Source organism: Leucoraja erinacea, unplaced genomic scaffold (genome assembly GCF_028641065.1).
Source record: "Leucoraja erinacea ecotype New England unplaced genomic scaffold, Leri_hhj_1 Leri_251S, whole genome shotgun sequence".
NCBI lineage: Eukaryota > Metazoa > Chordata > Chondrichthyes > Rajiformes > Rajidae > Leucoraja > Leucoraja erinaceus.
The window spans coordinates 28085-170651 of record NW_026576152.1 but is presented as its reverse complement, the minus strand read 5'-3'; the positions used below and the strand labels follow the sequence as shown (position 1 = coordinate 170651).

The 142567-nt window shown below is 51.4% G+C and overlaps 5 protein-coding genes across 6 annotated transcripts in view; 4 read left to right on the top strand and 1 right to left on the bottom strand.

Moving 5' to 3' along the window:
• The window catches only part of LOC129716512 (uncharacterized), a 1706-nt gene extending 794 nt beyond the window's left edge, over positions 1–912 (top strand). Inside the window, exon 1 of the mRNA XM_055666370.1 lies at positions 1–912. This exon is cut by the window's left edge and continues 794 nt beyond it. Within this exon, the coding sequence (XP_055522345.1) occupies positions 1–912 (912 nt within the window).
• A 5408-nt stretch (positions 913–6320) lies between these two features.
• Positions 6321–18877, top strand: LOC129716507 (von Willebrand factor A domain-containing protein 5A-like). 2 transcript variants are annotated; one of them, XM_055666366.1, is made up of 4 exons: positions 6321–7204; positions 11212–11302; positions 17159–17285; positions 18576–18877. In XM_055666366.1, exons 2-4 carry the CDS (start codon positions 11231–11233, stop codon positions 18653–18655), a joined length of 279 nt encoding a protein of 92 aa, XP_055522341.1. In that variant the 5' UTR covers positions 6321–7204; positions 11212–11230; the 3' UTR covers positions 18656–18877. The 2 variants fall into 2 exon arrangements, with proteins under 2 accessions (XP_055522341.1, XP_055522340.1); XM_055666365.1 differs by having other exon boundaries at positions 11118–11302.
• A 9713-nt stretch (positions 18878–28590) lies between these two features.
• On the top strand, positions 28591–32917 carry tppp2 (tubulin polymerization-promoting protein family member 2). The gene is made up of 3 exons (XM_055666367.1): positions 28591–28891; positions 29947–30100; positions 32521–32917. Exons 1-3 carry the CDS (start codon positions 28701–28703, stop codon positions 32713–32715), a joined length of 540 nt encoding a protein of 179 aa, XP_055522342.1. The 5' UTR covers positions 28591–28700; the 3' UTR covers positions 32716–32917.
• Positions 32918–47428: 14511 nt separating this feature from the next.
• Positions 47429–112832, bottom strand: LOC129716511 (rho guanine nucleotide exchange factor 40-like). The gene is given in 22 exon segments (XM_055666369.1): positions 47429–49669; positions 50861–51038; positions 55062–55232; positions 57564–57788; positions 61327–61413; positions 63794–64043; positions 64762–65030; positions 65032–65397; positions 66981–67172; positions 70290–70412; positions 72599–72737; positions 77659–77803; positions 79016–79114; positions 80404–80569; positions 83297–83383; positions 84634–84727; positions 85216–85312; positions 86871–87962; positions 89215–90511; positions 90995–92215; positions 95445–95642; positions 112639–112832. Coding segments are annotated over 22 exon segments (6672 nt in total). The 5' UTR covers positions 112642–112832; the 3' UTR covers positions 47429–49496.
• Positions 112833–131057: 18225 nt separating this feature from the next.
• The window catches only part of LOC129716510 (zinc finger protein 219-like), a 15954-nt gene continuing 4444 nt past the window's right edge, over positions 131058–142567 (top strand). Inside the window, exons 1-5 of the mRNA XM_055666368.1 lie at positions 131058–131159; positions 135408–135510; positions 137615–137743; positions 140362–140757; positions 140931–142284. Of these exons, the coding sequence (XP_055522343.1) occupies positions 140365–140757; positions 140931–142284 (1747 nt within the window). The 5' untranslated portion in view covers positions 131058–131159; positions 135408–135510; positions 137615–137743; positions 140362–140364. The remainder of the gene's footprint in view (positions 131160–135407; positions 135511–137614; positions 137744–140361; positions 140758–140930; positions 142285–142567) is intronic.

The window sequence follows — 142567 nt, the reverse complement described above, 5'->3', positions numbered from 1 at the left end:
CGATCAACCCGGCGGCCAATCACTTCTCCCCTGCCCGTCTCCCCCCTCGCGCTCACCTCCTCTCCCCCCTCCCCCAAGAAGGAGGCTGCCTCCGCGACCCCTCACCCCACAGCCCATCACCCCGCACCCACTCACCCCGCGGCCCCTCACCCCTCCGCCCCTATTGTCTTGACCTTGCACGCTCGCCCCTTGGCCATTCACCCTCACCAACCCTCGACCTCTCACCCTTCAACCCCAGCTCCCTCGTTACCCCCTCAAACCTCACGTACTCACCCCCCTCCCTCCACTCCCTCTCCCGTGCAACCCTTGCACACTCAGTCCACTGCACCAGCACCCTTGCACACTCAATCCTCCCCCTCCCCTGTGCAACCCTTGCACACTCAGTCCTCTGCACCCGCACCCTTGCACACTCAATCTCCCTCTCCCGTGCAATCCTCTCAGTCTCCACCACACGCTCGGTCCTCTCCCGTGCAATCCTCACACACTCCGTCCTCTCCACCACTGCCCTTGCACACTCAGTCCTCTTCTTCACCAGTGCAGCCCTCTCACACTCAGTCCTCTCCCCAAACCGTGCACACTCGCCCCCCTCACTCCCCGCAACCCTCCAACACTCACTCCTCCACCCCTCAGCCCCACCCCACTACTGCCCCTCCACAGCCCTCTCACGATCACCCCTCAACGCCTCACACTCAGCTCACTCCCTCCTCCACACAACCCTTACACCCTCACCCCACTCCCGCCACACTACGACTCTCGCACACCCCGCCCTCTCCCTCCTTCCCACAACCCTTGCTCCCTCCCTCAGTCACACCCCCGTCCCTCCACTCCACAATCCTTGAACACTCACGAACCACCCTCCTCACCACAACCTTCGCACACTCACACGCCAGTGCCGCAGCCCACGCACACTAGTGCCCCTCCCTCGTCCCACCACGCATCGCACGCCCACCCCTCCGTCACCACCACCGACCCTGTGAAGACTGGCCCCCCGAGCCCTCACACTCAACCCTCGCACGCTCAGCAGACCACACACGCTCACGTGCCCGCACAACACACTCACTCCTCTCCCGACGATGCACAGTCCTTGCACAATCGTGCCTCTGCACCACAGACCTTGCACACTCACCAACCTGGTTCCTCACAGCAGACTGCGCACACTCGCCCCTCTCCTGGCGCTCCACCGCCCTCGCACACTCACGGCTCTACACAACAGTCTGTGCACACCCACCAGCCCGATTCCACGCCACAAACGTTGCACACTCATTCAGCAGCATCCCAGTCCTCGCACCAATCTGAGCTTGTGCCACACTCATCGCATGCTCACTCCTCCGCACAGAGGCCCTCACATGCTCAGCCCTCTTGGCCGAAGTCTTTGCACACTCACCCCTCCCCCGCCTTGACACACCAGTCCACACCCAGCCCCTCGCACAGACGCCCTCCCACGCCGCACACACACCACTCGCCGCGCACACATGCATCCCACCACTCTCGCCCCTCCACACCACAGCCCTTGCACACCCGCCCCTCCACACCACAGCCTGCTCACACTCACCACACAACCTCCACCCCGCATACGCGCCCCTCCACACCACAGCCTGCTCACACTCACCACACAACCTCCACCCCACCCACAGCCCCCCCCACACGCCGCCCCTCCACACCACAGCCTGCTCACACTCATCACACAACCTCCACACCACAGCCCCCGCACACCCGCCCCTCCACACCACAGCCTGCTCACACTCACCACACAACCTCCACCCCCCAGCCCCCGCACACCCGCCCTCCCACCACCCTCACACTCATCACACAACCCCACACCACAACCCCCGCACACTCGCCCCTCCACACCACAGCCCCCGCACACCCGCCCCTCCACACCACAGTCTGCTCACACTCACCACACAACTCCCACGTCCCCGTCCCTGCACACCCGCCCCTCCACACCACAGCCTGCTCACGCTCACCACACTCCCACCAAGCCCATGTCCTCGCACACTCACACCACTCCACAACCCTTACATACTCACCACACTCCTACCTTGCCACCGTCTTTGCACACTCAGCCTTCTACCGCACAGTCTGTTCACACTCACAGCTCACCACAATCCTTGCACACTCGTCCCCCAACACCACGGCCTGTTCACACTCACATGTCATCCTCACCACAGTCCTCGCACACTCGCCCTTCGACGCCACAGCCCTTGCACACACGCCCCTCAACGCCGCAGCCCTTGCACGCTAATACCGCCTCGCCACAATCCTCGCACACTCACCCATCGACCATTCACACCTCGCACGTGCACCACTCCTCCCCAAGGGGGGGGCATCACTCACACCATCATCCCCCCCCCACGCCCCTCCCCCCCTCCCCCGCCCACACCACCCTGCGCCCCATCACCACCCCCATCGACATCGTGCTCACCCCAACCCCTCCCCCCCTGCCTCCCCCCAGCTTTGGCACGCCCACCCCCAGCCTCACCCGCCCCTCGCACCACCTCCCCCCTCCGTCCGACACTCCGGAGGGTAAAGGTCAGAGGTTGGAGGGCTTGTCGCGACCGGGAACCCCCCCCCACCCCCTCTTCCCCCCCCCCCCTCACCGGGCAAACTGAGGGGGGGGGGGGGGGACAATGTCAACCCCCACCCTCCCCTCAACCCTCCCAGGTCAAACTGAGGGGGGGAGGGGGAGAGGGATGCCCTCACACCCCCTCCCCTCACTTTCCCCGGCCCCCATCCCTCCCAGGGAAAACTATCTTATAGACCAAACCCTTCCCCTCCCCACCCACTCCCCCTCCCCTTCCCCCCCAAATCCGCCCCTCCTCAAAGACCAAACCCCTCCCTCCCACAGACTCCTCCCTTTCCCCCCTCCTCCCTTGGACATCAAACCTGTCCTCATTACCCTATCCACAAATCCCCCCCTCACTCTCGAACGGTGGGCCACCTCGCTCTTCCCCCTCCCACTCCCCCCGCGTTACCTCCCCCCTCCAGCGCTACCTCGCTCTCCGCTCTCGCCAACACGCCTCTTCCCGCCACGTCTCTTCAACGGACTCCATCCAACCGCGATGAAAATTCAGCCAGGGTAAATCCGTGCACTCTGCACCCGCCGTGTCACATCTACACCGAGTACAAGTCAGGGAACTCTGTACACTTGCCCTGGGTATAGTTAGTTTGTGCAATCTGCATCCGATGCGATACGTCTCCACACAATACAAGTCAGGGAACTCTATTGACTTGCCCCAGGTCAGTTAGTCCGTGCAATATGCATCCGCTGCATCACATCTACACCGAATACAAGTCAGGGAACTCTATTGACTTGCTCCAGGTCAGTTAGTCCGTGCAATCTGCATCCGCTGCGATACGTCTCCACTCAATACAAGTCAGGGAACGCTCTCCGCCTGCCCCGGACGGAGTTAATATGGCAGATGGAGTTTAATCCAAGAAAGTGTGAAATGTTTGGGAGGTCAAATTTCAGGGGAAATATACAATTAATAGCAAGACCCTGAACAGCATTGATGTACAGAGGGATCCTGGGGTCCAAGCTCTCAGCTCCTTAAAAGTGGTGTTTGGTGTATTATTGTCACGTATGCAGTGAAACGTGTCGTCGCAGGTAGATGGGGAGTGTGGGAGAGTAGAGGGATCTAGGAGTGCAGGTACATAGTTCACAGGAACATAAAAAATAGGTGCAGGAGTTGGCCATTCGGCCCTTCGAGCCAGCACCGCCAATCAATATGATCATGGCTGATCATCCACAATCAGTATCCCGTTCCTGCTTTCTCCCCATATCCCCTAATTCCGTTAGCCCTAAGAACTATATCTAACCCTCTCGAATATATCCAGTGAATTGGCCTCCACTGCCTTCTGTGGCAGAGAATTCCGCAGATTCTCAACTCTCTGGGTGAAAAATGTCTTTCCTCACCTCAGTCCTAAATGGCCGACCCCTTATTCTTAAACTGTGACCCCTGGGTTCTGGACTCCCCCAACATCGGGAACATTTTTCCTGAATCTAACCTGCCCAATTACTTAAGAAATTGATGTTTCTATAAGATACCCTCTCATCCTTCTAAATTCCAGCGAATATAAGCCCAGTCGATCCATTCTTTCATCATATGTCAGTCCCACCATCTGACCCGGGGATTAACCTGGTGAACCTACGCTGCACTCCCTCAATATCAAGAATATCCTTCCTCAAATTAGGAGACCAAAACTGCACACAATACTCCAGGTGCGGTCTCACCAGGGCCCTGTACAACTGCAATGGGACCTCCTTGCTCCTATCTCGCTATGAAAGCCAACATGCCTTTAACTTTCTTCACTGCCTGCTGTACCTGCATGCTTACTTTCAGTGACTGATGTACAAGCACAGCCAGGTCTCGTTGCACCTCCCCTTTTCCTAATATGACACCATTCAGACACCTTCCTGTTCTTGCCACCAAAGTGGATAACCTCACATTTATCCACATTATACTGCATCTGCCAACCTGTCCAAGTCACCCTGCAGCCTCAAAGCATCCTCCTCGCAGCCCACACTGCCACCCAGCTTTGTGCCATCTGCTGTACCCGCATGCTAACTTTCACCAGATTACCTTCACCAGGTTAGTTCCTTCGTCTAAATCGTTAATATATATTGTTAATAGACAATAGACAACAGGTGCAGGAGTAGTCCATTTGGCCCTTCGAGCCAGCACCGCCATTCAATGTGATCATGGCTGATCATCCCCAATCAGCCTTCTCCCCATATCCCCTTACTCCGCTATTTTTAAGAGCCCTTTCTAGCTCTCTCTTGAAAGCATCCAGAGAACCTGCCTCCACCGCCCTCTGAGGCAGAGAGTCCCATCACTGATCCTCACCTCACGGCATTCTGAAAACTGTCGTCACAGGTAGACAAGGAGCTTTGTAGGGCAGAGGGATCTAGGAGTGCCTGGAACTGGCATCACAAGGGGGTCCAAAAGGCTTTCAGCACATTGGCCTTCATCAGTCAGGGTTTTACCCAGAGTAAGGGAATCGAGAACCAGAGGACATCGATTTAAGATGTGGGGAAAACGATTTAATACGTTCTGACTGTCTACCCTATCTACATCATTTGTAATTTTATAAACTTCTAGCAGGTCTCCCCTCAACATTCAACGTTCCAGAGAAAACAATCCAAGTCTGGCGTCAAGTTGGGAAAAGGGGAAGTACAACGGGATCTGGGGGTCCTTGTACATCAGTCTATGAAAGTAAGCATGCAGGTACAGCAGGCAGTGAAGAAAGCCAATGGCATGTTGGCCTTTAAAACAAGAGCAATCGAATATAGGAGCAAAGAGGTCCTTCTGCAGTTGTACAGAGCCCTAGTGAGACCACACCTGGAGTATTGTTTGCAGTTTTGGTCCCCTAATTTGAGGAAGGACATTCTTGCTATTGAGGGAGTGCAGCGTAGGTTTACAAGGTTAATTCCCGGGATGGCGGGACTGTCATATGCTGAGAGAATGGAGCAGCTGGGCTTGTACACTCTGGGGTTTAGAAGGATGAGAGGGCATCTCATTGAAACATATAAGATTGTTAAGGGCTTGGACACGCTAGAGGCAGGAAACATGTTCCCGATGTTGGGAGGAGTCCAGAACCAGGGGCCACAGTTTAAGAATAAGGACGGAGATGAGGAAACACTTTTTCTCACAGAGAGCGGTGAGTCTGTGGAATTTTCTGCCTCAGAGGGTGGTGGAGGCCGGTTCTCTGGATACTTTCAAGAGAGAGCTAGATAGGGCTCTTAAAGATAGCGGAGTCAGGGGATATGGGGAGAAGGCAGGAACGGGGTACTGATTGGGGATGATCAGCCATGATCACATTGAATGGCGGTGTTGGCTCGAAGGGCCAAATGGCCTCTACTCCTGCACCTATTGTCTATTGTCTATTGTCGCTGCCTCCCCGTCTCTCTCCCCACCCGCCCATTCCTCTCTCTCTCACATTGCCATCCTTTCCACGTCCCCTCCCATCCTCTCTCGCACCTTTCCCCCTTTTTCTCCTTCCCCACTTTCCCTCCCTCGGTGATTGCGTGGGTTTTCTCCGGGTGCTCCGGTTTCCGCCCACACTCCAAAGACTTGCGGGTTTGTAGGTTAATTAGCTTAGGTAAAATTGTAAATTGTCCCTAGCGTGCGTAGGATAGTGCTAGCGTGCAGGGATCGCTGCTCGGCACGGACCCATATCACATATCTATAAAAACTTTTGCAGTCAATTTTTATGTTCCCTGCCAGTTTTCTTTCATAATCTATTTTCCCTTTCCTAATTAAGCCCTTTGTCCTCCTCTGCTGGTCTCTGAATTTCTCCCAGTCCTCTGGTAGGCTGCTTTTTCTGGCTAATTTGTATGCTTCATCTTTTGTTTTGATACTATCCCTGATTTCCCTTGTTATCCACGGATGCACTACCTTCCCTGATTTATTCTTTTGCCAAACTGGGATGAACAATTGTTGTAGCTCATCCATGCAGTCTTTAAATGCCTTCCATTGCAGATCCACCGTCAACCCATTAAGAATCAATTGCCAGTCTATCTTGGCCAATTCACGTCTCATACCCTCAAAGTTACCTTTCTTTACGTTCAGGACCCTTGTTTCTGAATTAACAATGTCACTCTCCATCCTAATGAAGAACTCAACCATATTATGGTCACTCTTGCCCAAGGGGCCACACACAACAAGACTGCTAACTAACCCTTCCTCATTACTCAATACCCAGTCTAGAATAGCCTGCTCTCTCGTTGCTTCCTATACATGTTGACGTGGATAAGCTTTTTCCATTGAGAGTAGGGAAGACTCAAACAAGAGGACATGATTTGAGAATTAAGGGACAAAAGTTTAGGGGTAACATGAGGGGGGAACTTCTTTACTCAGAGAGTGGTAGCTGTGTGGAATGAGCTTCCAGTGGAAGTGGTGGAGGCAGGTTCGATTTTATCATTTAAAAATAAATTGGATAGGCATATGGACGGGAAAGGAATGGAGGGTTATGGTCTGAGTGCAGGTAGATGGGACTAGGGGAGAGTAAGTGTTCGGCACGGACTAGAAGGGCCGAGATGGCCTGTTTCCGCGCTGTCATTGTTATATGGTTATATGTTATATGGTTATATTTCTCCAGCATATCTTCAGCCTGAGCCTGGGCCTGTGATGAGGTACAGCCGGCTCTGTCCCTTCTTGTACAGGACCTCAGCGTTCCTGGACCCGTCCAGTTTACACTCCAGGTACACTCCCAACGTATTTATCCTCCCTGGTAAACTGTACATCCACATCACTGATGGAGACAGGGGACAGAGGTTGTTCCTCTACCCCTAAAGGTTAATTCCCAGGATGGCGGGACTGTCATATGCTGAGAGAATGGAGCAGATGGGCCTGCACACTCTGGAGTTTAGAAGGATGAGAAGGCATCTCATTGAAGCATATAAGATTATTAAGGGTTTGGACACACTAGAGGCAGGAAACATGTTCCCGATGTTGGGGGAGTCCAGAACTAGGGGCCACACACAGTTTAAGAATAAGGAGTAAGCCATTTAGAACGGAGACGAGGAAACACTTTTTCTCACAGAGAGTGGTGAGTCTGTGGAATTCTCTGCCTCAGAGGGCGGTGGAGGCCGGTTCTCTGGATGCTTTCAAGAGAGAGCTTGATAGGGCTCTTAAAATAGCGGAGTCAGGGGATATGGGGAGAAGGCAGGAACGGGGGACTGATTGGGGATGATCAGCCATGATCACATTGAATGGCGGTGCTGGCTCGAAGGGACAAATGGCCTCTACTCCTGCACCTATTGTCTATTGTCTAAAGTCCACCACTAACCCCTTAGTCTTGGCGGTGTGGAGAGCTGCAGGTAATTCAGCCCACACCACTCAACAAAGTCGTTGACTGGGCCTCTGCGCTCGGCTTCCCTCCCATCACTGATGCAGCCCACAATCATCCGAAAACATCTGCAGGGGGCAGGAGTCCGAGTTAAATCTGAAGTCCGAGGTGTAGATGGTGAACAGGAAGGGAGAGAGGACAGTCCCCTGTGTGGCCCCTGTGTTGCTCAGCACCATGTCCAAAGCACAGTTCTGTAGCCTGACGTATAGACAATAGACAACAGGTGCAGGAGTAGAGGCCATTTGGCCCTTCGAGCCAGCACCGCCATTCAATGTGATCATGGCAGATCAAAGTTCAAAGTAAACTTTATTGTCAATTCAAATAAATTGGATTGAAATTACGTTTCCCCATACTCCAAATGTGCAAGTAATATTTATAACACAGACAGACAATCCACCAATAAGATAGACAATATACATTATTTAAAATATTCACAGTGTGAATAGTAAAATTTTGAGGTATGTTACTAAAAGTGCAATAATAAAAGGTGCAATATAGAAAAGTGCAAATAGCATACTGCAGACATTGGGTTAAAATTATTTTGACAGACAGTTGGTCTTTGTTTGTGTAATGTTCATGGAATTTTCTTGAGTGTGTTGAGTAGTCTGATGGCCTGAGGAAAAAAGCTGTTTTTGAATCTGGTGGTTTTGCTCCGCATACTGCGGTAGCCCTTGCCGGATGGTAGGAGGAGCGCCTACATTCCGGTAGGCGGCGCGGCTCTGGCCAGCAGCGGCCTCTGCAGCCTGTCCGCGATTTTTGGTCTAGGTTTTTATGTAGTTTTTTGATTTTATGTCAGTGTGTGTGGGGGGGTGGGGGGTGGGGTGGGAGGGGGGGGGAAACTTTGTGAATCTCTCCCTGCACTGGAGACCCGACCTTTTCTCGTCGGTTTCCATTGTCTTGCCCGGCCGCAACAGCCTCCAACAGGAAGAGACCGGGGTCAGGGTGCCGACTCACCGTTGCCGTCGCGGAGCTGGCCGGGTCCGGAGCGGTGGAGGAGCGCTGCTGCTGCTGCTGCTGCTGCTACCGGAGAGTCGGAGGCTCCAACGACAGGTCTGTGGACGGCGGCGCCGGGAGCCCACGGCTCCTTGGAAGGAGACCGCTTCTCAGGGCTCCTGCAACGGCGACTTCTCCCGCCCGAGTTGCGGGGTTGAAGAGCTCCTGGAGCGGGGCCTGACACCACTGCCCCGCCCGGCTGGAATGGCCGCGGACTCTGCGAGCGCACGCCGGGGGCTCCAACACCAAGACCCGGTGTGCGACCTCGCACCACCCGGCGTGGCTTTAATGGCCGCGGGACAATCGCCATCGCCAGCCGGGGGCTATGACTTTGACTCTGACATCGGGGGGGGGGAGAGTGCAGTGGAGAGATAAGTTTATTTGGCCTTCCATCACAGCTATGTGATGGATGTTTATGTTAAATGTAATTATTGTTGTGTCTGGGGTCTATTTGTATGTAATGTATGGCTGCAGAAACGGCATTTCGTTTGGACCTCCAGGGGTCCAAATGACAATTAAATTGACTCTGAACTCTGGACTCGGACTCTGAGAGTGAACAGTTTGTGTGCTGGGTGGGTGGTGTCTTTGATGATATTGGTTGCTCTATTTGCGACAGCGAGATGGGTATAAGTCCTGGATTGCAGGTTGTGGTGATCTGGTGATCATCTCCGCTGTCCTCACCACTCTCTGTAGATCATCCCCAATCAGTACCCCATCCCTGCCTTCTCCCCCATATCCCCCAACTCCGCTATCTTTTAAGAGCCCTATCTCGCTCTCTCTTGAAAGCATCCAGAGAACCGGCCTCCACCGCTCTCTGTGAGGCAGCAACTTCCACAGACTCACCCACAGATCTTACAGCGAGCAAGACAGGCCACTCGACGAGAAAGACGTAGTGCGGTCACGGGCAGGTTCACGGGTAATTTTCGGCCCCATTTCCGTAACCGGCTTCCGTCTCCGCACCAAAGATCCCATAACAGCGGAGCAAAGATACTAGTGCGGAGACGGAAGCCGGTTATGGAAACATCCTCGTAAAAATAAAAGTTAGTCGGTAAAAATCTTCTCCTCATTTTCAGAATTTTAATTTATTGACACTGCGAGTCGGATCGGGTCCGGTTACTAAAATGGCCGACGTTCCGCTCCGTTTCGTACTACACGTCAGCCCATTGCATTTAGTAGCAGTGGTCTATCTTGCTCCGTTAGAGGATCTTTGGACACCAGTCAGGTAGTTGGTGATCCAGGACACTAATGGAGTGTCCACACCCGGGGGGGGAGAGGGTTCCGGGACCGCTGGGCCTCACGGGGGTGGGGGGGGGAGAGGGGGGGATGAATGCATCCTTGACCAGGATTGCAACATAGCTGATGAGTAGTTTATTTAGTGTAGGGACACAAAAAAAGCTGGAGAAACTCAGCGGGTGCAGCAGCATCTATGGAGTGAAGGAACAAGGCAACGTACAGAGAAGGTTCACCAGACTGATTCCTGGGATGTCAGGACTTTCATATGAAGAAAGACTGGATAGACTCGGCTTGCACTCGCTAGAATTTAGAAGATTGAGAAGATCTTATAGAAACTTACAAAATTCTTAAGGGGTTGGACAGGCTAGATGCAGGAAGATTGTTTCCGATGTTGGGGAAGTCCAGATCAAGGGGCCACACACAGTTTAAGGATAAGGGGGAAATCTTTTAGGTCCGAGATGAGAAAAACATTTTTCACACAGAGAGTGGTGAATCTGTGGAATTCTCTGCCGCAGAAGGTAGTTGAGGCCACACAGTTCATTGGCTATATTTAAGAGGGAGTTAGATGTGGCCCTTGTGGCTAAAGGGGATCAGGGGGTATGGAGAGAAGGCAGGTACAGGATACTGAGTTGGATGATCAGCCATGATCATATTGAATGGCGAATGGTGCAGGCTCGAAGGGCCGAATGGCCTCTACTTCCTGCACCTATTGTCTACGTTTATACGTTTCGGGACGAAACACTGAGGAAATAGGTAACGTTTCGGGCCGAAACCCAGAAGGGTTTCGGCCCGAAACGTTGCCTATTTCCTTCGCTCCATAGATGCTGCTGCACCCGCTGAGTTCCTCCAGCCTTTTTTTTATCTACCTTCGATTTTCCAGCATCTGCAGTTCCTTCTTAAACAGTTTATTTAGTGTGCGTTTGTTTGTCTCGTGTGATGGCGGTGCCTTCTGTTTTTTTATGGTTTTGATTGTATTGTGTATATAATGTTTTAATATTTGAATAGATATTTTTGAATTCACCCACCGGCATCTTGGTCAGTTTGCTCCCTAGCAGTGCAGTGCAGTGCAGTGCAGGATGGTGTGTTAGGCCCACTGCAGAAGTAATGGAACATGACTCTCACAATGCTTCCCAGGAGATGAGGAGAAATCCAGATGGGCACAGATGAGGAGAAATCCAGATGGAACAGGCGGATGATGGCGTCCTCAACACCCCGTCTCTGTTTGGTAAGTGAACTGCAGGGGGGGGGGGGGGGGGTCCAGGGAGGGTTTAACCAGGGTGAGTAATCATGGCTGATCATCCAACTCAGTATCCCATCCCTGCCTTCTCTCCATACCCCCTGATCCCTTTAACCACAAGGGCCACATCTAACTCCCTCTTAAATATAGCCAATGAACTGTGTGGCCTCAACTACCTTCTGTGGCAGAAAATTCCACAGACTCACCACACTCTGTGAGAAAAGGTGTTTCCTCGTCTCCGTTCTAAATGGCTTACCCCTTATTCTTCAACTGTGTGTGTGTGTGTGGCCCCTGGTTCTGGACTCCCCCAACATCGGGAACATCTTTCCTGCCTCTAGCGTGTCCAAGCCCTTAACAATCGTATATGTTTCAATGAGATATCCTCTCATCCTTCTAAACTCCATATGGCCTGCTCCTGCGCCTATTGTCTGTTGTCTGTTGTCTATTGCCTATTGCCAGCGGGTCTTGTTGTAGCCTGTAACGCTCTTCGTACCGGGCTCCACAGATCCCTCATGTTGTTTCAGCTCCAACTTCCTCCTGTAGTCGACCTTGCCAATAGTTGCAGGAGCAGGCAAAAACGGGAAAGCAGACTATTATCTAAATGGTGGCTGACTAGGAAAAGGGGAGATGCAACGAGACCTGGGTGTCATGGTACACCAGTCATTGAAAGTAGGCAAGCAGGTGCAGCAGGCAGTGAAGAAAGCGAATGGTATGTTGGCTTTCATAGCAAAAGGATTTGAGTATAGGAGCAGGGAGGTTCTACTGCAGTTGTACAGGGTCTTGGTGAGACCACACCTGGTGTATTGTGTACAGTTTTGGTCTCCAAATCTGAGGAAGGACATTATTGCCATAGAGGGAGTGCTGAGAAGGTTCACCAGACTGATTCCTGGGATGTCAGGACTGTCTTATGAAGAAAGACTGGATAGACTTGGTTTATACTCTCTAGAATTTAGGAGATTGAGAGGGGATCTTATAGAAACTTACAAAATTCTTAAGGGGTTGGACAGGCTAGATGCAGGAAGATTGCTCCCGATGTTGGGGAAGTCCAGGACAAGGGGCCACAGCTTAAGGATAAGGGGGAAATCCTTTAAAACCGAGATGAGAAGAACTTTTTTCACACAGAGAGTGGTGAATCTCTGGAACTCTCTGCCGCAGAGGGTAGTTGAGGCCACAGTTCATTGGCTATATTTAAGAGGGTGTTAGATGTGGCCCTTGTGGCTAAGGGGATCAGGGGGTATGGAGAGAAGGCAGGTACAGGATACTGAGTTGGATGATCAGCCATGATCATGTTGAATGGCGGTGCAGGCTCGAAGGGCCGAATGGCCTCTACTCCTGCAACTAATTTCTATGTTTCTATGTGAGTGAGCACCAGCTGCCTCTCCAGGGACATCATGGGCATGTGTCACCGGTCTGTAGCCACTGGAGAAGCTGGGGCACGTCCTCGTTGCTGCAGGAGCCGTGGCAATAGACAGTAGACAATAGGCGCAGGAGTAGAGGCCATTCGGCCCTTCGAGCCTGCACCGCCATTCAATATGATCATGGCTGATCATCCAACTCAGTATCCCGTACCTGCCTTCTCTCCATACCCCCTGATCCCCTTAGCCACAAGGGCCACATCTAACTCCCTCTTAAATATAGCCAATGAACTGTGGCCTCAACTACCCTCTGTGTTCAAAGTTCAAAGTAAGTTCAAAGTAAACTTTATCGTCAATTCAATTATGCAACAGTAGTTACACAGAGGATTGAAATTACGTTTCCCCATACTCCAAATGTGCAAGTAATATTAAAAACACAGACAGACAACATACCAATTAAAATAGACAATAGACATTACATTATTTAAAATATTAAAATATTTTAATGACAGAGAATTCCACAGATTCACCACTCTCTGTAGCCACTGGAGGAGCTGGGACGCACGTCCTCGTTGGTCCAGGGACCGTGGCAATAGACCATAGACAATAGGTGCAGGAGTAGAGGCCATTCGGCCCTTCGAGCCAGCACCGCCATTCAATACGATCATGGCTGATCATCCAACTCAGTACCCCGTTCCTGCCTTCTCCCCCATATCCCCTGACTCCACTATCTTTAAGGGCCCTATCTAACTCTCTCTTGAAAGTATCCAGAGAACCTGCTTCCACCACCCTCTGAGGCAGAGAATTCCATAGACTCACCACACTCTGTGAGAAAAGGTGTTTCCTCGTCTCCATTCTAAATGGCTTACCCCTTATTCTTCAACTGTGTGTGTGTGTGGCCCCTGGTTCTGGACTCCCCCAACATCGGGAACATGTTTCCTGCCTCTAGCGTGTCCAAGCCCTTAACAATCGTATATGTTTCAATGAGAATCCCTCTCATCCTTCTAAACTCCAAATGGCCTGCTCCTGCTCCTGCGTCTATTGTCTGTTGTCTGTTGTCTATTGCCAGCGGTCTTAGAAACATAGAACATAGAAACATAGAAATTAGGTGCAGGAGTAGGCCATTCGGCCCTTCGAGCCTGCACCGCCATTCAATATGATCATGCCTTCTCTCCATACCCTCTGATCCCCTTAGCCACAAGGGCCACCATCTAACTCCCTCTTAAATATAGCCAATGAACTGTGGCCTCAACTACCCTCTGTGGCAGAGAGTTCCAGAGATTCACCACTCTCTGTGTGAAAAAAGTTCTTCTCATCTCGGTCTTAAAGGATTTCCCCCTTATCCTTAAGCTGTGACCCCTTGTCCTGGACTTCCCCAACATCGGGAGCAATCTTCCTGCATCTAGCCTGTCCAACCCCTTAAGAATTTTGTAAGTTTGTCAGCTCCAGCTTCCTCCCGTAGTCGACCTTGCCAATAGGTGCAGGAGGAGGCCATTCGGCCCTTCGAGCCAGCACCGCCATTCAATATGATCATGGCTGATCATCCCCAATCAGTAACCCCCGTTCCTGCCTTCCCCCCATATCCCCTGACTCCGCTATCTTTAAGAGCCCTATCTAGCTCTCTCTTGCCCTGCCTCCGTCTCGGCTTCAGGTCTTTCTGCAACCCTCCCTGTCACCATTCCTGAAGGTCCTCGTCCTCTGGTTGAGAAGGGTCTTTATGTCAATGGATGCCCCGTTGATGTGGTGGATCACCAGGGCTTGTTGCTGGGGATACAGTGTACAGTCTCCGCAGGGACAGCGTTGGTTGTCCACACGGCACCTTATGTAGCTGGTATTGTATTGTGTTGTATATCTTTATTGTCATTTTCCCGAGTACTCACGTACCCAGAGGAAACAAAAGAACGTTGCTCAACCAGTGTCCATTCAGTGTGCAGTAAAAAAATAAATAGAAATAAAAATACATATATCATGAACAAATTAAACACTCTACTAAACATCAACAGGCGTTCCGATCGGCAGCGGCACAACAGTGGCTCTGCTGCAGTGTGTCCAGGTTGGTGGTTGGTGCGCGATACTTTGGCAGGGGGCAAAGTCCGTTTATCAGTCTTATAGCCTGCGGGAAGAAGCTGAGGAGCATCCTGCTGGTTTTGCAGCTAATGCTCCTGTACCTCTTCCCATATGGCAGGATGGAGAATATGTGATGCGATGGGTGGTGGGGGTCTTTGATGATGGAGATGGCTCTGTTGATACATCTCTTCCTGTATATGTCCAGCAGGAAAGGGAGTGGAGCACCAATAATCCTGCTGGCGGTCTTCACAATCCTGTCTAGTTGGTGCCGTTCGTACGCCTTGCAGCTCCCGAACCAGGAAGTGATGCCGTAGGTTAATGTGCTCTCGACAGTCCCCCTATAAAAAGTCCGTAGGTGTGTAGTGGGGAGACCTGCTTTTCGTAGTCTTCGGAGAGGGTGTAGTCGCTGCTGGGCTCTCTTGACCAGTACTGTGGTGTTGTTCGTGGACGTCAGGTCATCTGACAGGTGGAGTCCTAGGAACTTCACGCTGCTGACCCTTTCCACATCAGCTCCATCGATGTGCAGAGGTGTATGGTGTTGTTTCCCCGCCCTCCTGAAGTCAACCACCATCTCCTTAGTTTTTCCCACATTGAGAATGAGGTTGTGGGATTTGGTAACATGAGCCCATCAATGTCCTCCCCGTGGGGACCACACAGTGTGTCCCAGTCTGTGTCCTCACAACATCCCTGTCGAGCACCATAGTCCTCCCGTCCCTCACTGACCTTGTGGTCACTGGCAGCCTCTTGGCGTTATACCTGGGGAGGAGGTGAACCAGGTTGTGGTCAGATCTTCCCAGTGGGGGAAGGGCTATGGAGCTGCACCCGTCTTTAACATTGGCAGAGAGCAGAGTGTGGGACGGTGCGGAGGGAGCAAATAGGTGCAGGAGGAGGCCATTCGGCCTATCGAGCCAGCACCGCCATTCAATGTGATCATGGCTGATCGTCCCCTATCAATAACCCGTGCCTGCCTTCTCCCCATATCCCTTGACTCCACCAGCCCCTAGAGCTCTATTTAACTCTCTCTTAAATCCATCCAGTGACTTGGCCTCCACTGCCCTCTGTGGCAGGGAATTCCACAAATTCACAACTTAAGAAACGTTTTTTCTCACCTCAGTCTTAAATGGCCTCCCCTTTATTCTAAGACAATGTGTGGCCCCTGGTTCTGGACTTGCCCAACATTGGGAACATTTTTCCTGCATCTAGCTTGTCCAGTCCTTTTATAATTTTATATGTTTCTATAAGATCCCCCCCCCCTCATCCTTCTAAACTCCAGTGAATACAAGCCTAGTCTTGTCAATCTTTCCTCATATGACAGTCCCGCCATCCCAGGGATCAATCTCGTGAACCTGCGCTGCACTGCCTCAATCACAAGGATGTCCTTCCTCAAATTAGGAGACCAAAACTGTACACAATACTCCAGATGTGGTCTCACCAGACCCCTAATCAACTGCAGAAAACATAGAAACATAGACAATAGGTGCAGGAGTAGAGGCCATTCGGGCCTTCGAGCCTGCACCGCCATTCAATATGATCATGGCTGATCATCCAACTCAGTATCCCGTACCTGCCTTCTCTCCATACCCCCTGATCCCCTTAGCCACAAGGGCCACATCTAAATCCCTCTTAAATATAGCCAATGAACTGGCCTCGACTACCCTCTGCGGCAGAGAGTTCCAGAGATTCACCACTCTCTGTGTGAAAAATGTTCTTCTCATCTCGGTTTTAAAAGATTTCCCCCTTATCCTTAAGCTGTGACCCCTTGTCCTGGACTTCCCCAACATCGGGAACAATCTTCCTGCATCTAGCCTGTCCAACCCCTTAAGAATTTTGTAAGTTTCTGTAAGATCCCCTCTCAATCTCCTAAATTCTAGAGAGTATAAACCAAGTCTATCCAGTCTTTCTTCATAAGACAGTCCCGACATCCCAGGAATCAGTCTGGTGAACCGTCTCTGCACTCCCTCTATGGCAATAATGTCCTTCCTCAGATTTGGAGACCCAAACTGTACGCAATACTCCAGGTGTGGTCTCACCAAGACCCTGTACAACTGCAGTAGAAACCTCCCTGCTCCTATACTCAAATCCTTTTGCAATGAAAGCTAACATACCATTCGCTTTCTTCACTGCCTGCTGCACCTGCATGCCTACCTTCAATGACTGGTGTACCATGACACCCAGGTCTCGCTGCATCTCCCCCTTTTTCCCAATCGGCCACCATTTAGATAATAGTCTGCTTTCCTGTTTTTGCCACCAAAATGGATAACCTCACATATATAAGAACGACTTTACTCCTATACTGAAATCCTCTTGTTATGAAGGCCAACATTACATTAGCTTCACCCTGTGTCTGTGTCTGTCCCCACGGGAGTGTTGGTGCCCGGGGGCCGGGACAGAGGACGACTCATTCCTGTTCTCCTTCATTCAGGACCTGGAGCTGACCCTCTGGGTGACCATTCTGGCCGTCATCTGGCTGCACTCCTTCGCTGCCGACACCAAGCTGGAGTGGGATCTCCTGGTCAACAAGTCCCTCTCCTGGGTCAAGGCCACGGGAGGTGAGAACTAACGTGGAGGGAAGGAACTGCAGACGCAGACCGACACAAAACGCTGGAGTGACTCAGTGGGACAGGCAGCATCCCTGGAGAGAAGGGCTGGGTGGTGGATGTGGAGAGGATGTTTCCACTAGCGGGAGAGTCTAGGACTAGAGGGCACGGCCTCAGAATTAAAGGACGTTCATTTAGGAAGGAGATGAGGAGGAATTTCTTCAGTCAGAGGGCGGTGAATCTGTGGAACTCGTTGCCACAGACGGCTGTGGAGGCCACAAGTCAGTGGAGATTTTTAAGGCGGAGACAGATAGATTCTTGATTAGTGTCGGGTGTCAGAGGTTAAGGGGAGAAGGCAGGCAGGAGGATGGAGTTAGGAGGGAGAGATAGATCAGCCATGATTGAATGGCGGAGTAGACTAGATGGGCCGAATGGCCTAATTCTGCTCCTATCACTTATGACCTTATATTTGGGGATGAGACCCTCTCTATCTATCTCCCTCTCTCTATCTCTCCCCTCTCTCTATCTCTCTCCCTCGCTCTCTCTCTCCCTCCTTCTCTCTCTCCCCTCTCTCTCTCCCTCCCCCTCTCTCTCTCTCCCTATCTGTCTCTCTCTATCTCTCCCTACCCACCCTCTCTATTCCCTTCTCTCCCCCTCTCTATCCCCCTCTCTCTCCATCTCTCTCTCTCCCTCTCTCCTCTCTCTCTCTATCTCCTTCTCACCCTCCTCCTCTCTCTCTCTCTCTCCCTCATTCTCTGTTTCCATTACACACAGGGTTCCTCTCTCTCTCTCTCTCTCTCCTCTCTCTCTCTCTCTCTCTCTTCATCCTCTCTCTTCCCTCTCTCTCTCTCCTCTCTCTCTCTCTCTCTCCTCTCTCTCTCTCCTTTCTCCTCTCTCTCTTTCTGTCTTCTCTCTCTCTTTCTCTCTCCTCTCTCTCTCTGTCTCCTTCTCTCTCTCCTCTTCCCCTCTCTCTCCCCCTCTCTCCTCTCCTCCTCTCTCCTTTGTCCCCTCTCTATCTCTCTTTCTCTCTTTCTCTCTCTCCCTCTCTCCTCTCTCTCCCCCTCTCTCCCCCCTCTCTCTCTCTCTCCTCTCCTCTCTTTCTCTCTCTCTCTCTCTCTCTCTCCTCTCTCTCTCTCTCTCTCCTCTCCCTCTCTCTCTCTCTCTCCCCCTCCCTCTCTCGCTCTCTCTCTCTCTCCCTCTCCTCTCTCTCTCCTCTCCCCCCCCCCCCCTATCTCTATATATATATTGTTTCCCCGTTACTAACCTCCTCCTTTCTCTCCCTCCCCTCTCCCTGCGCTCCAGCTCCTGACCTTGCGGACTGTGTGAAAGCAGCAAACGCTCTTTTGAAAACCTGCGTTCTGCCCAAGACGCTGGGACTGTGAGGGGGAGGCGTGAAAATGGTGCATCGACCCAGAGAGTCGACCTGTGTCCCTCCCGCTGTGTGATCTCCGCTGTTATTGCTTCCCCTCTTGTATCCGGGCGGCTTCGATCCGGACAAACCTACCCCTGACACCTTGTGTTGGCCGACGGAGTTGTCATCACTGCCCCCCTCTGCTTCATGTAACACCGTTACTGTTCCAATAAACCTGCTTGTTGCCTCAGTCTCTCATTAGTAGTGGAGTTGGGGATGGCATCAAACAGGAAATTAGAAATGCGTGCAACAAAGGCAAAACAGTTATAATGGTGACTTCAATCTACATATAGATTGGGTGAATCAAATTGGCAGGGGTGCTGAGGAAGAGGATTTCTTGGAATGTATGCGGGATAGTTATCTAAACCAACATGTAGAGGAACCAACGAGAGAGCTGGCTATTCTAGACTGGGTATTGAGTAATGAGGAAGGGTTAGTTAGCAGTCTTTTTCCTTTCTTGTCCCCGCCCCCGATCAGTCTGAAGAAGGGTTTCGGCCTGAAACGTTGCCTATTTCCTTCGCTCCATAGATGCTGCTGCACCCGCTGAGTTTCTCCAGCTTTTTTGTGTACCTTAGTTAGCAGTCTTGTTGTGTGTGGCCCCTTGGGCAAGAGTGACCATAATATGGTTGAGTTTCTTCATTAGAATGGAGAGTGACATTGTTAATTCAGAACTTAAAGAAAGGTGACTTTGAGGGTATGAGACGTGAATTGGCCAAGATAGACCGGCAATTGATTCTTAAAGGGTTGACGGTGGATCTGCAATGGAAGGCATTTAAAGACTGCATGGATGAACTACAACAATTGTTCATCCCAATTTGGCAAAAGAATAAATCAGGGAAGGTAGTGCATCCGTGGATAACAAGGGAAATCAGGGATAGTATCAAAACAAAAGATGAAGCGTACAAACTAGCCAGAAAAAGCAGCCTACCAGAGGACTGGGAGAAATTCAGAGACCAGCAGAGGAGGACAAAGGGCTTAATTAGGAAAGGGAAAATAGATTATGAAAGAAAACTGGCAGGGAACATAAAAACTGACTGCAAAATATGTGAAGAGAAAAAGATTAGTTAAAACAAATGTAGGTCCCTTGCAGTCACAAACAGGTGAGTTGATCATGGGGAACAAGGATATGGCGGACCAATTGAATAACTACTTTGGTTCCGTCTTCACTAAGGAAGACATAAATAATTTGCCGGAAGTAGCAGGGGACCGCGGGTCAAAGGAGTTGGAGGAATTGAGTGAAATCCAGGTTAGCCGGGAAGTGATGTGAGGTAAATTGAATGGATTAAAGGACGATAAATCCCCAGGGCCAGATAGGCTGCATCCCAGAGTACTTAAGGAAGTAGCTGCAGAAATAGTGGATGCATTAGTAATAATCTTTCAAAACTCTTAAGATTCTAGAGTAGTTCCTGAAGATTGGCGGGTAGCAAACGTAACCCCACTTTTTAAAAAGGGAGGGAGAGAGAAAATGGGGAATTACAGACCAGTTAGTCTAACATCGGTAGTGGGGAAACTGCTAGAGTCAGTTATTAAAGATGGGATAGCAGCACATTTGGAAAGTGGTGAAATCATTGGACAAAGTCAGCATGGATTTACAAAAGGTAAATCATGTCTGACGAATCTTATAGAATTTTTCGAGGATGTAACTAGTAGCGTGGATAGGGGAGAACCAGTGGATGTGGTGTATCTGGACTTCCAGAGGGCTTTCGACAAGGTCCCACATAAGAGATTAGTATACAAACTTAAAGCACACGGCATTGGGGGTTCAGTATTGATGTGGATAGAGAACTGGCTGGCAAACAGGAAGCAAAGAGTAGGAGTAAACGGGTCCTTTTCACAATGGCAGGCAGTGACTAGTGGGGTACTGCAAGGCTCGGTGCTGGGACCCCAGTTATTTACAATATATATTAATGATCTGGATGAGGGAATTGAAGGCAATATCTCCAAGTTTGCGGATGACACTAAGATGGGGGGCAGTGTTAGCTGTGAGGAAGATGCTAGGAGACTGCAAGGTGACTTGGATAGGCTGGGTGAGTGGGCAAATGTTTGGCAGATGCAGTATAATGTGGATAAATGTGAGGTTATCCATTTTGGTGGCAAAAACGGGAAAGCAGACTATTATCTAAATGGTGGCCGATTGGGAAAGGGGGAGATGCAGCGAGACCTGGGTGTCATGGTACACCAGTCATTGAAGGTAGGTGCAGCAGGCAGTAAGAAAGCGAATGGTATGTTAGCTTTCATTGCAAAAGGATTTGAGTATAGGAGCAGGGAGTTTCTACTGCAGTTGTACAGGGTCTTGGTGAGACCACACCTGGAGTATTGCATACCTTTTTGGTCTCCAAATCTGAGGAAGGACATTATTGCCATAGAGGGAGTACAGAGAAGGTTCACCAGACTGATTCCTGGGATGTCAGGACTGTCTTGTGAAGAAAGACTGGATAGACTTGGGTTATACTCTCTAGAATTTAGGAGATTGAGAGGGGATCTTACAGAAACTTACAAAATTCTTAAGGGGTTGGACAGGCTAGATGCAGGAAGATTGTTCCCGATGTTAGGGAAGTCCAGGACAAGGGGTCACAGCTTAAGGATAAGGGGGAAATCCTTTAAAACCGAGATGAGAAGCACTTTTTTTCACACAGAGAGTGGTGAATCTTCTGGAACTCTCTGCCACAGAGGGTAGTTGAGGCCAGTTCATTGGCTATATTTAAGAGGGAGTTAGATGTGGCCCTTGTGGCTAAGGGGATCAGGGGGTATGGAGAGAAGGCAGGTTTTCTACTGAGTTGGATCTCCATCCTCCATGATCATATTGAATGGCGAATTGTGCAGGCTCGAAGGGCCGAATGGACTACTCCTGCACCTAATTTCTATGTTTCTATGAGAGAGACAGAGAGAGAGACAGAGAGAGACAGAGAGAGACACAGAGAGAGACAGAGAGAGACAGAGAGAGAGACAGAGAGAGACAGAGAGAGACAGAGAGAGCAGAGAGAGAGAGAGAGAGAGAGAGAGACAGAGAGAGAGAGACAGAGAGAGAGAGAGAGAGAGAGAGAGAGAGAGAGGCAGAGAGAGAGAGAGAGAGAGAGAGAGAGACAGAGAGAGAGAGAGAGAGAGAGAGAGAGGCAGAGAGAGAGAGAGACAGAGAGAGAGAGAGAGTGTGAGAGCGAGTGAGATTGAGTGTGAGAGTGAGTGATAGAGGGAGGGAGAGAGAGAGAGAGAGGCGGCTCCTCCCTGTCCCCCGCCCGCTGCCGCTCCCAGTACATCAGCTCCATCAGTGAGAGCGGAGCCGGGACCGACTCACCCCCTCACGGCAGCGGCAGCGGCAGCGGCACAGACCGGGCACCCATTTTTTACCTCTTTTTTTTCCCCCCCCCCCCCCCCCCCACACACCCACTCCACCCCTACCCCCCTCTCCACTCCCAGCCCCCCGGACCCTCTCTCTCTCCATCTCCCCCATCTCCTCTCTCTCCTCTCCATCTCTCCTTCTCTCCCTTCTCCTCTCTCTCTCTCTCTCTCTCTCTTCTCTCTCTCTCTCTCTCTCTCTCTCCTCTCTCTCTCCTTCTCTCTCTCTCTTCGCCAAGAGTCGCTCAAAAAAATCTATCTCTCTATCTCTCTCTCCTTCTCTCTCTCTCTCTCTCTCCTTCTCTCTCTCTCTCTCCTCTCTCTCTCTCTCTCTCTCTTTCTCTCCTCTCTCTCTCCTTCTCTCTCTCTCTCTCTCCCTCTCCTCCTCTCCCTCTCTCCTTCTCTCTCTCCTTCTCACTCTCCGTCTCTCTCTCTCTCTCATTATCCCCTTCTCTCTCTCTTCCTCCCCACCTCTCTCTCTTTATTTCTACCCCTCTACGCCTCTCCCTCTCTCTCTCTCTCCTCCCTCCCTCTCACTCTCCACCTCCCCCCATCTCTTTTCTCCTCTCTCCCTCTCTCCTTCTCTCTCTCTCTCCCTCTCACTCTCTCTCTCTCCCTCTCTCCCTCTCCCTCTCTCCATCTCCCCCTCTCTTCATCTCTCTCTCTCTCCAGCACCGCCCTTCTCCCCGATACAGAGAGGACAGGAGGTAGAGAGGGAGAGGCGAGAGCAGGGGAAGCGATGGAAATCTATACACACTGACACACACACACACGTCCATCCCGTCTCTCCCTCCCTCTCCCCTTCCACACACCAGACTATCCCATTTCCCACCCCACCCCCTCCATTCATCCCCTACAGTCTCTGTCATCATTATCCCACACTCTCTCCCCTCTCTCTCTCTCTCCGCGTCGCCGCTTGGCCCCCCTGTCCCACTGCCCGATCCCCGCCCCGTGTGAACCAGCGAGAGCTCCCGGGAGCGGCTGCTGTCGTGGTGAAGCCGCCCGTGTTATTTACTGTGTTTATGCGGCGTGTACCCGTGAGAGCCGCCCTGTGTACACACGTGTGTGTGTGTGTGTGAGTGTATGTCTGTGTGTGTGTGTGTGTGTGTGTGTGAGTGTATGTGTGTGTGTGTGTGTGTGTGTGTGTGTGTGTATGTCTGTGTGTGTGTGTGTGTGTGAGTGTATGTCTGTGTGTGTGTGTATGTGTGTGTGAATGTATGTATATGGGTGTGTTTGTGTATGTGTGTGTATATGTGTGTGTGTGTGTGTGTATGAGTGTGTGTGTGTGTGTATGTGTGTGTGTGTATGAGTGTGTGTGTGTGTGTGTATGAGCGTGTGTGTGTGTGTGTGTGTGTGTGTGTGTGTGTGTGTGTGTGTGTGTGTGTGTGTGTGTGTGTGTGTGTGTGTGTGTGTTTGTATGAGTGTGTGTGTGTGTGTGAGTGTGTATGTGTGTGTGTGTGTGTGTGTGTGTGTGTGTGTGTGTGTGTGAGTGTGTGTGTGTGTGTGAGTGTGTGTGTGTATCTGTGTGTGTGTGTGTGTGTGTGTGCGTGAGTGTGTGTGTGTGTGTGTGTGTCTGCGTGAGTGTGTGTGTGTGTGTGTGTGTGTGTGTCTGCGTGAGTGTGAGTGTGTATGTGTGTGTGTGTGTGTGTGTGTGTGTGTGTCTGTGTGTGTGTGAGTGTGTGTGAGTGTGTGTGTGAGTGTGTGTGTGGATGTGATTGTGTTATTATTGTGCTGGATGTCTGTAGATAGAATCCCAGACACAAACCGGGTACATTGACTCGTGACTCTCAGCCCCCCTCCCGCCCTCTCTGTCTCTCTCAGGTAGATATCTCTCTCTGTACACTGACCCCCAGTCCCTCTCTCCCCTTCCCCACTCCTCTCATTAACCTCATTTCCCCCACTCTCTCCTCCCTCATCTCTCCCCCTTCCCTATCATCCACAAACTATCCCATTCCTTCCCCTCTTCTTCCCCCCGCTCACCCCGTCCTTCCTACCCCTTTTCCACACTCTCCCTCCCTCTCTTCCTCTCCCTCCCTCCCCCTCCCTCTCTCTCCCCCCTCCCTCCGCCTCTCTCCTTCTCCCCTTCTCTCCCTCCCTCCCCCTCCCTCCCTCCCTCTCCGTCTCTCTCCTTCTCTCCCTCCCTCCCCCCTCCCTCCCTCTCCCCCTCCCTCCCTCCGTCTCTCTCTCTCTTCTCCTCCCTCCCTCCCCCTCCCTCCCTCTCCCCCTCCCTCCCTCCGTCTCTCTCCTTCTCTCCCTCCCCTCCCTCTCTCTCCTTCTCTCCTTCCCTCCACCTCTCCCCCTCTCTCCCTCCCTCCGTCTCTCTCCTCCTCTCCCCTCTCTCCCCCTCCCCTCCCTCCCTCTCTCCCCTCTCTCTCCCTCCCTCCCTCTCTCTCTCTCCTCTCTCTCCTCTCTCCCCCCTCCCATCCCCCTCTCCCTCTCCCCACTGGCAATCCGGGCTGGCCTATCCCGGTGATCTCAGTGGTGTGTGGTGGACAATGGGCGAGGTGTCGGGCCTGTGTGAGCCACACACTGGGCCCCTGTGTCCCAGACAGCTGGGCCTCGCTGGACATCCCCAGCTCCACCTCGCACTGATGCGTCAACTCCAGCTTTGGCCACAATAAGAAACACAGTCACACGGAGCGGAGACACAGAGTCACACAGAGCGGAACTACAGGCCCTTCAGCCCAACCTGCCCACACTGTCCACAGCGTGCCCCATCTACACACACGTCCAGTCCGCCCGATCTCCCAGTGGCCAAACACTTCGACCCCCCCCCCCCCCCCCCCCTCCCATCCCCCACACCGACCTCTCTGTCCTGGGCCTCCTCCACTGTCAGAGTGAGGCCCAGCAGCTCACATATTGGATAGGCTGGGTGAGTGGGCAAATGCATGGCAGATGCAGTATAATGTGGATAAATGTGAGGTTATCCATTTTGGTGGCAAAAACAGGAAAGCAGACTATTATCTAAATGGTGGCCGACTAGGAAAAGGGGAGATGCAACGAGACCTGGGTGTCATGGTACACCAGTCATTGAAAGTAGGCATGCAGGTGCAGCAGGCAGTGAAGAAAGCGAATGGTATGTTAGCATTCATAGCAAAAGGATTTGAGTATAGGACAGGGAGGTTCTACTGCAGTTGTACAGGGTCTTGGTGAGACCACACCTGGAGTATTGCGTACAGTTTTGGTCTCCAAATCTGAGGAAGGACATTATTGCCATAGAGGGAGTGCAGAGAAGGTTCACCAGACTGATTCCTGGGATGTCAGGACTGTCTTATTTGAAGAAAGACTGGATAGACTTGGTTTATACTCTCTAGCATTTAGGAGATTGAGAGGGGATCTTATAGAAACTTACAAAATTCTTAAGGGGTTGGACAGGCTAGATGCAGGAAGATTGTTCCCGATGTTGGGGAAGTCCAGGACAAGGGGTCACAGTTAGAAACATAGAAAACATAGAAATTAGGTGCAGGAGTAGAGGCCATTCGGCCCCTTCGAGCCTGCACCGCCATTTAATATGATCATGGCTGATCATCCAACTCAGTATCCTGTACCTGCCTTCTCTCCATACCCCCTGATCCCCTTAGCCCAATGGCCACCTCTAGCTCCCTCTTAAATATAGCCTACGAACTGTGGCCTCGACTACCCTCTGTGGCAGAGAGTTCCAATTATTCACCAATCTCTGTGTGAAAAAAGTTATGAAGAAAGACTGGATAGACTTGGTTTATACTCTCTAGAATTTAGGAGATTGAGGGGGGATCTTATAGAAACTTACAAAATTCTTAAGGGGTTGGACAGGCTAAATGCAGGAAGATTGTTCCCGATGTTGGGGAAGTCCAGGACAAGGGGTCACAGCTTAAGGATAAGGGGGAAATCCTTTAAAACCGAGATGAGAAGAACTTTTTTCACACAGAGAGTGGTGAATCTGTGGAACTCTCTGCCACAGAGGGTAGTCGAGGCCACACAGTTCATTGGCTATATTTAAGAGGGAGTTAGATGTGGCCCTTGTGGCTAAGGGGATCAGGGGGTATGGAGAGAAGGCAGGTACGGGATACTGGTTGGATGATCAGCCATGATCATATTGAATGGCGGTGCAGGCTCGAAGGGCCGAATGGCCTCTACTCCTGCACCTATTGTCTATGTTGCTATATTGGAGGAGCAGCACCTCATATTTGGCGTGGGCGGTGTGAACATTGACCTCACCAACTTCACCTCCCTTGCTTTCCCCCTCTCTCTCCACCCCCCCCCCCCCCCTCCCACCCTCCCCACAATCCCAGTCACCCTACTGGTTCCACCGTTTGTACAACTTGTTATCAACTCCCCCCCCCCCCCCCCCCCCCCCCACACCCGGCCAACCCCCCCCCACCTTCCCCCCCCCCCACATTTAGAGAGCCTTTTACCATGATCCCCCTCCCCATTTCCCCCCTGTTTATTGTTGTGGACTTGACCATCATGTCCCTTGAACATTTGTGGCTCCTCCAACCCCCTTCCCCCTAAATCTGAGTTGACCCCCATACACCCACCCCCCCTCTGTTTAGTGACCTCCCCCACATTTTTTCGTGGCTTCTATCCCCCCCCCCCCCACATCTTCTCTATCCCTACATTCCACCCCCCCCTACAACCCCCAGGCCCGGGCCTACCATCTGAGGAACACAACTGTCCCGCGGCAAACACATAACACCACCACCACAACCCCCCCCACCCACCCTCACCGTCCCGTCCACATCCCCCCACACCCCCCCGTTTCCCCACAGCAGCCCCACCCCCCCCCCCCCCCCCCCCCCCCCCCCACCACCAAAAAATCCCCCCCCCCCTTCTCCCCCCCCCCCCCCTCCAACACCCCCAGTCACCCCACCTCCCCCCTCGCTCTCCTCCCCGAATGAACTGGACTTGTCCATTGTGTCCCCCCAGGTCCCTATGCTTCCTCCCCCCAACCCCCCCGTCATTCATAACCGGGGACTCCTCAATTATCCAGGGAAGTCCCCCCCCCACCCCCCAGCTCCCTCCCAGCCCCCTCCCTCTCCACTGGTTCTCCCCTGTCTTCCCCCCCCCCCCCCTCTCTCCCACTTTTCCCCCTTGTCTCCAGTGTCTCCCTCCCACCCACGAGGCCAGCACCCAGCGTCCCAGGAACTCCCCGTCAGCTCACCCCCCCCCAGGTGCCCGTTCCCCCCCAACCCCCTACCTCAGTGCCAGTTCGTCTAAAAAATATCGACGAAGCGGGGATCGTGTCCTGCTCTTCTCTGAACTCTCCGCTCTATCAGCGCCCAGACGACCCTCTCGCATGTCCAGAGGGAACCCCCTCCACACCCTCGGCCCTCCCTCTCCCACCCCCCCCCCCCCTACTCCCCGGTCTCCTCTCCCCTGTAAGTGATAAAGGCTTCCTCGTTGGAGCCTGTTTCACTCCCCTCCGGGGTCTCCAATCCCCCATGTACAACGCTCTGACACTCTCCCTCTCCCCTGTCGCCCCTCCCCGCCCCCTTCCCCACCCCCCCCCCCATCCCAATCGCACCAACCTGCTCTCCTGACCTGACCCCCCCTCTCCCGCTTCTCCACACACACACCCCCCAGCGTTATGAAACAAGACTTGTCCCTTTCAGTAGTCCCTGCTTCCTCCTTCCCCCCCCTCTCTCCCCAGCTGTGTCCTCCCCCTCATTCCTTTCTCTCCCCCCCTACATCAGCTGAAAAGAGGCTCGACCCAAGAACGTCCCTATTTCCTTCGCTCCAGGACGCTCCCTCAGCTTTTTGTGGTTCTTCACTCCTCCTCCTCCCTCCCTCCTCCCTCTCTCTCGGTCTCCTCCCTCTCCCCCCCTCCCCTCCCCCACCCCTCTCCCCGTCCCTCTGTGATCGTCTTGTTGAGATATTCACCCCCCGGGCCTACTCCGCACACACACACCACACAGCGTAACCAGGACAACCCACCAAACACCACCAACAACAGTCGGACTCATCCCCCTGGCAACAGCAGCAATACAGCTGTTTTGTTTTGGACACCCCCCCCCCCCCCGCCCCCATCCCTCTCCCCCCTCCTCCTCTCCACCCTCTCTCCCCCCTGTCCCCCCCCCTCTCCCCCCCTTTGCTCGCTCCCCTCTCCCCTGCCTCCCCCGTTCCCCTTCCCCCTCCTCTCTCCTCTCCCACCTCCACCTCTCTCTCTCCCCCTCTTGCTCTCTCCCCCTCTCCCCCCCTCCACCCCTCTCTCCCCCCTCGCTCTCCCTCTCCTCTCTCCCCTCTCCCCCACTGTTGCCCCCTCTCCCCCTCCCCCCACAGTGACCAGCGATCCCCATAAACACCGGCCCCGTCCTACACACTAAAGCCAACGTGCATTTTTACCAAAGTCAATTATCCCACAAAACTGTACGTTTGTGCAGTGTCCTGGAGTGCCCTGTACCTCAGGTGTGTTACAGGTCCAGGTGTGCATGGTCATAATTCCAGATGTGTGTGTTTCTCCAGCTGTGCATGGACATCCAGGTGTGCACAGCCCTGATTCCAGGTGTATTCTGTTCTCCAGGTGTGCACTGTTCCTGATACCAGGTGTGCATCCTTTCTGCTTCCAGGTGTGCGGCTGCTCCAGGTGTGAGGCTCCTCCAGGTGTGCAGCCCCTCCAGGTGTGCAGGGTTCCCCCCCAGTGCCCGTTCAGTCACCACCTCACCACCATCCCACCGCCGTGGGCACAGTGCCAGGTGTGCTAGGAGATGGCGGACGCAGCGGGGTCGGTGTCCGAGCTGGAGAGGTCGTTCCGCAAGTTTGCCGTCCACGGCGACACCAAGGCGACCGGCCACGAAATGTCGGGCAAGAACTTCGCCAAACTCTGCAAGGACTGCAAGGTCATCGACGGCAAGACGACCACTGGCACCGACGTCGACATAGTCTTCACCAAGGTCAAGTAGGTGACGACCCCCTCCTCAACCCTTAACCCCCTCAGCGCTTCAACTCCCCCTCCCATTCCCAATCCGACCTCTCTGTCCCGGGTCTCCTCCATTGCCAGAGTGAGCAACACCGGAAATTGGAGGAACAGCGCCTCATATTCCGCCTGGGCTGCTTGCGTCCGTGTGGCATGAACGTTGAATTCTCCCAGTTTTGCTAGACCTTGCTGTCTCCTCCCCTTCCTTAACCCTCGAGCTGTCTCCTCCCATCCCCCCCGCCCTCGGGATCCTCCTCCTCCATTTTTCCTTCCTTCTCCCCCCCTCCCCCCACCCCCCATCAGTCTGACGAAGGGTTTCGGCCCGAAACGTTGCCTATTTCCTTCGCTCCATAGATGCTGCTGCACCCGCTGAGTTTCTCCAGCTTTTCTGTGTAACCTTCGATTCTCCAGCATCTGCAGTTCCCTCTTAAACACTCATTGATGTTTATCCAGATGACACGAACAACACTTTGTCTACAGAGCTTTAGCAGTTTCATTCATATGTTCCTCATAAGTTTAAAACAACCAAGAAAACATCTTTCAGGGGGGATTGAGGGGGGGGGGGGGTCTTATAGAAACTTACAAAATTCTTAAGGGGTTGGACAGGCTAGATGCAGGAAGATTGTTCCCGATGTTGGGGAAGTCCAGAACAAGGGGTCACACAGTTTAAAGGATAAGGGGGAAATCCTTTAGGACCGACATGAGGAAAACTTTTTTCACACAGAGAGTGGTGAATCTGTGGAATTCTCTGCCGCAGAAGGTAGTTGAGGCCACACGATCCATTGGCTATATTTAAGAGGGAGTTAGATGTGGCCCTTGTGGCTAAAGGGATCAGGGGGTATGGAGAGAAGGCAGGTACAGGATACTGAGTTGGATGATCAGCCATGATCATATTGAATGGCGAATGGTGCAGGCTCGAAGGGCCGAATGGCCTCCACTCCTGCACCTATTGTCTATGTTTCTATGCTTCTAATTCTGCTGCGATCACTGATGGGCTGGCATGCATGTCTAAGCCGGGCAGTGTGTCTCGTCCACAGGGCCAAGTCAGCACGGGTGATCACCTTCGAGGAGTTCAAGCAAGCGCTGAAGGAACTGTCTAAGAAGAGGTTCAAGAGCATGGGGGAGGAGGAGGCTGTCGAGGCAGTCCATGCCCTGGTTGCCGGCAAAGAGCCCGTTCTGGTGGGAGTAACGGTGAGTAGACCATTGCCGTAAGTAGACGCGGGCAGCTCGTGGTCGTTTAGTTTAGTTCAGAGATACAGCGCCGAAACAGGGCCTTCGCCCCCACCGAGTCAATAGACAATGGGTGCTGGAGTAGGCCATTCGGCCCTTCGAGCCAGCACCGTTCGCCATTCAATGTGCTTTGGCACAGAATTCTCTGCCACAGAAGGTAGTTGAGGCCACAGTTCATTGGCTATATTAGAAGATTGAGAGGGGATCTTATAGAAACTTACACAATTCTTAAGGGGTTGGACAGGCTAGATGCAGGGAGATTGTTCCCGATGTTGGGGAAGTCCAGAACAAGGGGTCACAGTTTAAGGATAAGGGGGAAATCTTTTAGGACCGAGATGAGAAAAACTGTGAATCTGTGGAATTTGCATTCATAGAAAGCGAATGGTATGTTGGCATTCATCGCAAAAGGATTTGAGTATAGGAGCAGGGAGGTTCTACTGCAGTTGTACAGGGTCTTGGTGAGACCACACCTGGAGTATTGCGTACAGTATTGGTCTCCAAATCTTGAGGAAAAACATTCTTGCCATAGAGGGAGTACAGAGAAGGTTCACCAGACTGATTCCTGGGATGTCAGGACTTTCATATGAAGAAAGACTGGATAGACTCGGCTTGTACTCGCTGGAATTTAGAAGATTGAGGGGGGCTTATAGAAACTTACAAAATTCTTAAGGGGATGGACAGGCTAGATGCAGGAAGATTGTTCCCGATGTTGGGGAAGTCCAGAACAAGGGGTCACACAGTTTAAGGATAAGGGGGAAGTCTTTTAGGACTGAGATGAGAATTTTTTTTTTTTTCACACAGAGAGTGGTGAATCTGTGGAATTCTCTGCCACAGAAGGTAGTTGAGGCCACACAGTTCATTGGCTATATTTAAGAGGGAGTTAGAAGTGGCCCTTGTGGCTAAAGGGATCAGGGGGTATGGAGAGAAGGCAGGGATGGGATACTGAGTTGGATGATCATATTGAATGGTGAATGGTGCAGGCTCGAAGGGCCGAATGGCCTACCTACTCCTGCACCTATTTTCTATGTTTCTAGGTTTCTATCCCCAATCAGTATCCCAGTTCCTGCCTTCTCCCCATATCCCCTGACTCCGCTATCTTTAAGAGCCTTGTGCCCAAATACCAGAAACGTGGGACTGAAATGCAACCCAGACTCGAGGATCAGCCCCTTCAGATATTCGAACGGGGGCTGCAGCCAGGAACTTCACCCTTGTGAAAGACACTCTTGCCGTAGAGGGAGTACAGAGAAGGTTCACCAGACTGATTCCTGGGATGTCAGGACTTTCATATGATGAAAGACTGGATAGACTCGGTTTGTACTCGCTAGAATTTAGAAGATTGAGGGGAGGGATCTTATAGAAACTTACAAAATTCTTAAGGGGTTGGACAGGCTGGATGCAGGAAGATTGTTCCCGATGTTGGGGAAGTCCAGGACAAGGGGTCACAGCTTAAGGATAAGTGGGAAATCTTTTAGGACTGAGATGAGAATTTTTTTTTTCACACACAGAGAGTGGTGTATCTGTGGAATTCTCTGCCACAGAAGGTAGTTAGAAACATAGAAATTAGGTGCAGGAGTAGGCCATTCGTCCAACTCAGTATCCTGTACCTGCCTTCTCTCCATACCCCCTGATCCCCTTAGCCACAAGGGCCACATCTAACTCCCTCTTAAATATAGCCAATGAACTGGCCTCAACTACCCTCTGTGGCAGAGAGTTCCAGAGATTCACCACTCTGCGTGAAAAAAAGTTCTTCTCATCTCGGTTAAAGGATTTCCCCTTTATCCTTAAGCTGTGACCCCTTGTCCTGGACTTCCCTAACATCGGGAACAATCTTCCTGCATCTAGCCTGTCCAACCCCTTAAGAATTTTGTAAGTTTCTATAAGATCCCCTCTCAATCTTCTAAATTCTAGAGAGTATAAACCAAGTCTATCCAGTCTTTCTTCATAAGACAGTCCTGACATCCCAGCTGAGGCCACAGTTCATTGGCTATATTTAAGAGGGAGTTAGATGTGGCCCTTGTGGCTAAGGGGATCAGAGGGTATGGAGAGAAGGCAGGTACGGGATACTGAGTTGGATGATCAGCCATGATCATATTGAATGGCGAATGGTGCAGGCTCGAAGGGCCAAATGGCCTCTACTCCTGCACCTGTTGTCTATGTTTCTATGCTTCTAGAATGGTCTGGTATCTAGAACACGCTGGAGTTGGTGGAATCGGAGGTAGTGGTGGTAGGGAAGGCAAACGCAATGCTAACATTATAAAATGATCGGCCATGATCATATTGAATGGCGAATGGTGCAGTGCAGGCTGGAAGGGCCGAATGGCCTATTTCCTATGTTTCTATGTTTGACCCCATGCTCCCTTTGACCCCTCACCCCCCTGCAGAAGGTGGCGAAAGCGGGCGCGGTTGACCGCCTGACCGACACGTCCAAGTTCACGGGCTCGCACAAGGAGCGCTTCGACCAGAGCGGGAAGGGGAGGGGGCGAGCGGGGAGAGAGGACCCGCTGGACAACACCGGCTTCGTGGCTGCTTACAAAGGCCAGGGGACCTACGACGACAAGGTGAAAGGATCCAAGTGACAGGCTGGTGTCACTCAGGCCCTTCGGCCCAACATGCTCCCCATCTGTACTAGCCCCACCTGGCTTATATACCTCCAAACCTGCCCTATCCATGTACCTGTCTAAATGTTCCCTAAACGCTGCGATGGTCCCGGCCTCAACTACCTCCTCTGGCAGCTCTGTGTGGAAAAGTTACCCCTCAGGTTCCTATTAAATCTTTCCCCCCCCCTCACCTCACCTTAAACCTATGTCCTCTGGTGGGGGGGGGGGGGTGTGAGGGGAGGGGACAGGCTAGTGTCCCTCTCTCACCCCACCGCTGATTTACACCCCCCCCCTCCTACACCCCATAGACTAACCCCCCAGTTGCCTCTGGGAGGGGCAAGAGAGGGTCTCCCCCCCCCCCCCCCCCCCCCCCCCCCGTCCTTTCCCCCCTAACCCTCCTGCGCGACCACCCCCCCCCCTCTCCCTCCCCCTCCCCCCCCCCCCCGCCCCCCCTCTCTCTCCCCCCTCCCCCCGCCCCCCCCCTCCCCCCGCCCCCCCCTCTCTCTCTCTCCTCTCCCCCCCCATCCCCCCCTCTCCCACCTCCCCTCCCCTCGTCTCCTCCCCCTCTCTCTCTCTCTCGTCTCTTTCGTCTCATCTCTCCTCTTTTCTCTGGGGAGAGTGGACTCTCTCTCTCTCTCTCTCTCTCCCTCCCCATCTGCCTGTCTCCCCTCTCTCCCTCGTCTCCCCCTCATCTCTCTCTCTCTCCTCTCTCTCTCTCTCTCTCTCTCTCTCTCTCTCCTCTCTCCTCTCTCTCCCCTCTCTCATCTCTCTCTCTCTCTTTCTCTCCCTCGTCTCTCTCTCTCTCCCCCTCTCTCCCCTCTCTCCATCTCTCTCTCTCTCTCTCTCTCCATCCCTCTCTCTCCATCTCTCTCTCCCTCTCCCTCTCTCTCTCTCTCTCTCTCTCTCTCTCCATCTGTCTCTCTCCCCCTCTCTCTCTCCCTCTCATTCCCTCTCTCTCTCCATCTCTCTCTCCATTTCTCTCTCCATCTCTCTCTCTCTCTCACTCCTTCTCTCTCTCCATCTGCCTCTCCAGAGTTCTCCGCCCTAAACAGTGAACGTTAATGAACATTCCCCTCTCCTTCCACCCCCCCCCCCCCCCCCCCCCCCCCCCAAGACCCCCCCACCCACGCCCCCCCTGCCCCCTGGGGTGAGAGCAGCCCACCACGCGCTGGTCTGGGTGGAGAGACAGATATCTCCCTTCCTCCTATCAGGAACTAGCCCCCTCCTCACCAACAGCCTTGCCTTAACCATCAACGCCTGCTGCAGCTACAGAACTGCCCCCACAACCCAGACAGTCCCGCCAGTAACGTGGGGGAACAAACGTGAACCGTTTTACACGTAGCTCATCGAACAAAATAAAGGGAAATCATCTAATTTGTCTTATTTGTGTGTGGGGTTTTTTTCTGTAAAGGGTTTTAGCTCCTGACCTCCATGTGGCCCAGCGTTATAGTCGCTGCCCCACAGCATCAGAGTGAGACCCGGGTTCGATCCTGGCCACGGGTGCTGTCTGTACGGAGTTTGCACGTTCACCCGCGTGGGTTTTCTCCGGGAGATCTGGTTTCCTCCCACACTCCACAAAGGCGTGCGGGTTTGCAGGTTAATTGGCCTAGTATGAGTGTACATTGTCCCTAGTGGGCGTAGGATAGTGTTAGTGTGCAGAGGTGATCGTTGGTCGGTACGGACTTGGTGGTGGGGCCGAAGGGCCTGTTTCCGTGCTGTCTCTCTCCTCTGCTCACATTCCCCTTCAGATAAGAACCCCCTGGTCTCAGGACTTACACAGAAACATAGACAATAGGTGCAGGAGTAGAGGCCAGTCGGCCCTTCGAGCCTGCACCGCCATTCAATATGATCATGGCTGATCATCCAACTCAGAATCCGGTACCTGCCTTCTCTCCATACCCCCTGATCCCTTTAGCCACAAGGGCCACATCTAACTCCCTCTTAAATATAGCCAATGAACTGTGTGGCCTCAACTACCTTCTGCGGCAGAGAATTCCACATATTCAAAAAGTTTTCCTCATCTTGGTCCTAAAAGATTTCCCCCTTATCCTTAAACTGTGACCCCTTGTTCTGGAATCTATACCCCCTTGTGACCTTCAGGGGGTATAGATGGGGGCTAGTGGGCCGGGGTTTGAGGGAGTGCAGTGTAGGTTCAGTGAATGTGGATTCCTTTCAGATTTTGGAAGGGTCCTGACCCAAAACCAGATCAGGATTTAATACGCATTATTTTTTGAAAATGTGGGAACTGAGGTGTTACGGAGAAGTGGCAAGGAAGATGTGTTTGGGATGACACATGATGAGCATTTGACGGCACTGGGCCTGCACTCGCTGGAGTTTAGAAGCAAGAGGGGGGAGCCTCATTGAAACTTGTCAGATAAGACCAGATATATCTCTAAACTAAACTAATGAAAGGCCTGGATAGAGTGGATGTGGAAAGGATGTTTCCAGCACGAGGGCACATCCTCAGAATAAAAGGACATACATAGAAACATAGATATAGAAAATATGTGGAGGAGTAGAGGCCATTCGGCCCTTCGAGCCTGCACCGCCGTTCAATATGATCATGACTGATCATCCAACTCAGTATCCCGTACCTGCCTTCTCTCCACACCCCCTGATCCCTTTAGCCACAAGGGCCACAACTAACTCCCTCTTAAATATAGCCAATGAACTGTGTGGCCTCAACTACCCTCTGTGGCAGAGAGTTCCACAGATTCACCACTCTCTGTGTGAAAAATGTTTTTCTCATCTCGGTCCTAAAAGACTTCCCCCTTATCCTTAAACTGTGACCCCTTGTCCTGGACTTCCCCAAAATCGGGAACAATCTTCCTGCATCTAGCCTGTCCAACCCCTTAAGAATTTTGTACGTTTCTATAAGATCCCCCCTCAATCTTCTAAATTCTAGCGAGTACAAGCCGAGTCTATCCAGTCTTTCTTCATATGAAAATCCTGCCATCCCAGGAATCAGTCTGGTGAACCTTCTCTGCACTCCCTCTATGGCAATAATGTCCTTCCTCAAGATTAGGAGACCAAAACTGCACGCAATACTCCAGGTGTGGTCTCACCAAGACCCTGTACAACCGCAGTAGAACCTCCCTGCTCCGATACTCAAATCCTTTTGCGATGAATGCTAACATACCATTCGCTTTCTTCACTGCCTGCTGCACCTGCATGCCTACTTTCAATGACTGGTGTACCATGACACCCAGGTCTCATTGCATCTCCCCTTTTCCTAATCGGCCACCATTCAGATAATAGTCTGCTTTCCTGTTTTTGCACCAAAGTGGATAACCTCACATTTATCCACATTATACTGTAACTTCAGAATGGAGTTGAGCAGCAAAGAGGGTGGTGAATCATTGCCGTAGATGGCTTTGGAGCTCACGTCATGGGGCATTTCCAAAGCAGAGATTGATAAATTTGATTAAGAAGGGTGTCAAAGGTTACAAGGAGAAGGCAGAATGGGGTTGGGTGGGCTGGGTGAGTGGGCAAATGCATGGCAGATGCAGTATAATGTGGATAATGTGGAAACAGGCCCTTCGGCCCACCGAGTCGGCGCTGAGCAGCGATCACCTCTGTACAGTAGCCTGCACACGCCAGGGACAATTTTGCAAATTATCAAAACCGTTGGAGCGAGGGAGGTCTTTGGAGCGTGGGAGAAAACCCGGAGGTCACTTGGAGAGAGAAAAACAAACGTACGGGTCACGTGGTGGAGAGAGAGGGTACAAACTGTACGGGTAGCACACGTGGTCAGGATGGGACCCGGGTCCCTGCCACCCCGAGGCAGCAGCTCCACCCGCTGCACAACCGCGCCGTTCTGCATTCCGAGGCCTACAGCCGGAGAACCAGTCGCCCTCCACACAGACAGAGCGGAGCCCCCTCGCTGGCCCAGTGTCCCCCCCACACACAGAGCGGAGCCCCCTCACTGGCCCAGTGTCCCACACACCCCCCCCCCCCCACAGACAGAGAGCCCTCTCGGAGTGTCCCCCAGAGCGGAGCCCCCACGCTGGCCCAGTGTCCCACACCCCCCCCCCCCACACAACAAGTTACATTCCATAAATCATTGCCGGCTTCCATCAGACTTTTCTCACGAATCCTGTTCTCGCTCAGACTGTGTGAACTTGTTTAACGTTGTCTGTAACCATGGCAGCCTGATGTTTTGGCTGTGGTTTGGGTGAATCCATTGCTTCTTTCATCACATTTGGCCTTTGGTACGTTTAATTAGTTGCTGAAACTTGGCCAGGTGTTGTTGTCAACACTGGGTTGCCCTGGCGACTGCGGCAGCAGCATTGTTTTTCAGCGTGGCCTTTGGTTGAGGTCGAGGTCGAGGCCGCTATCATCCCCGGCTGGCTCGGATGTTGGAGGTGGAGGGGGGGGAAGGGGGCAGGTTTCACTTCTGGAGCCCAGACCCCTGAGTGAAATATGTTTGGTGTTGCAACCTGCTCCCCCCCCCCCCCCCCCACCCCCCCCCCCCCCCTCCCCCGCACCCAGGGTACAAAACATGACTCTTCTTGTTTGACAGGGTGAGCAATAGGCCTGACAAAATGGCCGACTGCCTCAGAGGGGGCCGTCAAAATGGCCGACTGCCTCAGAGAGTGTCCCGCCAAAATGGCTGACTACCTCAGAGGGGGCCATCAAAATGGCCGACTACCTCAGAGAGGGTCCTGCCAAAATGGCCGACTGCCTCAGAGAAGGTCCCGCCAAAATGGCCGACTGTCTCAGTGGGGGCCGCCAAAATGGCCGACTGCCTTGCAGGGGCGCAAAAAAATGGCCAACCGCCTCAGAAGGGGCCTCTTGCTATTGAGGGAGTGCAACGTAGGTTTACAAGGTTAATTCCCGGGATGGCGGGACTGTCATATGCTGAGACAATGGAGCAGCTGGGCTTGTACACTAAGTAGGATACTAAGTTGGATGATCAGCCATGATCATATTGAATGGCGGTGCAGGCTGGAAGGGCCGAATGGCCTACTCCTGCACTTATTTTCTATGTTTCTATGTTTACTCTGGAACAGGGGTGAGGAACCTTTTCATGTTGGGATGCCACATTAAGTTAGCTGTAATCTAATGAGGCCACATCCAAGAAACTTCAATTAGATACACTTCAAAATGTACAATTTTTTGGTAAAAAATCTAACTACTATGTACTACAAGAAAATGAAAATGTTTTTGTTAATTCTAAAGTTAACTAACCTATTAATGAGTTTGATGTGACTGCTTTTTGTGGGAAAGGATTTGAATATTTGGTTGCAACATGGAGGTACGCGGTTTCAGCTGATCTTCTAGAAACATAGAAACATAGAAATTAGGTGCAGGAGTAGGCCATTCGGCCCTTCGAGCCTGCACCGCCATTCAATATGATCATGGCTGATCATCCAACTCAGTATCCCGTACCTGCCTTCTCTCCATACCCCCTGATCCCTTTAGCCACAAGGGCCACATCTAACTCCCTCTTAAATATAGCCAATGAACTGTGGCCTCGACTACCCTCTGCGGCAGAGAGTTCCAGAGATTCACCACTCTCTGTGTGAAAAAAGTTCTTCTCATCTCGGTTTTAAAGGATTTCTCCCTTATCCTTAAGCTGTGACCCCTTGTCCTGGACTTCCCCAACATCGGGAGCAATCTTCCTGCATCTAGCCTGTCCAACCCCTTAAGAATTTTGTAAGTTTCTATAAGATCCCCTCTCAATCCCCTAAATTCTAGAGAGTATAAACCAAGTCTATCCAGTCTTTCTTCATAAGACAGTCCTGACATCCCAGGAATCAGTCTGGTGAATCTTCTCTGCACTCCCTCTATGGAAATAATGTCCATCCTCAGATTTGGAAACCAAAACTGTACGCAATGCTCCTGATGTGGTCTCACCAAGACCCTGCACAACTGCAGTAGAACCTCCCTGCTCCTATACTCAAATCCTTTTGCTATGAAAGCTAAGATATCATTCGCTTTCTTCACTGCCTGCTGCACCTGCATGCCTACTTTCAATGACTGGTGTACCATGACACCCAGGTCTCGTTGCAACTCCCCCTTTCCTAATCGGCCACCATTCTAGATGGGTGTCCGTCATTTGTGAGCTTAAGGGCGTCTTGATTTTGGTTAGGTAGGGGAATGTAGATTTGCTGCAATAAGTGGTTGAAAAGCAAGAAAGCATTTATCGTGCATGTTACTGAAGGCGTGGTTATTCTACTGCATTTTTCCATATTTCAATCGGATCTTTCAGCTTCAAATAAGGGCTTTAAAATGTCATCTTCTGAGACCTCAATTAATTCCATCTGTAGTTCTTTAGGAGCCTTGGAGACATCAACAGGTGAGGTTGAAATGCTAATTTGAATGCTAAAAAATGCTGATTTTGTTGAATCTTCTTTTACTCTTTGGTATTTTAAATACGTTCATTTTAAGATTAAAATACAAATAATAAGAGACGAACAAAAACATATTAATAAAAACAAAAGGATTTGTTCTACAAAAGTTAATGGCCTAGAAGGTTCTCCACCCCTGCTCTGGAGTTTAGAAGGATGAGAGGAATCTTATTGAAACATTTAAGATTATTAAGGGTTTGGACACGCTAGAGGCAGGAAATATTGTTCCCGATGTTGGGGGAGTCCAGAACCAGGGGCCACACACAGTTTAAGAATAAGGGGTAAGCCATTTAGAACGGAGACGAGGAAACACTTTTTCACACAGAGTTGTGAGTCTGTGGAACTCTCTGCCTCAGAGGGCGGTGGAGGCCGGTTCTCTGGATACTTTCAAGAGAGAGCTAGATAGGGCTCTTAAAGATAGCGTAGTCAGGGGATATGGGGGAGAAGGCAGGAACGGGGCACTGATTGGGGATGATCAGCCATGATCACATTGAATGGCGGTGCTGGCTGGAAGGGCCGAATGGCCTCTACTCCTGCACCTATTATCCATTGACAAAATGGCCGACTGCCTCTGAGGGGTGGACAAAATGGCCGAAAGCCTGAGACGGGTCAAAAGAGCAGGCAATCTCCTTGTTGTGGCATGATAATGGTTGGCTGTTTCAGAGCGACCAACAAAACATCCATCCATTGCTGGGCAACGAACAAAATAGCTGTGTCAGAGCAACAAAATGGCCACACGCTCTCTCGCGATCTTGGATCGACCGACACAAAATGGTTGCCTCAGCATGGCCACCCCATCATAAAAAGCGGACAGCAAAACCCTCTGAAAAGAAAAACATGGGAAGCAATTGCCCAATGGCGAGACCGCTTATCACAAGTTCACAATTTATAGGAGTAGAATGAGGCCATTCGGCCCATCGAGTCGACTCCACCATTCACTCATGGCTGATCTCTGCCTCCTATTCCAATTTTCTTGCCCTCTACCCATAACCGTTCTAATCAAGAATTTGTCTATCTCTGCCTTAAAAATATCCACTGCCTTGCCCTACATCACTCTCTGTGGCAATGAGTTCCACAGATTCACCACCCTCTAACTAAAGAAGTCCCTCCCCACCTTCTTTCTATAAAAGAGCGCCCCATTAATTCTGAGGCTGTGCCCTCTGGTCCTAGACTCCCCCAACAGTGGAAACATCCTCTCCACATCCACTCTATCTATGCCTTTCATTATTCTGTAAGTTTCAATGAGGTTCCCCCCCTCAACCTTCTAAACTCCAGCGAGTACAGGCCCAGTGCTGGCAAAAGCTCATCACACGCTAACCCACTCATTCCTGGAATCATTCTTGTAAACCTCCTCTGGGCCCTCTCCAGAGCCAGCACAATCCTTCCTCAGATATGGGGCCCAAATTTGCTCGCAGGATTCCAAATGCGACCTGCATCTGTTGTTGTAGACAAGGCCTTTCGATATAAATGCTAGCATAGAATTTGCCTTCCTTACTACCGATTCGACCAGCAAGCTTTTTCCACAGTCCTGCACCAGCACTCACAAGTCCCTTTGAAACCTCGGATTTCTGGATTCTCTCTCCATTTAGAAAATAATCTACACATTTCTCCTCCTTATCAAAATGCATGACTCCGCACTTTGCTACACTGAGTTTCATCTGCCACTTCTCTGCCCACTCTCCCAACCTGTCCAAGTCCTTCTGCAGAGGAAGTCCCTGCTTCCTCTACACTACCTGCCCCTCCACCTATCTTAGCATCATCAGCAAACCTGGCCACAAGTCCCTTCGACCCCCTCGTCCAAATCATTGATATACAACGTGAAGGACAGCGGCCAAGTTGCGGAAATCCGCTAGTCACTCGCAGCCAACCTGAAAAGGCGCCTTTTATTGCAGCTCGTTGCATTCTGCTATCCAGTCAACCTGCTATCTATGCTAGTATCAACCCTTCAATACCAGAGGCCCTCATCATCCCTAGCAGCGTATAAGCTTAGCCTCTTATCGAAGGCCTTCTGAAAATCGGCACTCTGAAGTTTCGACGGGCGACTTTATCAGCCGACAAAGAGATCTCGAAACATCGAGGAAAATGGCGACAAAAGAGGCTGACAAAATGGCGGGTCATCTCGGAGCAGCCAACAAAATGGCCAAAATGACCGAGAGGCCAGCAGAGTGAATGTCCACTCTTGTGAAATTAAAAAAGGAATAGAGACGGTGAAACCTAACACACACACACAAATCGGAAACATCCTTTCCCAAATGTTTAGCTTTATTTACATGGTTTGTCGATTATAAAACACATCTCTTTGCAATAGAAAAAAAAAAGCTCTCTTAAAAGTCCCGTGATCTCCGAAACGATTTTCCCTTTCAAGTTTGGGAGGGGGGGGGGGGGGGGGGAATTTTCAGCTGGCCTTTCACTGTGATGGATTCAAGGAGTGCCTGGGATTGTGGGCATGTCTTGCCAGTGTCGGGGAGGGGATAGGAGGTATGTGAAGGGAGGGAAGACCCCTCCTCATTCCCCAAACCTGATGCCTCTGCTATTCCTACCTCACACCTGGGTCCACTCTTGGTTTAGTTTGTAATTTTACAGATACAGCGCGGAAAAGGCCCTTCGGCCCACCGAGGCCTGCTATCCCTTGTACACTAGTTGGTCTCCGACACACACTAGGGACAGTCAATTAACCTACAAACCTGCACGTCTTTGGAATGTGGGGGGAAACCGGAGCACCCGGAGAAAACACACGTGGTCACGGCGGAGAAGGTACAAACTCCGTACAGACAGCGCCCGTAGTCAGGATTGAACCCGGGTCTCTAGTGCCGTGAAGGGCTAGCCCAAATCACAGGGGCTCCAGCTCTGAACTGTCAGTGGGAATAAAGTTGTTGAGTCTGCTGGGGAGGGGGCACAGATGATCTCTCACAGGACCAGCCATCTTCATGCCCCCAACCTCAGCATCAAACAATCCAGCCCTCCATCCTGGTAAACCCCCCCACATTCAGGCCGGTCGCTTCCCCAGGGTGTCAGAGGTTATGGGGAGAATGGGGTTAGGAGGGAGAGATAGATCAGCCGTGATTGAATGGCGGAGTAGACCTGATGGGCCGAATGGCCTAATTCTGCTGCTATCGCTTATGATCGGATGACCATTTGAAGTGATTAAACTGGAGAGGGTGTGGGGCGTTACAGGACTCGAGGGACTGAGCTACAAGGAGGGGTTGGGAAGGCTGGGCTAGGGCTGGGCAGGTGGGAGAGGGGACTCCCACAGTGGGGCCTCACCTCTCCCCCACCACCGGGATTATCGCCGGGGGGGGGATGTGGGGGTGAGGAAGGAGGTGTCTGGTCCTCGGTGAGATGTTCCCTGTTGATGTCCAGCGCTCAGGGCCTGTGGCCGGGGTGGAGTGGGGTGGGGGAGGGCTGTTGTAGTCAGGGTCCCACCGACCCACACACACCGTCCACCCCTCGAGGGGCGAGTCACTCCTTGTGAATGTCCACCTGTCTCTTCTTCCGCTCACTCCGACAACCCTCTCCCTGCGGGCATTTAGAGAGTTGCGTTAAAGTGGGTCCCTGCTCCCGAGAATGAGTTAAACATAGAAACATAGACAATAGGTGCAGGAGTAGAGGCCATTCGGCCCTTCGAGCCAGCACCGCCATTCAATGTGATCACGGCTGATCATCCACAATCAGTACCCCGTTCCTGCCTTCTCCCCATATCCCTTGACTCCGTTACCCCAAAGAGCTAAATCTAACTCTCTCTTGAAAACCAATTAATCAAAGACTTTATTGTCATTCAAAAACACACCAATAAACGCAAGTCGTTGCATCTGACTCACCGTGCAACATAAAATGTTGAGTATAGAAGTTGGGATGTAATGTTAAAATTGTACAAGTTATTGGTGAGGCCAATTCTGGAGTATGGTGTACAATTTTGGTCGCCTAATTATAGGAAGGATGTCAACAAAATAGAGAGAGTACAGAGGAGATTTACTAGAATGTTGCCTGGGTTTCAGCAACTAAGTTACAGAGAAAGGTTGAACAAGTTAGGGCTTTATTCTTTGGAGCGCAGAAGGTTAAGGGGGGACTTGATAGAGGTTTTTAAAATGATGAGAGGGATAGACAGAGTTGATGTGGAAAAGCTTTTCCCACTGAGAGTAGGGAAGATTCAAACAAGGGGACATGACTTGAGAATTAAGGGACTGAAGTTTAGGGGTAACACGAGGGGGAACTTCTTTACTCAGAGAGTGGTGGCTGTGTGGAATGAGCTTCCAGTGAAGGTGGTGGAGGCAGGTTCGTTTTTATCATTTAAAAATAAATTGGATAGTTATATGGACGGGAAGGGAATGGAAGGTTATGGTCTGAGCGCAGGTAGATGGGACTAGGGGAGAATATGTGTTCGGCACGGACTAGAAGGGTCGAGATGGCCTGTTTCCGTGCTGTAATTGTTATATGGTTAAAATAACAAAAGGATAAAATAGATAAAAAGATCAAATAGATAATAGGCGGCAATTATATGTAATTCAAGAGCCTGATGGCTCGGGGGGAAGGAGCTGGCCGTTCTGCCCCTTATACTACCATATCTTTAGCCCGAGGGCAGAAGAGTAAACAGTCCATGATGGAGATGTGTGGGGTCTTTTATATCGGCCTCCACCTCCTTCTGTGGCAGAGAATCCCACAGATTCACAACTCTCTGGGTGAAGAAGTTTTTCCTCATCTCAGTCCTGAATGGCCGACCCCCTTATTCTTATGTTGGTTAACATATGATGAATGCGTGACAACACTGGGCCTCTATTCGCTGGAGTTTAGAAAGACGAGGGGGGGGGACCTCATTTAAACTTACCGGATAGTGAAAGGCCTGCATAGAGTTTAATTTCGAGATACAGCGCGGAAATAGGCTCTGAGTCCACACCGACTAGCGATCCCCGCACATTAACACTACCCTAACACACACACACACTAGGAATAATTTGCATTTATAGGGCCGAATGGCCTACTCCTGCACCTAATTTCTATGTTTCTATACCCAAGCCAATTAACCTGCAAACCTGTATGTCTTTGGAGTGTGGGAGAAAACCGGAGCAATCAGTGAAAACCTACGGGTAGAACGTGCAAACTCCGTACAGACAGAGCCCGTAGTCGGGATTGAACCCGTGTCCCTTGTGCTTTGAGACAGTAAATCTACCGCTGTGCCACTAGCAGGGAGAGCATAGGACTAGAGGTCATGGCCTCAGAATTAAAGAACATTCCGTTAGGAATGGCAGAGTAGACTTGATGGGCTGAATGGCCTAATTCTACTCCTGTCACTTATGATAGCATCGGAGGGGCAGAGTGGCTGTGCAGCACCGGCCGCTGCCCACAGGGGGCGCAGGAGCGCCGTGGCATGGGAGCGACCAGTCTGGCCGTGTATCAGCACCGCCACCCAGTGGGCAGCAGCAGAACTGCGGCACCTTCCCTCCCCTTGCAGAGAGACACACACACACACACACACATTGCTGGAGTAACTCAGTGGGACAGGCAGCATCTCTGGAGGTCGGGACCCTTCGTCAGACTGAGAGGGCGTCTCAGTCCGAAGAAGGGTCTCGATCCAAAAACGTCACACATTTCTTCTCTCCAGAGATGCTGCCTGTCCCACTGAGTTACTCCAGCTTTTTGTGTCGGCCTTTGGTGTAAACCAGTATCTGCAGGGCTTTCCTCGACTTGTCTTTTTGTCGACCTCGAGCATTAGTGTTGTGTTTTTGCACTATTATCGTTTGGTTTTATGTGTGTGCGCGTGTGTGTGTATTTGTGTGTGTGTGTGTGCGCGCGTGTGTGTATTTGTGTGTGTGTGTGTGTGCGCTTGCATGTATATGTATATACACACAGAACTTTTTTTGTTTAAGAATGAACTGTAGATGCTGGAAAATCGAAGGTAGACAAAAGTGCTGGAGAAACTCAGCGGGTGCAGCAGCATCTATGGAGCGAAGGAAATAGGCAACGTTTCGGGCCGAAACCCTTCCGGGTTTCGGCCCGAAACGTTACCTATTTCCTTTGAGTTTCGTCCCGAAACGTTGCCTTTTTCCTTCGCTCCGTAGATGCTGCTGCTGCACCCGCTGAGTTTCTCCAGCACTTTTGTCCACATTGTTTACAGTGTATTATGTTTTCATATTCTGTTGTGCTGCTGTTTCAGTGTTCTTTCCGGGAAATATGACAATACACGCTCTTGACTCTTGATCTAAACAAAACTAGAGATAAACGTCAACTACCTCCCCCTCATCCCTCAGTGGCAGTTCAGCCCTTCTCTGTCAAGCAGCACTTTACCAGGGCAAGGTTCGACCTTCAAGGAGATGAGAGGAGCTGGAGTCCAGGGTCACTGAAGGATATCTCCTCCCTCCCTCCCTCCCTCCTTCCCTCACCCCCTCCACCCGGTGAGAGAGCTCCTCTCTCTGACTACTGGCTGGGTCTGCAGAGAGGAAACAGCAGGCTGGGAGAGGACATTTCCTGTGGGCGAGAGGGCTCATTATCCGTGGCGAGGCGTGGAGGGATTCCAGACGCCTCTCTATGGCCGCGCCATGTCGTCACGCTCCCTCCCTGACCTCCGGCTGACTGCCTTGTTGTTTAAAGGGGCAGCACCAAGGGGGAACGTCACGCCAACCACCCCCTAAATGCCCCTGAACTGCGCAGTTCATGTGATAGGAGCATAATTAGGCCATTCGGCCCATCGAGTCCACTCCGTCATTCAATCACGGCTGATCTGTCGCAGTCGCTGCCTCAAAAAGGCTGGCAGCATCATCAAAGACCCACACGCCATCCTGGCCACACACTCATCTCCCTGCCAACTTCAGGAGCCCTGAAGACTGCAACGTCCAGGTTCAGGAATAGCTACTTCCCCACAGCCGTCAGGCTATTAAACCTGGCTCGGACAAAACTCTGAACATTAATAGCCCATTGTCTGTAATTTGCACTTCATCAGTTTATTTATTCTTGTGTGTGTTTACGTATATAATGGGATATGGACACACTGATCTGTTTTGTAGTCAATGCCCACTATGTTCTGTGTGCTGAAGCAAAGCAAGAATGTCATTGTCTTGTCAGGGGCACATGACAATAAACTCTCTTGACTTGACTTGATCTATCTCTCCCTCTCAACCCCATTCTCCTGCCTGCCTTCTCCCCGTAACCCCTGACACCCGCACTAATCAAAGAATCTATCTGTCTCTGCCTTAAATATATCCACTGACTTGTCCTCCGCAGCCGTCTGTAGCAATGAGTTCCACAGATTCACCGCCCTCGGGCTAAACAAATTCCTCCTCATCTCCGACCTAAAGGGACATCGACCTCCCTCTGTCACAGCTATTCAAGGCATGATCTCCCCAGGGTCTCACCCCCTGTGACAACCCTACCCCTGCACTCCCTCCGTCACAGGTAACACAAAATGCTGGAGTAACTCAGCGGGACAGGCAGCATCTCTGGAGAGAAGGAATGGGTGACGTTTTCGGGTCGAGACCCTTCATCAGACTGATGTCGGGAGGGGGCGGGACACAGATAGAATGTAGTCGGAGACAGTAAGACTGGTGGGAGAACTGGGAAGGGGGAGGGGATGGAGAGAGGGGGAAAGCAAGGGCTATCTGAAGTTAGAGAAGTCAATGTTCATACCGCTGGGGTGTAAACTACTCAAGCGAAATATGAGGTGCTGTTCCTCCAATTTGCGCTGGGCCTCACTCTGACAGTGGAGGAGGCCCAGGACAGAGAGGTCAGATTGGGAATGGGAGGGGGAGTTGAAGTGCTGAGCCACCGGGAGATCGGGCTCAGGTTAAGGCGGACTGAGCGGAGGTGTTCAGCGAATCGATCGCCGAGCCTGCGCTTGGTCTCGCCGATGTAGAGAAGTTAACAGGTAGGTTAACATGGACCCCAGCTGTATTACACCCCAGCGGTATGAACATTGACCTCTCTAACTCCAGTTAGCCTTGCTTTCTCTCTCCATCCCCTCCCCCTTCCCAGTTCTCTCACATTGTCTTACTGTCTCCGACTACATTCTATATCTGTGTGTGTATTTGTGTGTGTGTGTGTTTGTGCGCTTGCATGTATATGTATATACACACAGAACATTTTTTGTTTAAGAAGGAACTGCAGATGCTGGAAAATTGAAGGTAGACAAAAGTGCTGGAGAAACTCAGCGGGTGCAGCAGCATCTATGGAGCGAAGGAAATAGGCAACGTTTCGGGCCGAAACCCTTCCGGGTTTCGGCCCGAAACGTTACCTATTTCCTTTGAGTTTCGTCCCGAAACGTTGCCTTTTTCCTTCGCTCCATAGATGCTGCTGCACCCGCTGAGTTTCTCCAGCATTTTTGTCCACATTGTTTACAGTGTATGATGTTTCCATATTCTGTTGTGCTGCTGTTTCATTGTTCTTTCCGGGAAATATGACAGTACACGCTCTTGACTCTTGATCTAAACGAAACTAGAGATAAACGTCAACCACCTCCCCCTGATCCCTCAGTGGCAGTTCAGCCCTTCTCGAAGGGTCTCGACCCGAAACGTCACCCATTCCTTCTCTCCAGAGATGCTGCCTGTCCCGCTGAGGCACCAGCATTTTGTGTTACCGTCGATTTTAACCAGCACCTGCAGTTCTTTCTTACACACTTCCCTCATTCACAGGCCTGTCTTTCCTTTGTTAGGGAGGCCGGACATTTAGTTTACTTTAGTTTAGGCATACACTGTGGAAACAGGCCCTTCGGCCCATCGAGTCGGTGCCGACCATCACTCCCTGGCACATTAACTCTACCCTACACACACCAGGGACAAGTCACACTGAAACCAAACCAATTAACCTACAAACCTGTACGTCTTTGAAGCGTGGAGGAGACTGAAGTTGTTGGAGAAACCCACGCAGGCCACGGGGAGAACATGCAAACTCCGTACAGACAGCACCGGTAGTCAGGCTTGAACCCGGGTGTGTGGCGCTGTGAGGAGGTAACTCTACCGCTATGATTCCCTGTCTGGACCCAGACACATTACTCCAGGTGTGGTCTCACTGGGAACCTGTGTCCCAGACCATTCTACCACAGCACCTTCTCAGTCTCCCTTTCCTTGGGGAGCGAGTCTAGACCTGGAATCCAGAGATGCTGCCTGACCCGCTGAGTTACTCTGGTAGTTTGTGCCCAGCTTCAGTGTAAACGGTTTATTCCGAACACCTCCGTCACAGAGGACTCTGCGATTTACGGACTGTTCCCAGGGGCATTCAGAGACTGACATCGAAGGTCATCAACTCGGTGAAAGACGCTCTTTGGTCTGCCCGAGCGTTGTTGACCTCCCAGCGGAGCGGGAGATGTCCGTCGGGGAATGTTGCCGACTGGCCCGCTGCGGACTGCAGGAGTACGTGCTGAGGGACGCACTGAAGCTCGGTGCAGCCAACGCCAAGGCTCTGCGGGGGAGGGCCACAGTCTACGGTAGACAAAAACGCTGGAGGAACTCAGCGGGTGCGGCAGCATCTTTGGAGCGAAGGAAATAGGCAACGTTTCTGGCCCAAACCCTTCTACAGACCCATCTAGGGTCCTTCCGCTGCTGGGCATGGGGAGGGCAGGGTGTGGAGGAAACACCCCTCAAAATAAAGGAACAGATTTCATGCCAGTGGGCCACGTGAGTGGCAAGGGTGGGGGATAAATTTGTGTAATTTGTGTATAAACAGTATTGAATGTCGCCAAATTATAGGAACAATTTGATGTCAACAAAATAGATGTCAACAAAACAAAAACAAGATGTCAACAAAATAGAGAGAGTACAGAGGAGATTTACTAGAATGTTGCCTGGGTTTCAGCACCTAAGTTACAGAGAAAGGTTGAACAAGTTAGGTCTTTATTCTTTGGAGCGCAGAAGGTTAAGGGGGGACTTGATAGAGGTCTTTAAAATGATGAGAGGGATAGACAGAGTTGACGTGGATAAGCTTTTCCCATTGAGAGTAGGGAAGATTCAAACAAGAGGACATTTTAAGATTAAAGGACAGAAGTTTAGGGGTAACATGAGGGGGGAACTTCTTTACTCAGAGAGTGGTGGCTGTGTGGAATGAGCTTCCAGTGAAAGTGGTGGAGGCAGGTTCGATTTTATCATTTCAAAATAAATTGGATAGGTATATGGACGGGAAAAGAATGGAGGGTTATGGTCTGAGCGCAGGTAGATGGGACTAGGTGACAGTAAGTGTTGGGCACGGACTAGAAGGGCCGAGATGGCCTGTTTCCGTGCTGTAATTGTTATATGGTTATATATGGAATGTAAGTGTCGCATCCGAGAATGTTGCATGCAGTCTTGTCAGGATCACGTATGGATATATTTATTTCTCGAATAAAGCATATTTTGAAATTTAAAAAAAATCCCAGCATCTGCAGTTCCTTCCTACGCATAATATTGCAGGTGTGGTCATCCCACAACCCGTGTAACTGGAGCCCAGAGCTTTCTACCCCTGCACCCCCTTCATTCCCCCCTTCCTTGGGGAGGTTAGCCTAGACCTGGTCACACGGCTCCTACCTCTCCAAGTCTCGCTCTGGTCAAGGGTGTGATTCGAAGCTTGGAGGTCCAGGAACAACTTGCTCCCCATTCCCATGGACACCGTCTCCTGCAGCCGGAGTTCTGGAAGGGAAGGGAAACGGCGGGTTTTTTTAGGGAACCAGCCCCACTTTTAGACTTTACTTTAGAGGTACAGCGAGGAAACAGGCCCTTCGGTCCACCGAGTCCGTGCCGACCAGCGATCAATAGACAATAGACAACAGGTGCAGGAGTAGAGGCCATTCGGCCCTTCGAGCCAGCACCGCCATTCAATGTGATCATGGCTGATCATCCCCAATCAGTACCCCGTTCCTGCCTCCTCCCCATATCCCCTGACACCGCTATTTTTAAGAGCCCTATCTCGCTCTCTCTTGAAAGCATCCAGAGAACCTGCCTCCACCGCCCTCTGAGGCCGCCCAGTACACAAGCACGATCCTACACACTGGGGACAATTTACAATTTTACTGAATCCAATGAACCTACAAACCTGCACATCTTTGCAGTGTGGGCAGAAACCGGAGCACCCGGAGAAAACGTGCAAACTCAGTACAGACAGCTCCCATGGTCTGGATCGAACCCGGGTCTCTGGTGCTGTGAGGCAGCTGACTCTATTTGGATGGCATGCAAAACACAGCTTTTAACTGTACCTCAGTACCCCTGACAATAATAAACCTAAATCTATCTAAGCTAGACCCATTTTCTCACGTTTAAACATAGACAATATGTGCTGGAGTAGAGGCCATTCGGCCCTTCGAGCCTGCACCGCCATTCAATATGATCATGGCTGATCATCCAACTCAGTATCCCGTACCTGCCTTCTCTCCATACCCCCTGATCCCTTTAGCCACAAGGGCCACATCTAACTCCTTCTTAAATATAGCCAATGAACTATGTGGCCTCAACTACCCTCTGTGGCAGAGAATTCCACAGATACACCACTCTCTGCGTGAAAAATGTTATTCTCATCTCGGTCCTAAAAGACTTTCCTCCTTATCCTTAAACTGTGACCCCTTGTTCTGGACTTCCCCAACATCGGGAACAATCTTCTTGCATCTAGCCTGTCCAACCCCTTAAGTTTCTATAAGCTTGGCTTATATCCTTCTAAATGTTTCCCATCCTACCTGTCCATCTCCCCCGCACCCTCTTCAGCGCATCGCTGGTCTCCTGGACCAAGTGCTTCCAGTTGTCAAAGGCCCAGGGTCTCGAGACTGAGGGGCCTCCTCTCCCCCACCACCAAGTCCCCCACCACCAACTCCCCCACCCTCCGTAGCTCACCTTTATTCCTCGACGCCTGGCGCCACAGGATCTGGGTGATGTCCTGGGCCCAGGCCTGCTTGACATCCGATGACTCGGCCTGGAGGACGTAGGCCTCGTTGGTCCTGCGCCGACGGAACCACAGCTCGAACCGCAGGCCCGTGTCCCCGATGTTCTCCGTCAGGCCCAGGTCTGCCGTCTGCGGCCGGGAGAGAGAGGAAGAGAGAGAGGGGAGTGATTCAGGGTGTCGGCACGGTGAGCGAGAGGTGTTTCAAGGAGTATGAGGGCGAGCGAGTGAGAAGGGGCTTTACAGCCAGGCCCAGCGGCCATCTTGTCTTTGGGTCGTGGGCAGGTCTGGGGTCATCCTGACGCTTTATGGACAAGCTTGGGGTTTTTTGTTTTTGAGATACAGCACGGAAACAGGCCCTTTTGGCCCACTGAGTCCCTGCCGACCATCGATCATCCGTTCATACTAGTTCTATGTTCAGTTTAGTTTAGTTTAGATACAGCACGGAAACAGGCCCTTTGACCCACTGAGTCCCTGCCGGCCATCGATCATCCGTTCACTCTCAGCCCATGTTAACGTCAGTGGGGGTACAGCCAGTGACAAGGGGTGCGGGAGAAGAGGGGTCATTGAGGGACAGGGTGAGGGAGAGGGTTAACGTTAGTGGGGATACAGCCAGTGATACAGGGCGCTGGAGGGGAGAATCTTTGGGAAGGAAGGTGTTAATGTACTGGAGTTGTCCTGGGCTGAGATTGTTATTGTTTGCGCTGGCCATTTTGTGCGGTCTGATTCTCGTGATGTGCGGCGTTGATCGAGAGGCTGGGTGTGCTGTGGTTGGGACTGGGCCTAAACAACCAGTGTGATTTCCTGTCACCAGTGTCGAGGCAGCTTTTTTCCCCCATCACTCCACATAGGAACTGGTGCATTCAAAACGACGCAGCGCGGAGAACTCTCCCTGCCAGACACCCTTGTAAGGCAAGTCTCCCAACCAACATCCATCGGAGTCATACAGCAAGGAAACAGGCCCTTCAGCCCAACATGTCCATGCCAACAGAGAAGACTATACATGATTACAATCAAGCCGTCCACAAGTCGAGAGTGGTGTGGAGGATAGAGCCACTGCCTCACAACGCCAGAGACCCAGGTTCAATCCTGACCACAGGTGCTGTCTGTACGGACTTTGTACGTTCTCCCTGTGACCGCGTGGCTTTTCTCCGGGTGCTCTGGTTTCCTCCCACACTTCAGAGACGTGCAGGTCTGTAAATTGTCCCTAGCGTGTAGGATAGTGCTAGTGTACGGGCGACCCCTGGTCTGCACAGACTCGATGGGCCAAAGGGCCATACAGGGATTCAGCCCTGAATCTCTATATCGAAAATCTAATCTAAACTAATCCCATTTCTCCTAGTTTGGCTCATATCCCTTTACCCCTTTCCTATTGATGTACCTACCAGTCCAAGTGTTATTTAAATGCTGTTATTATACCTGTCTAAATGACCTCTTCCTACAGTTCAGTCCATGCACCCACCATCCTCTGAGTCAAAGAGTTTCCCTTCAATATCTCCAAGTTTGCGGATGACACTAAGCTGGGGGGCAGTGTTAGCTGTGAGGAGGATGCTAGGAGACTGCAGGGTGACTTGGATAGGCTGGGTGAGTGGGCAAATGTTTGGCAGATGCAGTATAATGTGGATAAATGTGAGGTTATCCATTTTGGTGGCAAAAACAGGAAAGCAGACTATTATCTAAATGGTGGCCGATTGGGAAAGGGGGAGATGCAGCGAGACCTGGGTGTCATGGTACACCAGTCATTGAAGGTAGGCATGCAGGTGCAGCAGGCAGTAAAGAAAGCGAATGGTATGTTAGCTTTCATTGCAAAAGGATTTGAGTATAGGAGCAGAGAGGTTCTACTGCAGTTGTACAGGGTCTTGGTGAGACCACACCTGGAGTATTGCGTACAGTTTTGGTCTCCAAATCTGAGGAAGGACATTATTGCCATAGAGGGAGTGCAGAGACGGTTCACCAGACTGATTCCTGGGATGTCAGGACTGTCTTATGAAGAAAGACTGGATAGACTTGGTTTATACTCTCTAGAATTTAGAAGATTGAGAGGGGATCTTATAGAAACTTACAAAATTCTTAAGGGGTTGGACAGGCTAGATGCAGGAAGATTGTTCCCGATGTTAGGGAAGTCCAGGACAAGGGGTCACAGCTTAAGGATAAAGGGGAAATCCTTTAAAACCGAGATGAGAAGAACTTTTTTTCACGCAGAGAGTGGTGAATCTCTGGAACTCTCTGCCACAGAGGGTAGTTGAGGCCAGTTCATTGGCTATATTTAAGAGGGAGTTAGATGTGGCCCTTGTGGCTAAGGGGATCAGGGGGTATGGAGAGAAGGCAGGTACGGGATACTGAGTTGGATGATCAGCCATGATCATATTGAATGGCGGTGCAGGCTCGAAGGGCCGAATGGCCTCTACTCCTGCACCTAATTTCTATGTTTCTATGTTTCAGGTTCAATCTTGACCCTCTCATCTTGATCCTATGACCTCTGCTTCTCAATCCGTTACTCTGGATAAAGGACTGGGTTGCTATTAAATCCTGCCCTTCTCACCTTAAACATGTCCTCTGCCGTTTGAATCCCGTATTCTGGCGAATTCTGTGCATTCCCCCATCTCTTCCCCCCCATCATGATATTCTGCCCCTCTATCTGCACCTCTCGGTCTCCTGCGCTCCAAGGAGTAAAGTCCAAGCCTGCCCAACCTCTCCCTGCAGCTCAGGCCCTCAAGGACCTGGCAACATCCTCGTAAACCTTACGGGGTATCCATGTTGAATTTTTCCAATTGATAAGAATCTTCATGAATCAACTTGAACATCGGGAGGCGCGGTGACCCAGCGGTAGAGTTGCTGCCTCACAGCGCCGGAGACCCAGGTTCGATCTTGACGACGGGCGTTGTATGTACGGAGTTTGTACCTTCTCCCCGTGACCGGGTGCTCCGGTTTCCTCCCACACTCCAAAGAGTCGGCGCTGACCAGCGATCGCCCCGTGCACTAGCCCTATCCTACACACGAGGGACAATTTACAATTTAACCAAAGCCAATTAACCTACAGACCTGCACGTCTTTGGGGTACTTGGGAGGAAAATGAAGCACTCATAGAAAACCACGTGGTCACAGGGAGAACGTGTAAACTCCCTACAGGCAGCATCTATAGTCAGGATTGAAGCCAGGACTCTGGCGTTGTCCTGCCCCACTTCGGCGATGTTTTTGGCAACTACAGGCCACTAGTTTGTCACGTGTTCGCCGGGAGTCGTTCCCTCAGTCACGCAAAAAGTCGTAACGTCTTCCCGGCCTGCCGCTAAATTTTCAACATGTTGAAAACATTTCGGTGACAGTGGGTTTGATGCCAATGAACGTAGCTTGACTCCTCCTGACGTAGGTGCTGTCGTCGGTTGTCGCCAGGGTGACGTAGGTTGTCGCCGGGTTTTTGGCGACCTGCGACGACTATGAGTCGCCTAAACAATCGCCAAGTGGGACTGGTCCATAAGGCAGCAACTCTACCGCTGTGCCGTTGTGCCAGCCTGTGTGTGTGCATGTGTTTGTGTGTGCGTGCGTGCGTATGTGTGTGTGTGTGTGTTTGTGTGTGTCCTCACACACCAAGAGCCCACCGGGGGCTCCAACACCAAGACCCCGTGCTTGGCCTTGCATCACCCAGTGTAGCTTTAATGGCTGCGGGACATTTAACATCGCCCGCTGGGGGCTTTGACTCTGTCTTTGACTCTGACATGGGGGGGAGAGGGGAGTGCAGGGGAGAAATATGTTTTTTTTTGCCTTCCTTCACAGCGAGGAGAAGATGCGCTGTGGAGGATGTTTGTGTAAATTGTGTTGTGTCTTGGATCTTTTTCGTTTTGTATGTATGACTGCAGAAATGACATTTCGTTTGGACCTCAACGGGGTCCAAACGACAAATAAATTGTATTGTATTGTAATATTGTATTGTATTGTGTGTGTGTGCGCGCGTGTGTGTGTGTGCGCGTGTGAGTGTGTGTGTGTGCGCGTGTGTGTGTGTGTGCGCGTGTGCGTATGTGTGTGCGCGTGTGCGTATGTGTGTGTGCGCGTGCGTGTGTGTGTGCGCGTGCGTATGTGTGTGCGCGTGCGTGTGTGTATATATATATAGAGTTTGCACATTATCAGCGTGAGGCCGGGGGACAGGGCTGCACTCCTCACCTTCAGGGAGGACTTATAGACGTAGGACTCGGAGCCGCCCTCTGCCCGCTTCAGTTTGGTTAAGACGACCAGCTCCTCGAAGAGGAAGACGTTACGTAGAGACCGGCGGCGGCCACAGCACAGGGTGAAGTGATCTCGCCGAAGCAGCTGCCCCTGCTCCTTCAGATTCACCTGTCAGCAGAGCGAGAGCGGGCAACGTCACACACACACACAGTGAGGACAGGCACAGAGAGCGAGCGGGCAATGTCACACACACACACACACAGTGAGGACAGGCAGAGAGAGAGAGAGAGAGAGAGAGAGAGAGAGAGAGAGAGAGAGAGAGAGAGAGAGAGAGAGAGAGAGAGAGAGCCATGTCGCACTCACACAGAGGACAGTCACAAAGGGAGAGAGGGGACACTGTCTCACACAGATAGGACAGTCAAAGAGAAACAGCACACACACACAGAGGACAGAGGGAGCGAGAGGGAAAGAGCGGTGTCACACTCACAGACACACACAGAGGGCAGCCAGAGAGAGAGTAACATCACACACACACACACACAAACACACAGGCAGTGAGGATAGTCACAGAGACAGAGCAAGGACAATCACAGACGGAGAGCAACGCCACCGACACACACACAGCACCATCAGACACATAGAAACATAGAAATTAGGTGCAGGAGTAGGCCATTCGGCCCTTCGAGCCTGCACCGCCATTCAATATGATCATGGCTGATCATCCAACTCAGTATCCCGTACCTGCCTTCTCTCCATACCCTCCGATCCCCTTAGCCACAAGGGCCACATCTAACTCCCTCTCAAATATAGCCAATGAACTGGCCTCAACAACCCTCTGTGGCAGAGAGTTCCAGAGACACAGTAGCATCAGGGAGCAAGTGTGGCAGATACAGTCCCCTCCACCCCCCCCCCACCCCCACAGGGGCACCATCACAAACACTAGGGGGATATCTGTACACTGATCGCTGTCTCTCCGTCCCTCTCCCTTAGGGTCGCCAACTGCCCCGTATTAGCCGGGACATCCCGTATTTTGGGCTAAATTGTTTTTTTCCCGTACGAGACCGCCCTTGTCCCGTATTTGACCGCTACTACTCAGGTCGAGGGGACTGTCGGGTCGGAACGTCGCGCCCGGCCCCGCCTCGCCCGTCCCGACGTAGTGCAGCCCATGGAGTGCAGCAGCAGCAGCAGCAGCAGCGCCTCGCCCGTGGCCCCGTCGGTCGGTCGCTCGGCAGCCCGGACAGCCCCGACTGCCGACGCCACTACCTGCCCCCTCCTCCTCACGGCCGATCATCGGTTCGTGAGTTGGACGGGGCGCGCCCCCCCCCCCCCGGGGCCAGAACTCCTCAGCTGGCCCGCAGGCTGGGCTTTGCGTGCAGTCCAGCACCCGGGCCAACTCATCATTCACCCAGCCACGGCCCAGTCAGTCAACAAATTGCCGTGGGGAATTTGTCCCTCATTTTGACCTCTTCTCCCTTATTTGGGAGTGGGAAAGTTGGCGACCCTAGTCTCTCTATGTGTCTCTCTCTGGGTGATATCTGTACACTGACCGGTGAGACTCTCTCATAGAAACATAGAAATTAGGTGCAGGAGTAGAGGCCATTCGGCCCTTCGAGCCTGCACCGCCATGCAATATGATCATGGCTGATCATCCAACTCAGTATCCCGTACCTGCCTTCTCTCCATACCCTCTGATCCCCTTAGCCACAAGGGCCACATCTAACTCCCTCTTAAATATAGCCAATGAACTGTGGCCTCAACTACCCTCTGCGGCAGAGAGTTCCACAGATTCACCACTCTCTGTGTGAAAAAAGTTCTTCTCATCTCGGTTTTAAAGGATTTCCCCCTTATCCTTAAGCTGTGACCCCTTGTTCTGCGAGAGCTGCGACCCCTCTCTCTCTCTGTGTGTCTCTCTGTCTCTCTCTCTCAGGGGGATATCACCACACTGCCCGGAGTTTCACAGGGGGATATCTGTACACTGACCAGTGAGACTGTGTCTCTCTGTCTCTCTCTCTGGGAGATATCACCACACTGCCCGGAGTTTCACAGAGGGATATCTGTACACTGTACAGTGTCTCTCTGTCTCTCTCTCTGGGAGATATCACCACACTGCCCGGAGTTTCACAGGGGGATATCTGTACACTGACCGGTGTCTCTCTGTCTCTCTCTCTGGGGGACATCACCACACTGCCCGGAGTTTCACAGGGGGATATCTGTACACTGTACAGTGTCTCTCTGTCTCTCTCTCTGGGGGACATCACCACACTGCCCGGAGTTTCACAGGGGGATATCTGTACACTGTACAGTGTCTCTCTGTCTCTCTCTCTGGGGGACATCACCACACTGCCCGGAGTTTCACAGGGGGATATCTGTACACTGTACAGTGTCTCTCTGTCTCTCTCTCTGGGGGACATCACCACACTGCCCGGAGTTTCACAGGGGGATATCTGTACACTGACCGGTGTCTCTCCCCTCCCCCTCCCCTCCCCTCCCCTCACTCACGTCACAGCCGCGGATGGAGTCCATGGCGAGCAGGTCGTGTCCGTGACGGAGCTGGAAGTCGACCATGTCGGCGGCAGCGTGCAGCTGCAGCCTCTGTCTCCCCTGGTCGGCGCTGCATTCTCCCGCCAGCTCCCGCAGCAGCAGGCCGTAGCTGATCATGCGCTGGACGGGCTTGAGCAGGTGAGCGGCCAGGTCGGTGCGGTCTCGCAGTAACAGCTGCCGCCTCTGGGGGGAGGTAGAGGAAGTCAGGCCCTCCATCCCCTTCAACACACAGCACAGAAACTGGCCCTTCGGCCCACAGCACAGATACTGGCCCTTCAACCCACCACACAGAAACTGGCCCTTTGGCCCACTGTACAGGGTTGCTGCCTTACAGTTCGATCCCATGCTCGTCTGCAAGTACTTTGTACGTTCTCCCCGTGACCTGCGTGGGTTTGCCCCGGGATAGAAACATAGAAAATAGGTGCAGGAGGAGGCCATTCGGCCCTTCGAGCCAGCACCATTCGCCATTCATTGTGATCATGGCTGATCGTCCCCTATCAATAGCCCGTGCCTGCCTTCTCCCCATATCCCTTGACTCCACTAGCCCTAGAGCTCTATCCAACTCTCTCTTAAATCCATCCAGTGACTTGGCCTCCACTGCCCTCTGTGGCAGGGAATTCCATAAATTCACAACTCTCTGGGTGAAGAAGTTTTTTCTCACCTCAGTCTTAAATGGCCTGTGTGGTCCCTGGTTCTGGAAGACTGTGACCCCCTGGATCTCCGATTTTCTCCCACACTCTAAAGACGTACAGGTTTGTAGGTTAATTGGCTTGGAATCAATGTAAATTGTCCCTCGTGTGTGTAGGATAGTGTTAGTGTGTGGCGCGGACTCGGTGGGCCGAAGGGCCTGTTTCCGCGCTGTATCTCTAAACTAAACTAGAACTAATCTATCAATCTCTGTCGCAATGAATTCCACAGATTCACCACCCTCTGACTAAAGAAATTCCTCCTCATCTTTCTAAAGATACATCCTTTCATTCTGAGGCTGTGCCCTCTGGTCCTAGACTCTCCCAGTAGTGGAAACATCCTCTCCACATCCACTCTACCCAAGCCTGTCACTATTCAGTGTGTATCAATGAGGTCTCCCTTCATCCTCAACTCCAGGCCCAGTGCTCCTCATACGTTAACCCTATCATCCCTGGGATAGAAACCTAGACAATAGGTGCAGGAGTAGAGGCCATTCAGCCCTTCGAGCCTGCACCACCATTCAATATGATCATGGCTGATCATCCAACTCAGTATCCCATCCCTGCCTTCTCTCCATACCCCCTGATCCCTTTAGCCACAAGGGCCACATCTAACTCCCTCTTAAATATAGCCAATGAACTGTGGCCTCAACAGCCCTCTGTGGCAGAGAGTTCCACAGATTCACCACTCTCTGTGTGAAAACGTTTTTTCTCATCTCGGGCCTAAAAGACTTCCCCCTTATCCTTAAACTGTGACCCCTTGTTCTGGACTTCGCCAACATCGGGAACAATCTTCCTGCATCTAGCCTGTCCAACCCCTTAAGTACTTTGTAAGTTTCTATAAGATCCCCCCTCAATCTTCTAAATTCTAGTGAGTACAAGCCGAGTCTATCCAGTCTTTCTTCATATTAAAGTCGACATCCCAGGAATAGAAACATAGAAATTAGGTGCAGGAGTAGGCCATTCGACCCTTCGAGCCTGCACCGCCATTCAATATGATCATGGCTGATCATCCAACTCTGTATCCCGTACCTGCCTTCTCTCCAAACCCTCTGATCCCTTTAGCCACAAGGGCCACATCTAACTCCCTCTTCAATATAGCCAATGAACTGTGGCCTCAACAGCCCTCTGTGGCAGAGAATTCCACAGATTCACGACTCTCTGTGTGAAAAAGTTTTTTCTCATCTCGGTCCTAAAAGACTTCCCCCTTATCCTTAAACTGTGACCCCTTGTTCTGGACTTCGCCAACATCGGGAACAATCTTCCTGCATCTAGCCTGTCCAACCCCTTAAGTACTTTGTAAGTTTCTATAAGATCCCCCCTCAATCTTCTAAATTCTAGTGAGTACAAGCCGAGTCTATCCAGTCTTTCTTCATAAGACAGTCCTGACATCCCAGGAATCAGTCTGGTGAACCTTCTATGGCAAGAATGTCTTTCCTCAGATTAGGAGACCAGAACTGTACGCAATACTCCAGGTGTGGTCTCACCAAGACCCTGTACATCTGCAGTAGAACCTCCCTGCTGTTATACTCAAATCCTCTTGCTATGAATGCTAACATACCATTTGCTTACTCCACTGCCTGCTGCACCTGCATGCCTACTTTCAATGACTGGTGTACCAGGACACCCAGGTCTCATTGCATCTCCCCTTTTCCTAATCTGCTGCCATTCGGATAATAGTCTACTTTCCTGTTTTTGCCACCAAAGTGGATAACCTCACATTTATCCACTGATCATTCTCTGAGGGGAGGTAGAGCGTCAGGGGAGCGGGAGTCAGGCCATTGAACCCCTCAGGCCCATCGGCCCACTGCACGGAAACTAACCCCATCGCCCACCACACGAACAGGCCCCTCAGCCAACCACACGAACAGGCCCATTCAGCCCATCGCACAGAAACAGGACCTTCGGCCCATCGCACAGAAACAGGCCCCAGAATCACCACACGGAAACATGCACGTGGGCCCACCATGTCTGGTCCCACCCTGTTCCCCATCCACACTATATTAGAGATAAAGCACGGAAACAGGCCCTCCGACTCAACACCATTTTTTTTCTCACCAAACCACAAAGGTGCACATCTTTAGAGTGTGGGAGCCAACCGGAGCACTGGTGAAAACCCACGCGGTCACGGGGAGAACGTGCAAACTCCGTATAGACAGCACCCGTGGTCAGGATTGAACCGGGGTCTCTGGCGCTACGAGGCAGCAACTCTACCGCTGCCACCCTGTGCACGGGATACCAACACCACAACGCTGCTGTGTGTCGCAAGCCTCGCGACGGGGGGGAGTTTGGAACTAACGCCTCAGTCGGTAGTTACAAGTGGGGAACGGGTGAAGAGAAGATTTACGAGGATGTTGCCAGGAATCGAGGGCCTGAGCTACAGGGAGAGGTTGAGCAGGCTAGGACTCTATTCCATGGAGGGCAGGAGGATGAGGAGTGATCTTATGGAGGTGGACAAAACCATGAGAGGAATAGATCGGGGAGACTCACAGAGTCTCTTGCCCAGAGCAGGGGAATTGAGGAACAGGGGGACAAAGGTTCAAGGTGAAGGGGAAAAGATTTAATAGGAATCTGCGGGGTAACTTTTTCACACACAGGGTGGTGGGTGAATGGAACGAGCTGCCGGAGGAGGTAGTTGAGGCTGGGCCTATCGCAATCTTTAAGAAACATTTGGACAGGTACATGGCTAGGACAGGAAAAGCAGGCAAGTGGGACTAATGTAGATGGGGCATGTTAGCCGGTGCGGGTAAGTTGGGTCTAAGGGCCTGTTTCCACACTGTATCACTCTGTCACACGAGAACTGGAGACATTAGTTATGGCTGAACACGTGCCTCATATGGCACTGACATCCTCCTCCCCTGGAATGTAGATGGGGCTTGTTGGCCGGTGTGGGCAAATTGGGCCGAAGGGCCTGTTTCCGCGCTGTGACTCATAGAGTCTGGGCTACAGGAGCACGGCCGTCCCCCCCCACCCTTTTGGGAAACACCCCCCGAGGGGAATGGGGGGGGGGGTGAAATTGGGCAGCATCTCGTTACCTTGAAGATGTTGCCGTGGGCGGCGAGCAGAGCGTCAGACTGCGGCTTGTTCTTCACATAGAGGGCGTAGAGGGCGAACTGCTCTCTCTGTGGGGGGGTGATGGGGGAGGGGGTGTGGGGAGGAGGAGGTAAGGAAGGGGAAGGGGGTGAGGGAGAAGGAAGGGGAGGGAGGTGAGGAGTGGCGGAGGCGGGGGGGGTTGGGATGAGGGGTGCAGGGGGAGGAGTTGAGGGGGAGATGAGGTGGGGAGAGAAAACAAAGGGGAGTCAAGTTACAATCAGCGGGAACAAGGTGATCTTCCTCTTGCGTCTGGCCTGCACAGCCTAACGTGCTCGACTTGATCTTTTTAGTATAGTATATCTTTATTGTCATTTCCCTGAGTATTCACATACCCAGAGGAAACAAAAGAACGTTGCTCAACCAGTGTCCATTCAGTGTGCAGTAAAAAAATAAATAGAAATAAAAATACATATATCATGAACAAATTAAACACTCTACTCTCTACTAAACATCAACAGGCGTTCCGATCGGCAGCGGCACGACAGTGGCTCTGCTGCAGTGTGTCCAGGTTGGTGGTTGGTGCGCGATACTTTGGCAGGGGGCAAAGTCCGTTTATCAGTCTTATAGCCTGTGGGAAGAAGCTGAGGAGCATCCTGCTGGTTTTGCAGCTAATGCTCCCGTACCTCTTCCCAGATGGCAGGATGGCGAATATGTGTGGTAGGGGTCTTTGATGATGGAGATGGCTCTGCTGATACATCTCTTCCTGTAGATGTCCAGCAGGAAAGGGAGTGGAGCACCAATAATCCTGCTGGCGGTCTTCACAATCCTGTCTAGTTGGTGCCGTTCGTACACCTTGCAGCTCCCGAACCAGGAAGCTTATTTGATTGTGTGCGCCAGGTTGATTGCATTCGTTGAAACAGGGCGGACCAGGTGAAGGTTACAATCTCCCACCCCAACAACATCTCAGAGAGGAGACCGGGGACTATCCCCTCCACTTCCATACTGCCCTCCCGGGAAGGGAAGACCTCTCCGTCTTCACAGGGAGACGGCCCCCACCCAGTTCTGGACCCCCCCCCCCCCCCCCTCAGCTTCACGGAACGCCCCACTCCCTTCCCTTCCAGATCTCCCGCATCTCAGTAACATCTGGTTCCCCGAAACCCAGCCCCGGCCTGCCCAACCAACCCTTCTATTTCAGTTCAGTTTCGTTCATTGTCATGTGTACCTTTTGTTGCGCGCTAACCAGTCAGCAGAAAGACTGCACGTGCGTGATTACAATCGAGCCGTCCACAGTGCACAGATATATGATAAGGGAATAACGTTTAGTGCAAGGTAAAGCCAGCAAAGACCGATCAAGGATAGTCCGAGGGTCACCAATGAGGTAGAGAGTAGCTCAGGACCGCTCTCAGGTTGTGGTAGGACGGTTCAGTTGCCTGATAACAGCTGGGAAGAAACTGTCCCTGAATCTGGAGGTGTGCGTTCGTTTTCACACTTCTGTACCTTTTACCCGATGGAAGAGGGGAGAAGAGGGAGTGGCCGGGGGGTGCGACTGGCCCTTGATGATGCTGCTGACCTTGCCGAGGCAGCGTGAGTGGTAGATGGAGTCAATGGAAGGGAGGTTGCTTCGTGTGATGGTCTCGGCTGCGTCCACAATTCTCTGCAATTTCTTGCGGGCTTTGCCTAACACTAAATGTTATTCAAATTAAACTGTATCTGTACACTGCGGACGGCTCGATTGTGATCATGTGTTGTCTTTCCACTAACTGGTTCACACGAAACAAAAGCTTTTCACTGTACCTCGGTACACGCAACAATAAACTAATCGAACTAACTAACAGTGTAGTTCCTCCTGCGATCCGGACAACAACATCGCCTGGGGCCTGAACTTCAGTCCCCACCTGGGGAGGGGAGGGGAGTGGCTGTAATGGGCGAGGAGTGGAAGGGGGGGGGGGCAAGAGGATGGGGATGGAGGGGAGGGTAGGGAGTGGAATAGGGGGGGGGGGGGTGGCGGGAAGTGGAGGGGTGAGGGGGGGTGGAAAGAGTGATGGAAGTGGAGGGGAGGATGGGAGGGGAGGGCAGTGGTGGGAATGGGTGAGGAGGGGGAGAGTATGGAAGTGGAGGGGGATGGTGGGAATGGGGGAGTGGAAGGGGGGAGAGGATGGGAGGGGAGGGGATGGGTGGGTGGTGGAACACGTGGGGGGGGTATGGAAGTGGATGGGATAGGGGGAGTGGTGTGAATGGTGTGAGGAGTGAGGGGGAGGGGGGGGGGAGAGGATGGGAGGAGGGTGGTGTGAATGCCTGACCCGGGGGGGGGGGGGGGGGGGGAGGATGGGAGTGGCGGGGAGGGCTGCCTGACCCAGGGGGGGGGGAGGATGGGAGGGGCGGGGAGGGCTGCCTGACCCAGGGGGGGGGGGGGGGGGGGGGGGAGGCGGGGGGGGCCTGACCCGGGGGGGGGGGGGGGCCGCTACGTACGTGAGCGAGGAAGCGCTCGCCGAGGCGCAGTGGGCAGGCTGCGCTCGCCTCCAGCGCTGGCAGGAGGCGCTCTCTGTGGAAGTCCAGCAGCTTCTCCAGGTTGCCGAAGAGCGGGCCCTTCTTGCCCCGCAGCTCCGCTGGCACGTCGGGGCGATCCAGGTCCGGCACGTAGCTGCCCGTCACCAGCTCCAGCGAACTCACGTAATGCCGCTCTGCTGCCAGTGCCTGGGCCACCGCACGGCGCGGTCTGCTGCAGCACGGGGGGGGGGACAGAGGGAGTGAGGTAGGGGGAGGAAGGAGGGAGGGAGAGAGATAGAGGGTGGGATGGGTCCAAGCAGAGAGCAGTTTAGTGCTGTTGACAAGCAATGTAACTCCCCCTCCCATTCCCACACCGATCTTTCTGTCCTGGGCCTCCTCCATTGTCAGTGAGGCAAAACGCAAATTGGAGGAACAGCACAAATCGAGGGGATCTATCGCAGTCGCTGCCTCAAAAAGGCTGGCAGTATCATCAAGGACCCACACCATCCTGGCCACACACTCATCTCCCTGCTACCTTCAGGTAGAAGGTACACGAGCCTGAAGACTGCAACGACCAGGTTCAGGAATAGCTACTTCCCCACGGCCATAAGGCTATTAAACCTGGCTCGGACAAAACTCTGAACATTAATAGCCCATTATCTGTTATTTGCACTTCATCAGTTTATTTATTCCTGTGTGTATTTACGTATATAATGGCATATGGACACACTGATCTGTTTTGTAGTCGGGAAGGGAGTGAAGGGGAGAGAGGGATAGAAGGGGAAAGGGAGGGAGAGGAGGGAAAGAGTGAGGTGGGGAAAGAGAGGAGGGGAGGAGAATGTATTGTATGTAAGTTTTAAACCATGTATTGTCTTTCTGCTGACTGGACAGCAGGCTCTTCACTGTACCTTGGTACAGGTGACACTAGATTAAACTGAGCGGCCACCTACCTGCCCTTGGTGGGGAGCTGTACCTCGGGCGACTCTCCCCAGGGTGCCTGTGCCAGTCGCTCTGCCCTGCGGCCCAGCATCACGTGCTCGCGGGGGGAGCATGTCCGATCCACCAGCTGGCTGCTGCTCACCTCCAGGCCCCGGATCAGGACCCCTGGCCCCGTGGCCCCACCGGGCCCCAGTTCGAAGCTCTGCGCCTTCTTCAGCGGCGGCGGCGGTGGCAGCCCCCCCGGTGCCGGGAAGGGGGGGTGGGGGTGGGGGCAGGGGGCCCGCACGTCCGGGGTGGAGGCGGAGGAGGGGCGAGGGGGCGAGGGGCTGCCGCTGAGCGACCAGGCGCTGAGCCAGGAGGGGCCGTGGGGTGGGGCGGGGGCTCCGGCGCTGGGGGCAGGGGGTCCGGCTGCCACCCAGGCAGGAGGCTGCACCCTCGGGTGCCCAGCGGTGGCCCGGGTGAGGAGGGCCGGGCGCTCGGGGCCAGGGCTCCGGACCCCCCGTCTCGGGGACCGCGGGCCGTGGGCGGGCCTGTCCCTGCGGGCAGGGCGGGGAGGGGCGCCTGTTGTCTGGAGATATGCGGTCTCCCGGGGACAGGCGAGGGTGCGGGGACAGAGACTGGAGGCTCCCCCGAGAACAGCTGTCATCCTGCAGGGAATAGAGGGAGAGAGAGGAGAGGAAGACAGTGAGTGTGTCAGTTTGTGTCTGTGTGTGTGTCAGTATGAGTGTGCGTCTGTGTGTGGCAGTGTGAGCGTGTGTGTGTATGCTTGTGTGGTTTGTGCCACTGGGTGCGTCTGTGTGTTTGTGAGTGTGTGTCTTATATTTCTGTGTGTGTCTGTGTGCGTGTGTGTTTGTGACCTTTGTGTGTGTATCTGTATTTCTGTGTGTGTGTGTGTGTGTGTGTGTGTTTGTGAGTGTGTGTGTATCTGTATTTCTGTGTTTGTATCTGTATTTCTGTGTTTGTATCTGTATTTCTGTGTGTGTGTGTGTGTGTGTGTGTGTGTGTGTGTGTGTTTGTGACAGTGTGTGTGTATCTGTATTTCTGTGCATGTGTGTCTGTATTAGACACAAAGTAACATTAGCAAATTTGCAGATGACACAAAGCTGGGTGGCAGTGTGAACTGTGAGGAGGATGCTTTGAGGATGCAGGGTGACTTGGACAGGTTGAGTGAGTGGGCAGATGCAGGGCAGATGCAGTTTAATGCGGATAAGTGTGAGGTTATCCACTTTGGTGGCAAAAACAGGAGGGCAGATTACTATCTAAAAGTTGGGAAAAGGGGAAGTACAACAGGATCTGGGGATCCTTGTTCATCAGTCAATGAAAGTAAGCATGCAGGTACAGGCATGCAGGTACAGCAGGCAGTAAGCGAATGGCATCTTGGCCTTTATAACAAGGAGAGTTGAGTATAGGAGCAAAGAGTTGTACACGGCCCTAGTGAGACCACACCTGGAGTATTGTGTGCGGTTTTGGTCCCCTAATTTGAGGAAAGACATTCTTGCTATTGAGGGAGTGCAGCGTAGATTCACCAGGTCATATGCTGAGAAAATGGAGCGGCTGGGCTTGTATACTCTAAAATTTAGGACGAGAGGGGATCTTATTGAAACATGTAAGGTTATTAAGGGTTTGGACACGCTAGAAGCAGGAAACATGTTCCTGATGTTGGGGGAGCCAGGGGCCACATTTTAAGAATAAGGGGTAAGCCATTTAGAACGGAGATGAGGAAACACTTTTTTCTCACAGAGAGTGGTGAGTCTGTGGAATTCTCTGCCTCAGAGGGCGGTGGAGGCCGGTTCTCTGGATACTTTCAAGAGAGAGCTAGATAGGGCTCTTGAAGATAGCGGAGTCAGGGGATATGGGGAGAAGGCAGGAACGGGGTACTGATTGTGGATGATCAGCCATGATCACATTGAATGGTGCTGGCTCGAAGGGCTGAACGGCCTACTCCTGCATCTATTGTCTATCGTGTGTGTGTGTGTGTGTGTGTGTGTGTGTGTGTGTGTGTGTGTGTGTGTGTGTGTGTGTGTGTGTGTGTGTGTGTGTGTGTGTGTGTGTGTGTGCGTGTGTGTGCGTGTGTGCGTGTGTATTTGAGTGTGTGTGCAGTTCAGGGTGTGTCGGTGTACTGGTCAAGAGTTTTGCTGTAACAGCCGTGTAGCAGTCAGTGTAGTGGTCAGTGTATTGACCAGTCGGTGTACTGGTGCCCCCCCTGGTTGACCGGCAGGCTGGGTCTCACCGTCTGGAGATGTTGGTGCAGCCGGATGCTGTGGTCGACGTGGAGTCGCTGCTGGTCGAGGCGCTGGCAGAAGCGGGCCAGTCCCGCTCCGTACCCCCTCAGCTGGTCAGCGTAGGGCCGCAGACGGGGAGAGACTCCCACGTCCCAGCCGGACATTCCCTGAAGGAGGCGCTGGGCCCTCTGGCTGCGCTCCTGGCCGGAGAAACGGGAGACGGGTCAGGAGCGTAGGGACACGCTGGAGCGTAGGGAGGCCGCTCGGCCCTCGCCCCCCTGCTCTCCCACCGCAAACCCCACATTCCCGTCCACTCCCGGTGACCTCTCACCCCCCTTCCCTCGACCTCACCCACAATCCCAGACTCGATCCCACCGCCCTTAGAGGGGGGAGAGTCCCAAAGACCGGCCCATCCAAAATACCCTCCCCTCATCTCCGTCGTAAAGACCCCCAAACCTTTCCCCTAACTCATGCCCGGAGACTGGGGGTGGCACAGCGGTAGAGTTGCTGCCTTACAGCGTCAGACACCCAGGTTCGATCCTGACTACGGGTGCTGTCTGTACGGGGTTTGCATGTTCTCCTTGTGACGTTTGTAGGTTCTCCCTGAAGTAGGGTCTCGACCCGAAACGTCGCCTATTCCTTCTCTCCATAGATGCTGCCTCGCCCGCTGACTTTCTCCAGCATTTTGTGTCTCCCTGGAAAGATAGATCGGCCATGATCGAATGGCGGAAGAGACGTGACGGAACCTCATCCGTCTCTGCACGGGATCACGGCTGATTTTCCAGCACCGTTCCATCTCCTTACAGCTCAGGTGGAAAGTTAGAAGCGCTGCCTCCAACTCCCGCTGTAGGTTAATTGGCTTGAATTTAAAAAATTACCCTTTGGTGTGTAGGCCTGGACAACGTAGAACTGCCATTGGCGGGGATCGAAAGTCGCCATGGACCTGATGGGCTGAAGGGCCTGTTTCCCTGCTGCATCTTTAGACATTGGTCTAAGACATGCAGGACGGGAACAGGCCCCATGGCGACCACATTGTGCACAATTTTACCAACGGCAGTTAACCCACAAACCCACACGTCCTTGGAGTGTGGGAGGAAACCGGAGCACCCGCAGAAAACCCACGCTGTCACAGGGAGAACGTACAAACTCTGTACAGACAGCACCCGTAGTCAAGATCGAACCCGGCTCCCTGGTGGTGTGAGGCAGCAACTCTACCCGCTCCGCCACCGTGCCGGCCTTCTAAATTAAACTAAATTAAATCTTGTACAGCTACAGTTCTTTAACTAGGTTTATCCCTTTATCATGTATCCGCCTGCACACTCTAAAGGGCTCAATTGCAATCACGTGTTGTCTTTCCGCTGACTAGTTAGCACGCAACACAAGCTTTTCACTGTACCTCGGTACACGTGACAGTAAACTGAACTGTATCTTTACAGCTGTAACGTGACATCTCAACTCGTGTACATAAGCAGGGCTAGTGAATAGTGAAGATGTTTCCACTAGTGGGAGAGTCTAGGACCAGAGGTCGCAGCCTCAGAATTAAAGGACGTTCCTTTAAGAAGATGAGGAGGAATTTCTTCAGTCAGAGGGTGGTCAATCTGTGGAATTCTTTGCCACAGACGGCTGTGGAGGTCAGGTCAATGGATATTTTTAAGTCGGAGATAGATAGATTCTTGATTAGTACGGGTGTCATGGGCATATGGGGAGAAGGCAGGAGAATGGGGTTGAGTGGGAGAGATAGATCAGCCATGATTGAATGGTAGAGTAGACTTGATGGGCTGAATGGCCTAATTATGCTCCTATCACTTATGAGGACGGACAGCCTGGGATGGCCACACCACGTGAAGGAGCGCCTAGGAAGGAACAGCAGACTCTGGTTTAGAAACATACATAGAAAATAAGTGCAGGAGGAGGCCATTCAGCCCTTCGAGCCAGCACTGCCATTCATTGTGATCATGGCTGATCATCCCCAATCAATAACCCGTGCCCACCTTCCCCCCATATCCCTTGATATCCACTAGCCCCTAGAGCTCTATCTAACTCTCTCTTAAATCCATAAATCATCCTTTAAATTGAAGATAGGCACAAAAAGCTGGAGTAACTCCACGGAACAGGCAGCATCTCTGGATAGAAGGAATGGGTGACGTTTCAGGTCGAGACATCTGAAGAAGGGTCTCAACCCGAAACGTCATCCATTCCTTCTCTCCAGACATGCTGCCTGTCTAGTCTAGTTTAGTTTAGAGATAGAGCGTGGAAACAGGCCCTTCAGCCCACCGGGTCCACGCTGGCCAGCGATCCCCGCACATTGCCACACTACACTAGGGACAATTTACACATACGCCAAGCCAATTAACCTACATACCTGTACTCCTTGGGAGTGTGGGAGGAAACCGAAGATCTTGGAGAAAACCCACGCAGGTCACGGGGGGAGAACATGCAAACTCCGCACAGACAGCACCCGGAGTTGGGATTGAACCTGGGTCTCCGGTGCTGCAAGCGCTGTAAGGGCAGCAATTCTACCGCTGCGCCACCGTGCTGCCCTAACGCCAATGCAGTCCCCAAACATACTTCACAAACTGTTGCCGTACGGTCAGGTAGTATCCATGCGCATATGAGGGACATCGTCGGCGTCAGGGACAACTGTACCCCATTAGTAAAATGGGGTTAGGATTGTGTTTATAATTTGTTTGGTCCTGGGAGATTCGGCACATCGTATAACAAATAAACTTGACTTGACTTGACTTGACTTGACTGTCTACCGCCCCCCCTAACGCAATGGTCCCCCAAGTCCCAAATGTTGAGTTAGTACCCCAGCTTGTTTGTCGTGGTGTGTAAGTAGCCTGGTCCGTGAAGGATGCAGCGACTTTCAGGTGATTCCGGGGTTACTCCAGCTTGTTGTGTGGGGTATCCACGGGGGGGGTTAAACCCCTGTCCCTATCCCACGGTACGAGTTCATTCCAAGAGCTCTCCCGAGTTTGCCCTGCTTCGAACTCGGGAGATTTACGGTAATGGCCGCTCGTCGGTACTCGGGGCTCTCGTGGACATTTTTCAACATGTTGAAAAATCTTCCCGAGTCTTCCCGTGCTTGCCTGCCGTTAGCGAACCTTCCCGAGTACCTGCCGTTAGCGTTACGAGCCGCTAAGACACGTCCCCGAGCTCCTACGTACCCGCTACGTCCATTCTCAGGAGAGCTCTTGGAATGAACTCACACTGTGGGACGGGGCTAATATGTGAATAATGCCACGTTTTCCCACTGACCCTGGAATTAACCACTCAGCCGAATCTGGTCAGCGTCCCGCCCCGCCCCCGCCGCTTACCAGCACGGTTTGGCTGAAGTCCCGGAACTCCCGCTGCCTCTGCCGGAGCGCCGGGAGAGAATCTTCCGTCTCCTCGCTCCTCTCCAGCCACGGGTGCCCCACATCCTGCAGCCAGTCGCTCACCTGTGAGGGAGCGGGGGGGGTGAAGAGGGAGGGTGTCAGAGTGTCCAGCCCCATGAGAGAGCGTCTGACTGCACACAGGGTGGGTCCCAACGCAAAGATGCTCACAAAACTCTCTCACCCTCAGCCTCCTTCACTCCAGCCCAGCCTGTCCAGTCTCTCCTTAAAACTCAATCCCTCCGGCCCCAGTAACGAACAGTTCATAGCGAGAGGGTTTGAGTTTTACCTCCCCACCCCACCCCTCGTTTGAGGAGCAAGGAGGTCCCGCTGCAGTGTACGGGGCCCTGGTGGGACCGCACCTGTAGTATTGTGTGCAGTTTTGTTCTCCTAATTTGAGGAGATCATTCTTGCTGTTGAGGGAGTGCAGCGTAGGTTCACCAGGTTAATTCCCGGGATGGCGGGACTGACGTATGATGAAAGAATGGGTCGACTGGGCTGGAATATACACTGGAATTTAGAAGGATGAGAAACATATAAAACTTATAGAAACATATAAAATTCTTAACGGATAGGACAGGGTAGATGTTCCTGATGTTGGGGGAGCCCAGAACCAGGGGTCACACAGTTTAAGAATAAGGGGTCGGCGATTTAGGACTGAGATGAGGAAAAACTTTTTCATTTATAGAGTTGTGAATCTGTGGAATTCTTTGCCACAGAAGGCAATGGAGGCCAATTCACCACTCCCCCCCGGTTTGTTTTCTAGAGAGTTGGATATAGCTCTTAGGGCTAATGGATTTAAGGGATTTGGGGAGAAAGCAGGAATGGGGTACTGATTGTGGATGATCAGCTATGATCATATTGAATGGCGGTGCTGGCTTGAAGGGCCACCAGAATGCCCTTCTCCTGCAACAATTTTCTGTGTTTTTACGTAACTGGTCCGTTTTGAAAGCTTCCAGTGGGCCGGGGTCTGTTGCTGAGAAGCTGCCGAGCCGATCCCCCTGCGAGACCCTCGCCGTCAGATGCATGAAGACCCCGTGGGCCACGATCAGGGGGAGGGGGGGGGAGCCACTGAGCAGGCTCTGCTCTTCCCCTAAAGACTGGGATGGTGGAGCCTCCGATGAAGTCTGAAGAAGGGTGCTGACCCGAGACCTCATCTCTCCATGTTCTCCACAGACGCTGCCTGACCCGCTGAGTTATTTCAGCATTTTGTGTATTTTTTTAATACAGTTGGCTAGTTCACTTTGGACCCCGTGATGCCGGCCTTCTGTGTGGTATCTTGTCAAAGACAGCACACAAACCTCAGGAGGAACTCAGTGGGTCAGGCAGCATCTGTGGAGGGAATGGACAGGCGATGATTCGGGTCGGGCCCATCTTCAGTTCCTCCAGCACATGTCTCCAGATAGACAACATCTACTGAACTTCCCCGGGATGGTGGGACCGTCATATGCTGAGAGAATGGAGCGGCTGGGCTTGTACACTCTGGAGGTTCGAAGGATGAGAGGGCATCTTATTGAAACATATAAGATTATTAAGGGTTTGGACACGTTAGAGGCAGGAAACATGTTCCCGATGTTGGGGGAGTCCAGAACCAGGGGCCACACAGTTTAAGAATAAGGGAGTAAGCCATTTAGAACGGAGACGAGGAAACACTTTTTCCTCACAGAGAGTGGTGAGTGTGGAATTCTCTGCCTCGGAGGGCGGTGGAGGCCGGTTCTCTGGACACTTTCAAGAGAGGGCTAGATAGGGCTCTTAAAGATAGCGGAGTCAGGGGATATGGGGAGAAGGCAGGAACGGGGTACTGATTGGGGATGATCGGCCATGATCACATTGAATGGCGGTGCTGGCTCGAAGGGCCGAATGGCCGACTCCTGCACCTATTGTCTGTTGAACTGTCCTCGTCAATCTTCTTGGTCACCGTTTCAAAGTTGAATGATACTTTAATATGACGTGTGACAAGTCACAGTGAGATGCTTTGTTTTGCCGACCACATGCAAAGAGTCACTACGTAAAGGGCGTTCAACTACGTAAAGGGCGTTCAATGCTGGCCCCCAATAGCCCTCTTTGTTCTCTATCCCGATTAAAGCCTTGCCTTTACAAATGTATCTACATCCTATCTCTAGTATACGGCCCAAGTTTGCCCCCGTTGGTATCTCTGTCCAGGGAGAATGGCCTGGAACCTCCAGCATCGTTGAGAACGGTTCACCGACCGGTCGAGGTTTAACAGCCCGCGTTCCTGCCCTGGCCCCTACCTCTCGAAACTGGTCTTCAAACCACCAGAACTGCGCCAGGCTCTCCAGATCCTTCAGGCGCTGGTTGGACACCTGGACCAAGCGATGGACCTCCTCGTCCACCTGGTCGTAGAGGGCACAGGTTGTCTTCATGGCATCCCTGGCAATAATCCAGAACACGGATATCAGTCGTAGAGTCCCACAGCGCGGAAACAGGCCCAACTTGCCCACGCCGCCCAACATGTCCCATCTCCACTAGTCCCACCTGCCTGCGTTTGGCCCATGTCCCTTTAAACCTGCCCTATCCAGTCAGAGGAAGAGACCGTTCGGCCCATCGGCTCCACGCCAGCTCGCAGGGAGTCACACTCCCTCCCCCCATCCTTCCTTATTTCCCTGTGCGCTACAGCTTATCCTTTCTCATAAAGACTGCAGAAAGTTGTAACCACTGCCCAGTCCATCATTGGCTCTGACCTCCCCACCATCGAAGGGATCTATCGCAGTCGTTGCCTCAAAAAGGCTGCCAACTTTATCAAGGACCCACACCGTCCTGGCCACACACTCATCTCTCCGCTGCCATCAGGTAGAAGGTACAGGATCCTGAAATCTGCAACATCCAGGTTCAGGAACAGATTCTTCCTCACAGCCATCAGCCTATTAAACTCGCCATCAAATTAACTCTGAACTATAACAGCCTATTGCACTTTATCTGTTTATTTATGTGTGTGTATATATGGTCTATGCTATTATAGACACACTGAACTGCTCTGTATTTATGCTAACAATACTCTATTGTGCAAGGAAGAATTTCATTGTCCTATCTGGGATACATGACAATAAAACTCTCTTGACTTGACATTCCCATCGACTGGTTCTGCCCGTGTCACATGCACCAGGATGAGGGGGGGAGGGGATAATTCCCAGCGGCTGATTAACTGACCGGCCTACACACCTTTGGGATGTGGGAGGAAACAGGGGGAAAACCTGCAGGGTTGCAGGGAGAATGTGCAAAGTACATACATATGTATGTGCACAAACAGACACACACTCACACACAAACAAACAGACACAACCTCTCTCTCACATACACACACTCACACACAGTCTCACACATACACAATCTCTCTCTCTCGCTCTCACTCACACATCTTTAGTCGGACTTTACTGGACGTTATCTTGGGAGTTGGGACGTTATCTAACTCTGGGAGGAGGTACCGCAGCATGAAGAGCGGGACAACCAGGTTCTGCAACAGCTTCATCCCCCAGGCCATAAGATTACTGAACAATCAACAAAACCGAGGCTAGAACTTTTTAAATATCGACACTTTTAAAAAACTTTTATATATATTTATTTTACAGAACCATGCACATGAGGCATTTTTTATGAACGCACCTAGCACTTTTTACTATTACCTGATTTTGGAGAGTCAAATGCAACGAAATTTCGTTCAAGGTGCACTGTGTCTAGGTGTATATCTGAATGACAATAAAGTTTTCATTCATTCATTCATTGTTCATTCATCCATTCATTCATTCATTCATGCATTCATTCAATCATTCATTCATTACGTCCAGAAAACAGGGGCCACATAGTCTTAGAATAAAGGGGAGGCCATTTAAGACTGATGTGAGAAAAAACGTTTTCACCCAGAGAGTGGTGAATTTGTGGAATTCCCTGCCACAAGCCCTGCATCAGTCTGAAGAAGGGTTTCGACCTGAAACGTTGCCTATTTCCCTCGCTCCATAGATGCTGCTGCACCCGCTGGGTTTCTCCGGCACTTGTGTCTACCTTCGATTGTCCAGCATCTGCAGTTCCTTGTTAAACACATTGTTGGCCGGTGTGGTCGGGTTGGGCCGAGGGGACCTGTTTCCACACTGTATCACTTCATGACTGGGTGACACAAAGTGGTGAAGTAACTCAGCGAGGTCGGGCTGCTCCAGCGTTTTGTGCCCGCATCTTTAATCGCTGATCGACCGGTCTGATAAAGGGTTAATGGAGCAAGGCTGCTCGAAAACAACAGCAGAAAGAATGTGTGGCTGCTGCCAGCTGCCTGGGGCCGGGACCTGACCCCACCCCCCCGCCCCTACGGATCACACGGGTGGCATGGGACCGGAACGCCGCTGTCCAACGGCACGGCTTCAAAGGCAGCGAGCGGGGAGGAGGTGGGACCCCGACGCTGCCCAGCTGAAAGCCCGCCAGGACAGAGAGGGAGGGAGAGGTGGGCGGAATAATCGGCAGCATTGTGAGAGGAGCGCGAGGTCTCGTACAGGCAGGACAACGTGTGGAGAGAGGGAGAGGGAGATTGACACAGAGAGAGAGAAAAGAGAGAGGGAGAGACAGAGAGAGAGGGAGAGAGAGAGAGAGAGAGAGAGAGAGAGAGAGAGAGAGAGAGAGAGAGAGAGAGAGAGAGAGACAGAGAGAGAGAGAGAGAGAGAGAGAGAGAGAGAGAGAGAGAGAGAGAGAGAGAGAGAGAGAGAGAGAGAGAGAGAGAGAGAGAGAGAGAGAGAGAGAGAGAGAGAGAGAGAGAGAGAGAGAGAGAGAGAGAGAGAGAGAGAGAGAGAGAGAGAGAGAGAGAGGGAGAGAGAGAGAGAGAGAGAGAGAGAGAGAGAGAGAGAGAGAGAGAGAGAGAGAGAGAGAGAGAGAGAGGGAGAGAGAGGAGAAACAGTCTCCAGTTTTAGTTTATTGCCAAGAGACAGTAAAAAGCTTTTTGTTGCGATAGTCCCTGCCTCAGCTAACTCCTCGGGCAGCTCGCTCCATACACCCACAACCTTGCCCCTCGTGTTCCTATTAAATCTTTTCCCCCTCAGAGATACGATGAGTGTTTGTCGGCACTGGGCCTGTACTCGCTGGAGTTTAGAAGGATGAGGGAGGGGGACCTCATTGAAACTTACCAACTAGTGAAAGTGCTGGATAGAGTTTAGTTGAGTTTATTGTCACGTGTACCGAGGTACGGTGAAAAGCTTCTGTTGCATGCTAACCAGTCAGAGGGAAAGACTGCACATGATTACAATTGAGCCGTCCACTGTGTACAGATACAGGAAAAAGGGAATAACGTTTAGTGCAAGATATAGTCCAGTAAAGTCCGATTAAAGATAGTCCAAGGGTCTCCAATGAGGTAGATGGTAGCTCAGGACCGGTCTCTAACGCATAATAAAGTCCGATTAATGATAGTCCGAAGGTCGTCAATGAGGTCAATGGTAGTTCAGGACAGCTCTCCAGTTGTTGATAGGATGGTTCAGTTTGGTTTAGAGTTTGCCTGATCACAGCTGGAAAGAAACTGTCCCTGAATCTGGAGCTGTGCGTTGTCACACTTTGTACCTCTTGCCTGATGGGAGAGGGGAGAAGAGGGAGTGACCGGGGTGAGACTGGTCCTTGGTTATGCTGTTGGCCTTGCCGAGGCAGCGTGAAGTGCAGATGCAGTCTATACGTTGGGGCGTAACAGTGTCGTAACGATGGAGCCAGCGATCAGCGATCCCTGGACACTAGCACTTTCCCACACAATAGGGACAATTTACAATCTTTACTGAAGGCAATTAACCTGCAAGCTTGTACGTCTTTGTACTGTGGGAGGAAACTGGAGCACCTGGATCGCTAGGCTACACGCTGCGGACAATTTATTTTACAGCTTACCAAAGCCAATTAACCTACAAACATGCACATCTTTGGAATGTACTTCGTGTCGACTAAACAACTTTTCACTGTACCTTGGGTACACGTGACAATAAACTAGAATAATGTCGGAAGGAGGGTCTCGACCCAAAACGTCACCTATTCCCTTTCTCCAGAGATGCTGCCTGACACGCTAAGCATTTGGAGTACAGGCCCCATATCTGAGAGTGGATGTGCCGGCTCTGGAGAGGGTCCAGGGGAGGTTTACAAGAAAGATTCCAGGAATGAGTGGGTTAACACATGATGAGCGTTTGTCAGCACTGGGCCTGTACTCCTGGAGTTTAGAAGGTTGAGGGGGGGGGACCTCATTGAAACTTACAGAATAATGAAAGGCATAGATAGAATGGATGTGGAGAGGATGTTTCCACTGGTGGGAGAGTCTAGGACCAGAGGGCACAGCCTCAGAATTAAAGGGCGCTCTTTTAAAAAGGAGTTGAGGAAAAACTTCTTTAGTCAGAGGGTAGTTAATCTGTGGAACTCATTGCCACAGAGGGCGGTGGAGGCCAGGCCAGTGGATATTTTTAAGGCAGAGGTAGACAAATTCTTGATTAGAATGGATGTCATTGGTTATGGGTAATGGGCAAGAAAATTGGATTAGGAGGCAAAGATCAGACATGAGTGAATGGTGGAGTAGACTCGATGGGCCGAATGGCCTCATTCTACTCCTATAAATTGTGAACTTGTGAGAAGCAGTCTCGCCATTGGGCAATTGCTTCTCATGTTTTTCTTTTCACAGGGTTTTGCTGACGGCACCGAGGCAAATGTTTTATGTTGGGGTGGCCAGTGTGTGGGCCCCGCTGAGGCAACCATTTTGTCAGTCCATCCAAGATCTGTCGCGTGTTGGTGTGAACTCGGGGGTCTGAGCTGTAGGGAGCGGATGAGCAGGGCTGGGACTCTATTCCTGGCAGCGCAAGGGGATGAGGGGTGATCTTATAGAGGTGTACAAAATCATGAGAGGAATGGATCGGGTAGACGCACAGAGTCTTTTGCCCAGAGTAGGGGAATCGAGGACCAGAGGACACAGGTTTAAGGTGAAGGGGAAAAGATTTGATAGGAATCTGAGGGGTAACTTTTTTACACAAAGGGTGGTGGGTGAATGGAACGAGCTGCCAGAGGAGGTAGTTGAGGCTGGGACTATCCCAATATTTAAGAAACATTTGGACAGGTACATGGATAGGACATGTTTGGAGGGATATGGACCAAGTGGGACTAGTGTAGACGGGGCATGTTAGCCGGTGTGGGTAAGTTGGACTGATGGGTCAGTTTCCACACTGTATCACTCTGTCCCACTATAACTGGAGACATTAGTTATGGCTGAACACGTGCCTCACAATGGCACTGATATCCTCCTCCGGCAGCAGGTGCTACACCAGCCCTCGCATGGGAGGATAAACCCCAGGAGAGGGGGAGTTACCTGTAGTCCTCTGAGTTGGTAGCCATCTCCCTCTTGAGCTTGCCCAGGATGGCGGACCCTTCCTGCTGCAGCCCCCCGTTAACCGAGTGTCCTGCAGGACCTGTCTCATTGACGTCTGATCCTCCTCGATGAGTACGGCAACCTCCTGTAATAAATAGCAGGTGGAACAACGCACAGTCACAGGTGAATACGCAGCCCCCCCCCCCGCCGTGTTGGGGAGGGGTCAGACTGTGTGAGAGAGGAGCATGTGGGATCGGGTAAGGGAACAAGCTGTGTGTCTGGTATTGGAGAGGGGACTGAGACTGTGTGACGGGGGATGTGTGGGGTCGGGAGAAAGAGATCAGGCTGTGTATTGGGGAGAGAGTCTTACCGTTTGTGACGGGGGGCGGGGGGATCCAGTATTGGGGAGGGGGTCTGAGAGTGTGTGGAGTGGGGGGGGGTCCAGTATGGGAAGGGGGGTCTGAGAGTGTGTGTGATGGGGGGGGGGGGGGGGTCCAGTATTGGGGGGGGGGTCTGACAGTGTGGGAAGTGGGGGGGGGGGGGGGTTGGGGATCCAGTATTCGGGGGGGGTCTGAGAGTGTGTGACGGGGGATCCTGTATGGGGGGGGGGTCTGATAGTGTGGGGGGGGGGGGGGACCAGTATAGGGGGGGGGGGTCTGACAGTGTGTGATGAGGGGGGGGGGGGTCCAGTATTGGGGAAGGGGGTCTGAGACTGTGTGACGGGGGGGGGGGGGGGGGTCCTGTATTGGGGGGGGGGTCTGACAGTGTGGGAAGTGGGGGGGGGGGTCTAGTATTGGGGAGGGGGTCTGAGGTGTCGACGGGGTGGGGGGGGGGGGGGGTGGGGGATCCAGTATTGGGGGGTGGGGGGGTCTGACAGTGTGTGATGAGGAGAGGGGGGTTCCAGTATTGGGGAGGGGGTCTGAGAGTGTGTGACGGGAGGGGGGCAGGGGGAGGGGGGGGGTCTGTGAGAGTGTGGACGGGAGGGGGGCAGTATTGGGGAGGGGGTCTGAGAGTGTGTTGAGGGGGGAGGTCCAGTTTTGGGTGGGGGCGTTTGAATGTGTGTGTGATGGGGGGGGGGGGGGGGGGGGGGGGGTTTCAGTATTGGGGAGGGGAGTGGGCCGTGTATTGGAGAGGGGGACACTGTCCCTAGTGTGTCGGCCGGGCCGGGGGTGAGTGTAACCGATGCAGGGATCAGGGTCGTGTGTTGGGGAGGGAACCCCGTTCCCGGTGTGGGACGTGGGAGGGGAGGGGAGATGCGGGGGGGAGGGGTCAGACTGTGTACTGGAGCAGGTGACCCCGTTCGGAGTGCGTGTGGGGCGGGCGGGGTCCCGGTGAGGGTGTGACCCCCTGGCGTTACCTCCAGCGTGTGGGGAAGCCTCTTTGCCTCCAGCTGGTGCCTGGTGCTGCGCAGGAACAGGATGGAGGTTCTGCAGGCTCCGGACAAGGCCTCCAGACTCTGCGGGAGGAGTGAAGGCACCGTTAGTGCCAGGCTGGGCTCTGGGGCACGAGACCTTCCCTCCCCCGATCCCAATCCCATTCCCTCGCCTCCCCTCCCAATCCCAGGCCCTTCATCCCTACACCTCTCCCACACCTTTCACCAGCCCCACCCTCTCCCTCCTCACCCGTCTCTCGTTATCCACCCCCACCCACCATGGTCTATCTCAACCCACATGTCCAACCACACTCCCCCCCCCCCCTCCATCTGCACCCTGCACCCCCACCGCTTGCAATCAGCCCCACCCTGCTGCCACCCTCTCCAATCCTGCCCCCACCCCCCCCCCCCCCCTCCGCTCGCCCCTGCTCCCTCTGCCCATGGGAAGCCGCCACCCTCCAACAGCCTCCCGTCCCAGGGCGATCCATGCCTGGCATCTAACCCAGGGGGGGGCATGTCCACGGGGGAGGTTCCCCCAACCTCTGGCCATTCCTATCCACCGCACTCAACTACTACCTACCTCATCGGGGACCCTCGGACTATCTTTGATCGGACTTTACCTTGCACTAAAAGTCCCCCCTCGACTCCATCCAAGGACCCAAGGTGAGGCAGAGGTTCACCTGCACCTCCTCCAACCTCATCCGCTGCTCTAGGTGTCAACTGCTCTACATCGGTGAGACCAAGCGTAGGCTTGGCGATCGCTTCACCTAAATCCTCCGCTCTGTTCGCATTAAGCAACCTGATCTCCCGGTGGCTCGGCACTTCAACTCCCCCTCCCATTCCGACCTTTCTGTCCTGGGCCTCCTCCATGGCCAGAGTGAGTCCCACTGCAAATTGGAGGAGCAGCACCTCATATTTCGCTTGGGCAGTTTACACCCCAGCGGTATGAACATTGACCTCCAATTTCAGGTAGTCCCTGCTTTCTCTCCCTCCTCCCCAGCTCTCACACAGCCCACTGTCACCGCCTCTTCCTTTCTTCTTCCCGCCCCCCCCCCCAAGACATCAGCCTGAAGAAGGGTCTCGACCCAAAACGTCGCCTATTTCTTTGCCCCATAGATGCTGCCTCACCCGCTGAGTTTCTCCAGCATTTTTGTCTGCCTTGCACTGAACGTTATTGGCTTATCAGGTATCTATACACTTTGAATGGCTCGACTGTAATCGCGCATTGTCTTTCTGCTGACTGGTTAGCACGCAACACAAGCTGTTCACTGTAGCTCAGTACACGTGACAATAAACTGAACTGACCACTCCCCAGAACTCCCTCCTCCCCCTTCCCCCCACCTCCATCCACCCACCCCCCCACCCCCCCCCACCCCCACTCCCCACCTCCCTCCACCCAGGGAGCGGGCAAAATGCCCACCTGGCGAAATCGCCCCCCACTTCTGGTGGGTTGTACCGGAAGCTTCCCCGAAGGGTTCGGTCAGCTGCGCGGGGTCCACGTACCCAGTGCAGAGCCAGGACCGATGACACCACCTTCACCTGCGGGGGTCGTGGGGAGGTTAGAGGTTGACACGGTTACGGCCTTGCCCTGGGGAGACGCCGGGAGGGGTGGGGGGGGGGGTCCAGGGACAGGGGGGTGGGTGTACAGGAACAGAGAGGTGGGGTACAGGAACAGAGAGGTGGGGGTACAGGAACTGAGGTGGGGGTACAGGAACACAGAGGTGGGGGGTACAGGAACAGAGAGGTGGGGGTACAGGAACACAGAGGTGGGGGGTACAGGAACAGAGAGGTGGGAGTACAGGAACACAGAGGTGGGGGTACCAGGAACAGAGAGGTGGGGGTACAGGAACACAGAGGGGGGGGTACAGGAACAGAGAGGTGGGGTACAGAAACACAGAGGTGGGGGTACAGGAACAGAGAGGTGGGGGTACAGGAACACAGAGGTGGGGGTACAGGAACAGAGAGGAGGGGGTACAGGAACACAGAGGTGGGGTACAGGAACAGAGAGGTGGGGGTACAGGAACAGAGAGGTGGGGGTCCAGGGACACAGAGGTGGGGGTCCAGGGACACAGAGGTGGGGGTACAGGAACACAGAGGTGGGGGTACAGGAACACAGAGGTGGGGGGGAGGGGTACAGGAACAGAGAGGCGGGGGTACAGGAACAGATAAGTAGGGGTACGGGAACAGGGAGGAGGGAGGTCACAGAATCAGATGGTCAGTGCGCAGGAAGGAGATAAAGAGAAATCCCTTTTCCCTTCCGTTTCAGGGGATCCATTGATACAGATTGTCCATGATCGGAGGTAAAGTTTAATGCAGGTCCGGGAGGGAAGAAACCCGGCGTTGGGGAGGGGGGGGGCACGGTGGTGCAGCGGGTAGAGCTGCTGCCTCACTGCGCCAGAGACACAGATTCCATCCTGACTACGGGTGCTGTCTGGACGGAGTTTGTACATTCCGCCCCTGACCTGCGTGGGTTTTCTCTAAGATCTTCAGTTTCCTCCCACACTCCAAAGACGTGCAGGTTTGTAAGTTAATCGGCTTGCTGTAAATATAAACTTGTCCCTAGTGTGTGTGCGGTAGTGTCAACGCGTGGAACCTCTTTGGTGACCCTCAGACTGTCCTTGATCGGACTTTGCTGGCTTAACCTTGCACTAAACGGAGACCAGGAAGACGGAGACCTTGCACTATTAGAACGGAGACGCTTTTATTAGAATGGAAACACTTTTTCTCACAGCGAGTGGTGATCCCGTGGAATTCTCTGCCTCGGAGGGCGGTGGAGGCCGGTTCTCTGGATGCTTTCAAGAGAGAGCTAGATAGGGCTCTTAAAGATAGCGTAGTCAGGGGATATGGGGGAGAAGGCAGGAACGGGGTACTGATTGCGGATGATCAGCCATGATCACATTGAATGGCGGTGCTGGTTCGAAGGGCCGAATAGCCTCCTCCTGCGCCTATTGTCTATTGTCTATAAATGTTATTTCCTGATCATGTATCTCAACACTGTAAATACTCGATTGGAATCAGATATTGTCTTTCTGCTGACTGGTAAGCACGCAACAAAAGCTTTTCACTCTAACTAAATGGGACGATAAACTTAACTGAACTGAAAGCGGACCGGCTGCAGGGAGGCAGTGCAGGGAGGCAGTGCAGGGAGGCAGTGCGGGGAGGCAGTGCCGTGCATTGACGGTGAAGTGGGCCGCTGGAGGCCCTGCAACAGCCTGGGGCTCGGCTGGACCGGGCTCCGCTCCAAGAGGCCGAGTTCGTGGACCGGACGCTGCCCACGGCGGGGGAAGCGGGGACGGAGGGCACCAATGGCCACAGTTTGCCAGACCGACCCTGCAACTCCGCAAGGACAACGGGCCTTCACAGTCAGATCAAGATCCCTGCACTTACAACAATTAGGACTTGAAAATGGCACTCTGTATATTGTCTTCAACTGCTACACAATTGTACTGTATCTGAGATGCTTTTCATAGCGAGAGGATTTGAGTATCGGAGCAAAGAGGTCCTTCTGCAGTTGTACTTGCCCTGGTGAGACATGATCACAATGAATGGCGGTGCTGGCTCGAAGGGCCAAATGGCCTCCTCCTGCACCTATTTCTATGTTTCTATGAGACCACACCTGGAGTATTGTGTGCAGTTTTGATCTCCTACTTTGAGGAAGGACATCCTTGCTATTGAGGGAGCACAGCGTAGGTTCACCAGGTTAATTCCCGGGATGGCGGGACTGTCATATGAGGAAAGATTGGAGAGAGTGAGCTTGTATTGGAGTTTAGAAGGATGAGGGGGCGGATCTTATAGGAATGTATAAAATTATAAAAGGACTGGACAGGCTAGATGCAGGAAAAATTTTCCCAATGTTGGGGGAGTCCAGAACCAGGGAGCACAGTCCAAAAATAAAGGGGAGATGAAAATGAGATGAGAAAAAACGTTTTCACCCAGAGAGTTGTGAATTTGTGGAATTCCCTGCCACAGACGGCAGTGGAAGCCAAATCACTGGGTGCATTTAAAAGAGAGTTTAATAGAGCTCTAGGGGCTGGTGGATTCAAAGGATATGGGGAGAAGGCAGGCACGGGTTACTGACTGTGGATGATCAGAAGAAGGGGCTCAACACGAAACATCACATATTCCTTTTCTCCAGTGATGCTGCCTGACCTGCTGAGTTACTCCAGCATTTTGTGTCCTTAAGCTAAATGAAACATTTGTGGGGACGCAGCGAGAGTGGGCGATCAGCATTGGCGCAGTGACCAGTGTGCGGGGGTCCCTACGTACCTGAGAGCCCGGCGGCCCCTCCTTGACAATCGGAGACTCCTTGCCCGTCAGCACCAGAATGGAGTGGATTCCTCCGGGGACGGTTCCCTGGGAAAACGGATCAAAGAGAGGAATGTCAGATTAAAAAGCTGCCAGTCTGCCCAGCTAATGCCCCAACTAGCGCAGAAACAATCACAGAGATTCACCTCCTCTAGTCGGGGGGGGGGGCATTCCCAGAGATTCACAGGGTGCAGAAACAACTTGCCCATGCCAACCAACATGTCCCATCTACTCTAGACTCTCCTGCCCACGTTTGGCCCATGTCCCTCTAAACCTGTCCTATCCGTTTACCTGTTCAAATATATTTTAAATGGAGATAGTTGCGATAGTACCCTACCTCAACTAGGGAGAACTTGGGAGGGAGAGGAAGAGCGAGAGGTCCTCACATTTAATTGAATGTCCTTGAATCTTGGAGGTTTAGAAGACTGTGGACCAAGTGCTGGTAAATGGGATCAGTGCAGGTGGGACTTAACGGTTGGCATGGACATGGTGGGCTGAAGGGCCTGTTTCTGTGCTGCGTGACTCTATGACAACCAAACTTGTATACTCCGGCTTGTATACTATGGAATTTAAAAGGATGAGAGGGGATCTTATTGAAACATATAAGATTATTACGGGTTTGGACACTAGAGGCAGGAAACATGTTCCCAATGTTGGAGGAGTCCAGAACCAGGGGCCACATTTTCAGAATAAGTGGTAAGCCATTTAGAACGGAGATGAGGAAAAACCTTTTCACACAAAGTAAGTAAGTTTATTGGCCAAGTATTCACATACAAGGAATTTGCCTTGGTGCTCCACCCACGTAACAACATGACATACAGTGACAGTTACGAATGTCTCAGAAAACACTAAACATTAATAATAATAAAACATTAATGATAAAACACCATTGATCAAGTATGTGAACCAACAAAATACCAGATCAAAGGGAGGCTACAAATTTTTGGCTGTTGAGTAGAGCAACTACTCGTGGATAAAAACAGAGTTGTGAGTCTGTGGAATTCTCTGCCTCAGAGGGCGGTGGAGGCCGGTTCTCTGAATGCTTTCAAGAGAGAGCTAGATAGGGCTCTTAAAAATAGCAGAGTTAGGGGATATGGGGAGAAGGCAGGAACGGGGTACTGATTGTGGATGATCAGCCATGATCACATTGAATGGCGGTGCTGGCTCGAAGGGCCGAATGGCCTACTCCTACACCTATTGTCTATTGTCAAACAAAGATGGCAAGAATCGAACATGCAAGACAAAGAAGGCCACGATGTTCCAACTCTGCCGCCTTGTGCCGGGGAGAAGTGTCTCACCTGGAAGATGTCGAAGGCTTTCCAAATCACCGCAGCTGGCCAGTGATGGTGGGACTCCATCAACACTCGGAGGCCTCGCTCCTGCAGATCCTTCCTGCAGGGGCAGAAGGGGAACGGAGTTACACGGGGGTGGGAGCTCGCCCCTGGAGCGCGAGGGGGAGAGGTTAAAGGCCACAGAGGGAAAGACGAGGAGTGAAGATTGTGCGTGGGGGAAGGGGGAGGATGGGAAAGGGACTTGGGAAGCAGAGAAACAAAAATGTAACTGTAAAAGGGAGGCGTGGAGGGAGAGAGAAGGACAGAATGGGCATTAGAATGAGAAAGAGAGAGGCAGATAGACATCGTTGAGGGGAGAGAAACTGAGGCAGAGGTAGAGAGACAAAGAGAGATAGAGACGCAGAGAAAGAGGAAGCAAGCGACAAAACATGAGGCAGACAGAGAAGAGAGACAGAGGGGGGGGGAGAGAGAGAGAGAGAGACAGAGAGAGAGAGAGGGGAAATGACAGAGGGGGGAAATGACTGAGGGGGAAATGACTGAGGGGGGAGAGACGGATATGCCAGTGGGCCGTGGTCCTAGTGTCCTCACCTGGAGATGGCGTGGAGGTACATCAGGATCCTGGCCAGCTGTGTGCTGCTGCAGGTGGGCTTGTGGCATGAGGATGGGGCTCGGCCACTTCCTGCTCCTGTGGATGAGGATACAGACGACAATGAGGCCAACGGCCTCGGCCACTGCTGGATGGAACCGCCTGCACGTACTGCCTGGAGGGAAATGGTACTGGAGCAGAGACATACTGTATGAGGGGGCCCCAACGGCCATCACGCGGCAGTCTGCACTGGAGGGGAACCACACTAGACGGGCAACGCACGCACTGCCTTCATTGATCCTACAGTGCACTGTGAGGGGTACTGCCCTGGGTGGGCCTGTACTGCACTGTGGAGGGCCTGCACTGCACTGGGCACTGGTCTGTAGGGGTACTGCACTGGTGGGCCTGTACTGCACTGTGAGGGCCTGTACTGCACGTACTGACTGGGTGGGCTGTATGCAGGGGTACTGCACTGGGTGGGCCTGTACTGCACTGGGTGGGCCTGTACTGCACTGGGGGGGTCTGTACTGCACTGTGAGGGCCTGTACTGCACTGGGTGGGCCTGTACTGCACTGGGTGGGCCTGTACTGCACTGGGTGGGTCTGTACTGCACTGTGTACTGCACTGTGAGGGCCTGTACTGCACTGGGTGGGCCTGTACTGCACTGGGTGGGCCCTGTACCGGGTGGGCCTGTACTGCTCACATTACACTGTATTACAAGTTACTTGCTCCTCATATTCCAGTTGTACTTCAGCCCTGATCTCGGGGCACCCTACTTCCATGGAGGGCTTATGAAGTTCGGCAACTCCCACCAACTTCTACAGATGCGCCGTGGAAAGCATTTTATTGGGACACATTGCAGCACGGTTTGGGAACAGCTCCGTTGAAGACTGTAAGAAATGGAAGTGAATTGTGGACGCAGCCCAGACCATCTCACAAACTAAACTCCCTTCCATCGACTCCATCTACACTTCACACTGCCTCGGCAAGACCACCAGCATCATCAAGGTCCAGTCACACCCCCGGTCACTCCTTCTTCTCTCGTCTCCCATCAGGCAAGAGGCACAGAAATGTGAAAATGCAGAGGCTGTTTCTTCCCACCTGTTAGCAGGAATAGACATTGAATTCTCTAATCTCCTCCAAGCTTACTTTCCTTTAGACTTTAGAGATTCAGTTGAAACAGCCCCCCCCCCCCCGCCTGAGTGCGAGCGAGCTGACCAGCGATCACCCCGTACATTAACCCTATCCTACACACCAGGGACAATTTACAATTTTACTGAAGCCAATTAACCAGCAAACCTGACCATTTTGGAGTGTGGGAGGAAACCGGAGCACTTTAGTAACTTGTCAGTTCCTTTGTTGAACTAAATGAAGGCGCATGTTGCAATCAAAAGCACTTGAACAATTGGTTGGGAAGAAAGCCAAACTGTAAGAAAGAGGACTGCGCCTCCTTTTCAAGAGCAGCCAGCTCTTGTACAGTCGGAGAAAACCCACGCGCTCAGGGGGAGAACGTACAAACTCCGTACAGTCTATGTGGACTCCGACACCGGTAGTCAGGATGGAACCCAGGTCTCTAGGGCTGTGAGGCAGCAGCTCCACCGCTGTGCCACCATGCGGCCCGGGTCTCGACCTATTCTCTGTTCCACCCTCGACTCACCTGGGAGGGAGAGGACCTCCGACTGCAGCACATCCAAATCGACCTCCAGCAGAGTTGTGGTGCAGGCGTGACTGGGGAGCGCTGGATCGAGGAGACGGGGATGGCCCTGTGTTGCAGCATCGATATCCCCTCTCCCAGGGCTGGTTGGATGGTTCGACGAGGCATCTGATGGCCGGTGGGGAGGTTCGGGTGAGGCGGCTTCAGGCAGTTGGGATGAGGGAATGTTGGCCACTTGGTGTGAAGGAGTGTCGGGCAGTCGAGGGGAGGGAATGTCAGAGAGTTGAGGCGACGGGGCCTCGGAGGGTCGAGGTGAGGGAATGTCAGACGGTTGAGGCAATGGGGCCTCGGAGGGTCGAGGTGAGGGAGCCTGAGTAGATGGTGAGTTTGCCTCGGAGTGTGGAGGTGAGGGGACCTGGGTTGGTGGGCATATGGGAGCGTCAGGAAGTTGTGGCAGGGGGACCAGAGACAGACCTGGGGAGGGGTCCTCAGTGGGGACATCGGACGGACAGGGCGAGGGGGTGGTGGGTGGATGGGGAGGAGGGACATCGACCAGACCGGGCGAAGCGGTGTCAGACGGACCAGGTGAAGGGGTGTCGGACAGAATGGGCAGACGGACCACAGGCAGAGGGGTTTCTGTTGGACCGGGCGGGGGGGACTGGGACGGACTGGGCAGAGGGGCGTCTGTTGAACCAGGGGGAAGGGGGTCAGACGGACCGGGCAGGAGGGTCTCTGTTGGACAGGGCGGGGGCACCAGGAGCGTGGGAGGGTGGGGTGGATGGGGCGGAGATACATCAGTTGGATCAGGCAGAGGGGGGTCAGAGGGATCAGGCAGAAGCGTCTCGCTCAGACAGGGCGGAGGGGCAGTTGACGGACAGCGTGTGGGAGGGTGGGGTGGATGTGGTGGAGGGGCTCCCGTGGGACCAAGCGGAGGAGGGTTGGAGGGTCCAGGCAGACGGGCCTCGCTGGGACTGGGTGGAGGGGCCTCGGGCAGTTGCTGGGCTGGAGGCGTCAGCTCCTCCTGCTGTTTGGAAGGTTGGCAAGGTGAATCCCTTCCCCCTCCCTGGCCTCTGCGCACGTCAACCTCGGGGGAACCTGGAGGAAGGAAGAGAGAGGTGCCGTGAGTGGGAGTCAGGGCGAGAGAGCAGTGCTAATGGCAGTAGAACAATGCAGAGATGAGAAAAATAGTGCAATCCCCTTCCCTCATTGACATAGTCTAGTTTAGTTTAGAGATAGAGGGGGGAAACAGGCCCTTCGGCCCACCGAGTCGGCGCTGACCAGCGATCTCCGCACATTTAACACTATCCATTAACACCATCCTACACACAATAGGGACAATTTTTACATTTGCCAAGCCAATTTACCTACAAACCTGTACGTCTTTGGAGTGCGGGAGGAAACCGAAGATCTCTTAGAAACCCACGTGGTCATGGGGAGAACGTACAAACTCCGTACAGACAGCACACGTAGTCGGGATCGAACCCTGGCCTCCGGCGTTGCATTTGTTGTAAGGCAGTAATTCTACCGCTGTGACACCGTACCGCACTAGTCATAGAGTCATACATGTGGAAACAGGCCCTTCGGCCCAACTTGCCCATGCCGACCAACTTGCCCCATCTACACTAGTCCCACCTTGGGCGTTTGGCCCTTATCCCTCTAAACCTCCCCTACCCATGTGCCTGTCCGATTGTTAGTCCCTGCCTCAACTAGCTCCCCCGGCAGCTCGTTCCATGCACCCACCACTCAACATCTCAATCCATGACAGACACAAAAAGCTGGAGTAACTCAGCTGGACAGGCAGCATCTCTGGAGAGAAGGAATGGGGGACGTTTTCGATTCGCCGTTCCATCTTACACATCTCAATCCATGAGCTCACATCTGCCTCTACATACCAAAGGAGCAGGTGTGTAGGAGGGAACTACAGGTACTGGTTTACACCGAAGATAGACACTAAATGGTGGAGTAACGCAGCAGGAGAAGCAGCGTCTCTGGAGGGAATGAATGGGGGACATTTTGGGGGTTCAGAGTACAAGCCTCGTCAGCCAATGGCTGCTGAGTCCTGGTCGTTACCTGATCCTGTCCGGCCAATAACCGTCCAATCCCAGTTGTCGCTGTACTCTGATTTCGGAGCTAACAATGATCCATTCTACATTTTCCTTGATCAAAGTCCCCTTTGATCTCTCGTTTTCACACCTTACCATTCCATGTCTCTATGTCTCCCTCTCCCCTGACTCTCAATCTGAAGAAGGGTCTCGACCCAAAATGTCACCCATTCCTTCTATCCAGGGACGCTGACCCACTGAGTTGCTCCAGCATTTTATGTCCATCGAGAGAGGTGATCCCTTACCTTCTTCAGTGGAATCTGAGCTGTGCTCCCTTTGGGATACTTCAGCAGGGTGAACTTGGCTTGACGATCCCTCTCGGTCTCTGGCCTCCCCTGATGTCCTCTGTTCACCTCTCGGGTTGTGTAGAGGTGCAGCTGTTGTCACACCGTCCGGCCATCTCGCCTCCTCCCCTCCATGGTGCTCCCGCTCCGACGAAAGACCACGCACATTGGGGGTGGGTAACTCCCCTGCCCCTGGGGGCCTTGCCCCATCCCACCGACAGTCCCCTCGGGCCTCCTCTGGGGGAGAGGTGGGTCTCTCTGTCTGGTCGACTAGCGTGTGGGCTTGCGACAGGCACCATTCTGACGTCTGGGTGATCGTGGGTCCAGAGTAGTTAACCTCAAGCCCTGAGCTTTGCGGTAATGAGTTCAACCGGTCCCCCTCTGGGCAATCCACCAATGAGATCCTGGATCCCGTTGCTGCAACCAATGGCTGTGTCCTGACGGCAGATTGTTCATTGGCCGAATGTGACCTATCAGCACAAGTTCTGGCTGGATCTCGTTCAGCATTGGTCTGCCTTAGTCCAGGTCCTACTGGCTCAGCCAATGAATCACCAGTCCAGGCTGTTTGTTCAGCCAATGGCTGTTCTCTCCCAGGTCTTGGGGCGGCCTCGTCAGCCAATGGCTGATGAGTCCTACTCATTACCTGATCCTGTCCAGCCAATAACGGTCCAATCCCAGATGTCGTTGTACTCTGATTGGTCAATTCAGATCCTATATATTCATCCAATGGGGGTGCGGTGCTAATTCCCATGGCAGGCTGCTGACTCAATGATTGGTCAGTCGTCATCCTTGACTTGACCTGTGCTTCTAAAGACTGCCTGGTGCCAGATGCAGGCGGCCTCTGTTCAGCCAACAACTGCTGAGTCCCTGTTTCCAATAAAGTTTGTTGACCAGACGAATGTTCAGGCCCAGTTGTTGCTGCAATTTCTTCAACCAGAAATGTTTTGGTCCTCGTCTTTGGCAGCTTGATCACAGCCATGGAATGTTTGGTCCCGGTTTTTCGTTCACTCTCCCGAGGCAGCGACATCCCAGGCAACGTATTTGGCAAAATCCTTTTCGTCGGCGACGGCTCGATCCCAGTTTTCCTTTGGTCCAGTGACGGGTCACTGCCAAATTTCCGTGAATGCCACTGGGATGTAGGTTTTGGCGAGCTCCGATCAGGCAGTGGTCGGCGAGACGCGGGTTTTGGGCAGGGATCCGGTGTCAATAGCAGGCCCCCATTTTGCGGCGAGCCGTCACCAGCCAATGGCACTGGGGACTGTTCATTTGCAGTCAATGGCATTGGAGATCGTTCATGCACAGCTAATTGCGTTGGGGATCCTTCCCGTCCAGCCAATAGGGTTAAGGACCCTTCCCGTCCAGCCAATGGCGTTGGGGATCCTTCCCGTCCAGCCAATGGCGTTGGGGATCCTTCCCGTCCAGCCAATAAGGTTGGGGACCCTTCCCGTCCAACCAATAGGGTAGGGGACCCTTCATGTGCAGCCAATAGGGTTGGGGGCCCTTCACGTCCAGCCAATAGGGTTGGGGACCCTTCCCGTCCAGCCAATAGGGTTGGGGACCCTTCCCATCCAGCCAATAGGGTTGGGGACCCTTCCCGTCCAGCCAATGGGGTTGGGGGCCCTTCCCGTCCAGCCAATAGGGTTGGGGACCCTTCCCGTCCAGCCAATAGGGTTGGGGACCCTTCCCGTCCAGCCAATAGGGTTGGGGACCCTTCCCGTCCAGCCAATGACAGCCCAGTTGCCATGGCCGACGTGCCTTCTATAGCCAATGGATGACCCGGTCTCATTTCGGACGGGCACGCTTCTTCGTCCAATCGGCATGCGGTCCTGCCCAGGGCGCGCTCCTCCTCGGCCAATGGCAGCGCAGAGCCGCTGCCCGGTCCCACGTGACCGAGCTCGCCATCCAATGGGGTCGCGGCTTCCGGACAGGGCGGCTCACCTGCGCCCTCCACCTCAGCTCGGCCCGTCGCCCCGGGCAACGGCGTGGCCTGCTCGGCGGCGGCGGCGGCGGCGCGGCTGTTGTTCGACGTCCGGCTCCTCCGTCTGGTCCCACATCCGCCGCCACCGCCGCTGTCGCCCCTCCGACGCCGACGGCGGTGCTGCCAGGCCCCTCGCCGCGCCCGCGCATGCGTGCCCGCAGGCCGACGGCGCCCGGTGGCGGCCGGCAGCGAGGCCGTGCGCGAGGCGGGCAGCGCGCAGGCGCGTGCCGGGCGCGGGACCCCCGGCGCGCAGGCGCGGCGCGGGCGCGGGCGCGGGCGAGGGCGAGGGCAGCCCCGCGCGTGCGCGGAAGCTTCCAGAAGCTCGACGTACTCGCCCTCGTCGCCATCTTGAAGTTGGTGGTCGTCGTCGTCGTTGTCGTCGAGGCCACAGGCCGTCACCGAGCAGTAAGTGGAAGCCTCGCCGTCTGGAACGTCGTTATCCCCGCTCCAATCCTGCCCGTTGCCCAGGCTTCTCTTCAGGCCGGCTTCGGCCCCGGTCCGGGGCTCAGCATCCGCTCCGTCGCCCGAGGGCCGTCTCCTGGTCCCGATGGCGGGCGGGCGAGGCCCAGGCCCGGTTTCGGGTTCGGCTTCGGGCCCGTCCTCGGGCTCCAACAGCGGGTAAACCACCCGCCTCCAGGGCAGCCTCTTCAGCCGGCCCCCTTCGGCCGCCAGGCACCACTCGAGGCCGAGGCCGCCGCCGCCGCCTCCTCTGCCGCTGTGGCGCCGGTTGACTCCGTCCAGCCACTCGGCGGTGAAGAGGTGCGGGTAGGAAGCCTCGGGCACCGGCTCCGACCCTGGGCCTTCTGGGCCCGGCCACCTCAGCAGCAGGCGGGCCCCGCGGCCGGCCTGGCGGGGAGCCAGCTGCAGGTAGAAGTCGCCGGGACGAAGCTGGCGCCAGTCCAGGGCAGCCAGCTGCACCACCACCAGGCCACGCTGGCACAGGGGCCAACCCGCGTGGGCGAAGCGGCGGCCGCCATACGGTTCCTGCATTGGGGGGGGGGGTAGACAGAGAGAGGGAGGTGAGACAAGTGAGTTTATTGTCATGTGTCCCTGTATAGGACAATGACATTCTTGCCTTGCTTCAGCACACAGAACATAGCAGGCATTTACTACAGAACAGATACGTGTGTCCATATACCATGATATAAATATATACACACATGAATAAATAAACTGATAAAGTGCAAATAACAGAAAATGGGTTATTAATAATCAGAGTTTTGTCCGAGCCAGGTTTAATAGGGTGATTTCACGAAAGGTAATCACTGGAGCATAGATCCTCACCCACGTGACCGCAAAATTATCAAAACATCAATAATGCCTTAGTTTTGATGAAATGCAGTGAGCAAACGCGATAATTCCCGATATTTTCTATCTTTATATCTGCACGGCCAACAACTTCCGTTGTTATTTTCCCTTCAGCTCCCTCTTGTATTTACCTTCGTTTTTATCTATCTTCTGGACTCTAAAGCAGGATAACTGTGTCTCACGGTCACCCCGACTGGCATAGTTATTTACAGCTCAAAAACGGGCCGTTTTCGCGGTTTTTAACAGGTTTGAAAGTGTGCGTTTTCAGCATCAATAACGTACTGGAAGTAACGTTTGTACCCCAGTTAAATTTTGCGGGTCACGTGGGTGAGGATCTATGCTCCAGTGACCTTTCGTGAAATCACCCTATAGCCTGATGGCTGTGGGGAAGTAGCTATTCCTGAACCTGGTTGTTGCAGTCTTCAGGCTCCTGTCCTTGGTCCATTAGACAATAGGTGCAGGAGTCAGCCCTTCGAGCCAGCACCGCCATTCAATCTGATCATGGCTGATCATATAACCATATAACATATAACCATATAACAATTACAGCACGGAAACAGGCCATCTCAGCCCTTCTAGTCCGTGCCGAACACTTACTCTCACTTAGTCCCATCTACCTGCACTCGGACCATAACCATTACAGCACGGAAACAGGTCATCTCGGTCCTTCTAGTCCGTGCTGAACACTTACTCTCACCTTGTCCCATCTACCTGCACTCACCATAACCTTCCATTCCTTTCCCGTCCATATACCTATCTAATTTATTTTTAAATGATAAAATCGAACCTGCCTCCACCACTTCCACTGGAAGCTCATTCCACAAAGCTACCACTCTGAGTAAAGAAGTTCCCCTCATGTTACCCCTAAACTTCTGTCCCTTAATTCTCAAATCGTGTCCTCTTGTTTGAATCTTCCCTACTCTCAATGGAAAAAGCTTATCCACATCAACTCTATCAACCCCAATCATCCCCAATCAGTACCCTTTTCCTGCCTTCTCCCCATATCCCCTGACTCCGCTATCTTTAAGAGCCCTATCTAGTTCTCTCTCTAAAGCATCCAGAGAACCGGCCTCTCTGAGGCAGAGAATTCCACAGACTCACAACTGTCTGTGTGGAAAAGGCGTTTCTTCATCTCCGTTCTAAATGGCTTACCCCTTATTATTTTTCTGTGGCCCCTGGTTCTGGACTCCCCCAACATCGGGAACATGTTTCCTGCCTCAAGCGAGTCCAAACCCTGAATCTCCTCTCATCCTACTAAATTCCAGAGTTTACAAGCCCAGCCGCTCCATTCTATCAACATATGACATTCCCGCCATCCCAGGAATTAACCTGGTGAACCTACGCTGCACTCCCTCAATAGCAAGAATGTCCTTCCTCAAATTAGGGGACCAAAACTGCACACAATACTCCAGGTGTGGTCTCACTAGGGCACTGTACAACTGCAGAAGGACCTCTTTGCTCCTATACTCAACTCCTCGTGTTATGAAGGCCTACATGCCATTCACTTTCTTCACTGCCTGCTGTACTTGAATGCTTACTTTCAGACGGTGGCCCCGTCGCCACAGACCTGGGCAAAGCGTCGTACGTTTCCTGCGGTGGCAGGGAGAGGCGGTGAGAGAGGACACATGGTCCTTGGCCCCAGCCCAGTCCCGTATGGTGGCCTTGGCACCCCAGACGGAGGTCCCGGTGTTCCTGGCACATCAGATGACAGTCCTGATGCCCAGACGGTTTGCCACGGACCTCTGGACGGTAGCCCTGACGCACAGACTGTGTCCCCGGCGCTCCGGACGGGTGGGCCCGGAAGTAGCCCAGTCCATCTCAACCCCATTCTGCCTTCACCCCATAACCCTTGACACCCTTACTAATCAAGAATCTGTCAATCTCCACTTTAAAAACACACAATGACTTGCCTCTACAGTTGTCTGATTTATTGGCAGCTGTAAGTAAGGAGTGTATGGAGGGGGTGCAAAAGTGGGATAGCATAGGACCAAGGGGCCCCAGTGATGAGATTGTGAAAGTGAGGGCGGGAATGGGATCCCTGCTGATGGTGGTTTAGGAAAAGGGGGGAGGGAGGGAAGGCAGGCAGGGACCCTGATGATGGATGAGAGTGGGGGATGGGAACTCCAATGAAAGGTGGGGGATGGGGGACCCCGGTGAGTTTTAGACTGAGGGAAGGTAGAGGCTCCTGGTGATGCCTCCACATCCACGGAAGGTAATGATATTCTGCTCTGTTTGAAGACCTGATAATCCAGCGAGCTTGGGTCATTTGGGACTATTGGACTTTATTTTGCACTTGTACTTCCTGCTTAGAGTTTTAGTTCACTTTCTAAAAATGTTGTTTTGTATTTTAATTTTCCAGTGACCCTGTGAATTGAGAATGATCATTGAGACCCGTGATGGGGAAGATGGAGTGCAGGAATCAACGATTCTGGTAGGGAGAGAGGGAAAGTAAGGATCGTGACCTCAGTGAGCTGGAGGGAAATGGAAGACTGCTCAGTTTCCATACAAAACTCAGATACCCGGGAATGCCTGGGTCTATGGTACCGGACTAGCAAATTTTTCCAAACTATTGGATGTTGTGTTGTATTATAATAAAATTTTCTGTGCATTTTGTGAAGCATGGGATACGGAATCCTACGTAGTTTGAAGGCAGTGTGGGAATGACAAGAATCAGGGAGTCGGGAACCGATTTCTTGCAAGCCTGATGTTGAACCATCAGTTTTGAAAAAAAGGTTGACCACTGGTTCATGAGAGTTTTACTGTACTCAGCTCCATCCCTACTGTGCCCCAATTAAAACTGCCTGATGCTCACAACCCCCATGTCATCTATTCGTTCTCTCCAGAGATGCTGCCTGACCTGCTGACTTACTCCAGCAATTTGTGTCTATCTTTGATTGATACTCACACAGGCCTGTTGCTGGATAGTTTGCAGGATGTGCTTAGCAGGGATGAAGAAATCGATGATATAGCGCAGAGCATCATGTTGGTAGATCTTCTCCAGTACATCAAACACCTGCGCAAGGAGGGTGGCAGCTGTTTCTTCAAATGGGGGATAGAGGGCAGAGAGTGATCTCTGAATGCAGCTGTCTACAGCTTCAGACTCCTGCAAAGAAGGTGATTAAAAAAGTAAAAATGGAAAAAATATTTTTTTTGTTTGCAAAGGTAAGTTTATTGCAAATTCAAAGGACAGCTTATTCACTATTCTAAGGAAACGTCAAGCCAAAATAAAAAAACAAACAAGGAAGTATCAAAGCAATGATAATGTTGGTATCCAAGATGCACTCGAGCCCCTGCAGTGCCCAGCCATCTTGGAAAGCAGCCAAGGTGCCTATGAACACAGTGTACTCCCTCTCCAGGGGCACCCGGGCACAGATTTAAGCTTGGAGGAGGGACGGGCAATCAGCCTGGGCAGAACCTGAGCATGATCCTACCACCCCAGCAATCGACCCAACCCCTTCTGCGCCATCTGGCTGCAGTTACTGTACAACATCCAGTTCCACCAGCCTCAGTTCAATGCTCCAGTCTTCAAAAAGTTCCCACATCCCAGAGTTATTACCCATCAGCAAGTGGGAGGTGTTTCCAGCAAGGAATTGAAGTGCCATTCGCCATTAACCTGCAAACGTCTCTGCTGTTTGTGCATTTGACCAAAATTATTTGCTGCCATTTGTCATCACAGTCTTGGTCATAAGGTCATAAATGATAAGAACAGAATTGGGCCATTTGGCCTATCAAGACTACTCTGCCATTCAATCGTGGCTGATCTATCTCTCTTTCCTAACCACATTCTCCTGCCTTCTCCCCATAACCCCTGACACCTGTATTCATCACGAATCTATCTATCTCTGCCTTAAAAATATCCATTGACTTTTGGCCTCCACAGCCTTCTGTGGCAAAGAATTCCACAGATTCACTACCCTCCAACTAAAGACATTCTTCCTCATCCCCTTCTTAAAGGAATGTCTTTTAATTCTGAGGCTATGACCTCTAGTCCTAGACTCTCCCACTAGCGGAAACATCCTCTCCACATCCACTCTATCCAAGCCTTTCACTATTCGGTTAGTTTCAATGAAGTCCCCCCTCATTCTTCTAAACTCCAGCGAGTACAGGCCCAGTGCCGTCAAACGCTCATCATATGTTAACCCACTCACTCCTGGAATCATAAACCTCCTCTCCAGAGCCAGCACATCCTTCCTGAGATATGGTGCCCAAAATTGCTCACAAAACTCCAAATGCGGCCTGACCAGAGCCTCATCATTACATCCCTGGATTTGTATTCTAGCTCTCTTGAAATAAATGCTAGAATTGCATTTGTCTTCATTACTCTAGATTCGACTTGCAAATTAACTTTTTTGGAATCCTGCACCAGCACTCCCAAGTCCCTTTGCACCTCCGATTTCTGGATTCTCACTCCATTTAGAAAATAGTTGTAGACAAGCACCAGACACGGAATATGATTCAAATTCACCTTTAATCAGCACTGAAACTTAACAGCATTGAGGATGGTTGGTTGTCAGTACATCCTAGCTGCTCAGACTGGCAGTGCCGGAAACGAGTGTTAGTATAAGTGTTATAGTGGGGTGGAGTTAGTGATGCTGGCTTGTGTGTGATTGGTTCACATGCATCATCAATCTACATCCTTACCCCTAAAGATTAATGTGTGGAAGGGCACCCATACCATGGAGTTAAACATACTCACCATATCTGTCTGGTGGTCTACTGACAAGGCCCGAGCGTGTGCGGACCAAACACTCTCCCTCCCCCCCCCCCCCCCCCCCACCAGAAAGATGAGACTGAGAGCCTGGAGGTGAGAATGGCGCGGTGGACGCTTGTGGTGACCGAAAGGGGAAACATGCGGTAGGTGAGGCCCCGTGGTTAGTGGAGACTGAGGGGTGCAAGGCATGCGGGGGTGGGTGGGAGACATTGCAAAAAGCGGCCGGAACTGGAGCGGCGGAGCATAGGGACCAGCAGGCGGTGGTCGGGGCTCCCTCACAGCAAGCAGGTGTTGTTGACTTCTCCTGTATACCGCTCCCTCACAGTCCATAAGATATGATCGTGGCTCGTCAGTCGGGCTGACAACAGTGCCCAGACGGGAATGGCCAAGTACATCCGGGACCGCATAGCTTCCTGCCCCACTTTCAACAACCTTGCGCCTCATCAGCAGCAGCAGCCCCTCCTGCAACAACTTCCACCAGCACTGCCCTGGACGTCGCTGGCGGCAGACATTTCCGAATGGTGCGGAAAGCACTACCTCGTTCTGGTCTCCAATTGGAGGCGTGGGTTCGCATCCCACTTCTGACACCATGTAGATAAGCACCAGACACGGAATATGATTCAAATTCATCTCTAAACAGCACTGAAACGTAACAGCATTAAGGACGGTTGTTTGTCAGTACATCCTAGCTGCTCAGACTGGCAGTGCTGGAAACGAGTGTTAGTATAAGTGTTATAGTGGGGTGGAGTTAGTGATGCTGGCTTGTGTGTGATTGGTTCACATACATCATCAATCTACAATAGTCTACGCCTTTATTCCTACTAAAATACATGACTCCACACATTGCTACACTATGTTCCATCTGCCAATTCTCTCAACTTATCCAATTCCTTCTGCGGAGTCCCTGCTTTCTCTACACCACCTGTCTCCTATTTTCGTATCATCCGCAAACTTGGCCTCAAAGCCTTCAATCTCCCCCCATCCAAATCATTAATATACAAGCTCCGCGTGTCACTGGCAGCCAACCAGAAAAAGCCCCCTTTATTGCCACTCTTTGCCTTCTGCCATCGGGGAACCTGCTATCCATGCTAGTATCCGACCATGGGCTCTCATCTTTCTTAGCAGCCTCACGTATGGCACCTTATCAAAGGCTTTCTGAAAATCTGGAGTAAACAACATCCACTGACTTGGTCCAAACATGCACCAACAAACTACTTCCAGATGTAAGATGAAAGTGATTGCCCTTGATATCAAGGAAGCTATGGACTGAGGGTAACATCAAGGAGCTCTGAAGTTGATCGTCACAAAGGGAAAACACTAGCAGTTCATGTTAGACCTTTTTGGTTATTGGATGCCAATCAGCCCAACAAAGGGCATCACTGCAGGAGTTCTTCTGGTCAGTGTACTGGGTACAACCATCTTTTATTGTTTCATTGATAACTTCCTTCCATCAGAAATGGCGATCTTTTGTTTAAACATACAGGAGGGAAATAGGCCAATTGGCCCATTGAATCAAAGTTACTATTGATAACTTCACATTAGGGAAAATTTAGGGAGGCCAATAACCTCCAAACCGGCACGTCTTTGGGACATGGAGGAAACGGGAGCAGCAATGCAGTCCCAGGGAGAATATGCAAATTCCACATAGACAACCACCCAAGATCAGGATCAACGCTGTAAGGCAGCAGCTCTACCAGCTGTGCCACTCTGTTCACTGCTGAATGCCCATTTACAACTCCTCAGCAAATGTAGTAGTCTATATCTGTATGTTCAATACCTGGATAAGTTTCAGACACAAGCTGATAAACTGCACGTAACATTTTTGATAATGAGGTGTGAACATTAGTAGCAAGTCTGGTGTTTATTGCTAATGCTTCCTTTTGGTGAAGTGCAACCACATTGTTGGGTGGAAGTGACAATGAAAGAAACACCAACACTATATGACTACGGATGCAGAAGAAAGAGCTATAGTGTACCACTTGCCCCTCAAGCTGCCCTGCCATTGAATATCATGGCTGATCTATGCTAGCCTCAACTCACTCTCTCTCTGTGCCAGTTCCCCATAGCTCCCAACCAACTGATCTTTCAAAAATGTATCTCCACCGTAAAAACTTTCATCCATCTAGCCTCCATTGCCCCCTGGTAGAGATTCACCATCCTTTTTAGATGGGGAGGAGAAGGGACAATTCAGTTTTTATGTACCTCAGTTTTAAATGACCGACACCCTTACTAATCAAAAAATTCCTTTAATTGTGTTCAACCTGTTGGCTGCTCAGGTTGAGAGGAGAAGGCTGGAGAATGGAGCTGAGAGGGAAAGATAAATCAGCTATGATTGAATGGTGGAGTGGGCTGAATGGCCTAATTCCGCTCCTATAACTTATGGACCAAATCACTACTTCTAACTTCAGTGCAGGTTTCTGCAGTTGGTCCTTTGCGTGGTGAAGTCCACAGAGCTAAATGGTAACCACATATTCCAGCCTAATGATGTTAAGGAAAATATTCCATTTGCAATCTTGCCCTTCCTTAAATTTAAAGTCCCAGCTACCACGTCTGCAGCTGGATCTGTGTACTAGTTCAGCCCAAGCGGCTTTTACTATGACAGCTGTATGGCTCGAGTGCATGGGAACGGGCTGTGTTCGTAGAGAGTGGGAGAAAAGGGAAGCATATTGAAATAATGTAATGGGATGTTATTGTCCCTGTTGGTTTTCTTTGCAGTCAGAATGAGTTGGAAGGGACTGGCTCTGGTGGGAATGCATTTGATGGGAAATATTGGGTTTATAGTAGTTGTTTTTTGTGCAATTATTTGGATAGGAAAAGACCCTAGTGGAAGAGGTTGAGCCTGCTATAATTCTCGATTCAGTACAATTCTACTTTAAAAGGCTCCCTATGTGCTGGAGAGTGGCCCTGCAATTTCAACAAGCTGGGAAGCCCCCCTCAGTTGGCCCCCCCACCCCTCCTGCTTTACAAGCAGGAATTTTTGGCTCAGGATTGAGTGCTCAGTGCCCCTTTGATTGGGGAATGAGTCAGGGAGTGTGTTGATTGTTCTGCACAAAGGGAGTGTAGGACATGCAATGACGGGAGATTTGAATGTGCTGGACATCCAGACAGGAAAGGAGATGGGGCCCAGGCACAGTGGGAAAAATATGGCCAGTCCCCAACTAACTCCTAGTCGTGCCATGGGTGTGAGAAGCAACAGCTTGTATTTGGGTGGAGACTTTAGAGACTGCAGATGTTGGAATTATGAACAAAAAGTGCTGGAGGAACTCAGCAGGGCAGCCAGCATCTGTGGAGGGAAGGGACGTATTAGGTTGTGATATCTGAAGAGGGGCCCAACCAGTTACATTGCCCATTCCTTCTCTCCAGAGATGCTGCCTGTCCCGCAGAGTTACTCCAGCATTTTGTGTCTACCTTCAATTTAAACCGGCATCTGCAGTTCTTTCCTACTCGTCGCCTGTCCATTTCCCTCCATAGATGCCGTCTGACCAGCTGACTTTTTCCACCACTTCGTTTTTTTGCATTGCCTCTTTCAGTTTAGTAAAAATGTCCAGCAGAGTAAAGTTGGTTACAAAGCACTTCGGAGCCATTACATGAGTGATAAAAGGGTAGGTCACGAATGTGGTTTAATAGAGAGAATTCAGGGACAGCTGAAGGCATGACTGCTGATAGAGGAGTGGTTATTTCCGGTACAGAAACTGGCCATAAGGCCCAACCACTCTAAACTGCATTCCAGTTGCCTCCCACCTATCCACAAAATCTCTGCAATTAGGTTCAGCCATTCAGTTGTCTCATAAGAATAACGTTCAACCAAAATAAACAAATCCAAGCAGCTCATCCGACACCAACCTAGGCACTGAATCTGGATGCTTCAAAGTCACACTACCAGCCCATTTAATTTTACAATGTCCTCTCAAATGGAAACTGGTTTCCAAACCAATATAGCTAATCCATGGGCTAATTGAACAACAGCCTGATGTAGCTGCACTTTCAAAATCATACTTTTCATAAAACTGGGTTCCTTCTCCTCAATGCAGGAGTGTGACATGTCATGGTGGCAGAACAGACGTGCCGGCGATGGTCGTACAATGCTATATAGGTCGGACAGTACACTTGGGAGTCCTCGGCTTGATTCTAAATTAAATGTTTCATAGCATGAGCCCAGACACGGGCAGGGAGACCTCCTCCTTATTGTCTACTGTTTCCCTGCTCAGTGGACAAATCTGTACTCAAGTGCTGAACAACTTCTGCCAGAACCTCTGCCTGTGGTGGAACTGGATTGTCCTTGCAGAGATGCAGCATTTGAGGAACTGGTGGAACTGAAGCAGATCATCATGATCAGATTGGACGACAGCGTAGACTTGAGAGACCACTGCTACTCAGAATATTTTTTTTTAAAGTACTGGGCTGTGGGGAATGAGTGAAGCCCTGGTTTATATAGAGATACAAGAGAATGGGGCAGGGGGAATTAGTTTGGTAATTAATACAGAGTTAAAGTGGGAGAATAGGATTTGTTTGGTACTGATCCAGGAATAAGTCGGCATGGCTCCTGTGTTAAGTGGGTGAGACCTAGGAAACAGGCACGCAGGGAGTTAAAGGGAAGCTGTTATTCTCGAAGGACAGTGCCTCGTGGCTCCAGCTTTCATGCTTTATATTGTTGCTGGTTTTATTCAACCACTGCAGCTGTCTTGACGCCCGAGCCAAAAATATCTTCCACCAAGGGAGGCCGAGGTTTGATTTATGTGTGTAAGATGGCGCAGACGGTGGGAGCATTGCAGGCCAGGCAGTCGTGGTCAGCTCTCTGCTCGTTGAAGGGTCATGGGAAACCTCTGAATGACTGTATGAGGGCCACACCTATCGACGCTGGTCAAAGTTCACATCCATAACTAATGGATCACCTAATAACCTCTTAAAACCAGAAGAGAAACAGGGGCAGGCTATACATCCACTCAAAACTGTTCCATTCACCATCACTGCTAATCCAGCTTCTCTTCTGCCTGCTTTCCCGTCCTAACCCTTTACTGATTAAAATTCCATCTCTATTTTGAATGTATTCAAGGATTCATCCTGCAGCTGTCAAGGAACAATGAATTCCAAAGACTCACAACCCTAGGAAAGAAGAAATTATTCCTCATCTCAGTATTAAACAGATGCCCCCTTAGTTTGGTTCTAGATTCTTCCATGAGGAGATGCGTGGAAATCTTGGCGTCTGAAAATCTTGCAATGAACTCCAGTGAATACAGACCCTAATTGTTCAGCTTCCACATATGGGGGGGGGGGGGTCATCCCGCTCAACCACTTCCAATGATAAAGTAGTTGTCCTTAACTTAGGGGAGCGGAACTTTACAGCTTCTTTAGATGTAGTCTCACTTTGCCTAGTACCGTTGTAGGAAGACTTCCCTGCTGATATTCTCCAACGCTCTTGAAATAAAAGCCAAATTCCATTAGGCTTCTCAATTAAATGCTGCACTTGTGTTTCATGCATGAGGACTCTCAGGTCTGTTTGTTCATCAGATTCTCCTGTCTCTTTAATTAGATATTAATGTTTTATTACACTTTTCACATTTCCCCACATAGCCAACAGTTTGCCAACTCAACAATCTCTCAAAGCTATCCTGATAATTGTTTCCTCCACTGTTGTATCAACCACAAATTTGAACGTGCTACATTTGCTTCCTTCCCATAAATAATTAATAAACATAAATAGCAGTTGTTTATCTGGCACCCCCACTGATTCCAGTTGGTCACCCTGAAATTGACCCCTTTTCCCTATATGCTGCTGTCAGCTCATTAACAAGTTCTCTATCCATGCTAATATATTTTAGATTTAGTTGATTGTTATCAGGTGTAACTGAAGGTACAGTGAAAAGCTTTGTTTTGCATACTATCTGATCAGATAATAGAGTAGAGAAATACAATCGTCAAACTCAATAGGCAGAGCAACGGGAAAGAGGGCGCAGCAGTTCCATAGACAAAGTCCAATGGGGTAGAAATTAATCGAACAGTTCCTTAGCTTATGGAAGAAGCTGTTCCTGAGTCTGGTGCTGCGCACTTTCAAGCTTCTGTACCTTCTGCCCAATAGGGGCGGGGAGAAGAAGGAATGAGCAGGGTGGGACAAGTATTACCTACCAACGCCATTACCTTTTGAATGGGACTTTGTTGAAGACCCTTTTGATATTTAATTGACTGTTTCTTCGAAGCATTCTAATCAATTTGTCTGACATGATTTTTACCTTTCTGAAACCATGCTGAATCTACTTGATTAGTGTAGTTTAGTGATACTTGATTACGTAGGAAACAGGCCCTTCAGCCTGCCGAGTCCGCACCAACCAGCATTCCCACAAATTAACACTATCCTGCACATACTAGGGACAATTTACATTTATATCAAGCCAATTAACCTACAAACCTGTACATCTGAAGCATGGGAGGACACCGATGGTCTTGCAGAAAACCCTCACAGGTCACGGGAAGAACGTACAAACTCCGTACAGAATCTCTGGCGCTGTAAGGCAGCAACTCTACCACTACGCCACCGTGCCACCCTAGATTATGACAACCTTTGATAATTAGTTCTTGCGTCTTTCCAATTACAGGCGATAGCCAAAAATCACCTGTTTTTTGTTTACCAAGTTAGTAAAGGTCCCAAACTGAGAGTTTTCCAATCCTTTGGTACTTCTTCAGCACCTCTCCATGCCTCTGTCACCCCTGCAGAATTCTGGGAGTCCAGGAACTCACCAGTCTGCTCCAATAGTTTTTAAATATTAATTCCTGAAGAACAATGATCGTATTTAATTCCTACCCCACTGATTTTAATTTTAATGGGAAGTTCATTGCATATTATAGCATAAAGACTGATGCAGAATATCTCTTAGCTCTCTGCCACTGCAACTGTTCCCCTTAACTATGGGCCGCACTGTGGCTCAGCAGTAGAATTGTTACCTCACAGTGCCAAAGACCTGGATTCACAAACGTTCACAGTTATACGAGTAGAATTAGGCCATTCGGCCCATCGAGTCTACTCCGCCATTCAATCATGGCAGATCTCTGTCCTGTGCATGGCTGCCCTGCCAGCAGTTGTCTGTCTTTTCACCGTTTTATTTTTATTTTTAGTTAGTTAAAGTGTTTTGTTTGGAGGTCTAGACTTTTTTGTGTGGGGGGTGGGGAGGGGGAAACTGCCTTTCAGGGTCCCTACCTGGTCGGAGAGGCAGCTTTTCTCCGGGCTGCAGCTTCGACCCGTCCTCGCGGCCTACCAGCGGGCCTGGAGCGGCGTTTCCTGTCGCGGACTGCCCAGAACCTCGGCTTCGGCGGCGGCACAGCGCTGGAGCGCTATCGTGGAGCGGGCGATGCCTTGCCTGGGTCGCCGCGCTGGAGCTCCGGTGAGCTGAGACCGCCGGGTAAAACATCGCGGAGCTGCGGGACTGTGGAGCGGCCAGCTGCGGGCGGCGGCGCTGAACTTAACATCGGGAGCCTGGGATCTCTAGATGAGATCGCCAGTGGTGGAGCTCCAACCGTCGTGGCCTTGTCGGCTTCGGAAGCCGCGGCCTCCAGTACGGAGGCGGCCGTTCCAGGGTTCCCATGCAGCTGTGAGGACTCTCCCGACGCTGGAGCACCACCACCCGGCTAGAACGGCCAGGAACATCGGACCTCCGTAGAGGCAACTGTGGAGGCCTCAATAGGCCCGACTATGGGTGAACTGGGGTTGGGGACTGGACTTTGTGCCTTCCCTCATGGTGGGAGCCATTGTGGGGGGATGTTCTTTGTGTTTAAGACTCTCATTGGTGTTATGTCTGTATTCTTTTTTTGTGTGCTGCAAAATGGCAAAAAGCATTTCACTTCATTACACCTCGGTGTATGTGAATGTGACCAATAAAATACCTTTGATAATACCATTTTCCTGCCTTCTCCCCAACACCCTTGACAACCGTTCTAATCAAGAATTTGTCTATCTCGGCCGTAAAAATATCCAGTGACTTGTCCTCCACAGCCCTCTGTGGCAATGTGTTCCACATTTAACTACCCTCTGACTAAAGAAGTGCCTCCTCACCTCCTTTCTAAAAGAGCCCCCTTTAATTCGGAGACTATGACCTCTGGTCCGAGACTCTCCCACCAGCTGAAAACATAATTTCCACATCACTCTATGCCTTTCATTATTCTGTAAGTTTCAATGAGATCCCCCCTTAACCTGCTAAACTCCAGCGAGTAGAGATTCAAACCTGGTGCTGTCTGTACGGAGTTTGTACTTTCTCCTCGTGACCTGTGGGTTTTCTCCGGGATCTCCGGTTTTCGTCCACATTCCAAAGACGTACAGGTTTGTAGGTTAATTGGCTTCGGTAAAATTGTAAATTGTCCTTGAGTGTGTTGGATAATGTTAGTGTACGGGGATTGCTGGTCGGCGCGGAATCGGGGGACCCAAGAGCCTGTTTTCGCAATGTATCTTAAAACTAAAACTGTTTCTCCGGCTTCATTCTCTAACAAGCTTCGATTCACTTTGACATGTCTCTTCATGTTTCATATTTCATTGTCACTTTTTACATTTACAATAGGTTAGCCTAGTAGCTAACTTCCAACAACTTGATTTTTGTAGTCTTTTTCAAGGTTATCCCAATGTTTACATCTACCGCTACGTTTGCCTCCATGCATTGGCTGTGATTAAACCTGTTCCAGACGGCACAGAGTCCAGCTGGGAAGTGACTGCTTGCCGAGGGCAGCTGCTGGGAGTGAGAGCCCACCCTGGGGCTCGAGCCAACACAGCCACCACCTGCTGGGCAGCCGGCCACTCCACTGTGGCAGAGCATTTGGTCACAAAACTGTAATTCACACAACTGCTGATGCAGAATGACACAACCCTGGACCACTAGGACTGTGATCACTGAGACCCTGCTCCAGGGCTGTGATCACTGAGACCCCGCTCCAGGGCTGTGATCACTGAGACCTTGGTCCAGGGCTGTGATCACTGAGACCCCGCTCCAGGGCTGTGATCATTGAGACCTTGGTCCAGGGCTGTGATCACTGAGACCCCGCTCCAGGGCTGTGATCACTGAGACCCCGCTCCAGGGCTGTGATCACTGAGACCCCGCTCCAGGGCTGTGATCACTGAGACCCCGCTCCAGGGCTGTGATCACTGAGACCTTGGTCCAGGGCTGTGATCACTGAGACCCCGCTCCAGGGCTGTGATCACTGAGACCCCGCTCCAGGGCTGTGATCACTGAGACCCCGCTCCAGGGCTGTGATCACTGAGACCTTGGTCCAGGGCTGTGATCACTGAGACCCCGCTCCAGGGCTGTGATCACTGAGACCCCGCTCCAGGGCTGTGATCACTGAGACCTTGCTCCAGGGCTGTGATCACTGAGACCTTGGTCCAGGGCTGTGATCACTGAGACCCCGCTCCAGGGCTGTGATCACTGAGACCTTGGTCCAGGGCTGTGATCACTGAGACCCCGCTCCAGGGCTGTGATCACTGAGACCCCGCTCCAGGGCTGTGATCACTGAGACCCCGCTCCTGGGCTGTGATCACTGAGACCTTGGTCCAGGGCTGTGATCACTGAGACCCCGCTCCAGGGCTGTGATCACTGAGGCCTTGGTCCAGGGCTGTGATCACTGAGACCCCGCTCCAGGGCTGTGATCACTGAGACCCTGCTCCAGGGCTGTGATCACTGAGACCCTGCTCCAGGGCTGTGATCACTGAGACCCCGCTCCAGGGCTGTGATCACTGAGACCCTGCTCCAGGGCTGTGATCACTGAGACCCCGCTCCAGGGCTGTGATCACTGAGACCCCGCTCCAGGGCTGTGATCACTGAGACCCCGCTCCAGGGCTGTGATCACTGAGACCCCGCTCCAGGGCTGTGATCACTGAGACCCCGCTCCAGGGCTGTGATCACTGAGACCCCGCTCCAGGGCTGTGATCACTGAGACCCCGCTCCAGGGCTGTGATCACTGAGACCCCGCTCCAGGGCTGTGATCACTGAGACCCCGCTCCAGGGCTGTGATCACTGAGACCCCGCTCCAGGGCTGTGATCACTGAGACCTTGGTCCAGGGCTGTGATCACTGAGACCCCGCTCCAGGGCTGTGATCACTGAGACCCCGCTCCAGGGCTGTGATCACTGAGACCCCGCTCCAGGGCTGTGATCACTGAGACCCCGCTCCTGGGCTGTGATCACTGAGACCCCGCTTCAGGGCTGTGATTAGACTGAGACCACCTGGCCCAGTGCTACAGACAAGAGAATCACCATCCAGCCAGTGATGCGAGAATGACCACCCAGGAGAGTGACTGGCAGCCAGTTGTATGTCTGCCCATTCTAGATTTCTCACAACCAATGCTCTGATTTTCAAATCAGGATCCATACCAGAGCTCGTGTTGGATGACTCCCTCGCTGGAGAGTGTGTGCAGTCTTTGGTACTGGGTGTTAAGTTTTGGTTCCTCAATAACTTTACTTTCTTGGTCCCCCTGCACCGGGCATCTGGCGTTGAGCATTGAAAGACAGCACAATATTACTTGGCTGTTACACTCGTGTTTCTCCATGTATTCCCACCCCTTTGCTGCTCCTTTTCCTTCCATGCTGAAATTGAGACTTAGTCTGGAGCTCCGACATTCTTCCCCAGGAATGCAAGCATTCTTTTAGTTCCTCTTGCTACGGTTAGCCTGGAGGTGAGAGCCAGCCGGTGATAAGGAGCAGGATACTGCAGTCCTGGCCATCCACAGTGGCAGGAAAAGTGCTCTGTAAGGACCCGGGCTGGATGGAGGAAAGTATTCACTTGGAATGGTAAAGGAGACATGCAAGGGTGCACAGATGTACAAAAGTAAACCCTAGGCATTTAAACACATTGGCAAACACACAAACCAAGACAGTCGCTCATTCTGCACATAACATAAGTGTGCAGGCGTGCAAGAAAGGACTCCGATAACAGGGAGCCAACACACAGATGTTAAACAACAGTCGTACACTTTGTTGATTTTGTTCTGCAAAACAGAGAGCTCTGCTGAAATGCACATTCCTGTGAATTAAATAATTCACTGCTTCCTAAAAGGCCACTGTGTTTTGGTCTGAGTGTGCAAGTATGCTTTTATTTATGCATTCATGGGATGTGAACATTGGCAGTAGCAGCATTTATTACCCATCCACAGTTGGCCCCGAACCAAGGAAGCAGTGGATAAGGACAGTAAAATTCCTCCAAAGAATCAGATGGACTTTCCCCACCAAACTGACAGTTTCATGATCAAACTGACTGACCTTTGCTTTACTTAAATACCAAATTCTATTTAATTACTTGATTTAAAATTCCCCCGGATGCCACCTTGAGATTCTAGCCCACATCTCTGCTAGTCTAGCAAGTTAATTAGCGTGCCCCCAACTCCTCCCTCGGCTAGTTGTACGAGATATTATTTGGCAAGAGTAAATTAGTGTCCCTGTCTTGGTCACGGTTAGCAGATTATTTTGAACCAAGTTAGTGTAAATATCTGTTCTGCGAAGATGAGCCAATGATATGAAACTCTAGATGCACATCAGTTAGACCCCTTTCAACTTTTCTCAGTGGAAGTTCGCCAGTTATGGAAGTGACGAGGTTGTTGTCGGGTGTGGCGCATTGCCTGGTGTTCGCTCCATGTCAGCAGCTGGAATCCGCTGTAGATCTGTGCCAGGATCTGCAGTTCCCAACAACATGCGGGCCAGTGCTCACAACCAGAGTTCTCAACTCTCTGTCCTCCTGCACCCAGTCCTAACCCTCAGTGCCAAAACAACCATCCGCTCTTTCACAAATCCAAGTCTGACTTTGCAGTTTATTTGACACCAAAAAAGAATTTGGCGTTGGGCTACTGGCTCTACTGTGACCAAAAGAGAGAAGTTGTTGCTCACTCCTCTGTATCCATAATTTATCTCAGTGTCCGCTGTTCTCAATACAGGTCCACCAGTGATTTTCCAGCACCCTCGGTTCCAGAGCCTTTCCGTTTTATCCGTTTAGTCGCACCAACAGAGTTCATGACCTGGGTGGGTGGGGTTGAGAAGTCGGCTATGGAAATGGATCTGCCAGCTCCGGCTGAGCCGGAGTTCCAGAGCCCCAGCCACAGGGGGGCAAATTCGACCCGTCAATCTGCGGCAGAAGTCACAATGAGGGCAAGATCACCCAACCTAGGCGCCACATTTTCAGTGGGGACATCCGGGGGGGGGGGGGGGGGGGGCTGGTGGTTTATTGTCACGTGTACTGAGGTACAGTGAAAAGCCTTTGTTACGTGCTATCCAGTCAGCGGAAAGACAATACATTATTACAATTGAGCCATTGAGTGTATAGATACGTGGTAGAAGTATCACGTTTAGTAAAGCCAGCAAAGTCCGATAAAAGGTAGACTGCGAGTCACAAAAGAGGTAGGTAGTAGTGCAGCACTGCTATCTGGTTGTGGTAGGATGATTCAGTTGCCTGATGACAGCTGGGAAGAAACTCACTAAATCTGGAGGCGTTTGTTATCACACTGATATAGGGGAGAAAAGGGAGTGGCCAGGGTGCAACTCGTCTTTAATGATGCTGCTGGCCTTGCCGAGGCCACACTTGCCCACATCGGCCAACAAGTCCCATCAACAGTCCACTTGTTGGTGACAAACAACAGTGGACCCATCACTAATTCCTACACACACAGGCTGATCACAGGCCTCCAGCGAGAATAACAACCCTCTACTACCCGGCTTTGGCTCCATCCAGCATGACAATTTTATGTCTTCAAGTTTACAGTCTGTCTCCTGCCTTGTGCCTGGTTTGGTCCCCATCTACAAAAGCCCTTGTCTGTTACTCTTCTCAGCACACCAACACTTTCCATCTCCCTCTGTCTCTCTCTTCCTCCCTCTGCACCCTCTTTCTCCCTCTGATTGATCCAGGATGGGGAGGAATCTGGCTACAGACAGGAAGTGTCACACCTGGCATCCTGGTGCCATCGCAACAACCTAGAGCTCAATGCTCTTAAGACAGTGGAATTGATTGTAGACTTTAGGAGAGCTCACCCCACTCACCATCAACAACACCACAGTCACATCTGTGGAGTATTTTAAGTTCCTGAGAACCAACATTTCCAAGGACCTTAAGTGGGGGGCTACCATCGACTCCACAGTCAAAAAGGCACAACAGAGGATGTACTTCCTACGGCAACTGATGAAGCACAATCTGCCACAGGCAATGATGGTCCAATTCTACACGGCCATTGTAGAGTCTGTTCTTACCTTCTCCATCATGGTCTGGTTTGACTCAGCTACCAAGCACGACACCTGGAGGAGGGCCAGAAAGTGAGCGGCAAGATCATCTCTGACCCCTCTCACCCTGGCCACAGACTCTTTGAATCACTTCCCTCTGGAAGACGACTCCGGATTGTCAAAGCTGCCACAGCCTGACATAAAAACATTTTTTATCCACGAGTAGTTGCTCTACTCAACAGCCAAAAATCTGTAGCCTCCCTTTGATCTGGTATTTTGTTGGTTCACATGCTTGATCAATGGTGTTTTATCATTAATGCTTTATTATTATTAATGTTTAGTGTTTTCTGAGACATTCATAACTGTCACTGTGTCATGTTGTTACTTGTGGGCGGAGCACCAAGGCAAACTCCATGTATGTGAATACTTGGCCAATAAACTTACTTACTAACTTACTTTGTTTGCATCCTCAACCCATTCCTGTCTCTCCCTCTGGAGTGCTGCTCTCTGCCTGTGCTTTGTGTCTACTATATATCCAGTCTCCTTAACCCGTAGGCCATTTTAAGACCAAACACCTATATACACTGGGGGTCAAATCACAGCGGCTCATTAACCCACCAACTGGCTCATCTTTGGGATGTGGGGGGAAAGGCAATGATGGACATCAGTTACTGGAGCTGTGAGGCAACATTTCCACTTACCTGATCCCTCTCCACAAACCAGGCCTGCTGAACAACCTCCAGTCAGTTTCTCCACCATCATGCCTTCAAATCCTTCTTTCCCTTTCCCCTCAATCTCACATATATCCACGTCTTAGCCTCTTTGAGACTTCAGACACCAAGCAGTCCAGGCCTTGTTTATTTTGCAAATCACAGTGACATTCCTTCAAATACTTCTCAATGCATCTGAACTATATCCAGTGAACTGGCTTGTAGCTATGTCAGCCAGTCTGAAGAAGGGTCCCGACCCGAAACGTTACTAGTTCCATCCCTCCCCAGATGCTGCCTGACCTGCTGAGTTCCTCCAGCACTTTGTGTTTTGCTTATAGATATGTTCCATTGTTTGTGACTCTGCCATTCTCTCCATGTCACACTCTACCTCCAGAATTGCTCAAACACCAAGGGCGGCTGGATCCTGACTACGAGTGCTGTCTGTACGGAGTTTGTACGTTCTCCCCATGACCACGCAGGTTTTCCCCAGGTGCTTCAGTTTCCTCCCACCCTCCAAAGACGTACGGGTATGTAGGTTAATTGGTTTCAGTACCAAAAAAATTGTAAATTGTCCCTAGCATGTAGTGTGTGCGAGTGTAACGTAACAGGGATTGCTGTTCGGCGTGGGCTGAAGGGCCTGTTTCCATGCTGTATCTCTAATCACTAATTACCAGTTCCACATCATGAAGAATCCACGGGACCCCTTGCCTCCAGTGGGAGTCAGTGCTTGCAGATACTGTCCCCCCATAAAATGGCACCACCTGTGGACCCTTCAAGGAGCTTGTACCTCAGCATAACCCGGGCAAAAAAAAAGCAATACATGTGAATTCTGTGCCCCATCGGAAAGAATATACCACAAGCAATAGCACTGGAAAACAAACACATTCCTGTCATGGCACTTATACTCCAAGGCATAACTCCTTTGCTCAAACCCTCTATGTCTCTCTACCTATTCTGACTCTCATGGTGCATCTCTCTTGCTTTGTCCCCCCCTCCTGTTACTCTCACGCTGTGCCTTTCTGGTCTCACCTTTTCTCCCATTCTGCCCTTCTCTTTCTCTTGTGTTCCCTGCATTCCAGAAACTCTTCCTCCCTTTCTGTCTGTTGTTATCTGTGCCTCTTACTTTACGCCTTTTTCAACTCTCTTGCTCTTAATCCCTTGTCATTACCCTCTCTCTCTGTCTCCTTCTCTCCCCCTCACTAATTCTGCCTCTGGCTTTCTGTGCCTATGTGCTTCCTCACTGTCACTTCAATTTTGCCCCCATTCTCACCTCTCACTTGCTAGTTTTGCCTTTTTCTATAGATTTGCCACTTTCCCCTTCTCAACATCCCCTATATCTTCTGTCCCGCTTGACAACGGAACCTCTGTCTGGTTTTCTCCCTCGTTCACACCGACTCTCTTTCTCTGACTAACTTCTGTTTCCCACCCCCGAGGCTCCCTGCAGACCCCAGCCATTGTACTTCTGGAACTTAGCTGGATTCAGCCGAAGAAAAAAATGTGATTGAACCTACCATGGCTGCAACAGCTTCTTTTTTTCAACTTCATCTTCGGAATCAGGGGACAATAAACCACTTTGCGTTGAGCTACAATTCCACCCTCGCCTCCTTTTGCTCTCCTCTGCTCTGACACACGCAGAGTTTCCAAAGTCTGCTTCTGCACTTGGCAGCCACTGGATTTCCCTGTCTGTTCCTGTGCTGGTATGGGAGGGGGGGGGGGGGGGGGGGGGGGGTTTCCTGGCTGCTTTGATAGTTTCAAATTCCCTCAATATTCAGCAAGAAAGACAGGGCCGGGCAGGGGATTGAGGGAGGGTGGGGGGGTTCTGTAAGGAAAAGACCAGACCAGGGGGGCTTCCGACAACCGACAGTAGATCACCTCACTGAGCTCATTGCTGCTCTGCCTGTGTGTTTGTGTGTGGCCTCTGGCTGCAGGCTGTGGTGTGAAAAGTTAGCCGCTGGCATATGCGCCTCTAATGCAACTGGTGAAAGAAAATAATTTATTCCCATGTCCTTGCCTCAGTTGTAGCTTTCATGTGCACAGTAAAACTGTGATAGCAGCTTTTACAAAGAACAGTTGACAGCAACATCTCCCAAGTGCTTCTCAGGAGTTTTAACAAGTAAAAAATTGGCACAGGGACATTCAAAGGTGATTTGTTTCCATCCCAATTCTGTGGTGACCGTTGAGGCCATGATGGTAGAATGATTACGGCTTTGGACGAGATCCAATGAACGGATGTTCATATGGGTTCAAGATGCACATCTTGTAATCCATACACAGTATTGTTGGTGTTTTCAAGGCAGCACGGTGGCCCAGTGGTTAGAGGTACTGGTGGCCCAACCTCTGTCAACCATCTGTGTGTGGAGTTTGCATGTTCCTCTTGTGATCCCGGGTGCTCCATTTTCACCTATGTTCCAAAGACATGCAGGCTGGTGTAAATTGTCTTGTTCCCCCCCCCCCCCAGTTTGTGGGTGAGGTGCAGTAACTGGGCGAGTGAGGTTTAATAGAAATATGACGAGAAGCTTTATAATAGGCTTTGTGTAAATAGGTGATACTCGTGTACGGAGTTTGTACGTTCTCCCTGTGACCACATGCATTTCCTCTGGGTGTTCCGTTTTTCTCCCATACTCCAATGATGTACAGCTTTGTTGGTTAATTACCTTTGGTAAATATTGGAAATTGTCCCTAGTGTTTAGGATAGTGCTAGTGTACGGGGTTCGCTGGTCAGCCAAAGGGCCTGTTTCCGTGTTGTATCTCTTTAACTTTTACTGTAACTTTTTGCCCATCTAAACTAACACCATTTCCCCGCAAGAGGTCTGCATCTCTTCTGTGCCATCTCAATTTAAGACCCGAATGTAAAGACCAACCTTACCCCTTTCCATAAATGTCTAGAACCTTACAGAATGTTGCCACTGTTCCAAAAGTGTTCCCTACTGACATTTCCACCACCTGCCTAGTTTTATTTCCTAAGACTGAGTATTGCCTGCCTCTCATAGCGCTCTCTGCACATTTGTCACAACAAACATCTGAAGCACCAAAAATGTGTCAGTTTGCGGACCAAGCCTGTCAAGGGCAACGGAGACAGTCCTGCAGCAACCTGGGGCTTACCTAGATCTGGAGCCATTCCAGTACATCGAGCGGTGGACCAGACTTTGGACATTTTGTAAATGGCGCGAAAATATGGCGACTCGTGAATGTGTGATCTATGCAAAAAGAATTTCACTGTGCAGTGCCAATAAAGAGCCATTGACCTCATCTTGTACTGTACTGTTGTGTCTCAGAACCATGAAGGGTGATAAGGATCATTGCTGCCTGTTAGACCATGACTTTCGTGCCCGATTTAAGAACTCAATCTTCAAACAGCATTTTTTTTTCCCCCTTAGATGGTCGGAGACCGTGCTGTTGTATCGAAGGCCAGGCTGAATTTTGTCATCTGTGAATCCTTTTGTGGTTGTCAAGCAGTAAACTGCAGGAATCAATGCTGGGATCTAAGCTCTCAAGGTTTATGAAGGCACCGTTGCTGGATTTGAGATTGATAGAAATATGGATTGTAAGATAAATTATGAAGAGGATACAGTGAGGCTGCAAGGGAATAAAGTAAGTTACATGAAGGGGCAAATGGAAGTTTATTGTCACATGTACCGAGGTACTGTGAAAAGCAGGAAAGACGATACATGATTTCAATTGAGCCGTCCACGGTGTACAGATATATGATAAAGGGAATAATGTTTAGTGCAAGATAAAGTCCAGTAAAGTCCGATCAAAGATAGTCCAAAGGATACCAATGAGGTAGCTAGTAGCTCAGGATTGCTCTTGAGTTGTTGGTAGGATGGTTCAGTTGCCTGATAATAGGTGGGAAGAAACTGTCTCTGAATCTGGAGGTGTGCGTTACTGTAGGTTTGGAAACAGGTCTGCTCCAGGAATGGAGACATGGTTTCACACTTCTATACCTCTTGCCTGATGGCAGATGGGAGTGGGGGAAATGGCCGGATGCGACATACAGAAGTACAATGTGAAGAAATAACAAAAATCACCCATGAAGATATGTAAAGTGGTGAAATAGGTGGGTCATAGAGGTATAGAGTGATACAGTGTGGAAGCAGGCCCTTCGGCCCAACTCGCCCACACCTGCCAACAATGTCCCAGCTGCACTAGTCCCACTTGCCTGCGATTGGTCCATATCCCTCCAAACCTGTCCTATTCATGTACCTGTCGACATAAGTGTTTCTTAAACAATGGGATAGTCCCAGCTTCAACTACCTCCTCTGGCAGCTTGTTTTACATACCCACCACCCTTTGTGTGAAAACGTTACCCTCAGATTCCTATTAAAACTTTTCCCCTTCACCTTGAATCTGTGTCCTCTGGTGCTCGATTCCCCTACTCTTGGCAGAAGACTCTGTGCATATACCTGATCTCTTCCTCTCATGATTTTGTATACTTCTATAAGATCTCCCCCCATCTTCCTGTGCTTGATGGAATAGAGAGCCAGCCTACTCAACCTCTCCCTATAGCTCACACCCTCTAGTCCTGGCAACATCCTCGTAAATCTTTTCTGAACCCTTTCAAGCTTGACAATATATTTCCTATAACATGGTGCCCAGAACTGAACACAATATTCTAAATGCGGTCTCACCAACGTCTTACACAACTACAACATGACCTCCCAACTCAATACTCAATACTCTGACTGATGAAGGCCAATGAGCCAAAAACCTTTTTGACTACCTTATCTACCTGTGACTCGACCTTCAAGGAACCATGCGCCTGTACTCCTAGATCCCTCTGCTCTACAGCACTACCTGGAGGCCTACCATTCACTGTGTAGGTCCTGCCCTTGTTCGACGTCCCAAAATGCAACACCTCACACTTTTTGTATTAAATTCCATCAACTATTCCTCCGCCCACCTAGCCAATCGATCCAGATCCTGCTGCAATCTCTCACAACCATATTCACTATCTGCAACCTCTGGAGAAAAAGGATAGATGACATTTTGGGTTTGGACTCTTCGTCACCTCAGGCGATCTGCCTGCCACAGCCTCCAACCTTATTGTTCCGTGGCCTCACACGGCCCATTTCTACCTCCTCCTGAAAATCCTCAAACAACTGCCTTGGCAGACCCATTATTTCTGCCTGTTCCTGCCCCACTGAACTCATCTGCACATACCTCAATTCTATCCTCTCCACATGTCCAATCCCTTCCCACCTATACCAAGACACTGCACTTCTTTGTTTTCAAAAGATATAAAAAGTGTATTGTCTAAATAGAGAGAGATTGCTTTGACTGTCTCTGAGATGACTAATGAGGCCACTGTGGCACTGGAGATGGGAAAGGGAGTACCTTAAAGGCAGGGGATGATATATACTGATCTATCTCAGCCTGGAAAGGGGTGAAAAGTTACCACAAGAATGCAGAGTTGAGGTTGCCATCGAGACCGAAACATCATCTATTCCTTTTCTACTGAGATGCTTCTTCAGTTGAAAAGTGGTGTTTATTTCAGGACGCTGATAGAAGTGGGGAAGAAGCTGGTCTTCAATCTGGATGTCAGGGCTTTCAACCTCTTGTATCTTCTCTCAGAATGGGAATGACCAGGGTGGCCTTGACCACACTTCCAGCCTTCCTGATGCAGCTGGACGGGATGGAAGGAAGTGCCGGACCTGTGATGGACTGGGCTTTGTTCATCAATCTCTGTAGGTCCATGTGGTTAAGAGCAGAGCAGTTGCCATACCAGGCTGAGATGTATTCCCTTAAGAATACACTCTGTAGCACTGAAAGTACAGGCATCAGAGGTTATGGGGCAAAGGCCACAGCTGGCAGTGGAAGCCAAGTCACTGGATGGATTTAAGAGAGAGTTAGATAGAGCGCTAGGGACTAGTGGAGTCAAGGGATATGGGGAGAAGGCAGGCACGGGTTATTTAGAGGACGATCAGCCATCTCACCTAGAACCCCGTCCCACCCCTTCCCTGATCTGCTTCCATCCACCCTTTATCCTCTCCACACCTCATCTACTAGCCCAGTCCCACCTCTTACATTACCTGGTTCCATACAACATCCCCCATTTCACCTACAAGCCCCTCCCCCAGCTGGATCCATTTACTCATCACCCCCTCCCCACTTACAGTAGTTCCACATCTCACCTATCCACTCCTGTTGTCCCCTCCCCCACCATGTCCCATCCAACCATCAACGTTTCATCTGGCTCCCCCTCTCACCAACCGGCCCCAACACAGTGCTACATACAGGTAACACTCATGTTAAGGGCATTTGGGTAACTGTGTAACAGCAAGGGTTTCCACCTGGTGCTCTGGTTTCTTCACACGTCCCAAGGACGTGCGGGTTGTGTGTGTGTTTTGCACGGCCATGAAAGAACAATTCAAACCTGGGCGGCATAGTGGGACAGCGGTAGAGTTGCTGCCTTACAGCACCAGAGACCAGGGTTCGATCCTGACTACGGGTGCTGTCTGTATGGAGCTTGTACGTTCTCCCCGTGACCGCATGGGTTTTCTCCGGGCGCTCAAGGTCAAGATTTCAAGGTCAGTTTATTGTCACGTGTATGAATTAAATTACAGTGAAATTCGAATTACCATACACCCATACTAAAAAAAGGCAACAAGGCACACAACTACATAAAATTTAACATAAACATCCACCACAGAGGATTCCCCACGTTCCTCACTGTGATGCAAGGCAATAAAGTCCAATCTTCCTCTTTATTCTCCCGCAGTCGGGGTGGTTGAAGCACCTGTGGCTTGGAGTTCCCGAAGTCGGTCTCTGACCAGAAACCGTGAGCTCCGTGATGCTAAGTCCTCAGGCACCCGCGGTGGAGCTCTCGAAATCGGACTCCAGCATAGGCCGCCATCTACTCGATGTCCCACCAACCCCCAAACACAACAAGTTAAAGAACACAAAAAATATACATTTAACATACATATACAAACAAACAACAAAGGAAGGAATGGACAGACAGAATGTTGGCGAGGCAGCCATTGCTGACGCCACCCGGTGGATATTTCCTCCCACACTCCAAAAGGTTTACGGGTTGGTTGGCTTTGGTAAAATATGTAAATTGTCGCTAGTGTGTGGGATCATGTAGGATCACTTGGTGATGCAGATTTGGTGGGCCGAAGGGCTATATCCCTAAACAAAACTAAACTAAACTCTGGATGTCGGTGTCAGCTCCTGAATCCATCCAACACACGCGGCGGTATTGGTGCCACATCTGCACCGTGAAAGTGAATGATGCTCATCATATGATTCACATATCGATGATGCCCATGTCTCCACATTTGCACCGGAGACAGAGGTGAGTTGGAGCCACAGGATGTGAGGCATTGCAATGATCTACCTTCAATCTCAGATGGAGCAACATTGCCACCAGCAGGGCTGGTTATGCAGCTCCCTCTCAAGTAGAAATAAAAAGAATTTAATAAAAATCTGCCAGAGGAGGGCACAGAAGGACAGGGAATTAATACCATCAAATTGGATTAATTTACAGTAGCAAATTAATCTACCAGCATGTCATCTAAAAGAAAACGGAAAATCCCCAGCACAATTATCAAAGATAGACACAGAGTGCTGGATGGAGTAACTCAGCGGGTCAGGCTGCATCTCTGGAGAAAAAGGATGGGTGACGCTTCGGGTCAGAACCCTTCTTCAGACAAACTCAAACAGTCTGAAGAAAGGATCCGATCCAAAACGTCACCCATCATTTTTCTCCAGAGATGCAGCCTGGCCCGCTGAGTTACTCCAGCACTCTGTGCCTATCTTCAGTATAAAGCAGCAACCGTAATTCCATCCTACACACAGTTATCATAGAGGTACATCACGGAAACGAGCCCTTCGGCCCAACTCATCAATGCCAACCAAGATGCCCAACCTAAGGTCAACCCATTTGCCCGCGTTTGATCCATATCCCTCAAAATGTTTCCAGCCATGCACCTGTCTTTTAAATGCTGCTATAGTACCTGCCTCAACTACCTCCTCTGGCAGCTCATTTCATATACCCACCACCTGTTGATTGAAAATGTGGCCTTTCAGGTTCCTATTAATACTTTCCCCTCTATACTTAAACTTTTGTCATTTGGTTCCCTTTCCCTGGATAAAAGACCCTTTCATTCACCCTATCAATTTTCCTCATAAACTTATATGGCTCTATGAGATCACAACTCAGCCTCCTGTATTACTAGGAAAACAATCCTAGCCTGCTCAACCTTTCCAAATAGCTCACGCCCTCAAATCAAAACAACGTCTTTATAAGTTTCTGCAAAAATGAAAAACTGCAGATGTTGAAAATCTGTAGTTAGAAAGAAACAGAATGGCAGAAACACTTAGTTGATCAGGCAGCTTCTGTGGAAAGGGAAACAGACCTTGTGGGCAGTCTTTTCTCAGAACGGAGGAAACTCGAATCTTTACCACAGGTATGGTGGCACAGTGGTGGAGCTGCGGCCTCACAGCGCCAGAGACATGGGTTCAATCGTGCCTGTACGGAGTTTGCACCTTCTCCCCGTGACCACATGGGATTTCTCCGGATGCTCCGGTTTCTTCCCACACTCCAAATTCGCACAGGTTTGTAGGTTGATTGGCTTGTGTAAATTGTCAATTTTGTCCTTTGTGTGTAGAATAGTGCTAGTGCTGGTCGGCACGGACAGTGGGCCGAAGGGCCCGTTTCCACGCTGTATCTCTAAAGTCTGAAGTCATCATCTTTTAAGTTACTTCTTAGATCACACTCAAACTTTGTAAGATTGTATCCACGGCCAGCAGTAATCCATTGGCAGCACACTGTCCTTCGTGCTGGTGTCAGATGATAACACTATACTGCAACATGTAGCCCATGAGGGCACACAATGGTGCATTGGTACACAGGGAAGTAGCGGGGGGGGAGGGGGGGATTGGAATGGGGAAATCATGCCTGACTCATTTTCTGGAGTTTTTTGAGGATGTAAAAAGTAAAATGGAAAATTGGTTGGCAGACAGGAAACAAAAAGTAGGGATTAACGGGTCCCTTTCAGAATGGCAGGCAGTGACGTGGCGTACCGCAAGTCTCGATGCTAGGACCACAGCTATTTACAATATACATCATGATTTGGTGATTGGGAATTAAAAGTAACAGTGCTGCATAAGAGAAAAATGAACATTAGAGAAAAATTGGCAAGACAAAAATTTACAACAAGTAGGGAATCCGACATTTTCCCTTTCATCCCACCATGGCCAGGCAGTGACGCCTGTCTGCTTACCGCAGAGTCCCTCTGTAACTCCCTGGTCAATTCGCCCCTTCCCACCCAAACATCGCCTCTCCTGGCAGCAACCCTTATTTGGACAAGGCTACATGCAGGAAGATTGTTCCCGATGAGGGAAGTAGGACAAAGGGGTAACAGCATTAAGGGGAAATTTGCAAAATGAGAAAAAATTTTTTTCATGCAGAAGTGGTGAATCCTCTGACATTTTCGCCACACCTCCAATGGCATCCCACTTCATTGGCTATATTTAACATCTTTCCATCTCCTCGCCTGTCTGCTTTCCGCAGAGACCGTTCACTCTGTAACTCCCTGGTCAATTCGCCCCTTCCCACCCAAACCACTGCCTCTCCTTGCAACCGCAGGAAATGCTACACTTGTCGCTTTACCTCCCCACTTAACTCCATTCAAGGACATAAGCAGTCTTTCCAGGTGCAGTGAAAAAAGCTAATGGAATGTTGGCCTTCATAACGAGAGGAGTTAAGTATCGGAGCAAAGTGGTCCTTCTGCAGTTATTCAGGGCCCTGGTGAGGCCACACCTGGAGCATGGTGTGCAGTTTTGGTCTTCTAATTTGAGGAAGGACATTCTTGCTATTGAGGGAGTGCAGAGTAGGTTCACCAGGTTAATTCCCAGGATGGCGGGACTATGATGAAAGAATGGAGCGACTGGGCCTGTATTCATTGGAATTTAGGATGAGAGGGGATCTTATAGAAACATATTAAATTATTAAGGGATTGTACACGTTAGATGCAGGAAACATATTCCCGATGTTGGGGGAGTCCAGAACCAGGGGCCACATTTTAAGAATAAGGTGCAATGGCAAAATTCCGCTCCTATCACCTATGAACATATACTCCCCCCATCCCCACTGCATCTTTCTCTCGGCATCACTCTTTCGGCTGTGGCTTCCTCGTTTAGCTGGTGAAGTCTTGGGAAAGAAGGTGTCGCTACCTTCATGTCGCCAGCAGAGGTAGCTGCTGAGCACCCAGTGAGACCTGCAACTCTTCACCATTAGGGGGCAGTCAGGGAGCAGGCTGCAGGCTAACAAAGCACAAACAAGGCCGCCTGCCTGAGGCCTGGGTTGTGTGGAACAGGGATGGAGGGAGCTAATGAGAACTGCTAATTCCCTGTTTTCATATATTTGCTCAAGGGGTGTAGGCGGTACTGGCAATTAATTAGAAAAATGTGGGATTAAAGCCAGTCTCAGCAATAGTGACATTGAAACGAGTGGTTATATCTTCATGGAGATGCACAGCACGGAAACAGGCCTTTCGGCCCATCATGTTCAGGCTATCCTTTTTGCCAGTATATATTTGCTCATATCCTTCTGCACATCGCCTATATAAGTCGCAGTCTAAACACATCTTAAACGCAGTGATTATCTGATTCCGCCAATTCCTCTGGCAACTATAAAATGTGAGGTGTTGCATTTTGGGACGTCTAACATGGGTAGGACCTACACAGTGAATGGTAGGGCCTTGGGTAGTGTTGTAGAGCAGAGGGATCCAGGAGTACAGGTACAAGTTCTCTCAAAGTGGCGTCACATATAGGATGAACAAAAAGGGTTTTGGCACATTGGCCTTCATTAGTCAGAGTGTTGAGTATAGAAGTTGGGAGGTCATGTTACAGTTGTATTAGACATTGGTGAGGCCGCATCTAGAGTATTGTGTTCAGTTCTGGGCATCATGTTACAGGAAAGATGTCGTCAAACTGGAAAGGGTGCAGAGAAGATTTACAAGGATGTTGCCAGGACTCAAGGGTGTGAGCTATAGGGAGAGGTTCAGCAGGCTGGGACTCTATTCCTTGGAACGCAGGAGGATGTGTGGTGATCTTACAGAGATGTGCAAAATCATGAGAGGAATAGATCGGGTAGATGCACAGAGTCTCTTGCTCAAAGTAAGGGTATCGAGAATCAGAGGACATAGGTTTAAGGTGAGGGGGGAAAGATTTAATAGGAACCTGAGGGGTAACTTTTTCACACAAAGGTTGGTGGGTGTCAGAAACGAGCTGTCAGAGGAGGTAGTTGAGGAAGATACTAATGCAATGTTTTAAGAAACATTTAGACAGGTACATGGATAGGACAGGTTTAGAAGGATATGGGCCATATGCAGGCGGGGGGACTGGTATAGAGGAGACATGGTGGTTGGTGTGGGCAAGTTATGTCATAAGTGATAGGAGTAGAATTAGGCCATTCGGCCCATCAAGTCTAATCCGCCATTCAATCATGGTTGATCTATCTCTCCCTCCTAACCCCATTCTCCTGCTTTCTCCCCATAACCTCTGACACCCTAATCAAGAATCTATCTCTGCCGTAAAAAATATCCACCAACTTGACCTCCACAGCCATCTGTGGCAAAGAATTCCACAGATTCATCACCCTCTGACTAAAGAAATTTCTCCTAATCTCCATCCTAAAAAAAATCCTTTGATTCTGAAGCTACGACCTCTAGTCCTAGACTCTCTCACTAGTGGAAACATCCTCATCCACTCTATCCACTTTCTATTTTGTACATTTCAATGAGTCCCCCCCTCATTCTTATAAACTTACAGGCCCAATCAAACTATCATTTTATTCATTTTCATTCTTGTAAACCTCCCTCAAGAGTCAAGAGTCAATTTAATTGTCATTTGGACCCCTGAGGTCCAAACGAAATGCCCTGCAGCCATACATTACACATTCTTATTACAAACTAAACCAGCCATACAGGTGATGGTGCCAAAAAAAAAATCTCTCCACTGCATATGTCAGAGTCAAAGTCAAAGCCCCCGGCTGGCTGGCGATTGTCCCGCGGCCATTGAAGCCACGCCGGGTGGTGCGAGGTCGCACACCGGGTCTTGGTGTTGGAGCCCCCGGTGTGCGCTCGCAAGTACCCTGGACCCCCCTCCAGAGCCAGCACATCCTTCCTCAGATACGGTGCCCAAAACTGGTCACAAAATTCCAAACGCGGCCTTACCAATGCCTTATAGAGCCTCAGCATTGCATCCCTGTTTTTGTATACAAGCCCTCTTGAAATAATTGAGTTTGTTTTCTTGGGCCAAAGGGCCTAGTTCCACACTGTATGACTCTATGAACTCCTCTGGCAGCAGGTTCCAGATAAGAACCATCCCCTGTGTGGAAAACACATCTCTCCGATCCCTTTTAAAAAACCTTTTTCCCACTTTTGAAACCTGCACACTCTTGTTTTAGACCTCTTCCCTTGAAACGATTCTGACTATCTACCCTATACAGGCCTCTCCTAAACATGTAGAATTCCATTAGGTCTACCCTCAGCCTCCTTCGCAAGACAAACCCGAACAGTCCGATCCCTCACGGTGACTAAAGTCTTCCAACCCAGGTAACATCCTGGTGAATCTCCCCTGCACTCTCTCTCCAGCCGTTTTTATATTCTCCGCCCCGCCCAGGATTATCATAAAAATCCTTCCAGCTCGTCGATGCCCTTCAATGGAGGAAACCTGCCCCGCATTCCCCCAACATATCCAGATGGGATCTGTGCATTTGTCCACTCCTGAATTCAGAGGTGCAATTAGGGATGGATAGTGATTGTTGACAGTGCAAGTAATGTCCCCATTCCTGGAGTAGATGTGTGTTTTCAAAAGGGAATGGTGCACAGAGAACAGTGCGGGACAGGCCTTTCAGCTCACAGTGTCCGTGCCAAACTAGTCTCCACTGCCTGCATGTGATCCATATCACTCCATTCCCTGCATATCCATGTGCCTATATAAAAAATAGTTGTTTAGAGATTCAGTGTGGAAACAGGCCCTTCTGCCCACCGTGTCTGCGTCGACCTGTAATCCCCGCACACTAACACTATCCCACACACACTAAGACTTACAATTTTACCAAGCCATCTAGCCTACAAACCTGCATGCGTTTGGATTGTGGGCAAAAACCAGAGATACCGGCGCAAACCCACGCAGGTAACGGGGAAAAACGTTCAAACTCCGTACAGACAGCACCCCATAGTCAGGATCGAACCCAGGTCTCTGGTGCTGTGAGGCAGCAACTCCTGCACTGCGCCACTGTGCCACCTCAATGCCACCATCATATTCATAAAAACATAGAAATTAGGTGCAGGAGTAGGCCATTCGGCCCTTCGAGCCTGCACCGCCATTCAATATGATCATGGCTGATCATCCAACTCAGTATCCCGTACCTGCCTTCTCTCCATACCCTCTGATCCTCTTAGCCACAAGGGCCACATCTAACTCCCTCTTAAATATAGCCAATGAACTGGCCTCAACTACCCTCTGCGGCAGAGAGTTCCAGAGATTCACCACTCTCTGTGTGAAAAAGTGTGACCCCTTGACCCCTTCCTGGACTTCCCCAACATCGGGAACAATCTTCCTGCATCTAGCCTGTCCAACCCCTTAAGAATTTTGTAAGTTTCTATAAGATCCCCTCTCAATCTCCTAAATTCTAGAGAGTATAAACCAAGTCTATCCAGTCTTTCTTCGTAAGACAGTCCTGACATCCCAGGAATCAGTCTGGTGAACCTTCTCTGCACTCCCTCTATGGCAATAATGTCCTTCCTTCAATGGTGCTTTTATTGTCACGTGCAAACGCACAGTGAAATTCTTTTACAAACAGTCCAGTAGAGTATTGCCGTATCTAAGCATGTCTCCGATTATATTTGTCTTTTTACTTCTTATGCTTTCTCTCGCTCTACTTCATTTTGTCATGCTGGCCCCTATTGCACTACGTCCTTTTATCCTGTCTATTCTCACTTCTCACTCTCACTTTTTCCTTCTACCCCTTTCCCTAGCCCCATTATCTATCAGGGGCGGCACAGTGGGGCAGCAGTAGAGTTCCTGCCTCACAGCGCTGGAGACCCAGGTTTGATCCTGACTTTGGGTGCTGTCTGTACGGTCTCCCTGTGACCGCGTGGGTTTTCTCCGTGTGCTCTGGTTTCCTCCAACATCTCAAAGGCATGCAGATTTGTAGATTAATTGGCACCTGTAAATTGTCCCTAGTGTGTAGGATAGAACTAGTATATGGTCTAAGTTGTGGGCCGAAGGGCCTGTTTTTGTACTATTTCAATCTACCCTGACTCTACCCACTTTTCTACATTTCTATCTCTGACCTCCCTCCGTCCCTCATTTGTACGTGATCTCTGTTTTCATCTCTCCTGTCCTCTCCAACATACATCTCCTCTCTGATCCACCCCCTCTTGCTCCATTTCCGCATCCTACACATTGTAATCGTAGGAACTGGGCCTTTAGCCCAAGATGTCGTGCCAAACATGATGCCAATTTAAACTAATCTCCTTTGCCTACATGTCCCTCCATTCCCTGCACATTTATATCCATGTGCCCGTCTAAAAGCCTCTCTTTTGATCGTCACGATTGTATCTGCCTCCACCACTATCGCTGGTAGCGCATTCCATCATCCATCTCCCTCTCTATAAAAAAAACCTGCCCTGCACATTTATTTTCTCTCCTCTCTCACCTTAAACCTATGGCCTACATTATTTTACATTTCCACTTTGGGGGGAAAAGGTCTTAGAATTTCTACATCTCATAATTTTATAGGTTTCTATCTGGTTTCCCCTCAGACTCTGAGGCTTCAGAGAAGATCCAATCTATCATCTTGTCGGTATTTTGTTAATTCTCCCTGACCTCCTCCTTTCCACACACTTATCCCCATATTTCTCTTTATCCCTAGGATGGTTTCTCAGTCTCTTGGTGTCTATCTGTTTAGCTATTTCTATTTATCTCTGTTTTCCCCTCTGTATTGTCTCCCTTTGTTTCAACCCCTCTCTCTGTTATTATCTCTCCCTCTCCTCATCACGATTCTCTCCCTGGCCCCCCCCCCTTGCCTCTATCATCTGACCTCTCTCACTCTTCCTCATTTGTATGTCATCTCTTGTCCTCTCCAGCATACACTATCTTTATCTGACCCAGCCCCTCTCGTTCTTCTTTCTATCTCTTTCCCTTTTTATTTCTACGCTGCCTCTCTCCCTGCCACTCTGTCTCCCGTTCCATCTCTCCCTCCCCATCCCTCTCCCTCTCACATATATCTGGACCAGCGCACTTTATCATAGCCTTTCAATAACCTCAGAAGGTAACCGATTACCATGAGAATAGCGATGGTTGAGATAAGAGAGCGCGACAGATTTATTTTTTTGAAAAGCAGAGCAGATTTCTTGAAAGGGAAAGGGATTGAAAGGGAAGCTGGCATGCAGCGCACTAGGGGAGTGGGCAACTTCAAACGGGCCTTTAAGAAGCCGGTTGCCACAGTGATCAAAATTAGCATAAGATTAATAAATTGAAACACGTCCTTCAGATGAGCACAATAGGCCCGCAGGCCAGGGGCTCGCATTGTTAGAGGGAATGGATGAGAGGGCAAGATCGGGCAGGATTTTGGCTGTGGGTGAGAGGCCGCCATTTTACTGGGGGTGGAGAGAGAGGTTGGATCACTTTTCTGTGGCACTGCCTCCCCACAAGGCAAATGGACGCCGTTTCCGCACAGCTTCCACATAAACTCAGAGAGGTGCGCAGTAGCGAGTGTATTGACTGCGTCACGACCCAACTCGGCAACTTGAATGCCCAGGTGTGAAGGAGATTACACAAAGTGGTGGACACTGTCCGGTCCATCATGGGTACTGACCCGTACTCTGCTCAAAGGCATATGCGGGTGGGAGACATCGGGCGCGAGGAGTGGGCCGGTAGAAGGGTGAACCGGGGTACAGCCTGCAGAGCCTTCAAGGTCGGCTGCAGTAGGCATCCCGGGACAAAACGATGGCCGGGCGAGGAGAGGGATGTCAGTTCATGCGAACTGCGCCAGTCCATCGATCATACAGGCCGATTGGACTTTGAATTTCACTGTGCAGTGGCATTTGTGACAACACAGCCTCCTCCATCTCCTGAAGGGAGAATCTCTGTGCCTTTTCCCAGATCCCCCTTCCCCATTTTGGACGGCCACAAGCTGGGGATGTCTTGAATCGGCAAAAGACACTACATTGTCTTGTTACTCCCTCTTGGGCATCCTGAGAAGATAGGGGAGTGTAAAAGTAGAGAGCACAGGTTTAAAGTGAGGGAAACGATGGAAAGGAGATCTTAGGGGCACTTTTCCACATAGGGCGGTGGGTACATGCCAGAGCAGGTAGTTGAGGCAGGTACAATTACACAGTTTAAAAGACAGTTGGACATGTAGGAAAGGTTTAGAGAGATCTGGGGCAAATTGGACCAAGTTGATGAGGAATAGGGTCAGGTAAACGCACAGTCTCTTGCTCAGAGTAGGGGAATCGAGAACCAGAGGACATAGGTTTAAGGTGAGGGGGGAATGATTTAATTGGAACCTGAGAGGTAACTTTTTCTCACAAAGTTAGGTGGGTGTATGAAACGCGTTGTCGGAGGGGGTATATGAGGCAGGTACTATCACAACGTTTAAGAAACATTTAGACAGGTATATGGATAGGGCAGGTTTAGAGGGATATGGACCAAACAGCGGCAGGCGGGACTAGTGCATGTGGGACATGTTGGTTGATGTGGGCAAGTTGGGCCAAAGGGCCTGTTTCCATGTTGTATGACTATGACTGCTGAAGGAACTAAGCATCTGTGGAGGCAGAGGGACGGTCGACATTTCTGGTAGGAGGAGGAGGGGTGGAGACAGCGACAGAGCATGGGCGGCCACGGTGGCTCAACGGTAGAGTTGCTACCTTACAGCGCTTGTAGCGCCGGAGACCTGGCGCCGGGTTCGATCCTGACTATGCGTGCTGTCAGTACGGAGTTTGTACGTTCTCCCCGTGACCGTGTGGGTTTTTTCCGAGATCTTTGGTTTCCTCCCACACTCCAAAGACGTACAGGTATGTAGGTTAATTGGCTTGGTGTATGTGTAAATTATCCCTAATGTGTGTAGGATAGTGTTAATGTGCGGGGATCGCTGGTTGGTGCGGACTCAGTGGGCCAAAGGGCCTGTTTCCGCGCTGTATCCCTAAAAAAAAGCATACGAGGTGATGGCTGCCCATTGACCACATGAATACCGTTGCCATGTAGTCTGCAATAGCTCCTCTCTAAGACACTGGCTAGACCATATTTATAGTATTGTGAGCTGTTTTGGACCCCATATCTGAGGAAGGATGTGCTGGTTTTGGACAGGGTCCAGAGGAGGTTTACGAGAATGATCCCAGGAATGATTGGGTTAACGTACGATGAGCGCTTGAAGGCACTGGGCCTGTACCGGCTCGAGTTTAGAAGGATGAGGGGGCACCTCATTGAAACTTACCACAGTTGCTGCCTGACCTTGAGACTTTACTTTAGACTTTAAAAATACAGCACGGAAACAGGTCCTTTGGCCCACCGAGTTCCCGCCGACCAATGATCACTAACACTTTGCTACATACCAGGAACGCTTTTACAATGTATCAAAGCCAATTAACCTACAAAAACCTAAGAGACACGCAGAATGCTAGAGCAACTCAGCGGGACATTGGTGGGGTTACAGGCAACTTCTGTAGAGAATGAATGGGTGACATTTTGCGTCGAGACCCTTCTTCAGACTGAAAGTCACTGGAACGGGAAGATAGAGATATAGACATGTACAAACCGATAGTCTTTGGATTGTGGGAGGAAACTGTGGCATGGGGAGAACGTGCAAACTCTGTACAGACAGTTCAGTTTAGTTTATTATCATCATGTATACTGAGGTACAGTGAAAAGCTTGTGGTTGCGTGCCAACCAGCCAATGGAAAGACAATACATTATTACTGTTTGATGTGTATATGGACCTGTGTCTGAAATAAAGCTTTAATAATTACATGATTACAATCGAAAGCCAGTAAAATCCGATCAAAGATAGTCCAAGGGTCTATCAATGAGGTAGATAGTAGTTCAGGACTGCTCTCTGGTTGCGGTAGAACAGTTCAGTTGCCTGATAACAGCTGGGATTAAACTGTTCCTAAATCTGGAGGTGTGCATAACGCCCGTAGTCAGGATCGAACCCAGGTCTCTGGTACTGTAAGGCAGCAACTCTACTGCTGTGCCCGCTGAGTGCTTCCAGCAATTCCTGATTTTAAAAACAGATAAAGCATGGAACTAGGCCCTATGGCCCACCGAGTCCATCAAACATCCGTTCACACTGATTCTATGTTATCCCATTACTTGCATCCACTCCCTATACACTAGGGGCAATTCACAGAGGCCAATTAACCTACAATCCCTTTGGGATGTTGGAGGGAACCCAGGCAGAATGCTCAAACTGCACACAGACAGCACCCGAGGTCAGGATCGAACCCAGGTCTCTGGTGCTATGAGGCAGCAGCTCTACCAGCTTTATTTCAGATGAAAAGGTAAATATTTATATATACACTTTGTTCAGAATTATAGTTGTAAGAATGAGGAGCGTTGAAATGTACTGTGTATATAACAACTTGTTTATACCGTGCAGTTAATTGTACATTTATTTATATAAAACTCTGTGCTTAAACCATGTCCATTTTTTGCATCAAAAGTTTGAATATACACACATATATAAATAAAAACACGGTGTGCGTGTTGTATGTCAACGTGATTTAATTTGCTGTCAAGGTCAGCCTGCACTGATTGTGGATGATCAGCCATGATCACAGTGAATGGTGGTGCTGGCTCGAAGGGCCAAATAGCCTACTCCTGCGTCTATTGTCTATTGAGGCAGGGGGCATAGGTTTCAACATCGAGCTAAAGCATTGCCTCTGTTTCTTTCTCCACAGATGGTGCTGAGTGCTTCAAACACATTCATTTGTTTCAGATTCCCAGCACCGGTAGTATTTTAGAGATACAGATTAGTTTAGGGATACAGCTTGGAAACTGTCCCTTTGGCCCACCAAGTCCACTCTGACCATCTGTTGACACTAATCCTGCTATCCCACTTTCTCATTCACTCTCTACACACTAGGTGCAGTTCACAGAGTGCCAATTAACCCACACGGGCACGTCTTTGGGACGTGGGGGGAAACCGGAGCACCAGGGAGAACGTGCAAGCAGACACAGACAGCACCCGTAGTCTGCATCGGACCGGGGTCTCTGGCATTGTGAGGCTTTCTTGCATGATGGTAATTTGTCATAAACAGCCCAGTCAAGGGTAGTAATGCTCACCAACCACTGATCTTCCCCCCGCCCCATTTCCCTCCAAAGATAGACACAAAAAGCTGGAGTAACTCAGCGGGTCAGGCAGCATTCCTGGAGAAAAGGAATAGGTGACGTTTCAGGTTGAGACCCTTCTTCAGACGCCCTCTCCATCCCCCCCTCTCTTCCTTGTGCCCCTTATTGCCCTCCGCTTCTCAGTAATCCTGTTTAATCTGGAGCATTCACTGATGAAACTCCTGCATGTTGGATCGATTTCAAAACGCGCACACAACAAAATCCTTTTCAACCCTCCAGTGAAGGACGGGGAGAGAAGAGAGGGCGGGAGGGAAGAGGGATTAACTCAACTCCCAAAAGTAATTCGCATGATCGGTTTTGGGGAGAAAGAATATCTTAAAATAAAAGTCACAATTTAAACAAAAATGCTATCGAGCCAGGAATATTGATGCCACAATAGACGAGAGAGAGAGAGAGAGAGAGAGAGAGAGAGAGGGAGAGAGAGAGAGAGATAGATGCCACCTAAAAATAGATAGATAATGTTTTGGAATTAGTACTACAGGGGCCAAGAATGAATGAAACCTGTGTGTGTGAGCTTTTGGGGGTGGGGATATGGTGTCCTTAAGAAGCAGGTGAAAGGCAAGGAAGGCAGTGAAAGAAGGCTGGTAGGGTGTGTGTGTGACTGATGACAGACTACGCTCTTTCTGATATGTCTTAATTGGCAATGCAACAGCTAACAAAACAAAACGTAAGTGTGACGCGCTTGTTAATCACTCTGTCTTGGCGCTATCACTGTGAGTATCATTTCCTTCCTCTCTCTCTCTCCCTCCCTCCCTCCCTCTCCCCCTCCTAAAATAACCACCTCCCTCCCCCTCCCGGGCAAGTTTCGGAAGGCTTTGCTAAGATTTATTCTGATGTGTATTTTCTCGCTCCTCTTCGCAAAGTTGAAAGATGGTAGCTGGGCCCGGTCTCTCTCTCACCCCCCTCCGCCCCCCTCCCTCCCTCCCCCCCCCCCCCCCCCCCCCCCTCCCCTCTCCCCCCCCCCCTCCCTCCCTCCCTGTCTGCCCCGATGTGATATGTCTGCCTCTCTGTGTGCAAAGGCACAGGAGAATGGGATGCTTAAATCTGTTGTTTAATGTCAGGTCGAAGATACTTGTGACAGTCTGCACCAATCGGAGAAAAAAAATGTTTTTTTTTTCAATGGAGGTCAAAGGGTGGGGTGGTATTTGTACAACTCCTTCACTCGTACAAACTCTCCCACGCAAACTCCATTGTGTACTCCCCTACCCACACTCCCCTACCCACACTTCCCCTCAACACACACATACACACACTCACAATGCATTCCCTCACACACACCAACACATACAAACCCTCTTGCACACACAATCTCCCTCCCACAGACTCCGTTACCCACGGGCGTTCAGGCACGTTCCCTCCCTAACACATGCACTCGCCCTCTCACTTCCCTCAATCTCACCATTTCTATCTCCCTCAATGCACAAACATTCTCACACACAGGCTCCTCGGATGCACACCCTCACGCACACTCACACTTTTTCACGTACATACACGCACACACACACACTCCTTCACACATACCTACGCACACACACCCTCACACATACACTCCTTCACACATATATACATACGCGCACACATACCCCCTGACGCATACTCGCGCATCTTCACACATAAATGAACACACACAAATCCTCACACACACTCACACTCCTTCACACATATATACACGTGCACATACACACACACACACACCCTTACACATATACGCAAACTCGTTCACACATAAATACACTTGTACGCACCCACGCACCCTCCCCCTCCTACACACCTCCACTTTGTTCACCTCTCACTCTGCCTCCCCCTCGTACACACACCCCCTCCCCCTTGCACACACTCATCTTTTCCCCTGACCTTAAACCTATGTCCTCTGGTACTTGATTCCCCCACTCTGGGTGAAACACTACATTCACCCTGTCTATCCCTTTCATGATCTTTTCCACCTTCATAAGTCAAGCAGCAGAATTAGGCCATTCAGCCCATCGACACTACTCCACCATTCAATCATGGCTGATCTATCTCTCCCTCTCAACCCCATTCTCCTGCCTTCGCCCCATAACCCTTGACACCCGCACTAATCAAGAATCTGTCAGTTTCCGCTATAAATAATACCAAATGGCGGTCTCCACGGCCGTCTGGCAAGAAATTCCACAAATTCACCACCCTCCTCCTCATCCCATCTCCTACACCTCAATAAATTCACCCATCATCCTCCTGTGCTAATAACGGAATAATGTCCAGCCTGCTCAACTCAGTGCATTCATAAATTGTTTCCACTGTAATACCTTTCCCGTGATAGAGCTCGGAATAGCGTGGCCATTTTGGGACTGTGGTGCAAACCACACGGATCTGACTGAGTGTATCCGGGCCTCGATGCTGGCCTATTGGCCTGGGAGAGGACACACTACCATGAATGGAGAGAGGTTGGAGTTAGGGGAGGAAACACGCCCTTCGGCCCAACCTATCCATGGCATCTACATTGCCTCTTCAAAGAATTTTCAATCAAATTGGTCAGGCACGGTGGCGCAGCAGTAGAGTTGCTGCTTCACAGCGCCAGAGACGCGGGTTCGATCCTGACTACGGGTGTTGTCTGTACGAAGTTTGTACTTTCCGTAACCGTGTGGGTTTTCTCTGGGTGCTCCGGTTTCCTGCCACATCCCAAAGACGTACAGATATGCTTTGGTAAAAAAATTGTAAATTGCCCCTAGTATGTACAATAGTGCTAGTCGCTGGTCGGCGTGGACTCAGTGGGCCGAATGGCCTATTTCCACGCTGTAACTAATGTCTAAAAAGGGAAAGTTTGGGATTGAAACATATCTTGGGTTGTTTAGTTAATTTTGGAGATACAGTGCGGCAACAGGCCCACTGAGTCCACACTGACCAACAAACACCTGTACATTAGCTCTATCCTACACACTAGGGAGAATTTACAGGCGCCAATTGACCTATAAACTGCAAGTCTTTGTGGTGGGGGAGGAAACCGGAGCACCCAGAGAAAACCCACACTGTCACAGGAAGAACGTGCAAACTCTATGCCGACAGCTCCCCTCGTCAGGATCAAACCTGGGTCGCTGGTGCTGTGAGGCAGCAACTCTACTGCTTCCAAATGTCCATCCTCTGCGCTCATTAGGTGTGCTCCTTGATGTCCCATAAACCACAACACCCCCCAACTGAAGTGTTGCATCCAACCATTTCCTGCTCCGGCACCCACACCACCATTGCTTGCTCTGCATGGTGATCGACTCTAAAGAATCACTCGATCCGATCATTACACGCATGGCTGGATAAATAGACAGAGAAAGAGGCCGGTCGGAGATGGGGGGGGGGGGGGGGGAGGGGGGTGGCCTCGCCTGGGGAGGGGAGGGCTATGTGGTGCGGGAGGGGAGATGGTGATGGTGATGGTGATTAGAAAGGAGGGAGTTGGCAAGCAGATAGAATCCGGGGAGAAAATACGACAGGAAGTGCGCTTTACAGAGCTATTGACAAATAATGGAGGGGGCAGGGAAGGAGAGAGTGGGGTGATCTGACACATTGACAGTTTTGGGGGGGGGTTATTGATTGCAGCCGGTCTCACTTTTTGCAGAGGCCGTACACATCTGAGATGATCATCTAAAAGAGCCAGAATAAAGAGGCAAAATATAACTGGATGCAAAGGTATTGATTGCAGGATTAGTGCGTGCCAGAGACAGAGAGGATGTGACTGATGCAGAATGTCACAGGCAAACAGATATTGACAGAGAGATTATGAAGCAGAGCAGCAGATATTGAGAAAGGGGGAGACTGCAACAGAGCATCTGGCTGTCAGGTAACAAAAGACAGGAGAATATAGGTGGGGAGAGATGACCACACAGGGACCGAGACTGGATTTATGTAGACCTTCCTCTACAGGGGGTGAAGGTGCTCCACAGCACTGTCAGACTGGGTCAGTGAGGGAACGGCCAGCTTGTGAAAGGCCTGGATAGAGTGGATGTGGAGAGGATGTTTCCACTAGTGGGAGAGCCTACGTCCAGAGGCCATAGTCTCAGAATTAAAGGATGTACTTATAGAAAGGAGACGAAGGGGAATTTCTTTAGTCAGAGGGTGGTGAATCTATTGAATTCTTTGCCACAGACAGCTGTGGAGGCCACGTCAATGGATATTTTTAAGGTGGAGATTGATAGATTCTTGATTAGTACGGGTGTCGGGGGTTATGGGGAGAAGGCAGGAGAATGGGGTTAGAAGGGAAAGATAGATCAGCCATGATTGAAAGGCGGAGTAGACTGGATGGGCTGAATGGGCTAATTCTGCTCCTATCACTTATGAACTTGTTTTCCCGGAAAGTGATTCCCGTATCCCCACACGCACTGCCCTCGCCCTCCTGGGTGGGAGAAGGAGGAATACATCTGGTAGAAGCACAGAATCTCTTGCCCAGAGTTGGTGAATCGTGGACCAGAGGACATAGGTTTGTGAAGGGGAAAAGATGTTATAGGAATGTGAGGGGTGACTGTTTCACAGAAAGGGTGGTGGGTGTACGGAACAAGCTGCCAGAGGAGGTAGTTGAGGCAAGGACTATCCCAACATTTAAGAAGCAGAAAAGTACATTAATAGGACAGATTTGGAGGGATATGTGCCAAACATGGGCAGGTGGGACTAGTGTAGATGGGACATGTTGGCCGGTGTGGGCAAGTTGAGCTGAAGGGCCTGTTTCCATGCTGTATCACTCTATGACTCGATTAGCACAACCAGAACTATACAATATTCTCTAGGTGCGGTCTCGCCTACGTCTGTATCGCTCGAATATAACGTTGCAACTCCTTTACTCATTGCTCTGACCGATGAAGCCCAGCTTCATCGCATTCCATAACCTTGCTTAGTGATGCTAGTTCTACGATAAATATTGTTGTGCAAAAACCTTTCCTACTCTTCCTCACGACAGCGAATGGGATTGCCCTGAGCCATCCGATCGTGCAGTTAGTGAGGACCTTGGACTGGTCGTCGAGACTGCTGCCCGATCGGCCTGCTGATCACATTGAACAAGGGTGAGTCCCAGCATTTATCCAGCGTTCATTGTAGAACCTACAACCTGAGAGAGGAAGCAAACAAAATGAGTTTAGTTTATGGCCAGAGTGAGTCCCACCGCAAATGTAGGAGCAGCACCTCATATTTTGCTTGGGTAGTTTACACCCCAGCGGTAGGATCATTGACTTCTCCAATTTCAGGTAGTCCTTGCTTTCTCCCTATTTCCCCTCCCCTTCCCAGCTCTCCCACAGCCCACTGCCTCCGCCTCTTCCTTTCTTCTTCCCGCCCCACCAGTCTGAAGAAGGGTTTCGACCCGAAACATCACCTATTCCTTCGCTCCATAGATGCTACCTCACCCGCTGAGTTTCTCCAGCATTTTTGTCTGCCTTCGATTTTTCCAGCATCTGCAGTTCTTTCTTAAACAATGAGTTTAGTTTATTGTCACGTGCCCCGAGGTACAGGGAAAAGCTTTTGTTGCGTGCTAACCAGTCAGCAGAAAGACAATACATGATTACAATCGAGCCGTTTACAGTGCACAGATATTTAAATGAGTGTACGATATTGAGAGAATGAGAATGTAACAGAACGGGCGATGTGATGTAATCCAAGGGTTTCGGGGGGTTATATACAAGATAAGAGACCCCCAGGAGTGGGATACAGGCTGGGATTTAATCCAGGGGTTTGGGGGAATTTGAGATGGTTGATGAGCTTCAACAACCATCAATTTCAGCTGTGGATTCCCCACAATGTCACTGGTCCTCTGACTGAAGAAGGGTCGCCATCTGAAACGTCATCTATCCATTTTCTCCAGAGATCTTGCCTGACCCGCTGACCTACTCCAGCAGTTTGTGTCCATCTTTGGTCTAAATGTACAGTTCTTTTTTTATTCCTAAAAGCTTCATTACTGACCGAGGAAATATGATGAGAGGCCTAACTACTTAGTGCAAAAGGAAACCAAACTGCATAAATTGGGCTGAGGCCAAAAGACCTAAGCACTAATCGAAACTTTACTTTAGACTTTAGAGATGCAATGTAAAAACAAGCCCGAGTCCGTACACTAGCACTATCCTACACACTAGGGACATTTTACAATTTTACCAAAGCCAAAGACTTTAGAGTGTGGAAGGGAACTGGAGCATACGGAGAAAACCCGCGCGGTCACAGGGAGAATGTACAAACTCCATACAGACAGCACCCGTAGTCAGAATCGAACCTGGGTCCCTGGCGCTGTAAGGCAGCAACTCTACCGCTGCACCACCGTGCCGCATGAAATAGGCAGGAGAGGTCGAGCTGCCAAGCAGAAGGAGCTTTACCACTGTGCGAATGAAGGCCAAAGCACTGGTGGGAGACAGGCCAAAGCAGACCACTACCAGAGGAATCAGTCTGATGAAGGACATTGACCCAAAACATCACCCATTCCTTCTCTCCAGAGATGCTGTATGTCCCGCTGAGTTTCTCCAGCACTTTGTGTCTATCTTCAAATTTGTACAATTGAGTTTAGTTTATTGTCACGTGTACCGAGGTACAGTGAAAAGCTTTTGTTGCGTGTTAACTGACAAGGGCAAGTTCACAATTCCAGAAACTGGAAATACGCCAATGTCTAATACTTAACTAGGAAATAAGTCTCAAACCCTGAGCAGTAACTGATTTACTGAGAATTTAAAAAAATACTCAGAAAACCCTAACTCCTAATAAGGAAGCTGACCAAAACGCCTGTCAATTGCAGAATTAGCCGTATTGAAGACAGGCCAAAAGCCTAATCATAATATTAGCCGAAAATCTTACCAACTAAACAAGAAACCAGACCACATTTTTAAATCAAAATCTCTCCTTCCCTCCCAACCTCTGACCAACCCTCTCTCCCTCCCACACTCTCACCCTACCGCCCACCCTCCCACCTCTCCCTGTATCCCATCCACCCACCTACCTTCTCTAGACCCTCTCCCTCCCTCCTAACGATTGTTGCAGCTACAGGCACCCCAGGTTAATGCTGAGTTGTGGTTTGGAGGTGATGGTGCCTGGTGTGGTGCACCAGCTGGCATCCAGCAATCGGCCAGGGTTTGCTGGTGCAGCCCAGGCGAGGGTCTCTGTTCGGCTGTTTTATTGTGCTCTGTTGTAATGCAGGACCTTCCGTGAGCGATCCCCAGGAGTCAGAGCCAACGAGGGACGCGCTGGGGCTGCTGCTTCACCCCACTAGAGGCTTCCACCAGAGACTCAGAAACACCAAGTGAAGCATGTGACCAGGACACACAGGTAATTCATTTTAAAGCTAATTCCAACCAGAAGCATTTCCGCAACACAATATGTAGGACAATGGACTGACGGAGCAAGAGTCGGCACCAAATGGAGTGATGCTCCCTCCACACTGTCCCGTCACATATCCCAGGGACAGGGTGAAGATCCCTCCACACACTGTCCCGTCACATATCCCAGGGACAGAGTGAGACACAGGGTGATGCTCCCTCCACACACCGCCCCGTCACATATCCCAGGGACAGGGTGAGACACAGGGTGAGCTCCCTCTACACCGCCCCATCACATATCCCAGGGACAGAGTGAGACACAGGGTGAAGCTCCCTCCACACACCGCCCCGTCATGCATTCCCAGGCCTGGGGTTATAAACAAGGTAAAGTTTCCTTTATATTCCAGTCAGATCATGGGCTGGCATGGGTTAAATCCCCTGAGGGTGACACTCACGGCACAGAGGAAGAATATACATGAGAATTGGAGATAGATTTGGAGTTGGAGCATGGGGACATTTTGGAGTGGGTTATAGAATATGCAGCTTGGAAACAGGCCCTTCGGCCCAACGTGCCCACACCAGTCAACATGTCCCAATTACACTAGTCCCACCTGCCCGCGTTTGGTCCATATCCCTCCAAATCTGACCTATCCATGTACCTGTTTGTCCCTGCCTCAATGACCTCCTCTGGCAGCTTGTTCCATGCCCCCACCACCCTTTGTGTGAAAAGGTCACCCCTCAGATTCCTATTAAATCTTTCCCCTTCACCTTAAATCTACGTCCTCTGGTCCTCGGTTCACCTACTCTGGGCAAGAGACTGCATCTGTTTGGAAAGGTTGGGAAAGGGTTAAACACTAGTGCCAGTGTGTGAATCAGAGTCACCCCAACAATTAGATGCATGGCTGGATGCCCTGACTGAAAGGGAATCAGCTGGATTCATCATCTTTCATGGCTTATCTCCCCCCTCGGGCCTTATGAAGGGCTGCATTGTCCGCCCAGAGGCCTTCAGGAGAAGGGCTGTCTTTGTGCCTGTGTGTCCCTAGCCAAGCCTGGTATAAATGACACACTGTCTGTGAAGCTGAAATAAACTCCATGACAAGGTAACTCGGGGTGGTGTAGTGTAGGGAGGGTACGTGTCCGGGATTTTTATTTCCTCACAGCCCCCCCACCCCCCAATCCGTCTCCACCCGGAAGGAATCAAGATGGTCGCTTCCGTTCTGCGACTTAATTAGGTCAGTCCCATCACCGAGACGGCTCTTAAAGTAGGTGCCTCTGTATCGAGAACCTCTTGGGAGAAGCGGGTAGATAGAGAGTGGGTGAACTCTGCCCATCAGGGATCCCAGTTACTAAGGAGGGTGCCCTTCAGTCAGCGATGCCTGTTCAAAAGGAAGCCAATCCCAGAGGAGACAACTCCTGTCTGGAACCCTATTGAAGAGGGAGTCTCTCTCTCTCTCTCTCTCTCTCTCTCTGTCACAAACCCCTGTGAAAGAGATGGTCATTCTCCCTCCATCGCGGACCCCTGTCTCTCCTTGTCAAAACCTCCCGTTAAAGACAGTCTTTCTCAGTCAGCGACCTATGTAAAAACTTGCTCTGTGAAGAAGTACTCTTCTTTAAAAGTTGCTTTTTGAATAAATTATCTCTTCTATCGAGGCCTGCATACTATTGGGTTTGTACAGGGACAGTATCTCCATTGGGACCTTCCTGATGAGGAAGACCTTGTTTACAGCAGCAGTCACTCCATTTAGAAAGGGTCTCTCTTCACAAAAAATGTTTAACAAGATAGTTTCTGCAACAGGGTCTCTTCTTAAATAGATATTAAATGAGCTAGATCTTCACATGTTGAGGCTATTCCAAGGAGAGGGTATTTGTGGTTTTGTGCTGGAGGCTTGGCTGTGGATACAATGAATGGGGGGGCGCAGCTTTCATCAGTTCGCAAGTGATAGGAGCAGAATTAAGCCATTCGGCCCATCAAGTCCACTCCGCCATTCAATCATGGCTGATCGTCCTTTCCCTCACAACCCCATTCTCCTGCCTTCTCCCCATAACCCCTAACATCCTCACTAATCAGGAATCTTTCAATCTCCGCCTTTAAAATATCCATTGACGATGTCCACAGCCGTCTGTGGCAATGAATTCCGCAGGTTCACCACCCTCTGACTAGAGAAATTGCTCCTTGTCTCCTTTGTAAAGATACGCCCTTTTATTCTGAGGACGTGCCCTCTGGTCCCACTAGTGGAAACATCCTCTCCACATCCACTCTACCCAGGCCTTTCATTATTCGGTAAGTTTCAATGAGGTCCCCCTTAATCCATGTAAACTTTGAAGGGTCCAGCGGTGTACTCTTACTCCTGTATACTGGGGAAAAATGTTTATTAAGAGAAGGCCTCTCCACTGTTAACCTCAGGTAAAGAGCAAGTCTGTACATTGGAAGTCTCGGAACCTCACAGTTCTACTTTTAAGCAAACGGCTACAAGCTTAGAAGTATTCCGTGCTGCCCAGACCGCAGCTCATTCATTCACACTGGGAGTGTGTGGAGGGAGAGTCTGATCCTGTCCCTGGGAGTGTGTGTGGTGGGACAGTGCGGAGGGAGCTTTAACTTTTCACTAATTCCACATCCCTTCCTTTCAGGACATGGAAGTTTCTTCCGGCGCCGTCCCCTCACTCAGCCCTGGGTCTCTCGGATGCCGGGAAGTGTCTGGGCAGGAGCTCAGCGCCGGGGAAACTCCTGAGGGAGATGTCCTGAGCTCGGCGGTCGTCTCTGAGCTGGCGTACCGCGACCTGGACCTGCAGCGCTTCTTCAACCGTGCCGGGGGGAGCCCCCGGCCAGACGGGGTCAGTGGAGGGGCGGTGCAGGCCCCCAGGTACCCCTGCCTCATCTGCGGCAAGCGCTTCCGTTTCAACAGCATCCTCTCCCTTCACCTCCGCGTCCACACGGGCAGCACCAAGACTCACCTCCGCACCCACACGGCAGTCGGGGGAGGGGAGGGGCACGTACCCCCAGGGGGAGGGGAGGGGCATGGGTCGGTATTGGGAGGGGAGGGGGATGGACCCTGCAGGGGAGGGGACCTGCAGACCTGCAGGGGGGGAGACACACTGGCCCCCGGGGGGGAGGGGAGAGGCATGGGTCAGTAGTGGGAGGGGAGTGGGACGGATCCCCAGGGGGAGGGGAGACACACGGACCCCCAGGGGGAGGGGAGACACACGGGCCCCTAGGGGGAGGGGAGAGTTATGGGTCAGTAGTGGGAAGGGAGTGGGACGGATCCCCAGGGGGAGGGCAGCGTTATAGGCAAGTCAGGGAAGAGGAGGGTCACAGGGCCCCAGGGGGAAGGGAAGGTTGTGGGCTGGTAGGGGAACCAGAGAGGCAAGGGCCCCCGGAGGGAGGTGAAGGGTATGGGACCCCCAGGAGATTGGAGCCCCCTGGAAGAGAGGGGAGCATCGGGCCCCCCAGAGAAAGGGGGAATCACAGACGGGCTGGGGGAGAGGAGGGTTACCGGGTAGCTGGGGAAGGGGAGAGTCATAAGCCCCCTGGGGGTGGGGTGAGCCAGCAGCCCTGCAGGGGAGGGGAGAGCCAGGGGCCACCGGCCGGGAAGAGCCGGCTGCTCCTGGAGCTGGAGGAGATGGCGGTGCAGCGGGGGTTGCCGTGCCGTCCCGCCCGGGGGCAGATGGAGGGTCCGGAGCGATCCAGCCCCCCCACCTTCCGCTGCTCCTCCTGTAAGGGGCGTTTCCGCAAGGCAGCCGAGCTGGAACGCCACTCTGCAATCCTGCACCGGCCCTATAAGTGTGGCCTGTGCCCCTTTGCCAGCGCCCTGCAGCACAGCCTGGCCGAGCACACTCAGAAGGCCCACCGCCCCCTGCCCCAGGTCGATGCCCCACGGCCTGCCCCCTCCACCTACGTCTGCCCCGTGTGTGGGCAGGCCTTCACCCGTTCCTGGTTCCTCAAGGGCCACATGCGGAAGCACAAGAACTCCTTCGAGCATGGTTGTGGGATGTGCGGGCGCCGCTTCAAGGAGGCCTGGTTCCTCAAGAACCATATGAAGGTGCACCTGGGAAAGCCGGCAGCGGCAGCGGCAGCAAGCAAGTTCCATGACAGGCCCCGGGCCCTCGACCCCAGCCATGCCAACGGCCCCGGGCCCCAGGCCTACCCAGGCGGAGGCTGCCTGGCCCGGCTGCGAGCCGCAGCTGCCAGGGCAGGAGAGGCCACGGTGGGCAGGCCCGGCCCCTGGGAGCTGGTGTCGGTGGGCCTGGGCGCCGAGATGTCACGGGCGAGGCCGGGCCGGAGCGGCAGGCAACAGTGCGGGCCGGCTGCAGCAGATGGAGCCGGCGAGAGGAACGCCCAGTGCCTCGAGTGTGGCCGGGCCTTCAGAACCTACCAGCAAGTAGCTGTCCACTCCAGGATCCACCGCAAGAAGGGGCCGGTGGACGGCAGCAGCGGCGGAGAGCGCAGGAGGGACTCCCTGGCCACTCACGGGCCCCACGCTCACATCACCTCATCCCTGGGGCTGCCTGGAGGTGGGCAAGGAGAGGCCATTAGTCTCCCATCTACACCCCAAGGTAAGGCAGATGGGTGACAGGATCCTACTGACTTACGTGGAGATATTAGGGGGGGCGGGGGATAAAGAGAGAGGGGGGGAGGCAGTGCAGATGGAAAGGGACAGAGTCAAAACAGGGATAGAGCGGATGGAAAGGTCAGAGAAGAACGAAGAGAAGAGAGAGGGAGGACAGAAAAACAGAAAAACAGAAAGGACAGATTGAGTGAGAGCAAACAGAGGGACAGATAAAAGAAAGACAGGGAGGGAGAAAAGACGTGACAGGGTGGGAGGGAGAAACAGACAGG

Excerpts from the sequence above, each read along its gene's own strand:
- tppp2 (XM_055666367.1), top strand. The coding sequence starts at position 28,701 with ATGGCGGACGCAGCGGGGTCGGTGTCCGAGCTGGAGAGGTCGTTCCGC. Across the intron at positions 28,892-29,946 it reads ATAGTCTTCACCAAGGTCAA|GGCCAAGTCAGCACGGGTGA; the intron begins GTAGGTGACGAC and ends TCTCGTCCACAG. Across the intron at positions 30,101-32,520 it reads CCGTTCTGGTGGGAGTAACG|AAGGTGGCGAAAGCGGGCGC; the intron begins GTGAGTAGACCA and ends ACCCCCCTGCAG.
- LOC129716507 (XM_055666366.1), top strand. The coding sequence starts at position 11,231 with ATGGGCACAGATGAGGAGAAATCCAGATGGAACAGGCGGATGATGGCG. Across the intron at positions 11,303-17,158 it reads CAACACCCCGTCTCTGTTTG|GACCTGGAGCTGACCCTCTG; the intron begins GTAAGTGAACTG and ends TCCTTCATTCAG. Across the intron at positions 17,286-18,575 it reads CTGGGTCAAGGCCACGGGAG|CTCCTGACCTTGCGGACTGT; the intron begins GTGAGAACTAAC and ends CCTGCGCTCCAG.